The sequence below is a fragment of the Lates calcarifer genome, linkage group LG17 (genome assembly GCF_001640805.2).
Source record: "Lates calcarifer isolate ASB-BC8 linkage group LG17, TLL_Latcal_v3, whole genome shotgun sequence".
Lineage (NCBI taxonomy): Eukaryota > Metazoa > Chordata > Actinopteri > Centropomidae > Lates > Lates calcarifer.
Genome location: NC_066849.1, coordinates 11722842 through 11843178, shown reverse-complemented (window position 1 = coordinate 11843178; position 120337 = coordinate 11722842). Strand labels below are relative to the sequence as shown.

The 120337-nt window shown below is 40.7% G+C and overlaps 3 protein-coding genes across 8 annotated transcripts; 2 read left to right on the top strand and 1 right to left on the bottom strand.

Moving 5' to 3' along the window:
• Positions 1–22716: 22716 nt before the first annotated feature.
• LOC108881409 (guanine nucleotide-binding protein subunit alpha-11) lies at positions 22717–37843 on the bottom strand. Of its 3 annotated transcripts, none has more exons than XM_018673409.2 (8): positions 37514–37843; positions 36976–37137; positions 33943–34127; positions 33477–33631; positions 31357–31485; positions 30213–30342; positions 28851–29004; positions 22717–25775 (listed from the first exon to the last, which is right to left on the bottom strand). In XM_018673409.2, exons 2-8 carry the CDS (start codon positions 37124–37126, stop codon positions 25570–25572), a joined length of 1110 nt encoding a protein of 369 aa, XP_018528925.1. In that variant the 5' UTR covers positions 37127–37137; positions 37514–37843; the 3' UTR covers positions 22717–25569. The 3 variants fall into 3 exon arrangements, with proteins under 3 accessions (XP_018528925.1, XP_018528924.1, XP_018528923.1); XM_018673408.2 differs by having other exon boundaries at positions 36976–37148; positions 37519–37843; XM_018673407.2 differs by having other exon boundaries at positions 37519–37841.
• Positions 37844–44162: 6319 nt separating this feature from the next.
• On the top strand, positions 44163–75867 carry LOC108881412 (guanine nucleotide-binding protein G(q) subunit alpha). 3 transcript variants are annotated; one of them, XM_018673410.2, is made up of 8 exons: positions 44163–45427; positions 61332–61516; positions 62968–63122; positions 63597–63725; positions 64312–64440; positions 67484–67613; positions 69982–70135; positions 70875–75867. In XM_018673410.2, exons 1-8 carry the CDS (start codon positions 45292–45294, stop codon positions 71063–71065), a joined length of 1209 nt encoding a protein of 402 aa, XP_018528926.1. In that variant the 5' UTR covers positions 44163–45291; the 3' UTR covers positions 71066–75867. The 3 variants fall into 3 exon arrangements, with proteins under 3 accessions (XP_018528926.1, XP_018528928.1, XP_018528927.1); XM_018673412.2 differs by lacking the exon at positions 64312–64440; XM_018673411.2 differs by lacking the exon at positions 63597–63725 and having other exon boundaries at positions 44164–45427.
• Positions 75868–77457: 1590 nt separating this feature from the next.
• On the top strand, positions 77458–119551 carry tle5 (TLE family member 5, transcriptional modulator). Of its 2 annotated transcripts, none has more exons than XM_018673415.2 (7): positions 77458–78635; positions 95385–95473; positions 99011–99074; positions 105198–105242; positions 111813–111875; positions 112682–112756; positions 115028–119551. In XM_018673415.2, exons 1-7 carry the CDS (start codon positions 78609–78611, stop codon positions 115247–115249), a joined length of 585 nt encoding a protein of 194 aa, XP_018528931.1. In that variant the 5' UTR covers positions 77458–78608; the 3' UTR covers positions 115250–119551. The 2 variants fall into 2 exon arrangements, with proteins under 2 accessions (XP_018528931.1, XP_018528930.1); XM_018673414.2 differs by having other exon boundaries at positions 77463–78635; positions 115025–119551.
• The last annotated feature ends 786 nt before the right edge of the window (positions 119552–120337 follow it).

The window sequence follows — 120337 nt, the reverse complement described above, 5'->3', positions numbered from 1 at the left end:
ACTCTCTAATTTCTACATAACAGCCTTACTGTGTGACTAGTTTTCTTCACAACAATGCAATAATGTCAGCAATACATACTCACCTTTTTAGGCTTTGGTCTTTGTCTGTTTTTTTAAGTAGAGCTTCATATACAACATTGTCATTTTACAAAAAACATTATACCATAACTTTTTCACTGAAAACTTCTTCCTTAAGACTAAGCTATACATCAGTCACTCTTCATCTTTCCTCCCAGTATTTCACCTCCACCACTCAGATCTGGACTCAGGGGGGTGGTGAACAGTTGTGATATACCAGACAGCTACTTTGTTTTATGGTTTTTCAGCTTTTGTGGGTGTGAATTGAGTGAATCAGTTTTGTTATCCCATGTGAGCACAGGGTGAAATCCAGCTCCTGCCTTCTCGTCATTGTGCTTGATGACAGTTCCATGTAGACATTAACTGGGACTGATCCAAGGCGTGATCTCAACAATGAAGCTAGGAATTGAGGAGCCGATGGGAATTGGTGCTACCACTGCTTTGTAACAATAGATCCCAACTCTGTGGTCAGCCAAACTGACCCCAACAAAACCATTTTGGGGATAAGAGAGAAGTAATATGGTTCAATTATCACAATAATGTCGGCCAAGTGCCCTTTTCAACCTTCTTCTCACAAACACAGACAATGAATGACAAACCCTGTCTCTGCTCACAGCTGGTGAATGGCTGAACTCTGAAACAGCTCCATTAGCAGGTCACTGAGATTTTTTTGTCTACTTTTTGCCTCAAACGAATGTTTCTTTTCCAAGAGAGAAAAGTTTATCTGGTGATAATCAGACAGCTCTGATTACAGATATTACTGAAAACTCTGTATATCATGACTGTCAGAAGTCAATACAAACCATAACTCAAGTCACATCATTGTGGAGTGGAGTGGTGAATTAGTTCACATTTAAACTTTGACCTTAGCTATATTTAGTGTGAGTAGGTGGTGACTGATGACGATGGTTTGTGCGATTCAAGGTGGAGGATTTCTGAACATTGCTACATTAACAAGTCATCATCACAACAGTATTTATTTTGTCAACAAAAAGTATTTTCTTTATGACCTAATTTTCATGACGAAAACAAGACTAAAACTAAATAAAAAGTATCCTCTGAAAAAACTATTTACTGTTTGAACTGACACTTTATGTGCAGGGAGTGAATTATGTATTTCTCCTATTTGTAGACAAGCTGTAATGAAGAAAAGACACCAGTAATAATGTTGATTGTTTTTACAAACAAAAACTAAAGATAAGAAAAAACATAACTCAATGAACCACAAGCATCTGAAGGAAATATAAAGTTAGCTCCTCCACCCCTCCCAAGAATCTTACACAATACAAATTGGCATGCACAGTGCAAGGGCCTCCTTTTTCTGCTATAATGTAAATACTGAATCAGTTTTCAGGACTACCAGGGGGGCACTGCTTGATTCAGTTCAGACTGTATTCCCCCACTTTGGGTCCTCAAAGTGCTTTAAAGCAGCAACAGGTGGCTTATGTGTTAAAAACAAATGAACATCAATGCTCCTCTGTCGCCTGTGAAATGATATGCCTGCAGATATGATGAATACCTTCAGGCAGATTTTTTCATTAGGATCTAATACTCATCTCTCTCCAGGTCGTCTCTCAGATTCTCTCAGTTGTCCTCGCCCCGCCTCCTCCACCCACAGGGAGCATTATCTCTCTGCTTCCTCAACCTTATCCTTCCTTTTTTTGCTCTATATCCCTCCATCTCTTCTCCCAATCCCCTCTTTAATTTCACCTCTCGTCTGCTCACACACACGCACGCAGACATCTCCTATCTACTCACTGGGTCATGGCTGGAGGGTATCTGTATTGTGTTCAAATGGCGTCACCCTCCCTTTGGCTCACTGTTGACGGTTGCCGTGGTAACGCTGTATTAAAGCTTATAGCTAAACATAAAAACAACACAATTTGCCCGAGCTGAACCTGTTTAATAAAATATGAGGATCAAACCGATAATAATTTGTTGATGGAAAGAAAGAACACACAGGTGGACAAAAGTGCTCGGTGGCCCGCCGCTGCTTGTGTTAAAAAAGCTCTCATAATGAGTTGCTATTGCTATTAGTGTCTTGCTTGATAATTATTCTAAATAACATTATCAGACTGCTACTTACATCCATTTAAGACAACATAGACCATCCTTTCTCTGCTTTTGTAATTTATGGGTAGTGTTGAAAAGTAGGGGTGAACTTGTTCTTTAAATGGTATCCCCAGTGTTTCAGAAACACTGATAATTTTCAGTCCTGTAGTTTTATGTTGGGGAATAAATTCAGCTTTGTTTGTTGAGAAATCATCTGTCTTTCATTAGTTCACTATGGCCAGTGTCTCTAAGTGCTATAATATCCATAAAAGCTCAGCTGGTCTTTCTGAGGAGAAAACAACAGAGGTGTAAATCAGAGCTGTCACAAATGCAGAGCACTTTGTTGTTCCAGCTGAGAACAAAACACTGCATCATAGTTGCTCAACTCAGAATCCGAGTTGAGTTGAGTTGAACCGATTTAAGTTGCTGAACATACTGTTAGTTTTCTTCAAAGCATAGCCTTAGCTTTATGTCACCATTAGAGACACGTGAAACAGAATCAAGCTTTGTGATAGGATGTTTCTTTATAAATTAGGAGCGGCGGTTGAAGCCTTTATGTGTACACATGATTATATCTTTGAATCAGATATTTTCTAATGCAGTTACTCATCTTTTGTACTTCAAACGGGTGAGTTTCACGCCCTCTCAAGTGTGAGAAGTACTTTAGCTGCCGGTCACTTAACATCGCCTCTTCAGAAAATAAACAGGACTTTTACTTTAATAAGCTGGGACACTGAAAATAACTCCCTTCACTTCACAACTGCAGGTGCATTTGGAAATGAGGAATGTGGTTTACACTTTGAATTGCTCTAATGTTAATGAAAGATGTTATACAAATAGAGTTTGCTTGATTGATGGGCATATTTGCAGAGTTTAAAATCAGATGAGTTCTGAGCTTCTGCAGCTTCAGTGACTTGATATTTAAAGATGACTGTGAGTCTATGTTGTAAACGAGGGAGTAAAAACTAATTTGATAGAATTTTCTCTCTGTATTTCGGACCACTATTGGATATTTTGAATAAAACAAGACTCGTGTCTCATGCTATTATTGTTAACACTGATGTGGTTCTCTTGTTATAATCATTCAAGAAACCAGAATGATCTATATTAATGATTAACAAGGTTTACCATAGATTTATTAACCATAAACCATAGACTTAAAATACATCTGGTAAAATTATGCAAACGCACACTTCCTGTGGAAGAGTTTTGTATAGTACGATCACAGTTTGAAAATGAAATGAAAAAAGTTACTGGTTACAATAAAATAAGACCAAAAGCAAGTAAAGGAAAGAACAACCAGAAATATTGAAGCAAGTTTGCCATGACCACTTCTAAAAGCTCTGACAAATTAAAGTCAAAGAGCGCCTGAAACATAAGAGTATGTATTTTTCAGAACCATTTCTCAAATGTTGATTGATTTGTGGGGTAGAGCCCTGGGGATCATTATTGAACCTTTTCTGAGATTCATTTCAAGTGTAGTGGTGTCTCCTGGCATGTAGTGTCTCATCCAAATGGATAGCCCCAAACTGCCACACTTTATGAACTGTGTTGATTGTTCATTTGCACTTATTGTAAAGGTTTAATTAATTGTAAACAAATGTGTTCTTGTGCATGAACACCTTGTTGTTTAATTATGCAATTGCTCCAACTCATGACCATTTTCACCAGCAGTGCTGATCATGTTCCTTTACAGGGTAAATTAAGGCCACTTTTAATACAACATTACCATCTAATGACATGAATTACCTCCAAATGAGCATGACTTTACAGTATCTTGTTTTTCTTTTATAACTAGCTTTTGAAACAGAGTTTTAACCTCTTTATGGAAACAGGGAGCGCTCAGCTCCTATAGCGCTGTCAGCTCGTGCTGAGCTTGTAATGTACAGCCTTAGACCTTTAAGTCTAAATGTTCCCTTTTACAGTCTAAGGCTCTTAATTCAGTCACTCAGCCTCAGCTCTGTAGTCTCTCAAGTCTCAGTTCCCTGCATTTCACGGCCCTGCACTCCCCTGCTGTTGTCTTCACTGCAGACAGCTTCCCCATGCTTCACTGCCTGTCTGATAAGAGGGAGAAAGAGTGAGACTGACAGAGACAGGTAGGGGTGGGAAGGAGGAGCAGAGAGGTAGATGGGGGTAGAGGGAGAGAGGGGGAGGAGGTGAAAAGAAAATGAAAGAGGAAGACAGAGAGAAGTTGAAACAGTGGACTAGACGGAGAAAGGCAGACCGTCAGTGCCATTTTGTGAGAGGGAGGGAAGGAGTGGGCGGACTGGCTTTGAAAGAGGTGGGCAGCCGTGGGTGGCAAGGGGAGGGGAGGGTGGCCAAAAGCTTCATCACTCCCTCATTCCCAATTTTATTACCTGTTTTATTCATCCATGGTGACTCATAACTTTCCTCCTCCTGCGAATTAAGAAGTGCGATCATCATCTGCATTCACAGGCTCTGCTGGGCTCTGGTGCCTCTCTCCCACTCCAGAAGTTAAAATGATATCAGTCTTTTAGGCATCTGAGTCAACAAAGGGTCAGTATTTGCATTGTTATGACTCTTTTGATTAAGAAGGATGGGCCCGGAGCTGCTCTTCTCTCCATTACCTGTCTAATTACACCTCAGATGATGAAGGAGAGCAGGCAAAACCTTGTTATCTCTAAAAGCCCTAATGTCATTCTGGTTTGGAACCACAGCAGAATGAAATATTAGCCATTAAAAACGGAACTATAACTATTACAGCTAAGGGCAGTGTAATTCAAGTGGCTAAATACAAAATATTATATAGCATATTGTATATGCTCTCTCTCTCTCTCTCTCTCTCTATATATATATATATATATATATATTATATATATATATATATATACATACATACAAACACACACACACATATATTAATATATATACATATAACATATATATATATATATATATATATATATATATATATTATATATATATATATATATATATTATCTAAAGCATAGGCACCAAAAATACTACAGTATGTATTGCTTTGAGTACAGATTCTATAGAAATATATATATATCACATTATATCACATCCTCGACATGTGAAGACTGTTGTTAGTGCATCCACTTTATCCTTTTCTGCTGCAGTTTTGTGCTCATTCATAGCACACAGGTTGTTGGTTCAGTTATTTTAATGCATCCATGGAGAAAACACAATCCACTTTTGTTATATACCACCAAATAACTCCTTTGTGTTTCAGCAGAGAAGTGTAAAAACAATGTTTGGCAAATCATTTGGTGGCAATGAAAATGCTTTGAGAAGTGTCTTATTAAAGATGCATTCACCTCATTCTCTCTCACAAACATGACTGTGGTTTAGCTAGTTTTGATAATAAAATTTACCAGTATTAGCACTGGTATTTGATCTGAGCCAATTTTTGGCAAGAAGACTGACACATTAATTTGTCCTGTTAACCAGCTGCAAACTGCTATGACAGTTTTGTTGAACAGAACGAACAAGAGACAAGCAGTGCTGACAGTGGCCTGACAGAGTGAACTGCAAATGTCTTTCACTTCATTAATTAATTCTGACACTGTGCTCACGTTAGGCAACTTCTATTTAGCAGCTTGGGTTCTTTAGTTTTGTTTTGCCCTAAACAATCAGTAGCACATGAAACATCCTTTCCATCCACATCATTTTCATTTGTCAGATATATGCAGTTTTAAGAATGATCTCATACACTGTTACTGCCAGTTCAATTCTTCCTTTGCTCTAGCACAAGATGATCATGCCCTTGTTCTTAATCACGCAGAAATATAAGTGGTTCGGTTCTTAGCCAGGAATGCAGCTGAAATAGGCTACATCAATAGAACCTCATCATTGTATCTATTTTGCCACAAATGAAACCAGCCAGTATGAACAGTAGCCACTGAATGACCTGCAAGCACGTTTTCCAGTACCACCTGTGTCACGGAGACATGCGAGTAAATGTACAGTAGCTGTGCAGGCCTTTAAAACAAACACCGAAATGCATCTAAATTTCAAAATAAAAGTCACATAAAATACATTTTCGCAATAAAACAGGCCATGTTTTGAAAAGTTGAAACAACATTCATGTGTGAGAATGATGAGTCATTTATCGGAATGTAACGCTTTTGGCAATTTCACAATATCGCAATAACAAAAGTGTCTCGATACCATCGTGGACCTGGACCGTAATGAATGATAGGTTTTCTGTGCAAAACTGTAGTTTTGTTACAGCTGCGGTGGAGTAGAGCAAAGGGAAATGAGAACTACAGAGATCATTGTCTCATGCGTGCCCATCATCCTTTGCACTCGGCTCACGCCCTCTTCAAGTCTAGTGGAGCTGATGTTGGAGGTGAGGGAGAGCACAGTGGGGGAGAGAGAGAGAGACATGTCATGAAATGAGAGAGGGGAAAAGGCGACAGATAAACAAAAAACAATATACAGACTGCAGTTACCTACATGATGGGGACTGTTTTTTGCGTTTTATTATTCATTTTTTTATTCAAGTGTTTTTGAAATTAAAATTAATGGCTTGTTCATACAAGTCTTCATTTACCTTTTTTTTTTAAAAATATCGCAATAAATATTGTACTGTGGACTTGTTATTGAGGTATTATTGTATTATGGAATTTTGATATCATTAGCATCCTTAGTCATTTATAGTATATAAAAAATTTATAGTATATAAAAAAGAGAGCTCCTCTGTGTCTGGCAGTTTCTCTCTGCTGATTTCATTGATCCACAACTCAGACCCCGACAGATGCAGTGATTGCAGTGTTTTGGCGACTGGAAAGCTCATCAAGTGATGGAATCAGCTGTTCAGCTTAAATTCAACACATCAACAACATCATCAACAGAGAGAGGAGAAAAACACTGCGGAACAAAACACGAACATTTGAGGATCCAGACTATTGCAGTTTTAACTAAACAAAACAGAGTCTATAACAACAATCATAACACTCATGATATTAATTTGGCACAGTATTAAAGTCATACAATATCAAAAAATATGTTTTACCCAGGCATGTATCTTGACATGTGCTTTTTCTTGTCACATGAAAGCTCAGTGATCCAATCACAGCCATCATAGCTGCTTTAATTGGTCCACAGAGGTTTGTTATAGTGCTGATATGGAACAGGACAGGAAACAGAGGAGCCTATCTGATGCTCTGCTGCCAGGTGAACTCCGTAAGTCCTCCAGCAAACCTAAGAGCGAGAATGGTATCTGCACCGTATGAGGCAGAGAGGTGTCTCTGTGGTCGCTCATGGATTTTTTTGGGGGGGATTACATTTCACCCTGAACTGTCTCTGCACTTGAGCTTTCGGTCTCCTTTTTGTTTTCTATGTCTGCCTCCATACAGCTTTGTTCATTTGCACAGCGCTTTAGGCCAGTATTTCTCTCTTTGCTGCAGAGGGACTGAGTGCTGCAGGCAAAATGACAGCTGCGCCCGCAAAACGCTGGATATTCAGTGGCAGCGAAAACATGACCTAAAGAAGATCCACTGTGTCATAATTATCAACCAAGGACTCTGGTTACCCTCTGTCCTTAATTAAAATGTGCCATTGTTAGTTTGGGCTGGCAGCACAGAGGAGACATGAGAGTAAAGAGGCAGTTATGAGTTATGTTATGAGCATAATAATGAGATGAACAATGAAATATGTGTGCATTAATGAGCAGATGCAGTTGCACCTTCTGCTCAAGTTCACTCACACAAAAATATGCAATGAGGCAATGGACATATCCCTGGAGGTAACCCAGAGCCACCTGGAAAATGTTATTACAGCGCTGTTTGGTGTGGGTAAGTGCTCCATAATGTCTTGTTTTGAAAGGTCGAGAGTGCATTTAAATACCCTCCCACTAACAACCCTAACCACCCACCCACCCAATTCCCCACTCATCTGAAATCTCACAGTAATACTCCCTGCATCAGTCTCTCTTTTCTCCATCTGTCTGTCTTTATCAGTGTGTCTCTTAATGCCGCCCTCTGGCTAGTTTTAGCTGGAATTAGCGTGTCCATCAAGCAGAGTACTTGGTGCTGTTACTTTTCTCTTCCAGCTGGGTCTGTTTTAACTGAGTTATACTTCTTCAAGGTATAGGTTTCACATTTTGGAAAATTTCACTGTCTTGCTGTGAGTTAGATGAGAAAAGTATTAAACTAGAGCCGGGGGGCTGTTAGCTTAGTTTAGCTTGAAGATTGGAAGGAGGGAGAAACAGATTCTGTCCAAAGTTAACAAAGTTTACCCACCTACACCTCTGAGATGATATTCAGACAGAATGCAAAGCATATTTTTGCCTCACCTTACAACAACCAGTGTCCCAACTTCATTAGCTGTAGTTAGCTAAGAATATATGGATTGACTGAGGGTGAACTTTGTTGATGCCGACATTAGCTTCACATTCTGTCAGTTGTTTCTTGTTTGTTAACAGAAACACATAAATTGCAAACAAACAAGCTACAACATGCTAGTTAGTTATGTTCCACGTTAACTACAGATACAAACTGAGTTTTCTGCTCGTACTTTGTGTTCACTTCATCCATATTTGTGCATGTTTCTTAAAAGCTTATGGATATTGGCGAAACAGCGCAGTAGCACCGGAAATTGTATGGGCAGTGTAGCAAATTGTACAAGCAAGGCGAGCCAGGCCATTTGTTTCCCTGTGTCAAGTCGTAGCTGAGAATGTAATACGTCTGGGAGGCTGACCGAAAACTTTTCAGTTAACTGAAATTTGCCAATATGTGTTTCTCTCTGATGCAGATGTGTATGTCTGAATGTATTTGTGTGTCACAGCCTCTCCACAGTATGGCAGTGGCCTCATCACGGCTCTCCTATAAAAAAGAAAGGTCAGACTCATCCACCTTGTCTAATCAAACATTCATTAGTGTACGATATGTAAATAGGCCACCCAGCTCCGTACCTGCACTGATGCACACAGGTTGCAGCCCCTCTGTCACAACCTCTTAATTCATCCACATATACACACACTTCTGTGGGGCTCAGTTGCAGTGAACTTTCTCTACCGGTAATTACACCCTTATATTCATCTATCTCTGTAATTATACCCTCAGCAGACACCCTGCACCGTACTGCTTAGCAGAGAGGCACTGAATCAGTGAATTAGATGTTTTTGTTCCAACCGATGAAGCAGGATTCACAAATTTCTGTTTTCCTAATTTTTTTTTATGGGAAACAATAAGACTTCACTGGCTCTTCCTGAATTACGTAAGAGGATAAGACGTTCACAGTTTCACAAATGTCTTGTATATCCAGCTTGGAGGAAATTATGATTGCATTCTTTAAAAGGCACAAAGGCCACAAAGCTAATAGCTGCAGTCATGTTGTATGTGCCAATGACTTTTTCATGGCATCAATATTTTGTTGGAGAAAGTGTCCAATCTTTTTTCTTTTGTATGTAGATTAAGTTGAAAGACAGTGGACATATGCCTTTATCATGCACAATTGACATTTTTGCCCAAATTTTGCACAAAAAAAAACAACAACAACAAAAAAAACTTTAGCATCATGTTTGTTCTTTTCATGACTAAATTGCTACACTGAAGCCTGGTTGCTGCTGCTTGCAGCTGTAATTGTTCTTACACGTGTCAAACCAAAGTGACATCCCTGTCACATCATGCCTCAGCATGTGTCCTCACAGTAAGTCTGAAATGAAGCCATTAATGACAGCAAGGATGTCATTCACATTTCAGTTAACGTCTTTTAACTTATTGTTTTATCTTCATCAGTGAACTTGATTGAAACTGATAAAAGGTTATAATAGGCAGGCCCCTGTTAAAGCAGTGGCCTGTGAAGTTCTCAGATAAGCCTCTTAAATGTCTGTTCAGTCACTACATCAAGTAGTTAAAACTTTACAGAAGAAAATCTGGGTAATTAACAGAAACAGTGATAGCCACCATCGCTGAGCAGACAGAGAAAAAGACGGTGTGTACTTACTGAAAACTAAACCAATTTAATTGCTCTGGGCTCTGAGGGAGGCGTCCACATTTAGGAGCAAAGCCACCGTGTCTGTTGAAATTACACTGAACATCTGTTGGATTTTCAAGATACTCTCCAAGATAATGAAGGACTGAAGACTGGCCTCTGTCTGTTAAAAGTGATACTTTAGTAGTCAGTTTATTTTCAAGGCCAGACGACTTCATACTACCAACTTACCAACACAGTACATACCTAAATCATCATTAATACATTTTTTAATAGATATTTTTGACACCACATAACATTAAGAAACATGGACCCACATTTGCATTAAAACTCACATATGTAGTGATCATGCTAGCATTTCAAAAAGTGGAATTAAAGTATTAATATTACTAAGCAAGTGAGCCATCACCGTGTTTAATATAACATACTTAGTGTTTAGATATTTAGAAGAGCGCATCAGGACCTGTTTAAATTCAAACAGTAACTTAATGTATCTGATTTATTGATTGAAACATATTTATTTGTCAGATAGTTTTCCTCATGTATGGCTTCTTCATTTCTGTTTGCACAGAGGGGCAGTGGTTTGCATGGTCACTTCACTGGCAGGTAGATCTTGGGTCTTCTGACAGGGGTCTTTTTGTTAAGAAGTTTTCATGTTCTCCTTGTCTTTGCGAGGGTTTCTACCACAGCCTCTGGTTTCCTTATCCAGTACAAACACACACAGTTTCGGTTACTTGGTGACTTTAGGGGAACACCTCACTAATTTTAACCCTGATTTGTAGCCTGCTACTCAACCCTGTGGAAAACAGTAGTATATTGTTTTCTGACAGTGTCATCAGCTGGACTACATATGTATGTAGTAACAGAAAGCCTCAGTTACAAAGTGAAGGCGTGGAGTTGGAAAGACAAGAATGTTTACCAGGTAGGGGTGGTCTGATGAAAGACGCTTATGAGCTGCATTATGGGAAGTGTAGTATTGATGTTTTTTGAACTTGATCCACATTAGACACTAAATATTAGCATATGTTGACCTCTGTTGCTTCGATTATGACCCCTCTCTATTTAAACCTGTATTCATATGGTTTAAAATCTCCATTTCATTATGTTTTTACGCGTTTGGTTGAAAGATTGATCTTAATATCAGGGATGCTCTACTTTTGACTCCGTGCTCAGAGGTGTTTGTGTAACCCAGCACTGCTTTCTAGCCTTTGACTCACCTCTGACTGTGTGTGTGTGTGCATCACACTGTGTAGGTGGCTAGTATGAATTGAAGCTTTGTAATTGTATAATTCCAGCCTCCTGTCAACCCTCTCCCTACATTGCCAGGGGACTGCTAGTGCAGACACTGTCATTACAAGCACAATGGCTCATCTGAGAAACACGTACGTTGTTGTTCGTTGTATCTCTCACATCCATCAGTTCTTCATTCATGAAAACTGAGGGGTTGAGAAAAGTGGAGGAGGCCGAGGAGATGAAAGACAGAGAGAGAGAGAGAGAGTGAAGCAAAAACAGAGATGACGACAGACGAGAAGATGGAAGAATGAAAACTCAGAGGGAGAAAAACAGGTGCTGAAATAGTGAAAGGAAAACCAGGGGAGGGAGGGCAAGAAGCACAGCCAGAAGAAGAGAGTGCCAGGAGGAGAAATGATTGACATGAAATGCTGCTGCTGCTGTGCCGCCTGGGCCCAATTAGAACGCCATTATGGAATCGCTATAATGACGCATCATTTAGCGTGCTGCACTCCTGCTCTGACTGGTGGAGTTGCTCCAGTCCAGAGCTCCATTATTCCAATACTGCCTTTCCCACTTCCTCCTGCGGCTGTGGACCCTGACAAAGGACAAGAACAAAGGCTGTGTGTGGGTGAAGCTTAGTATTCTGGAGGCCGACATTTACCTAAGATTAAGAGTGGAAAGACCAGGTGACACCGTGCTGATAATTTCACTTTTCCTTTGCTGAAGTAGGAAGATGATAGCTAAAACGACAAAGACGGTTAAAACGATATTCCTATTTGATCCAGTAATTCACTTTGTAAGGTATGAGGACAAACTGGTCTTTATCCTGCATGTGCCAACACTACACCAAACACAACCTTTATCTCTTCACTTAAATTACTATTTTGGTGTTAGGGGTAACTGACTCTAGACTTGCACCATTTTACAGCCCACTGCAGATATTTCCCTCAGCAGGGGTTTAAACAATCCTTCAAATTAAACAATGTGGATAAATAAATACATAGATTTAGAAAGAAATCAGTTTTTGGTTCAACTATTTCACCTGTGATGAGGTCTCACAAATTTCTAGCACGGTTAGAAATCACTATGGTGCTGTGTTCACCTGACGTATATGTCTGAAATATTGCAAGAAAGAGAAGTCAGTCAATCATAAACTGAGAGATTCAGGCCAGAAATCCAGTCTGATCCTTTACACTTTGAACTACGCAGGGTCTGTCTGAAAGTTATAAGGAAGAGAAGTCAGAGTATCTATTTTTTGTTTTTGCTAAATGGAGGGTAATCTGACTTTTATAGGGAGAGCATTGGAGGATTTTTACTCACCGCTATACTTAAAGCGTTGTAGTCCTTGTCTGTGAGATTGATTTTTTTCTTAAAGAGGATGAAATAGTCACAAATGATGGCTTTAGTTTGTACAATATGCTTTGCCATTCACAGAGGACAACAGTCCTGTTGCTGTTTCAAAACGTAATTTTTCTCATCGCAATAAAGTAGCTGATAGGACCAGTATCTCAGTATGTCATGACAAAAACATATAGGTATGGAATCTCATTGATAACAGTGATGAAATATTATCTCTGAACAATGATTACCCCCCTCACTTAAGTTGGCATCACCACAAAAACATTTAAAAGGTAAAAGTTTCATATAAAGTTTAGCCTTTTATTTGGTATGCCACATCTTTATTCTAAAATTGCCATGAATATGTTAGATTTGATAAATGAATGTATGTATATATATCTCAGCTGTATTTTAAATGGCAAAATAGAATTGAAGAGACAAGTAAAGCAGAAAGAGCCAAAATCAGAAGTAAATCAACAGATGTTTAACACTGGCCAGCTCATAATCATTAAATATTAAAATCCCCACAAGTTTTAGTTCTGCATATATTATCCTTGCGGCGTACATTTAGGGGACTATAATCATCGTCTCTCATTTCTGCTGCACAAACAGACCAGCACTGAGCCGCGGCACAGTGCAATAATGTGATGCTCGGGAAGATTGTTACCCGGGGATCCAAAGTTTCGGGCTCTTTCTGGCTCCCAGGTGGTAGAGTACACTGTTAGAGATATCCACTAACTCATACACACCATCTGTCTCTGTAATTCTCATTACACCCCTCTGGTAGGAAACGCACAACTCCTGCAAAGTCCCAGCAGTTCGAGGACTAAATAAGCAGTCATACACTGGGGCTGGTTTGCAGCATAGTGGATGAGTAAGTGACTTTCTGACTAATACACTGAGTTTGTACTTTACTGTTCTTGCCTTGCTTCAAATCTTTGTACTCTTAAAAGGGCCTGTGTCGACACCTTGGCAGTTTGGCCTTTTGGTCATGTTGCTAGATACCTGAGGATTTGTATCAAAGTCGTTGCTTATAAGTTTACCAGATAAATGGCAGAAGCTCCTGTTAATGATTTAGCACATATTAAGTGTCCTGAGGTGACAGATCAAGTGAAGCTCAAAGGTCTGGCTACTTCCAGTGATACATGTATAAAGAAATAGTCATATGCTAAGTCACTGTCTCGATATGAGTTGAATGAAATGATTATGCTGCTCTGATATCTGTACACTACATATGTAGCTACAGCCAGGCAACAGTTAGCTTAGCACACCTCCAGAGTTCACCAACTAGCATGTTGTATCTTATTTGTTTAATCTGTACAAAAAGTGGAAAACCAGTAAGTTGTGGTTATGTACCAGACCAACTGTCTCCTGGCTGTAACTTCATATAAAGACACCAGACAGGGTATCGATCAATTAACTTTCAGCAAGAGAATTAGGTGAGAAAATATGAAACGCTAAAAACAAAACCAACACTGCCACATTCAGTGCTAGAGAGGAAGTGAGCAGAGAGTTCATTGAGTTTTGTACATTTGTGATATGCTAATTAAGTTCAGAGAAGTTACAAATGTACAGGTGATAGCAAAAGTCATTAAATCTGGATTTCTAAATGGTAACGTACTTATTTATTATACTGCAAGCAAAATACAGTTTAATAAGCAGTGCACACTGTAAGCTTCAGACAAAGCTATCTGCTGCAGACACAAAGACCAGCCTTACTCTTCTAATCGGGAATTTATGCAACCACTAGACCAAACTCATAAAGCATAAAAAACATAAAATAAAAGTACTTGATGCTTTTTAGGATGGTAATGAAAGAATTTAACATTAATCAGCTGTTGGAAAAGAACATCAGCTAAAAGCCCAAGGGCAGTGGCTTAATTGCTCTAATTGCTACAAATGAGTATGACGCCATGTATCTACAAAGAGGATGCAAACTGAGTAAGAATAGACTTACAGAGGTTTGAGAAGTAATTACGTTATGATATTACGTAGGGTAAAACATGGCAGTGAAAGTAAAAATGTCTAGTTACAATACCGCACACGTTTCCCCTTAAAATGATTATCTGCTCTTTTTATGTAAATGACGTATGAGCACTAAGGTACAATATGTGTCTGTGAGGAGCCAGAAGTAGTTATTTACATTAAAGTGGTTCACTTAAGATGTGTCACATTCCCCTCAGCCTGTAATTGTCCAGGACAGGCAGGCAAAGCCGGTGTTGAGGAGTTCTCTAAGAGAGCTGGCATTATCTGCATTTTCTACATGCACTGTTGAATGCCATAATTACTTCTATCACATTTCAGGAGCCTGTGCAGCACTCACACATGAAGAGGCTCACTTTGCCTTGACAGCTTTGCTGTTCAGTCACACACACACACACACACACACACACTTCAAACAGGCAATTACATGAATTCTTTCACATAAGTACATATATACTGCACAAGAAGACACGCACACACATTATTCTGCAAGTGTAAAGTCACTACCATGTAGTCTTTCTCTGTTTATCCCAACCTGTGTTGTTGCATCTTTTTGTCAGCTACCTCACACTAGGGTAGACTCAACATCACCGCTGCATGCTGGGCAACAATGCTGGTTTCTCATCATGGCAGTATGGTGTGATAATTAATTAGCAGAAACTGCTTGAAACTGGTTATCCAAGTGTCCCTCCACCAGCAGCTGAAATCTGAGCTTGTTTCACAGAAACACAAACAAAAAATGACATTAAAAACTTCTTACATTTGACTGTTGGCTAAAACTTTCCCCTCAAACAGCAGTTGTCCAGTTTTGCTCCACTTTGAAGTGATGAACAAAGAATGGATTAAGGAGTTGGCTGCACTTGAACGTTATTAAAATCGTTTGGTCTATGAAACATCAAAAAACTTTGTAAAATGTTCATTACAAGTTTCCTGGCTTCAAGGTGACATCCTCAGAATTTTATTGTGCTAGCAGTCCAAACTCAAAGGTATTCAATCTACTATAATGTCATCACTAAAAGCAACAAAGTCTCATGTTTAAGAACCTGGAACCATCAAGGCGATTTATGCAGTCATAATGACCTTAACATTTGACATGACAACATGTTACTGAGATATTGCATATGCCAGAACTGGACAGACAGAGGGACAACCTGAAAGCAAAACGCCTCTGGCCATGGCCTTAATAGCTGAAAAGATTTATTTATTATAGTTGACTAATGAATTAATCAACTAATCATTGCAGCAGTAGTTCCCTCTAAGGCTAAGGTGATGAATGCTGTCTCCACCATCGCTACAGACACCCCAGATTACTCCCCCTCAGAGTACTACAACAAGGAGCTTTTAAAGCATTTTACAGACTGAACTGCTTCTCTAAGACCAGACCAGACACAGACTATGTATTCCCTCGGGGAGAGGAGCAGGCCACCGAGACAAAACCTCTCCAGTTAGAAAAGCGCCGAAGCTGCTGACCTGATGTGGATCTCATATCTCGCCAGCGTCTCCTGGGGCTACAAAAATATATGTGTGTGTACCTTTCCATTTGATTTGGTGTCAGCGGTCAGGGACGATAATGGGGTAAACACCGTATAGCTTACTGAGTGTCTGACCAACTGGAAACAAAGGACTTTTTGGAAACTTTGCTGTTGTGTGTTTGTGTGGGAGGAGGAAGGAGAGGAGGAGGAGGAGGAGGAGGCGAGACTTCAGATATTATTTATGTGTATACAGAATGAATACCAATGTGTGTCTTTATGTGTGTGTGTGTGTGATGCAGTAACATTAAGCCCCAAGGGAGATAAGAGCAGGATTATCAGCCGTCTCTTTCTCATCCTTTTGATTTGTGTTCCATTAGATGAAGTGATCAGAGTGGCACCACGCAGAGTGACAGAGAAAAGAGAAAGAAAAAGACACAAAAGGCTCTTGTGATGGCACAAAGACATCACAGCAGCAGAAAGGAAATTTATTGTCCATTATATGAAAATACTTGGGACATATTTGAGCTGTCAGGAGCAACTCAGTGACGACAAATAAATCACCTCAGCATCTGCAAAATTATCCTTTGATTCCTGAGAATTCTTCAGCCCTTTAAAAAAAAAGTTTTCAGATAAAACGTGAAAAATTAAAAACACTCTTTTGGTCATAACCAGTAGACATATGCAACTGGTTATAATGAGAGACAAGTAATCAGTGCTTCGTTTTAATGGATCAGAAACCAAAAAGCAATTAGACAAACTGAGAAAAATTTTAAGATAAATTAGACTCTGAAGCACTTGAGGTTTAAGCCTCTGCATTTAGAACAGATTTCAAGGGTTTTACTCGTAGAGCACTCCATGGTCTGCCTTCTGCATACATTTGAGAGTTTTTTCCCCGTCCACTTAAACTCAAATGATGCAAAAAATATCTACTTCTAGTCCCCAAGATCTGGACTTAAAAGTAAAGAAGGTTGTCCATTGAGTGCCAGGGCCCAAAACTCTACCAGCCTGTTTAAATTAACCTCGCAGCCTCAGTGACTTTCTTTACTTAAACTCTTTTTTTTTTTCAGTATAAACCATTTGCCTTTCCTGCATTAGGTGGTGTTTTGGTGCCATGTGTTATTTGATTAATTTGTGTTACCTTCATGAATCGAGGTGCTTTTTCTTTCAATTCTCCAAATAAATTGTTATTTATATTGCATCTTTTTGGCTCTGTGAAGCACATGATTTTGAAGTGCTATGCAAATAAAACTTATTATTATTATTATTATTATTACTTGTTGAATTATATATTTTTAGATGAATAAAGTCTGTTTTATTTTGTGCCTCTATTTTCTCTTCTTTGTTTCATCTTTTTATTGTGCATCAGTTGGTGATGTCTGATGTAGAAAGGTGCTATATAAATAAAACTTAACTTGCTTCCCAACGTCTTTTTAAGATCAGCAGCCTCTGTATATCATAAAACAACACAGCTGTTATCATGTCATGTGGAAACCTCACAACAACGCATATGTTGAATTGTATGCATGCATATAGACACATTTTACATTTTTGCATGCTCAAATGACCTGCTAGGTGATGATAGAAAGATTCTCTAGTTACAGGTTATTTTATTTTGTAATTCTGACCAAAGACAGGCCTTTCCAGGAAACTTCTTGGAGATTATTAGGAAATTATGCAGCATTACCAACTGCAGAAAACTGATCTTTGGGGATTTGATGTTCTCCAACTTCAGTCTAATTTGATAGTAAGTTAAGAAAAATCCTTCTTCTGAAAATCAAATTGTAAAGAAGGCAGTTCCTGGAAACTTGTGGGGATACAAGATTTCACAGTGCAGTGTATCTTTAAGACACCATAACTTGAATTATGCATGTTAAGTAATTCCAGATCAAATCCTCCTGATGAGTTCAGTCTATCTGAGCCTCCTCCTATTCCTCCTCCTCCTCCTCCTCCTCCTCCTTCTTGCACAGCTTTGTGGCTCTGATGTACAGTACACAGAGCTCCCAGAGAGGATGCGATGTGTTCAGGCTGCGACGCTGCGGGACCAAAACAGCCTTTAGTGTTTAATGAAACTGTCTGTATGGCAGAGATTTAGAGATGCACACAAAAGTGGAGCCACAATGGGGGACCTGCTGCTGCAATTCATCTTCATTTTAATTGGGAACATTTTGTGTTGCTCGCTCCTCCACATTAATAAACCAAAGCCCTACAGCAGTTTCTCAAAAACTCATTAATGCACAAGACACAGTCCGAGCCAGGTGTTGCTGAGCAGAGGACACACCAGAAAAGATATTTTTCCTCCTCTTTATCTTCCTATTTATCGCCCATTTGTTCTCATCTTTTCACCATTGTTATCATCATTGTTGTTATCAGCTATGATTTTTCTCCTCATATCATTTTCTGCAGCAGCATTATTAGATGTGATATCTCCAACAACAGCAAAGTGATATCAAACAATAATGACAGAAACATAATTATAGAACATGCAGCACTACTTTATATTTTATTTTGAGTTAAAAAAAAATCCTGTTAATGGTGCTTTTTTCAGTTTTGACCAACACTGGCAGACTCCTTGTTAGACCAGGTCAAGATATTGTGGGATTTATCGATGCACAGTATTCAGACAGACTCTTGCCCCCTCTGGGTTGAGCCATGTGTGAGAAACAGCACACAGCGAGGGAGAGGCGGGCTACAAAGGGCCAGCTGCCGCTACAAATGCTGGAGCTGTTTCGGGAAACTGAGTGGTGATTCATGCTTGCAAATTGATTCATTTCTTCTGCTGATAAGCACCTTTTTTTTTTCTTTGTGCCCATATGCTGCAATGGCTTTGAAAAGACCTGGTGAAAAATATGTTTCCCTCACCACTGTGGAAAGGCACAGGGTGGGTACACAATAACAGCAACATCTTACACTATACAGTGACGCAATCCAATTCAATATCACAAACTACGGCTTCAGCAAACACCACACAGTTAAATCTGGACCTTTCTGAATATTATAAGCTTGGCTTTGCTGCAGGGCTTTGTGTTGGGCTTCTTTATGTTCTATTTTTACGCACTAATCTTCGCAGGTTGTTGTTGTGATTGCGCCACAATCTGTGCGTGTATCTGTACACACAGAGCACATGTTTGATAAGTGCACAGCAGGTGTGTATCTGCTTTGGGGAACATTGGTAGAAATGGAGAGGCTTTGACCGGCTCTTATCAGCAACAGGCAGTCCATAGCAACAAACCAGGCAGCAAGATGAGTTTAAAAAAAAACAAAAAAAAAACACTGGCTAACCTGTGCTACACATCTCAGCTCTGACTCCGCTCAGATCACAAGCCACTGGTCACCTGTCCCTCAGTACCCGGGCGGGCATGTGTGATCTGAGCAGAGTGAGAGCTGGGTTGCTCTGCTGGTCAGCACAGCAGCTGGGGTATCTGGGGGAGCAGTCAAACGGGGATGGGGTATGCCGTTTCAGATTTACATAAACAAATCCCTCATTATCAGGAAAGGAACCCGAGGCCCAGCTTCCCACCTGTTGTCATATCCCCTCGTCTTCCCTCAGCGCAGCCAATTTTTGGGAGACCCGCGCTCACACAGTCTCAGAGGAATCAATCATTTTAAATGTCAGCCATGCAAAATTGGGTCTGTCCCAAACTGGAGCTCATTCAGGGAGCTTATGCAGAGGATTCAAGTCAGTCATGGTGGCTTCCTTTAGGCTGAGACAAAAGTAATATCTTTTCTTTTTGCAGACTAGGTAAGGTGAACAAAGAACTGCACACAACAGAAGAAAACAAAACACATCTTGATTTAGACAGACCCTGTCTTTCACTTCACAGCCCTTCTCAGTCTTGGATATGCATGCAGAGTGTAGGTCCCTGGTTTAGCTCAGTGTGCATAATTAGCTGTTAGCATCTACTGATCTGGTCTGGTCTGATTTTGATAAGGTGATGGGCAGTTTTGCACAGATTAATGTTTGTTTATGGTTTTTGTGTAAATGTTTATGAGGCTTGGTGATCAATACTTTTGTGATCAGTTTGACCTGCATTTAGAGTTGAAGTGTGTGAGTTGGTGCCAGCTGATTGGTGGTCGACTGGTGGCTTTGGGTGTAAAATATGCATTAAAATATGCCTTATAATTTCTAAGTAAACAAATGATGAACAGGTGTTATCTTTTCATAATCCTCTGCAGCTAATAAGCACTTATCAAATGCTGTGTTGACTATTTTTTTATGAGATACATTTTTGTCCTGACCTGCCCCCGTAGTGATTTGTGTTTTAGTTCGAGAGTATCATCTTGTTTCTCTTGCTGCTTCTGGTATCTTGGTTTTATTTTGTTGTTCCTTTCCCCTGTCCTGTCCTTGTCCTGTCTTGTCTTTGGTTTGGTTTTTGCCTCCTGTCTTTGTCCCATTTTCCCTCCTTTTTTTTTAGCCCCACCTGTGTTTGATTGCCAATTATCCCCTGTGTGTGTGTGTGTGTGTGTGTGTGTGTGTGTGTGTGTATAGTCCTGTCTCTCCCCTGTTCTTTGTCATTGTCTCGCATGCGAGTTTGGTCTCCATGCTGGTAGTTTCAGTTTCATCCTGTCAGTGTGTTCTCGTGCTCTTGTGTGTTCTGTGTTTTTGGACTTCTTTGGTTTTTGGACCTTTTCCTGTGCCTGAGCTTCCAGTGAGGTTTTTTTAATTGTATTTTTGTTTAATAAATTCCCTGAATTGTCTGCATTTGAGTCCTCATCCCTGTGTCCTAGCCCCCAAACGGTGACACATTTTGCCTGTACACCTGTACCACAGCCACGCTTTTGACTTTTTGCTCACATGTTACATACTGTGTATCTAGTGTGGTTTATTTTGATATAAAACGGCACAAAGAAAAGTCAAATTTTTTAAATATCCAAAACGAGGGTGGTGAACTTGTACAGCAGCCTGAGTTTTATATGCTAATATACATTTTTTATAGTACCTGTTTTTTTCTTTTTCTTTAGTTGCTTCATTTTTAAGTACATAAAACATCCATATATAAGCTAGATGGCATTGTAGCAATGTGTTTTCTGTTTTCTACTTACCTCATTTTTTTTGTAGAGAGAAAACCAGCCTATTGTTCGTAAGCCGTGTTCAGGTCATATCACTGACACCGTAATTACAAGCAGTCGATGGGGAAAAATCGTTGACATCAAGCTCAGAGTTGTAATTTTATCTCCCGCTTGGCAAATTGCCTGCAAGATCTCCATCACTGGCAGCTACATGTAAATAAACTGCACTTCCTGTTTGTATCTGGTTTCACTCACTGGTTGATGAACTGCTATAAATAAGCACCACAACAAAGGAGCCCAGTTTAACATGTGTATCTAGTTTGCCTGTAAAGGTAGCGGTGGAGGTAACCATGTTGGAAAAATGCATGAATGAGTACAGATTGTTTTATATTTTGGTGGTCTTTTGCTTTAATCAGTGTTTATGAGATGATCTATCATGGTAAATTGAATGTTCTGATTAAGGTGGAATGGGCTTTGGGAGCTGGAGTGATGAGACCGCATTAACAAAGAACCTTCACTGCTGACAGAGGTGTGAGACTGAGAGAAGGATCGCCATGGCCCTGTCACTGTCTGTCATATAGACAGGCACAGATGTACACACAACTGCAGACATACTGATTCATACACTCTTGCATGCACAGATGCACAAGCACATGTACACACACACACACACACTTGAGAATGTCAGATGGTCTGGATGAGTCTGACAGACACCAGGACCACAGGATCACACTCACGTGGTTCCGTGCTCTTACAGTCACTACCAGCCACAGTGTGTATGTGCGTGCACGTTCATTCGTGTATATTACAGCGAGATTACTCAGTGACGTGCCTCATTATCTATTTATCTGGGTAATATTTATGTAAATATGCGTGATAAATGGTGTGTACAGAGTGTAATGTTGTTGTCAGCTGTTCGTCACAGTTAAGTTTGATTCCCGCTCGGAGGAAAGTGTGACTGTGAATTTTGTTTGGAGAAGGAACTTGTTTGCCGCTCACGAGGAACTACTTTGCCTCTGCCAGTATGTTTCAGGAATAAAACAGTTTATACAACTGTCCTCTGACTGTATAAAGCAGAAACTCCCCTCACATGTGAACGTTTTCTCCGTCATGGATGTGACACCTTTGTTTACAGAGGAGTTCCTACTATCTGCACCACGCACTGCTTTATGAAAACGAGCGTGGTGTGAAACATTCCTGCGCGTCAATCCAACGCAAAACCCACAGTGTTTTATTTGCAAACTGTGGGTCACAGTAAGAGCGTGATTGCAGCCTGTGAGACCATATTTGTCTTGGTGACAGAGCCTCACAGTGCAGCAAAGAGAAAAACAAAACACGACACACAGACAGACGGGAGGAGGGAAGACACTCGCTGGCTGTATCTGCCAGGCAAGACAAAGAAAGGCAAGCAGAGGCGTGTTTGTTCAAAAGTTTGTTTTTAATATTAACTAGAAAAAAAAAAACGTTTGCCCACTTCCTTCACCCGAGTCTACACAAAAATAATTCTCTGTCACCATATGAGAGGAGGTCTCCCAACGCAGGAAAGTAGCTCACTAGCAAAAACACTCTCTAGTCACAGTTTATGTGCCATTGATAAACAATATTAAAAAATACAGCCATTAAAAATCAATCAAAAGTATAGTAGTCATAAGCAAACGAGTAAACAGTAAAATTATACATTTGTATTTGAAGGCATCATCAAGATTTAACAATGTAGCTACCACATCTGAATACATTAAGTGTAGAGATCAAAACACGTTACATACAATTAACAAAACAGCAGCTGAAACCACACAACAGACACAATATGAGCTAATGTTAGCTTCCCATCAAGGTCAGTTAATTAACTGAATTCCACTCAACACACACTCAACACACATGAGGGTAGAACTCACGGTCCTGATCAATATTATAAAATTCCCCTCTCCACACACTGATATAAATAGGACACATAAGAAGATCACACTGCCACCTCATATTAATATTCTTCACCCTTTACCCAGCAGAGCAGATCGCCTGTTGGATCTTTTTTCCCCCCACCACTGTTGATTGAACTGGCAGTGTGAATCGAGCTGTTCTCTCGCAGCCTCAGTTTCTTCATTCGTGACCTTTTAAAACTTGTCAGCCGCCAAGTGTGATTTGTGCTTGAATTTAAGGAATTGATTTTAATGAAGAGCACTAATTGTCCATTGAGCTGGCAAGAGTATTGAACAGAGGCGAGTAGGAAATTAGTGCAGGATCATCTGAACTATGTCTGTGACTCAGCTCAGAGGTTCAGACTAAGACTTTTAAAATCAGCTGTTCCAAAACTGAGAGTTGTACTGTCAAGAGGTTGCTGTTGACTTTACTGCTGCACGGAGACTGGGTGTTGAAAACTACTTAACAGCCACATCTCTGAGGCTATGACCAGTTGTGTTTCTGACACACTGAAAAACAGATATTTAAGCACTTAAACCCACTTCAACAGATCTTCTTGGCCACTTAAAGACAATGGAAACAAGCTCTAGACAACGTATTGACATATCATCACCTTTTAAGTTGATATGTATACACAACCAGCAGATGCTGAGCAAAGTTGTCATTCATCTGGAGTTGTGTTTCTGACCACCTGATGAATGTAAGCCTAATATTCACTCTCTTATTAGCTCTGTTTTTGGTTTCTACCAATTCATGAGGGAAATATCCGGTTCTTTAGCTGCTGAATGCTCCACAGTGTTCACCAGCTAGTCTCGAACTGTGTCTGTCTCACGTTTGGCACTGGATTGGTTGTGTCCAGTGCTTGTAACATGTGGAAATGACTCTGATGAGAACGGAGAGAGTTAACCGAAATATTGCAATTTGCAAGCCAGAAAACCAACACAGTGACCTGAAAGACTCAACTTTTTTTGCAGCATTTTAGTCCTTTTTCCTTGTTCTGATCAGTAAGACAACAATGATGAACAACTAACGGATTTTTTACTGTGCATCCAATAAAGTTTTTCTTAAAACTTTGTGGAGACAAATGGAAGCACCAGTGCAACAGATTGGGACTCAGTGTCTCGCATATGAGCACTTCAGCAAAACAGATGAATGCCGACAACAGTTGGATCATCCTAATCACCAAACTACCAAAAAACATCATATCTGCCTCTTTTCCTGGTGCTCAGCTGCTTCACTGTACACTTTAATTGGTGTTTGGCTAAGAAATGCTAATTCATTAGTTAGAGGGAGGAAATTAATTCAAAAAAGGAAGAAACTGTGCAGTGGAAACCTCTTGAAAAGAAGCTAGAGATATCCATTTGCTGAAGCATTTTGTCTCTATATTTTTAAACTATATGAACTTCCCTCTCATCCACGATTCAGTTTTTTATTTTTTGTGACTTATTGCTTGTGGTGGTTGTGAAGCCATTTACAGCTCCAATAAACATCCACTCTCCTGTTGTGTTCCTCTGTTTTTGAACTCACAGCCTGTAGTTTATCCACATGTAATAAACCATTTGACACAGAAAGAGTGTGAGGTGTGTGTGAACAGTCTGGAGGTGAATGAAAGGATGTAATAACACTACTGTTATGACAGTGGACTGGTTGTGTGATCGTTCAGCTCATGATAATTGATAGAGACGGTGCAGAACAGATGTGTTGAACACAGATAATATGTAAGAATTATTGCCAGTGTGAGATAACTGGAATCAATAGGTATTTTGATACGCTGACAGGAGCTTAGTGTTCGTGAAAGAAAGACTCTGTGGTGACGTTAATCACAGAGAAAAAAATCCCCCTGGTTCAGGATGTCTAAAAATAAAGACTGCAGTAGCTTGGAACTCATGTATTGCCCTTTTCAGGGCTTAATGGAAACATTTTGTCCTTTTAAAGTTTGTGTTGGAGTGTGTGCAAGCATGTGCAACACATGTATGTAACTGGTAGACCCAAATAAAGCATTTACAATGTGTGTGACATTGGTGGTGTGCCCCCATGTGTGACCCCATCTCCACTTGCAAAAGTCATTACTCTGTTAATGGCAGCACAACACTTCATAGCATCTCTGCTCCTGCTTCAATTATGGATGAGTTCAGTCACTGCATGACCCAAACACTTCTTCATCTTAAAAAACAGCAAAAACAAACAGAATCAAAATGGGGGGAAAGGCTGCTGGCTGAGGGAAATGAGGGTGATTACAGTTTCCTCTCTCCCTGATCAAAAGTCACGCAGTCTTGTTTCGTCTCCCCGTAGAGTCCTCCCTAAACGTTTTCATGTTTTCTACTTGAGAGGAAGCAGAGGGAGTGTGCTAGTGATAGCGGTGGAGACGAGAGAGGAGTACAGCCTCGTCCCTTCTCTCTCCACCTGCTTTCTCATTAAGACCTGATGGTGAGATGATGAGGAGGCGTAGGAGGGAGAGGGAGATGTGATCGTCCGGGGCTTTAGAAAGAATCCTAAGAAGTGACATTGTGGCCTTCGTCAGAGCCTTCGCCCGTTTTCCTCCTGCTTCGCACCTCAGAGTAAAAGTTCAGATGACTCCGTAGTCCCTGAGAGACTTGAGCAGCACCGTGTCCTTGACGTCGCTAAAGACCCGGCGGATGTTGCTGGTGTCAGTGGCGCAGGTGAAGTGTGGGTAGAGAGTCTTCCACTCGTCCCTCTTGTCGCGGTTGATGGCCTGCTGCTCGTACAACTTGCGGATGTAGTTCTTGGCGTCCTCGGGGTCTTGCCTCTTACCTGTTACAGAGATGGGAGGGAGATGAGGGGTGGACAACAAAAAGACAAAATATGAATTATTATTATTTTGACTGTTTAACTCTTTAAAATATGAGATGATCCCTCCCTCCAGGTTTTATATGAAAGTAAATCAAGATGTCAACTTGTACTTCAGAAAACTGTAACTTTTCCCAATTTTCTGACACTTTAGAGACAATAATCAATAGATGAATTGATAACTGTTAGTTGAAGCCAGTTAGTTCAGACTGAATAAAACGACTGATTGACTATTGATGAAGATATGGGAGCAACATATTTTTATGCTTTCTGAAGGAATTAATTACAGTAAAATACAGTCAACATTTAGAGGAGTTGTGCATCTCTTACTATAGTAATCTCATTTGAAACAAAGACAGAAACAAAATATACATCCTGGGCAAAGTTTTGTTGTAATGTAACAGTATCAATCAAAATGACAAGTGAGGCTGGAGTAGGAAAAAGTATTCCCACTTCAGTTTCTTTAAAATCATGGCTTCACTGTGATTCACAGTATGCACTGTAAAAGCAATGGACTTAGTATTTTCAACACATTAGAAAAACACTAAGATGCTAAACAATCTTGTCACTTAAGCAAAAGTTCAGCTCAGTGTAATTTTGTCAGATAAACAGCGGTTACTGCACAGCTCACAAGTGCAGATTGCATGAAAACATGCTTACAACCAGCTCTCATGAAGTTGTGGCTGATGGTCATTTTAGTGAGTTTTGCTGTTTATATTGAATTCATACTGCCCACTTCATTTGATGTCATCAGGATGTTTTGATGTAGTGGAAGTCAAAGCTGCAAAGCACTAAAATGAGTCTCTGCTTGATGTGGATGATTAAAACTTTGGAGCATCACAACACAATTACTCAAAGGCAGCCGGAGCCACAATAGGGGGTTCAATGTATTAGTGTTGCAACTGCTAATTATTTACACTGCCCTCTTATTTTAATTTGTCCATCACTCTTTCACTATACTGTTTAATCTCTGTAATGATCAACCACCAGTCCAAAACCTAAAGATTATTTATTGTAAAAATGAAATTGAGCTGAATCTGCAATTTGGATGATCAATTAATTGTTTTTCAAGCCAAAAACACCAAATGTTTGGCAGTTCTAACGTCTTAAATGTCAGGATTTGATGCTTTTTTGTGACGAATGATCGTAAACTGAACATTTTTTGGTATTGGCCTGGTGAAACAGGTTATCAAAATAGATTATCTTTGGTTGTGAGAAATTTTAACAGCAAAATAATTTGCAGATGAATTAAATAATCATTACCTGCAGCCCAAACTTAAACTGAAAAAAAGCTGGAAATCCTGTATTTGAAAAGCTAGAAGTGGTGGCTGTTTGGAAATGTTGTTCACATTACTCAGTTAGGTTTATGTCAACAGACTGATCCATTAATTGACAAAACATTTCAACACTAGTCAATTCACCAAGTTTCTCACTGTGTCACTGGGGGCCACTTAACATCAGTAGCCTTCAAGTATAGTTACAGCAGTGGTAAGAAGGGCCACAAAGTCTCCACACATGAACACAAACTCAGCAACATTAGCAGCAAATAACAGTCAGTGGTAGGAGCTGCTCAGAGTTGGCGCTAAGGTTAAATTGACATCAAGGAGCTTGACCCTGTATGAGTCATTATTTTATACCGCTAATGCTGATGGTGAAACACTGTGGGCACATTGCTGATACACACACACACACACACACACACACACATATACACACACACACATACACACACACACACATATACACACACATGCACAAATAATCACTTGCTGCCACTAATTCTCACCCTGCGCACACACATACACACACACATGTATAGGGGTGTAGGGCTTGCAGGAAGCACAGTATCTGTCTTTAGTTGCCATTGGTAACAGAGGGAGAAAGGGTGGAGGTGGAGGTGGTGGAGGGTGGTGTGGGGTCTGGAGGGGGGTGGGGACTGTTAGGCCAACGCTTTACAGCCTTTCACACCAGAGAAGCTACAGGCAGCAGCCACATCATTAGGCACACCAAGTACCTGGAAGTGACTCATTTGCAACTGTGTGTGCGTGTGTGCGTGTGTGTGTGTTGGGTGGGGATGGGGGTGGGGATAGGTTGGCAGCAAACTAGAAACAACACTAAAAAACTCTAATGATTGCTGGCTTTGATTGGGAGGGGGGGACCCTTTCAGTTTAGAGTTTAGAGATGGTCCAGGGCAAAAATCACCTTGCAAATAATTGTTTTGAAATGATACATTTTCCAGCGGGTGTGATAGGATGTGATGAGATAGCTGCCTGCTCAAAGCAAATTGGCCGGAGGAAAACAACATCACAGCCCTTTTTTTGGTCTCTGACATGATTCTGTCCTCACTGTGATGAGAAAACACACCTGCAGACAACTAGCTGAAATTGTGGCAAAATCTGCTGCAGACCTAGATTTGCCACCGGTTTCTCCCTCCGATACAGTTGCAGTTTCTAGTTTGAATGTTTGAAACTCCACTTTGAGCTTCACCGAAGCTTTGAATTGGTTTGGAAATGCAAAACCCATTTTATTATAGTCAGTGATCCAAACAGTTTTTACGCCAAAATCCAACTCACAAAACTAGATCTTTGATCCCAAACTAAAGAATAATTGAAAATGAAAATTCTGACCTGACAGTGGTGCTTGAGGAAAAACAGGGACATGAACATGTGTACTGAAATTAATGGGAACCCATTCAATATTTTTGAAGATATTTCATTAAAAAAAATAAAAGGAAAACTAATGGGAGAACTAGACAAAAGGTCAAGGGATCACTAAAGTCATTAGGATTCATCCTCTGTGGACCACGAATGTCTATAGAAAAATGCACATTTGAGAACCAGAGAGTTAATTGACATTTTGATGATGAAGTCAAGTTTAAACTCAATTCTGTTGATCATCTAATCCTTTTCAAAAGTTTAAAGGATAATAGTTCAAGTTCTAACAGTTCAAGTACTTTTACTTCAGAATAACCTCACCATGGACAGGGGGGAAAAAAAAAAAAAAAAAAAAAAAGCTCTTGCACATGTTTTCTCAGCTTACCTGTGAAGCCGGGGAAGTATTTCTGCAGGTCAGAGGTTTGGATTTTGTCAGCCAGGATGTCAGTCTTGTTGAGGAAGAGGATGATGGAGGTGTTGAGGAACCAAGGGGAATGGATGGTTGTATAGAAGAGAGCCAGACTCTCATGCATTCGGTTCTGGGGCAGAGAGAGAAAGACAGACAGATATCACACTGGTGGCAGCAGCAGCCTGTCCTTACATTTTTTAAGGAGATTTTGTTGTAGGTAAAAAAAAAATCACACCAGTGACTTTTTCAGAGGTCAACTTCAACTTGAAGAGAGAAAAACACAAATTGTCTGGGATGGCAATAGGTGGATTCAGATGGTTGAGGATGACGCAGAGGAAGGAGGCACTCCTCTCAAAGAAGAGGAGGGGGGAAGTTTATGGTGGTGGTGGTGGTGGTGGGGGGGGGGTCTGAAGCATGCGGGCCACAGTGGAGGTTAATGAATGTGTTGGCAGGACTAAAAAGTGGCTGGGAGAGATAAACGGCTTAGTGACAGGGATGGGAGGGAGGAACTGGACAGATGGCGACAGAGAGCTGGAGAGGCTGAGGGGAGAGAGAGGCGAGAGGTTCTTTTGTGCAAGAGTGAGACCTGCTGGTGGACAGAAGAAACGACCGCAGATAGGATGAGCAACACAAGAGACAGATAGATAGATAGATAGATAGATATTATCTAGTTTGAAAGTCGGCTCTCTGATCAATGTTTGATGCTTAGTCTATAAAATATCAGAAAATTGTGAAAAATGTTTCCCCCAGAAATCACTTGATTTGTTCATCCAGTGAACCAAAGATATTCAGTTTACAGTGACACAAAACAGACAAAAACAGAAAGTCTTCCCACTGAGGAAAGTGCAATCAGACAATATTTGGCAGTTTAACTGATTTTCAGACTGACTGTTTTTAATTTGTGAAATAATGTGACCAAAAAAGAGAGAACAGAGAAATAAACAGACAGTAAGAGAAAACATTTGTAATGATGCATGATACAAAGTAGTTGCTAATTGATTTTCCGTCATTCGACTAATTGAATGATTAAATAAACTAGCTCTACAATGAGGAGCTATTTTACATAATGAGTGTTTTGATTTACATATTTTAAGTCCATTTGGTGGACTTTAAAAAATGTACTCAAATACAGTCATTGAGTGAAATTTTGAATGAAGTACTAGCATTACTGTTTGTACACTGTGGTATTGGTAGATAAATAAAGGATCTTAGTTCAGATAGATACTGAACCTTTTTCATGAGGTTGTTTTTTTTAATCTGTCCATGTTCTGTAGTTGTGGACTGACTGAGGAGCACACAGACATAAAGCACACACACACACACACACAAGGCTCTTACTATGGTCTCTCTCTCCTCCAGGACCTGGTCGTACTCGCTGAGGGAGGCCAGGAAAATGAGGGAGGTCACGTTTTCAAAGCAGTGAATCCACTTCCGACGTTCCGACTTCTGACCGCCCACGTCCACAATCCTGTTGGGGACCCCAGCAGAAGAAGAAGGTAAATTTTTTAAAAAAAGGGCAAGAACAAAAAGTTTGGGGGACAATTTTCAAGTTTAATTTATTCATTAAAGTAAGTAGTTTTACTCTTTATTCAGCACTGACCTTAACTGCCTCACCAGGATTCAAACTGGCAACCAATCAGTGCCCAGTAATACTGTTCATATTAACATAAGTAAGCATAAATACATTATATACATAAATATTCAGACTGACACATTTTCCACAGTTTTTTACATGACCCAGTGATAAAAACGTCCTGAGTCCATTTGTTCGTTCATCACATCCAGTGTGCTGGAGTGCAGAGCCAAGATGTCACCGTCAGGCGAGTACACACCCTCACGCAGCTGCTAATAGGCCTGTTTGTGAAGCAGAGGTGTACCCGACACTAACAGCATGTTCCTTTTCTAATTGGACAAGCTTTCACACAAGAAGAAAACTCCCTTTCCACTGCAACACCTCCCCACCCCCACCCAAAAAAAAGAAAGGCAAGCGTGCTCATGACAGGACCGATAAATAAAACTAAATATACATACACAGACATCTGAAGGGAGGTATTCTTTACCAATAAATTCTTATTCAGTATTGTGTTTTGTTATCAAAACATCAAGCTAAATCCTTTCCTTGGTTCAGGTTGTTTTATTCCTAAGCTCTGCCTCATGATTTAAGAGCAGGTGTCATTTCATTCAGGAACATAATGTCCCTTCTATGTGAACTTTGGTCTTTGTCAGCTTCACTCTGTCAGAGCCCCCCCTCTGGTCTCAGAGAGAAACAATACACATGTGAACACATGCTCAAAATAAAACGCACAGAGCGACACCTCACTTCCCGGCAGGAGCTTTGTACAGAAGGTAATCAGAAAGGGATCCTATAGCGTGAGCGGACAAAGCCTCCGCAAGAGTCAATAGTATTTTTTTTCACAGTGCAGTGAATAGTGTGGTATTAGATTGGTCCCTGTGAGAGGCTGATAATCTGAGGATTGGCCACCTTAGCGTGATGGTCTTGATGGTGAAGGAATAGTCGTGGATGCCCGTGGTTGGGAATCGGACTCGCAGCACGTCCTGCTCTGTGGGGATGTACTCTTGGCTGGAGATGCGGTCCAGATTACTCATGTAGCTGAGAGAGAGGGAGGGAGGGAAGAAAAAGAAAGTTTGACAGCAGCTGCTAAAAAGTGTTTCTGTTGTTAGTTGACACTTCTGCTAAAACACATGGCCTCTGTTTACATTGCATCCAGCCTCGACCGTGTAAAACAAACTCAACTGACACAAGAAGTAAGATGAATTAATGACGATTAAAAAACTGTGATTAAAAGTCCAGGAAGGGAGTGGAGTGACTCCATATCACCCTGTGGACAGATGATGGCTTTACAGATTGTGTTGATACAAGCTGTCATTAGCTAATGTTGACTGCCCGTCTCTTATCATGCACACACCTGTGATGATTGAGCCGCTGGGTAAACACAGAGCAGCAATAGAAAAGAGAGAAAACAGAGGGAGGCTGAGCCCAGGCTTTGTTCTCTGACACATCAGATACTTTTGAGCGTGCGTGAGGCTCACGCCTACTCTGTGTTAAATCTCTTCTTGCTGATTAAAAAGACCCGGTCTCGGAGTAACACTGGTTCTTACTGGGGTTTTCGTTATCAGTTTAAAAGATGATTAATGAGACTCTCACAAGACAGTTTCTCTGTTTTCCTTAAAGACTCTTACATCAACTGGTGGTTTCATCAAGGCGGAGAAATGAAGTAATTAGTGTGAAGTCTGTGAGGAACTAGCCCCCTCCAGTGGTCTGAGTACAAAATACAGACTGCAAGTCTGACTCCACTGAAAATCTGAAAGGTCTGAAAAAAAAAAAATTGACCATTTGTCCTTTTATTTAAGATGATGTCATAAAAACCTTGTTTTTTTAAGCACATAATTACTGCGTAACTCAACACCCTGTGTCTTCAAAACCTGTGTTTAATCCAATCTACAGTCCTAAAATCCAAAGATATTATGGATTACTGATTGATCAAAATAATTGGCAATTGATTTTCTGTCAATTGACTAATCAGTTAATCACTAATCCTTTAAGTTCTGAGGTGATTTAATACTTAGTAAGGCAGTTTTCACATAATGAGAAACAGTAATTCCAGTAAGAAGAGCGCAGAATTAAAACAGCTCATCTAAACAGACTTTCTTTGCAGTGTTTCCACTTGTGAGTTTTAGTACAAATGTCAGATGGTATAGACAAACAATACAACAATACGCCAGCACATGTTCTCTTGTGATACATTAATATCACATTACTTTTTCTTATGTTCAGATGTCTGTTAGCTGTATGTCTGTTTGATGACAAATCTGTGTCATTGAGCCATGGAGATAGTTTTTAAGTAAATTGTCCAGATATCTATTTTAAAGATAAAGACATAACTGCAGCCATCCCAATACAATAATGATTAATAGGACTTTATATGTTGCTCACAAAGAAAATTAAACATCAGCACATTGTTCCAGAAACTCTTTCCTCAGATAAATCTCAAAACCTCCATGTCAGCAGTGGAACTGCTTTTTACCAATAAGAGAGGAGAAATAGAAACGGTTCACAGTGCAGTCTGTGGATTGTTCACAGTAACACTGACACTGTTGTTATTGAATTTTATGTAATTTGTCACGACTGTGAGTGCCACTAATAAAACTCCATTCATCCTATCTTGTGTTGATTGTCAGCAGAAATCACTGAGATGGACACCCCTAAATCTCAATAAATAAACCCTGAACTATCTGAATTTGAGCTGAAACGATTAGTTGATTAATTGCTTTGACTGACGAAATAAAAACCACTGATTTGACAACATCGCCTTGGGATATGAGCCTTTTTTTTAACTTTTAAATGCTTTTAGATAAAGATCGTTAAGTCACCTCTGGTGTGTTTCTTTTTCACAGACATTGTGATGTGCTGTCTTGCTAAACACTGTCTGCTGCTTGTCATAGATTCCTGTTCAGTGATATCATCTCTGGCATCTCACTCTGACAGTGTTTCATCATGTGATACTCTCAGATTCACAGCCCTAGCTCAGGGTGTGGTACAGTGCAAATAGCTTGGACTCCCACTACAATAAAGCTACTCACTACTCTGTGGAGTCCAGGAGTTGGTACTCGCAGCGGCGGCTGTAACAGACCCGGATGCCCGGGTCAGCCCAGAGGCGCCGGATGGCTTCGACGTAGCCCCGTTCCAGCTGAGTGATTTGCACTGTGTTTACATCCTGCAGCCATTTGGCAAACATCTGAAAGGCAGCGAGAGACCCAGCATTAGTAGATGATTTTATGATACGCTGAACCTTCGACACATTGCTCAAGGATTCAGTTTGTGTTAATGGTGACACTCTCAGCTTCTATTTATAGATTACACCATGCTGAGTGTGTGTTTCTGTGCCACCATGTTAGATGCCTCTTGTTTACATTAAACTACGTTAACTTGCCCTGATACCCACACACCTGTACCGACGTCTGTATTCGTGAGTGAGTGTGTGTGTGTTCATGTGTAATCAGGTATGTCCGTGTTTGTCTATGCTGGTGGAGGCCTGTGCGAGTCTACCTCGTTCTCTGGGTTGGCGTAAGGGATCCTGAGCGTGGTCATGGCTCCGGTCATAGCCTTGATGGCTGTGAAAATGTTCTGAAAGATACATTTGGCGAAGACTTTCCTCTCCTCCTCTGAGAAGCCCCGCCCGTGGATGATCCTCATCTGTCGGATGAAGGTGGTTTTTCCGCTCTCCCCGGTCCCTGCACCAACAAAGGAGAGAAATATTTTTAAAAAATACTTAGTAGCATTGCGATCCTATCAACAGAGCAGCTCAGAGGTTAGCACTTTTTGCTCACAGCATTAAAGTCATCAGTTCTACCTGTGTCTGCAAGAGTTTTCTCCAGCTTTTCCAGCTTCTTCCCTCAGGCTACAGACATGCTGAGTAGGTGAACTGAAAACTCTAAAATGCTTGGAGGTGCAGATGTGTTTGTTTTGCCTCCTAGGACCCAGAACTGCACAGGTGGTTTATTAAATGCACAGATAGATAGGCTAGAAAAGCTCTGGACATTTTGCAGCATTTTAACTTTAACATTTAAGTTTTTCCAGGGCTATATCATCTGAAATACTGGATATAAACCAGATGTAACAGTGCTCTAATAACTGTTCTCTAACTGTATTCTACAAAGCATTTTAGCATCTTTCAGCTTGTTTTGGTTTTATTTTACGGGGCCTTTACTGTTTGGTCTCAGTGCTCTTATCGAACCTGTTTTCAGCTGCATCTTTTTTTCAGCATAAAACCTCTGATAAACAGACTGTATGCGAACTGTCCGGCCCTACGTGGCAGACGAGCAAAGTTAGCGACTACCTTGTGAACACAGTGGACGATTTACCAGCCAAAGAGCCAGATATTTTTCTCAGGAGTTGGTGGAGACTATAACAGAGCTAAAAGGAAGGTGAATACTGGATTTATGACTCCAACTGAATGCTGGATGTGTTAATAAGCAACTGTTTTTGACACGTTCAGCATAACAAGTTTCACTAAGGTGATTATATACTCATGTTTACAGCCTGTCCTGCTGCCAAAATGCTGTGGCATTAAAGTAGCACATAAAAGGATAAAAGCACAGTTTGAGATGTAAAGCAGGAAAAACACGTGTAATTGATAACACTGTTAACACTTATTGGTGTGTTTACTGTCAGATATAAACAGATGGACATGCTCTGAGAATAGAATTAGCTTTGACTGTAGTTCAGTCCAAAGAGGTCTCACATCAAAACAAAATATTGTAGGACTCAGGTTTCAGAAATGTCTAAAACACTGCAGCTGCTATTGAATGATAAAGTTACTCAAAGGAGTTAACTACAACAGAGGAAGGAACAAGGTGACTGACGGATGCTGTTGAACCAGATGTTAATCTAATACAGGCACAGTTTCTCTTGGTGATTTATTTTAAGATTCAGAGATTAATGTTAAATTCAGAAGAAGTGCCTGGATTAGAGATAAATAAGAAAGAGTTAAGTGTGATTTATTTAATTTGACAGACTCATTTTGAAATATACTGCCCTTAACATTTAACAGCTTTTTTTATTTTCACAACAACTTTTCTTGTTGTATTTAGCTCCTCACACACACACACACACACACACACACACACGGAAATAACAGGCTGCAGAGTCTAGACCGCCTCAAGTCGTGATTTGGTTGTTTAAGAGGACTGTCTGCTGCTCTGCGGCTATAAATCATTCATTCATTCTCCAAGTTATTCTGTTCCTGTAATTTCTCGACACTGCTTTTGAGGAACAGTATATAATCCTTGCACCGAACTGTGCTGAGAGAAAATGCTGTAGGTGTTTTATTGACAGTCCTGTTCCCAAACACAAACATTTGTTTTCAGTAATTCTACACGGTGATAGAAGGAAATAAGGCCGGGCAATAATTCAATATTATTGTTTACTGTTTCTCCGTATCATCGAAGGGTTTCCCCCCAGGAAATTCTTTATCAGAGGTAGTACATCTCCCAGGATCCGGTTTCAATTTTATCATATTATTCATGTTTGTTAATAACACTTTAAACAAAAGACACACTCACTGAATGTGTGCCATTGTGAAATGGTGCCACTGCTCTTTTTCAATTAATGTTTAATCTCAAGAAAGTGTATCACTTTTCTGAAGTGGTCCTTAATTCAGGTGAGGTACCTGTACACTTGTCATATGAAGATACTGTGATTCACAATGATGTTGAAAAAACTCGTCAATTAACCAGTTAGCCAATTGAAAGAAAATAAATCAACCACACCTTTGATAATTGATTGATCATCAAAGTTATTTATGCCAAATGTTCACTGGTTTCAGCTTTTAAAATTTGCTACTTCTCTGTGTTTTATTTCATTGTAAACTGAAGGTCATTTTGGACTTTTGGTTGAACAAAAACAACTTAATAATCAGCAACCATGCTTCACAGCTCTAGTCTAAGAGAAATATGTGATTTTTGTCTAAAAAAAATACTTACTAACTTACATATCAGTGCTGAGAAGCTGCTAAAATAAAGCAACATGGAAATATTTATTTTACAATATTAGCCACTGCAATTCAGTGAAAATCTCATCTTTCTCTATCCTATCCTTTTTTTTTTTAGTGCCAGAACATGTTTGACAGAATACGTTTGGCTGCAACTATATAACATATTATTTTCTCCATTCATTTATTAATTATAAGGGATTTAAGTGTCATAAAATGGTAAAATAAACAAACAGGTCTAAGATAGGCTTGTAGGTTTTCAGTCTGTGTTTTTCAGGTATTACCAATCCCAATCTGGACCATTCTTCACATACTGACATGGTGACACATAGTTACATAGTTTTCTCACTGGGCTGCGGGCTACCAAACAGGCCAGACAGTTTGTATGAAGATTGTTCTTTATAGTGTCTTCCTGGATTTCACTGTCAGTCACTGTCAATATTGTTTATTTAATTTCCTTAATTAACACATTTGTTATTGTTGATTGACCGTTGGCCTCCTACTGTACCTTATGTCGAGATGAACAAACAGCTGTGTGGGGTGCTGTGTGTGTGTGTGTGTGTGTGTGTGTGTGTGTATGTGTCACTGACCCAGCAGGAGGATTTTAATTTCCCTTCTCTCCTTCTTCTTCTGCTGCTTGAGGATCCTCTGGATCTCTTTGTCCACAGCGATGGTCCTCTTCTCCTCCTCGGACAGACAGCACACGCAGGTGCGGTGGCACCACTGCCAGCAGCCGGCCATGGCCAAAACCACTGAAATGAAACTGTTAATGAATAATCAGCTGTAATGAACCGATAAGGACTGACAATAAACTCGTTGTCAAGCTGTCATGCAGTCTCCATTTGATGCCCATTAGCCTTTTTAGTCGGGATTTATTTTAAGACACATCTGACCCACCGGAAAGTTTTCATTGGGGCTAAAAATTAAATCACTGCCTGTGTCCTCGGGTTAGTGTTTAGCTTTAAATGATGTTTCATACTTCTACGGTGTAGCACGAGCTCTGCCGGTTATCAGAATAAAGCCTGTGGCCAAACTATTCACCTGGTTGAATAATTGTTAATCAGCTAAGGCTGCTATGTCAATATAAGTTTGCTTGATAGGACTTACAAAGAGAAAACAAAAGCGCACCTTACCTCCAGTCAGTCTGTCACACTCCCTGAAAACGAGCAGGTAGAGACTGTGATTGCTTTTCGCGGTCCATTCCTCACCGTGTCTTCTGTCCTCAGCTACCGTGGCTGAAGCGCACAGACGGCGTCATTATCTCACGCTGACACGGAGTTAAAACACTTTTAAAACTTTTTTTTTTTATTTCTCCAGCTCACAACGAAACAACCGGCAGCTCGGGAAAGTCCACCGCGCCTACAGAGGAATGTGCAGCCTCTGTGGTCCGCTGACAACACACTGTAACTGGAATGCGCTCTGGGGCGACGCTGCGACAAGAGAGCGGCAAAGTACCGCGGCAGCGCCGGAAGTCAGGAGGTCATGCTTATAAAATAAAAGCACGCTGTTGCTGTTTACATGGTTCTTGGACAATTACACATAAAAGAAGCCTTTAGATGAAGAAGTGGAGTTAATTGCTGGGTTTGACTAAAAAATAACAATGTAGTTGAAAAAACTTTACAAGCAGTGGTATAACTTATCCTTAGTAATCATATTTACTCATGTAGTGCACTTCACAATTTTACAATACTTTGTACCTGAGTGATATTGTGTACTTCTACTTCACACTTTATTTCAATGAAAAATAATTTGCTGTTTACATCAGTACATTTATATATTAATCATTGCTACAAGATTTTAATTTGGAATGTTTTAATTTCTTAAAATAAGTTGCTGAAAAAAAACATACAAGATTTATAATAACAATAACAATGACTACTTTCCATCAATCCAGCACTAGCTAAAACATAATTTGCCTTTGTACTGCAACAACACCTGTTGTTGTTGACATTATCAACTGTATTGTGATGAGAGGTGCAACATACTTCAGTTGAATCCATATAGTGCAGCGGCTCAGTATTATTTGCTCTGCAGTATATGATTTATTGCTGATACTGACCACTCCTCAGGTATATTGTTCCAAAGTCAATAAGCTGGCTGTGAGTCATACAGCTGGGTTTGTGCATGATATGAATACACAATGCTGTAAGTGCAGTCAAAACTAATGCATATGTTGACAGTACATGCAATATGATTGCTTATGTCTGTTGTTGAAAATTGTGGGATGTTTCACCATCTGATACCTGGTTAATGCTGATTTTAATATTTGATATGTTGTATATAAAAAGTACAGTCTTTTGAGTTCCTGAGTTTAGATCCCTATGAAAACAAAATGATACATCTTATGGAGTTTATGCTGATATAAGTATAGTAAATGCCACTTTACTGGGACTGTATCATTGGAAAATTCCCAATAATACATTTGTTTTTACTTTTCTCTAAAAGGGGAAAAACATCAAGCAACATCAAAACATCAAATAAAGGTGTCAAACACACTTTTATGAGTTGAATGGAATTTAACGCACATTTAAAAAGTACTTATGAAAACATATTTAGACATTTCGTGTTTAGAAATAGAGATCATCTTTATAAAACAGTCTGAATTTCATTTACTTACTTTGTTGTTTTCTATGTGGCTACAGGAAAACATTGCATTATTTTGAAAGGCTGATACCGGAAGGGTGACTTTCTGTGACGCAGGTTGCATTGAGCGGTATGAATGAGTGCGCTGCGCTGCGGATAAAGTTTCGGCTGCTGCAGAGACTCCCCCTGCTTCATGTTTCAGCTGAGCTCGAGTGAAATCACGGACACGCAGAAGTTTCACTGAATTACTATTCATCATAAACCATGACAAGTCAGCAAATATCTCAGCTCAGAACCTTTTTTATGAGATTATTTTTTTGTCCTCAGTCTATTTTTGGGATCTTTATTAATTCAAAATATTCAACTTTCATCGGTTCATGAAAAATATAATGACACTCGAAAAAAATGCGATCAGCGATGAGTATCAGTTATACTTGTGTGATGTGGTGGGAGAAATATCAGTGATTAGCATGCTATCCGGTTTTCCGAGTGCAGCCTACACTCCTATTTTGTCACTCCTTCTCCTGCTATTTGGATGTCAATCTTTTGTCTCAGCCAGCAGAACCGGTTTGTCCAGGCTTTAATGGCCTCAGAAATTGAGATCACCTGAGCTCTGCATTGCCATGGGAACAAGGTGGGGTGAAAGAGCAAGAGAGGTGTGTATAGAGGGGTCTTAGTTTACTGCACAGTAAGTGTATAAAGGTTCAATACAAACATACTGTACAGTGTGAACTTTGAATGAACTTTTTTTTTTTTTTACAGGTATTATTCCTGTAAACAAACCATCTATGCATACTGCCTGTGTAGAATTTGTGTGTGTGTTTTTGACATTTGAGGTCTGTAGTTTAAAAACAGTACAACATCATCAACTGTACTGAGGATATATAAATATAATAAATTGTGTTTTATTGAGGATATCAAATGTGACATATACTGTGTATACAACACAGGTGAAATACATCTTTATATATGAATTAATGTATTTCCCATTTAATGTGTGTGCTGTTTTGCTTTGTTCAGAGTCATTCATAGGCAAATATTCACATATACTTTCATTCACACGTATGCTCTTTAATGAATAAAAAGTTATCAATGTAATAGTATTATAGTTAGAGTAGTTTTTCAGTAGCTTGATCACAGTGCATCTCTTTTCCCATCATCTTTTACATCTCTATGAAATCAGAATATGTCAAGATGAAAGTGCAGAATAGAAAAAAAAAAAAAAATTCAGAGTGGAATGAGGACAGAGAAGGACACAAGAAAAAAAGGTAGAGGCAGAAAGTGCGGTTGGGGAATCCAGTGTAGTAAGTGGGTGTGTACTAACTGAAACAGAAAATCATCTGCCACATCCTTCCAGTTACAGGCAGTGAGATGTCTGACCTGCTGCCAGAAGTGAAGCCAAATCCCATGTGATACACATTGTACAACTAGGTATAGGCCCTGTAGGTGGTGTATCAGTTCTTGATGAATCCTCACAGACAGCCACGGAAGAGGAGCGTGAGGAGACTTTGTCCCCTGTCGCAGGAAACAGAGGATGATCAATAATTAATCTGATGAGAGCCATCAGAGAACTGGGACGTACTGGAGCACCGCAGGCTGTTTCCTTTCATGTTAAAATCACTTCAAACAGCAAATTAACACACATGGATAATTGAAAAATGTTGCATTTACACTTGAGAAATTTGTTGAGTATTATTGTTATCACTTTAAAATGTCAAGTAGAGCATATAAATAGAAAACTGTTTAAAAAGTGGTGTGGAAAACCTCAATGCTAAACTCCTACACTCTTTTTAGTTCATCTTGAGCAAATGTTGTTTGTGCATTACACATTTTTATGACTTTCCTTTTGAAGTCAGTCAGATTTAAGTCATCTATATATAAGACTGTATATATATATATATATATATATATATATATATATATATATGTGTGTGTGTGTGTGTGTGTGTGTGTTTTTGTTTGTTGGATGACATGGCAGATAGTTCAAGGTAACTTTAGAAAAGTTACTCGTCACTTCTGTGGGTGGAGGCTTTGTGGCATGAGTTGCAGCCCGGTGAGATGTGGGCAGGCAGGTCAGGCTGTAATGTCATGACTCACGTCTGAAGATTTCTCTGATGATTCCAAACATACCAAAGATGACTCTGTTGACATCTGAGGCCCTTCTTATATTTATGTGTCATGTCTCATGTAGTGCACTTCACAATTTTACAATACTTGTATTTGTACCTGAGTGCTATTGTATACTTTATACAATAGAGGCATTTGAGTTTCAGAGGGTCAAATTTTTAAACTTTCATTTTTTTTTTTACCTCCCATTAAATCTGATTACTGAAGTGTTCGAGGGAACTTGATCACTTTTTTTTACCTGCAGCCACACCCCCCAGACTAATGTACCTCACTCATTTCAATAAATGTAAGTGAATGAGGATTTGAATGCGATTTTAGCCTCAAGGCATTAAAATGAATTAAGATTCCTGATATTCAGGTTAGCAGTCTCCTCCTTTAGGAGACTGCTAACCTGAGACAATAGGGAGAGGTTCTCTTACAGGTCAAACACAGAGAGCTTTCAGTATAAGACATAAATATTATTACCAGTCTCTAAAATGGTGTTTTACTGAACCTCACTCTTTTACGCAACTACATCGCATGTCCACTAGATGTCACTTTGCTCAACAACATTTCCTGCCCGCTCAGTCGTATAAAAGACTTAACAGAGGGACAGAGTTGTCTTTTTGTTGGGATGATGATGACGGCAGTGAAATATTTAACACCTAAGGAATACTTTTGCCTTTTTCTTATGGCATCATCACCATCCTCCTACTCCTCCTCCACCCATTCTCAGTGCAATCACAACGTGGTCAGAGATGATTGAAATGTTCATTCTACTGGAGAGATGGAAAGTAAATAAGCACATTTACTCAAGTATCGTGCTCAAGCACAATTTTAATGTATTTGTGCTTGATTATTTCCATCCTTTGCTTCCTCTACTTCTACTTACATTTCTGAGGGAAATACTGTACTTTTTATCCCACTGCAGTTATTTGTCAGCTGTTGGTAGTTCAAGATTAAGATTTTATGCACAATGCAGTCTTAAAGATTTTACCTCCCCAGCAGTGCATAACGTAGTAAAGATTAGCTTCACTTTCACCAGCTACAACATTAAACTGCTGCTTTATGTTAAAACATCAATGATGATGATCCAGGATTTTTGAAATAGGGTGGCCAAGATGGGGCTGAGGACATGAGACTGGAAACCTGAAACCTGGAAGTATAATTTTTTCTTTTACTGCATCTTGATTTATTTTTCTCTCAGCTTTGATACAAAAACATTATAACAACAACTAAGTATGAAACCCAAAGTTGCTGCCATGCAGGGAAGTTAGAAATTTTAGGGTTGCACTGCTCCCTCTGACCACTCTATTGAGTGGGAATATACATAATACAGTATGTGATATAATATACCGTGTATGATGATGCTTTTACTTTTGCTGCTTAATGCACATTTTACTGATAATACTTAAGACTTTTCCAATATTTTGAATCCAGTAGTACTTGCTTTTGACACCTGAGCACCATTTTGCTGATTGAGTAAAAGATGAATGCCGGACTCATTTTACTCACCTTTATTATTAATATTATTTGGTGTTTCCCTTTTTATCAATCAGTCAAAACCAGAAATGATGTTCTGCCGAGGTTGCACAGTTACCCAGGAGCTACATGACTCAGGGTCATGACCTTGGGTAAAAAAGGAAAGCAACTGTTGAATTTCTAATGGGTATAGTGTTTCTTTGACTTGATCCTGTATATGTCACGTTACAAAGTAAATAAGAGACTTCCTGTTAAACTGCACCAGGTTGGTGGGGAATCACGAGACACTTTATTTATCATCCATCGCAAGTACACACACCAAATGTTTTTAGCTAATTTTTGGCATGAAATATTGTGCCAAGCTTTACGTTTCAGACAGAAATACTCAGAACTTTTACTTGAGTAAAAGTACAAATATAATATATTCAGTATAAAAATACTCAATTAAATGTGAATGATCTGCATTCGAAGTCCTACTTAACTATCAAAAGTGCTTGCTCCATAGAAAAATGTTGCTTCTAGGTGACACATATTATTCCTGATGCAAAACTGTGTATTTTATTTTGCAGGTCACAGAGGAAGCTGGTTTTAACTACTTTATACAAAATTTGGTATTCAAGTCTATGTGTCTCCTCCATAGGGTCACAAGATAAACTCAGAGGGGTAGTGAGATGATCACTGGGTCAGGAATGAATAAAGAACAAGGGGAAATAGGGGAAATGTTTCTCTAATGGAGATGACAACAACATGACAGGGAGACACAACTACGCACCACCTTTTTTGTGAGAAGCCACAGGACGAAAACACTGGTAACAACTGATTTAATCTTTTACACTGTGTGGAATTTTTTTTAAGTGTATCATACTTTTCTTTACATTAAATCTTAACCTGAAACTTGTCAGATAAATGCAGCTGAGTAGAGAATAATATTTTCTCCCTCTCTCTTCTGATATGCAATGGAGTAGAAGTAAAAAGTATCATAAATACTCAAGTACTCAAGTACAAGTAACTCAAAATTGTCACAAGCCAAAATGGTTAGAAACCACTTCTTTCAGCTTTAACAATGCCTTGAAATATATAAATGAACATATAATAAATTAAGTTATTTTAATGTAATTTGAAAAGTAACTACTACTTCTACTACTATAACTGTAAGATATATGTAGCAGAGTAACAAGTAGTGGAGTAGAAATATTAAGTATCATAAAATGGAAATAACCAAGTAAATTCCCTTAAAATTTCCAGGCTACTTAAACACAGTACCTGAGTAAATGTGCTTAGTTTCTTGCTGCCACTGCGTGCAGACAGATGTTTAACCAGTTTCAGAGGTGAGCTTGTCTCTTGCAGGCGGCAACAGCAGAGATAAAAAGAAAAGAGCAGGATGAGCGTACAGCGTGTGTCTGTGTGCAGAAGGTCTTTGACAGGAGATGGGCGTTGCCCGTCCAGTCAAATGTCAGCCGCTGTCGCCGACACGCCTCCAAAAGGAAGACTTCCTCTCAAGCAAACTTGGGAAGTTAACCGTCTAGGAAAGGCCCGCCTCAAACGCCCACGAGCTCTGCTTTCATTCGCTCATGCCTCCGTCAATCAATTATATCCCAAGCGACGTCAGCACCAGCGCCACACCGGGGCTGAGGAGTGGGTGAAGAGGAGCGATCACCACCACCACCACCACCACCAGGAAAAAATATCAGGAGCCATAAAATGCACGGACTACAAGGGTCCAATTTGACTCGTCAGTAAGACGCTTTCGCGTTTCGAGGGTTTGGTCCTGGCGAGGTCTTTTGGAGAACTCGAGTTTAAGACGATGGAGGTCCTCTGTCAGGCCGAGCTTTCTGGTTTTTAGCCAGTCGGCTGCAAATCCAGGGATGGCTAGCTGAGCTAACCTAGCCAGCTAACAATTAGCCTGTCCATTTAGCTACCCTGCTCACTGGAGACTCGGTCTGTGAGAGGATACCTGCTCTGAGCGTAATTGTGAAGGTGTAGTTTAATTCGGGTTGTTTCGAGGCTTACTGTACGTCGAGTGTGGCAGACGGGTGGGAAAGCCTTTCTGCTCGTACAGTGGATGGACAGTTTGACGGGCGCTCGTTGTCATTGCGCGGGCGTACGGTGTTGGTTTCGGGGCGGCTAGGCTTGAGCTCGGCCGGGCAACCAGCGGAGGGGGATTGTACAGATGTGGCAGTGGCAGCCAGTTGTGTCCCGCTGTCTCTGGGACCGAAGTTGGTAGTTTGAAATTATAAAAGCGTTTTTTAAATGATCCTTACGGGCTAACCAGCTACGCGGGGAAGGGATTAAAAAAGTGTTGGCACGCTGAAAAATTCATCAACTTGACACATTAGCTTGGTGGTTAACATTAGCAGCGTTTAGCTCAGAAACTAACATCATCTCTTTTGGAAAGTGCATGAAATAAAATGGTTATGTGCACGTTTGCTAGTCATCCTAAGAAGTTTGCAGATATGTTGCGTTGCACATTTTCTGTGATCGGCTGTCAGTCCCTGTAGCCTGAGGATTTACACAAGACTTTGACTAAGCTGTCAAATATTTGACACTTGACAGCAGTTATACCATCAACAAGGAAGGCCACATTCTGCAGCAAGCTCGGTTATCAGTGTTTGGAAAATAATTTGCAGAAAACGGACTGTTGCTCAGAGTGGTTTTGTTTTTATTTATTTGCTACTTTGTGTGTGAGGTGTAGCCCGGCAACCCCTTGTCAGACGGGCTTTTCAGCTCATGCGGTGATGACTTTAGACTCCATGATGGCTTGTTGCCTGAGTGAGGAGGCGAAGGAGTCCAAACGAATCAACGCTGAGATCGAGAAACAACTCCGGCGAGACAAGAGAGATGCAAGAAGGGAGCTGAAGCTTCTTCTGCTGGGTAAGCCCTGCACGGTCTCTCAAAGGTTTCACTCAACATACTTCACTCACACAGGCAATGGCTGGACACTTTCAGTTCATCTCTACCTCTGACACACAAAACCACATAATGCAAAATCTATTGGTTTTGATTGTACTGTGCAGGCTTCACATGCAAAACACTGCACCCACAATTACACAGGATCCATTACCATTGTCACCACAGGATTTGTCTGCATTGCAAATCAAGATGTGGTTAAGAAGGTGTTTCCAGACTAATGGGAGCTCGCAGTGGCAGAGCTAAGAGCAGCTTTTAAATATATATATATACTATACACGTACTAGGTTTCTTCACAGTGGTTTATCTTTGATCACAGAACCTCACAGGGAAAAATGGGAAAAACTCCTCCATCAATAATTGGATCATGGCTTCTATCACCGTATTGGGTGACCTCTTGCTTTTCCTCTGATGCCCTTTGACATTGACTGTGAGGTTGATTACAAGCTTATAAAGCTGTCAGGCAGTCAATCACAAGATAACAGAGACAGGAGACTGACTTCATTAAGTGATGACTCTCATTTACCAACATTTATTAGTGTTGTTAACTTGATTTTATGTCAGCCTCTCTGCCTCATTTTATATATTATGCCTGCGATATAACTCAAAATACACTAATAAGAAGTGTTTTTATATAGATTGGAGACAGGTTTACTCTTTTGCTCTAGTGAAGACTTTTATTAAAAGTCATAGAAATCTACATTGTTCTCCCCGGAATTTAAAAGTGAGGATATTTGTTTGTTAGTAGTGAGTTAAACCCATCTGACTGTTCTGTTCTGAGGTACTCAGATTATCAAGTGTGACTTTGGTTTAGAAAAGCTTCTCACAACCAGCTGTCAGCAAGTTTTCTCTTTATCTGCCTGTAAAACATGGTTTAAATGATGAACAAAAGGTGGTTTTAATTAAGTCTGCTAGAAGGGAGACAGCGCTCTCTCGGTGTCTGGTCTAGAAAAGGCCTCCACTGAGGTGGCCTGCTCTGGGAAATTACTCTTCTCCAGAGAATAGGCCACAGACTAATATTCAAGTTTAAGGAAGAGTAGCAGAGTCATTGAGGATTTTTAACATAATATTATAATGACAGAAAAGGCTGTTCAAACTCTATGTACTATATACTATGTTTTAGGTTTAGCTACAGACCAGCATCACTAGAACTGGCAGGGATTCAGTATCGTGTTAAAGGACACTTCAGCAGCTCTGTGGTTTGTTGTCACAGTTGACTAAACACACACTTCCTGGTTTTAAGGATGCTCCTCACCTTTAGCTGCATCAGCTTCCAAATTTGAAAGAAATAGCAGCTCATAAGAAAGAACTGTTCTCTTGTGTTATTCTCAAACAGTCCCTATAATTAATATTGCTGCCAGAACCTCAGTGGAGCTGTACTTGTTGAATGCTGAAAGAACAATCATTGTCATAATTTTGGTGTCATTAATATAAAATGTTCAAATTTTATTAGCAGGTAGAGCGGTGGATGCATATTTAGCTTAGAACAAAGAACAAAGTTTCCAGAAAGCTCCATTGAGAAACCCTCTATCTATAAAAAGATAAATAAATGGATATCAGTGGAATAACTAGTCTGGAGGTGGGAATAGATCTCCATAACTGGCCTGTAACCACATTTACACCTCATGCATTTTGAGTCGATATGTCGAGAAGTACTTTGAGCAAAAAGTGTAAATCCATTCATCTCCCGAAGATGCAACCTTACAACTTTAACCACGTCATTAAGTGCTTCGTGGAAGCTGAAATGAAACAGAAATTAGTCGTCGTTCTCCCACTCTCTCATTAAAGCAACAGGAAGAAAGCAGTTCCACAGATTTCAAGATGTATCGTCATACAGAAAATGTAATAAAACTGATACGAGCTCGTGAGAATCAACACAACATTTGCCTCAGTTGTAATCCATAAATGTATTCCATCAGTGTGTTTGTGTTATTAATGGATAGTATTGCTGTCTAGCCTGAGTGTTGCTGCTGTAATTATACTGAAGAAATGTTATTGTTATTGTAAAGTTCTTCTGGAGTTTTCGACCGTTACCAAACAGGTTCAGGTGCTTTACCAATACCCTCTGGACTGGAGTGGGACCAATCATGATTTACATGTAGCCTGGGGAAATGAAGACAGATGACTGATTGGATTTATAATCTGGCTTAGATACGTATGTGTGGCTAAGGGTAAACAAAAGCATATCAAACCTAGGGATGCAACTAATGATCTTTTTTCCATTATCTGTCAGTCAGTTTCTTGATCAGTTGTTTGATTCACAAAATGTCAGAAAAAGGTGAAAAATGCCACAGTTTCTTGAAGCTAATGGTGACATCTTCACAGGTCTGTTTTGGTTTTGTTTAACTAACCCAAAGATATTCAGCTTACTATCATAAAAGACCAGAAAACCATTAACTGTATTCATATGAGACACTGGAACCAGAGAAGTTTGGTATTTTTCTTCAGAAATAGCTCAAATCAAATAATCGATTATCAAAGTAGTTGGAGATTAATTTTATGTCAATCAACTAGTCATTGCAGATCTACTTAAATCGCATTCTAGATATAAGATATTTGAAATGGCAAGTGTAAATGGGGCCTTGATTAGAGCATTGTTAGTTACAGCTACAGTTGGACCGGATACTGGATTTTTGAGGCTGATACCAATATTGCTATTAGAGACGAATCATATTTGGCAGGTGAATCAGTCAAAGTGGCTTTTGAGCGTTGCTAACCACCAGTCTCTGTGCCACTAAGGCCTCAATTAGTCATTGTCAGCTTGAGCACAGTTGACCAGATACATCTGTGCTAAGCTGTGTAACGAATATAACAGACATCAAACTGTCTGGAATCTGGTGATATTTTTTTCTGTAAAATGACGTCTCTGTGTCGATGCACTGCTTCTCCACTCTTAGAATAAAAGGCTCTGAATCTTTTGGCCTTGCTCATGTGTTCATGGTTGGCAACACACAAAAGGCATCTGTTTGGTTCAGTTGGTCAACATATTGCCAAACATTGATTAGAAATATAAAAAGTGGTCATTGGCGGAGAAACATATTGTTATTGTTCTCTCTCTCTCTTTTTTTTTTTTTTTTTTACTGCTCACAGATGAGATGCTGGGGCTCTGACTCATTGAAAGAGCTCGATATGGAAGATGTCTCTTTTGCAGCCTCACAACCCAGATTTCTAGATGTTAAAGTACTAATTGCAGAAATCTTTGTTTTGCTGGTGGGAGTCTGCTGTCACACTATTTAGGCTCATGTGAAAAGGATCTAAAAACTATCCAGTTATAGAGTGAGTTATAGTGCACTCTGGTTGTCTCATTTGGGACCTATTATGGATTTCTTTGATCCTGTTACAGACCTTCATGCATAGTGTAGCTTTTTATTATGTTTTTGGCCACATATGTATCACTTCTTCAGTGTTTTATATGCGGTGGCTTTTGACTTATTAAAGTCACTGTTGAATTTTCTATTTAGTTATAAGTTTTGGTTATTTGTGTACCAGTGTTGCTGGTAGAGCAGAATCAACCAAAAATATTTTCAGCTCTAAATACTCAGGCTTGGTATTGCTCTGACTCACATTTGGTTTTTAACCTGTTATATATTTCATACAAAGCTTGAAATTGTTTATTAAAGCAGTAAAAAGTAGTCATTATACTCTAGTTGGCTGAAGTTTGGGTTTGATGCCGCCACCTATAAGGAGCGTTGGTGGTTTCGTCTGATGTTTTAAGCTGAGGCAATTATTCCAGCTGTTTATCAGCAACAGGCTGGCTTTCCTCAGTGGTGTGGTTAGCAAATGCATGGTAGACATGCAGACCGAGGAAGAGCCAGGGTCAGAGGAGTGCTCTGCCTCCTGCTCCGTAGCTAATGAAAGTCACAAGTAATTAAATGTGTACAGCCGGAGCCCAGGGAGCTGCAGTAACAACACCAGTTTGTGAGGTTTTGTCAGTAAATAAGAGCAATTTTTAAAAATGTGCAACTGTCTTACATTATTATTTTCACCAAATGACATTATCAGAGGAACACTAAAGCACATAGGAGATCTGATGTTGAGTTAGCTTCCTGTGTAATAGCAGTTAGCAGGGTCTGACAGTTATCAGTAATAAGTCTTTTCGTTTCCACTTAATCTTGAGTTCGATCAGTTCCTACAAAAAACATTTTTCTCTTTTTGACAAAATGTCGTGGGGTTCTTGTGATACATCTGTCTCAGGACTATGGCATACCAACTTATTCCATTATAACAGGAAACTTGACTTGTATCAGTGAGAAAGGTTTTTGTTATGTCAAGATGAATTGAGCTGGTATGTTGTAATAACTTTAAACAAATGATGTGATGTTAAAGTACCTTGTTATAATGAGGAAAAAGAGTGGTGTCAGAGAAGGAAACGTTTATGTTACGCATTGTAGCAGTGAGCAAACAGTGACTCAAGACAGTGAGAGTTTTTTCTGTGTGGATCTACTGTTGACAGAAGGTTAAGTCAATCATATAGATGGAAAACCTGTAAAACGTGTACTAATGCAGTGCTGCACAGATACTACATATATATATATATTTTTTTCTTCTTCTGTGGAAGTGTGTTCATATTGTAAAACCTGTTTCAAAGCAGAGAACATTTGACATTTGTAGCTTGAAGTAATGAAGTTACTTATTATTGTTCTAAAATGGTCTTGATCAGTGCATTTTACAAACTTGATAAGAAGAGGTGCTGCCTCTCTCTGCTCCTTACCAAGTCCAAAACTGCCTAGTCAGCATTGTGTGTGAAGACCTGTCTCTGACAAATTAATTATAGTGTCTCATAATGTTATAACCTTAGAGGTCAAATCTTGTTTCTTAATCACGATCATCCCGAGCTTTTAAGAAACACTGTCAGTTGTGTTATAGTAGAGGTATGTGCTCTACCTTGAATGAACACTGCATTTTGCTAATGTCAGAAGAAATACAACAAAAAGTGCGATCTTGTCATAATCACACAGCAAAAACCACACATTTAATCAGAGACATTTGAGATAAATGCCTAAATGTCTAACTTATATTTGGGGTAAAGGCATGCACAAGTTTTGGAAATACAGTTCCCATGATGCTTTGGGGACTGAGACAGGAAGTAGGATTCGGTGAGTTATTCTGCAGGCTACAACAGGAGCCCAGTGTTTTTGTTTTTGTTTTTTTTGTACTATTTGTGTGTTTTATTTTGGCTAATTGTCAGAGTATGTGATTATCATTCATTTGAAATCAGCGTGGTGAATGTAACTCTTCAAAATTTTTAGCTGCTAAATGCACCACTGTGTTCACCAGCAAGTCAGTAACTTTGGCCGTCAGCTGTTTGGTCTTGAGCAGGCAGTGTACAGTGGAGTTTGACACTTAGAGAAGTGAGAGTGAACACAAACAGTGAGGTTGCAGACAGATAGCTGAACAATGGACAGAAAGATGCTGCAAACCTCTGTAGAGCTGAGGAGAACTGCAGAGTTGGGTGATAATGAACTTTAGGTTCATCACTAATGAGCCACCCCCTTTCACAAGAATTCATGTGGTTTATTTTAATCTAAAAATATTCAGTACATCAGCTGCAATACAACAAGAACAAAAATGGTTTAGAATGTCATAATTAAGCTTTTGCTGTTTTACTGCATACCTTTCAGAATATTACTCGAGCATTTGTGGTTCATCAAGTGCATAGAAAAATGGTTTTCATGCGATTTAACATTTTTAAGGAGGAAGTGTTAACAACTCTGCAGCAACACTTTGTCTCATGCAGAGAACCACTCCAGAAAAATTTAAAGCTTAGAGCTAAAATAGGTTGAACTTTGATCTAGTTTTGTCCTTCACCTTTTCAAACATGTTTACCTGGATACAGTTCTTCTCATGTGTACTTGCTGCCTGTCGGGACATTAAACACAGCACTTATCAAGTGAACGACAGAGGAAGAGAGCACCTAGCAGAGGTTATGAGTCAGATTCAAATCCATGACATCAGGAGCACATTCTGTTCACCTGATCGAGCTAAGGCCCCAGGCAGCACAGGATATTTACCTGAACTCATAATTAAAATGGGAGTCAGGATACAGTATATATACACACACATACACACACAATGAGCACACACTTCATCTGTGAATGTGCACACCGCTCAAACAGGTCGGTAGTATCTGGGTTAATGAGTGTTTGTTTTTTGGCAACACCCAAGGATGTCTCATGCATGGAGCCTACCTACGCCTATTATGGTTTCTGTTAGTAAGTCTTGCTGTAAGCCAAGCAGATAAGCCCTGTGTTAGCCATATTTATTTGGATCCCTGTTAGCTGCTGCCAAGGTAACGGCAAGCATGACTGGGTTTTGTAGAAATAACAAAATTTCAGACAGTACAGATGAACAACCCCCCCCCCACACACACACACGCACACACATAAAATGACCCAAAGGAAATTTCTGCAAGTGTGTGTGTGTGTGTACATACAGTAGCATTGTGGGCCATCATAGGGCTGCCCTGTGGTATCTTAGCTATCCTCACAGGCACAATAGCATAGCTGTTGGCAGAGTTGGCAGATGCCTTCCTGTATCCTTACTCCCACAGCTGTATGTCTACCAGTACAGACTGACTCTCAGCCAAGGTTGATAATGCTAATCATCACCCACGTGAGCTTATTTCCCAGAAATCTCAAATTGCCAGACTCATGCAGCCTGACCTGGCTCTCTGGTCTGACTGTGCCAACTAACTGCCAGTTATTTTAGCCAAACTCATGTTGGTTTGTATCGAAATTGTTTCTGTTCTGTTCCACTTTGCAGGAAATTGTGTCTAAACACACCAAACCCTTTCTACCAGTTATCCTGGCTGTACTGCACACATTTTCATTACGCTGCTTGATGAATTACAGCCATGACATCTATTTATTTCTTGACCCAGTGTGACTCGTGCAGCACCTTTTTCCTGTCAACAGGAGGCATTTTCAGCCATTGCTGGTCCAGCATTACATTAATTGCCGTGGGCTTCAGGTGATTTTAGTTGTCACTGCTAACATTAGATAGCTAAATTATTTAAAAGGGAATTAATCAGGGGCAATTATTAGTCATTTATTAGGTAAAAATACCAGGTATATGCTGGAATTTCACTGTGTCATATCAATCTAAAATGAATGGTTTAGGTTTCTTGACTGTTGATAAAACAGAACAAACTTTAAACCTAACTTAACTTATTTAGAAAAAAAATGTTAGTTTCAGCCCTGATTTGGTCTCAGGTTAGTCTTTTACCAGTGACTAGGAATAAAATCTTTTAGCAAGCTTGCCCTGAAAATGGTTGTGCGTCTGTATATCCCCAACTTGACATTTGCCTCTTTATGTAGTTTACATGATTTTTGACCATTTGTAGACACAGTGTAAATAGATGTGTAAGAAAATAGGTACATCCTTGCACCTTACAAAAGTGACCTTGATTTATTTTTTTTGAGAGACGGTTGGGGGATTCTCTGCAACATCTACACAACTGCCACTAAGATCATAAGACAGTTGCTTAATAATGTAGCCCTCTTTCACACTGGGAACCCAGGATGTTGCTGGGTATAAGCTCCCTTAGACAGTGCAACCACAACAAATTGAAATGTTGTGAAATGTTTTGTCGCCCAGTGTATTCTGCGTCATTTCATGTCATATTCTAATTAGCTGCTTTGTAGGCGCAGGTCGTAGCAGCAGTCACATTGTTTTCATCCCAATGAATCCCAATAAATGCTCAGGTTTTTTAAAGGTGCCTTTGAGCTATATAGTGTTTTTGGAGGCTGTAATGTTTGTTGCTGTTGAATATTATTGCATTTCACTGAGGAGTGGGTGCGAAAGGTATAAAACATATAAAAACTTCTCTCAGACCTAAAGAAGATAAACACAGAAAGGTTTTGTTATATGTTTTTAATTTTTGCTTACTGCTCAGAATTTAAAATGATCTTGAACTGATTTCTGTGCCCCACTGGTATTGATGGTGACTAAACCGTAATGTCAGAGACAGCTGGTGATCCATCTAACATAACTTTTTAGTTCACATTGCATATGTGTTGTAACTATTCCTGTTCTGTGTCAGCCAACCCAGCCATTTCTTTTTTTCAGACGTATACATATACAATCCTAAGCTCCTGTGCTTGGTAAATGAAAAATTAAGTTTCACAGTGTGGTACGAAGACAAGGCAGGTAGGTGTTTGTAGTTCTGCACTGTTTGTCTGGCGGCTCTGTTGGTTGAGCAAACTGATGTTGACACACCCAGAGTTTCGGCAGTTATGTGGCAGACCTGTGAAAGACTGCCCAGTCCTTCTCATGTCACTGCCTGTCTAGCTTGTTTTTACTAACATGTATGGCCCCATTAAAACCTTCTCTATTTAATAAATGTCTTGATTTAGGTCCGAGGTGTATAGCACAGAAAATATTATTTTAAATAAAAAGCTGATGACTTGTACAGTTATGAAAAGGGCTAAACTGCTGAATTTACCAGTCAGTTTCAGTTTGTCAACTGACTCTGAGCCATATTAATGACCTAAACTTGATGGTGTATGAATGATAATATCTCTGAGTTGTAGCACTTGTGTTTGTACACATATGCATAAGAAAACCAACTAGGTCTGGATGGATAAAAGGAAAAAAAGCTTCAGTGTCCATTTGTATATTTATATAGCAACACATCAGCGATGGGCAAGTTCCCAACTAAGTCTTGGATTAGGAAGAAGGAAGTGAGGTTGAAGAGGGATCAGAATTAGTTGAGGGATTGTGAACCGCACATTGTATTTCCAGTGGGAAATACTGCTGTTCTAGTACAACAAGCATTTTGATTAAATGGGAACCAAAATAGGCGAAATGATTAAATTGACATCTAAGTCCTTTAGAAGGAAAAGTATGCCAGGAATTTTGTCTCAAAACTGGAATAGAGATCCTGTACTCGCTGCCCCCAGCCCTCCCTCCTCTCTGTCCAAATGCAGCGCAGGAGAGATTCTGGTCCTCATCCGTCCCACCCGTTCCCTGCAGTCGCCCTCTTATTAAGAAGGCATGTGAAAAATTACCGTCATTCAGACCATCTTTGAAGTGAGCAGATGAAGATGTAGCATGGGCGGTTAGTCAGAGGAATGGGCTGGCCTGGCAGCTGTTAATATCGGTGCCTGGTGCCCGCTGGTCCATCTATTTCTTTTCTATTGATGGGTCAAAAATAGTTTCCGGATTCAGGATATGTTAGTTGAAAAATGAATTTATAGTTTTTAACAGACTCATGCCAGGATTTGCCCAGGTGTGTGATTTTTGCTCCTGCAGCTCTCCTGATGCTAAAAATTATTGTAAAGAAGCATCTGTTTTCTCAGCTGGAGTAACAGACAACCTACAACACAACACAAAAGCTGTGCTATAAAAGCCTGCTCGTGAAGGCATGAATTTTTAGTGTTACAGTAGATTTCACTTGTATATACAAAATAACAGAACCTTCCAATGTGATTCATCCCAGGAACTCTTCTGACAGTAAAATGACGCAATTTTATTTCAAGGCTGTTGTGGTATAAGTAGTATATTGAAGATGCTGCTTTTATTCTGTCCACCCATTGTGACGCTATTCTTTGGTTTTTAATGTTGGTGCTTTTTACTGTTATGCAGAGGTTATGTTATAAAATACAGTGTAGCTTTACTCTCCACTGTCTTCTTTCCCATCCATTTCTGATGAAGGTTCCTGCTATCCACCTATTACTAATTTCCTTTTATACGTCCCTTGTGGTGTTGTCTCTGCTGTCTTGTAGCTATACATATAACCAGTGGGAGGAGGATGGGTGGATGTTACAGGGAACAGTGACATGGGAAATGAAAATGAAACAAATTCTCTCTCTCTCTCACACACACACACACACACACACACACACACACACACACACACACACACACACACACACACACACACACACACCTCGTCTTCTCAAGCAAGCAGGAGCTCTTGTATCCATAGCAGCTGTAGACTGTAGCATCTGCCACTATGGCACTCCAAGTACAGTGATACCATCAGTCAGCCAGCCAGTCCTCTCAGACAGTGAAGTTAGCAAAAAGAGTTTTTAGTCTGCAAATGCAAATGTCATTGAGTCTTTTGATGAATAGCTTCAGGAAATGGTAGCCTTGGGATCTAAATGTTTATGTACATTTGTGATTCTACCACATCTCAAGAAACACAAAGATTAGGCAAATTAGACAAACAATGACTTAGCAATAGCTTCATTTCAGGGCATTTATTTTCAGTTTTGTGACTCACTGATGTGAAAGAGTGATGTTTGATTTGTGGAAACCAGCAGCAGTTGACAGACAGGTGAAACTACGTTAAAGGAAAGATCTGAATAAATGAGTAGAGAACATGACAAATGCAGATGCTTACATACAGGTTATGAGGGGGAATTTAATGTCTGATGTGCATTAAAATAGTATGAATTATACTCTGGCCTTTGCACTCACCAGATCGTTTTGGGATGCAGAAACTATGCCCTAGGAACTAATCCCAGAACTACAGTAGAGCTACGGTTCTTAAAACTGTTCTTGGAAAAGTTCCTGTGGGCCTCTCGACAGTCGTTCAGTCATTTAGTTCCGTACAGTCAGACAGGCCTTCAGCAGACTTTTCCCAACACTGAGCTCAAGTGGACATAGCTTCCTGTTTGATGTGCTCGGGGAAATTTTAAGGAATCATTTACTCCGAACTCCCCTCTCCTCCACTCTGTCACACTTTGCACCTCCTTCCTTTCCCTCTCGTCTCCTCGACTCTCTTTTGTTCTCTGCCTTTCAGCGCGGATGCCAAACTCTGCTTCAGGTTATTACTCTTCGTGTAAACCGTAGCTGAAATGTCTGCTGTGGCCTCCAGCTGGCCCAACCCGGTGAAACAGATCTGTTTCAACTATTTTCTCCTGTTCTTTGTGAGTTAATGGTTATTTAGCAGAATGACTAATTCCCCTGGTTGGTGCATGATTTGGGCAGAGTGACACGGTTCTGCCTCGGTGAACGGTCACGGCTGTGTGATTATTGGGCTTCTCCTTGACCTGCCCCCTCCAGGCTTTGCTGTGTTGGGGGATTTCAGAATGGCTCAAGGTCTCTGATAAGCCAGTGTTGGTTCTTAGAGCCCTAATGTTGTGAAGCTTTTAATTTATCAGCTTTGTAAATGAATGTACAAACTTGTGGATTGAGTCTTACATAACTTTTAGCTACTTTTCATATGCTTTGTATATGTATGCGTTTCTTCTTGATAAAGAGGAAACATATACAGGAAAAGCAGAGGTGGATAAAGTATGTTTTAAATTGAGACATGGTGTAAAATGTTGTCCGATGTTGACTCATTTCAGGATGACATAACCCTCTCTTACTAGGGAGAAATCTGGTTTTCTTCAGGGATTATCTCAAGTTATAGACAACATATTTGTAACGGAAAGCTTTTTTTTTTTTTCAAACTCAAAGATGTGGGAATTTACTGGGCAGCGAGGGTCCTGTGAAAAGATATCATTGGGTTGCATTATGGGAAATGTATGCATCATTTTCAGAAATTGACCCCACACTGCTAAGTCTGTCTTGGCCTCTGCTTCCACTTGATTTAGTTACTCTTGTGACATTTCTTGTTAAGATAACACCTACATATACATGCCATATTAAAACATAGAAAAGTGTATTTATTTTAGTCTTGAGGACTTTATGGAAGTAAATAATAGCAATAATGGTTTGAATCTTACAACAACATGTTGTGTGATACTGAATCACCTCTGAACACATAATATTAAATAATAAGAAATTAAGTCCAGCAGAACTTATGGCACTGTAATATTTTACTTGACAAAACAATGTATCTGAATTCATGTGGACTGAATTCCCTTTTATGAAATTTTCAGTTTCAGAAACTTTGTCAGTATATCTTTTTAAGGGTTCTCAAACACAGAAAGTTCAAGTACTTAATATTCAGAGGAGAATAAGATGCTCATCAGATTCAGATCTTTGTTTTTTGTTTTTTCTTCCATAACTTTGTAATCCCCATGGCTTTAGAGGAGAGTAGTGGCTAAGAACATTGTGGGATTAAAAAATGCATGCTAAAGTTGCATGTTTGGCTGGGCTCTGCGGAGACGTACTGAAGCCTATCAGCTGGGCCTATCAGCTGGTGTTTTCTGCCATGTATTTATGAGTCCAGAGCAGGAGTTGCCATGGGAACTAGCATTACCCCTCAGGAGTAGCTCCAGTGAATGTACAGTAGCTTGTCCGTGAGAAATGCTTCTGCTGGGTTTTCCAGTTAGGCAGGAGAACAATGGGATCTGTTGAATTAAGCTGATCATGCCTGTAAGACATGCCCCTCTCCTCTGGTTGTGTGTGCGCGCGCGTGTGTTTGGAGTATTCAGATACGTGAATACACACACGCACACACACACACAGACAATTAACCAACAAAGCTGATGTATCTATCACTGTGTCGTCTCCCTTAATTTCTCTGCTTGTTAGCTTAAAACTTGTCTCTTTCTACTCCGTAACACTGAGTGAGGGAAAGGAAAGCCGAGAAAATATACTCTTTTATTTTTCTTTTTCCTTCTTTCTCTGTCCCTCACATCCCAGTGACACCCCTCCCCTCTGTTCAGCTCTTTAGTCAATGAGAAAGTGAACTCTCCAGCGCTGTGTCTTGACAACTGCTATTTATGTCCCTCTCTCAAAGACATACTTTGTCTGAAGGGGAAACTCCAATGTTGCCTGACCTGCTCTCCGCAGTGAAAGATCCTGTCTGGTTAGAGGGCAGGCAGCGCTCGGGGCACTCCTTCACTGTACACTCAACTGTGCTCTTCACTCAACGACAGTCAAACTTGACTCCAGTCATCCTTGGAAGACATTTCAGCTAATTTGCCTTGGGAATACCAGCTGTATTTTATAACACAAAGCACATTCCAGCATCTGATCAGCCACTACAGTTCATCTTCGGCAGTGTAGTTGTAAACATTATCAGTGTCACTACTGTTTCCTGGTTGTTGGTTTTTTCATATTTCCTTTATTCCCAATTTTGTATTCTCAATTCCTGATGTGCAGTTTTACTCAGTCAGAGGAGGGCGCTGTGGATGACAGTGTCAGGAGATTTAGTAGAGTTTTTGTTCCACTACTTGTGTCCAAACATCTTTATGATCATAATTTTTTTTTTTTTGCAAAGTGTGACAGAGTGGTGGAGAGGGGAGCTCGGAGTAAATGATTCCTTAAAATTTCCCCAAGCACATCAAACAGGAAGCTATGTCCACATGGATTGCCATGAAAATTTGTACAGATATTCATCATCCCCAGAGGATGTAGGAGAATTCATTAATTTAAGTTTATTTGTCCAACACAAATACAAAATACAAAACCTGCAGAAAAATGCATTCAGCTTCAGCTATACTTTAGTTTGGTGCTCATCAGCAAATATCAGCATGCTCACTCACTAAACTAAGTTGGTGAACACTGTAGTCAACATTATGATTGCTAAGCATTATCATGTTAGCATTACCACCGTGAACATGTTGGCATGCTGATGTTAGAATGCTAGAATGGCTGTTAATTCTGTCTTGTTTCACCTGCTAATGAGGAGCTTCAGTAGTGGGGTGAATCACTCACAAAGATTCATGTTATTGATCCTGTGCTTTAGTATCACCTGCTGTTTGGAAGACACATGTATATCAAGCCCCTCAAGGACACTTTAGGGATTTGTTATACTTCAAAATGTTGATTGCACACTGACAGTCTGTGCAGACCCTCATGGACATGGGGGGAGACAAAATTTACTCTATGAGAACACTTACAGCTTTGCAGACGCAGAAGGAATAAGTTGCACCTCAGTGTGCACTTGTGTGTTAATTAACCCATCATTTGCATGAAATTGTTCTCCAGACTGCTGTCTCTTGGTCTGTGGGAGTAGTATATTGATGCTCTTGTCATTCTGTCTGTGGAGACAAAAGCAGGACATGCAAAATCTTAAAATTTGTCCATCACCTCTGTGCATATTTACTCCATAAAAGGTTTACAGAATCCACAGACATAACTATGGATTCTGTAAACCTATGATGGTCACGTCTTTATTTTATAAACTAGAGAATGATTAGATTACTAGGAAAAGTATAATAAATAATTGTGAGTTGCAGCCCTAGTTGAGATCAGTAGAACAAAGACAGTAGTGAAAGGTAGAGACCAGAGAGTATACATGTGGCTAAAACTGCAGTGACTCAGACGTGAATGTTGGGAGGAGTGAGATGGAGAGATGAGCGGTGGAGAGCTTGCGCTGGGTTGTAGAGGAAGAAAATAGGTGGTGGAATGGGGGTGGAAAAGAGGAGGATTGCTCTGGAGAGCGAGCTGCACAGTGAAACTAGAGGTTGAGTTTAGGTTACCTGCCTCGTCTTGTGAATGTTCCTCTGTGGTTGATAATCACGGTATACAAATCTCTGATGCCTTCATACTGACTCTGGCATCTCCTAAACCTAGAGTGGTAGTTTGCTCACAGAATATGCCCATATAAAGATATAGGACCTGCTGTGCAAGCTCTTGTGGAGACGTCCGTGTGTGTGAAAGAGAGGGGGATCTGTGGTTCTCTGCATATGCAAGCAAGTTTCCTTCTCTATGACTTGGTCACTCTGTGTGTTCATGTGTGTGTGCATATGCATGGTCACTGTGATACAAAATTGGAGAAGTGAACTCGGTTTACCCGGCTCTCTGTTGAGCTGAGGTGAGCCGTGCAGCCCTCATCTGGTTACTCTGGGCTGCTCCACTTACTCAGACTGTCAGTCAGGCCTCTGTGGTAACCTCTGCCAAAACAATGCAGTTGATGACAAGAGACTTTTTGACTTACAGGACAATGGCTAGACCACAGTTAGGCCGAGAAACACTTTGTCATATATATATATTTTAGGCTAAATTCTTATCTTGAGTCACTTTCACATCAAGTTATGTAACAAGAACTTGCTTGATCATCAGAATTACACACAACCATTAGCGAGTGGTGTTGGTGTTAAGACCATTCTTCCTCAAAGTGCCCCAGTGTGTGGAAAAAAAACCACTTGAATATACACAGGTTTCCTTTTTTCACATGTGTTTGAACAAACAACAGATGGGAACATTTTTATGTTTTAATGTAATAAAAAGGTCATTTAACAGTAAGTGAACCAGGAGCTGACACAGTGTGGAAGAATGACCAGTTCAGCTAAGCAGCCTGTATTGGTAAAGCACAGAGACTGAGGTTGGTATTGAGGTCTGGACCACTGCCTGGGGGCATGATGGTGCGGATTCCTTCACAGTCTTGTGTATCAGCACCAGGGTGTAGGTGGACAGACAAGGTCAGCCTGTTGCAAAGACAGGCCAGTTTATTACCACAGAAATATGAGTTGTATAAAAGGCTACAATTTGACCAAATTAGAGTTATGCTTGGCTGACCCTGTTGAGAACAGTTTAGCACCCACAGGTCCTTTTTACTTTACTGCTTAGTTTGCTCTCAGAGCAGCAGGAGTACTACATGACTACATGATACTTTATAATTGTTTCGTTGGGGTGCATGGGTTACATCTTCTTTATATCATTATGCTATTGTGTTATTATTGTGGCATTGACCCATTTTTCAAACAAATGTTCTAATTCATTACTCATACTGGTTCATTTCTAGCACTGTTTGCCTCATTTAGCAGGTTTCACATTATACTCTACATTTTCCCCAATTTATCTGCACACAAAATATTACCACCATGTCTCATTTTAGTCATTACTGTTTTTTTTTTTATAACACTGTAGGCGACTATAACTTTGTATTTTGTTCCTGGGTCATGGCAAAAGTGGAAAGAAAACTGTTGTAACTTTTAGCACTGTCAGCAGTGTCGCACATCCATTTCTGACCCCTTTACACCGCCGGCTAACCTCCTGTGTCATCATTTCTTCCTCTCAGGTACTGGAGAGAGTGGCAAGAGCACTTTCATCAAGCAGATGAGAATAATCCATGGCTCGGGCTACACAGACGAAGACAAGAAGGGCTTCACCAAACTGGTGTACCAGAACATCTTCACCTCCATGCAGGCCATGATCCGTGCAACTGAGACCCTTAAGATCCCATACAAGTACGAACAGAACAAGGTGCGTACTGACTATCAAGTGTAGGGGTGTAAGTATTGTCATGTGATATGTTTATTGAAATAGATACATACATCCAAATCCTGTACTTCCTGTTTTGCGAGGCACATGTGTACATTGGTTAAAGACCCTGAGAACCTATTTTCTCAATCAACATCTTTGTACGAGTAATGGGATCCTACAAGAACATGCTATATTCTGCCGGTGGTGGAACAGTTCTGGTTATTTCATTTTAGAAATTTTCTGTATTTCTATTTTTGCCATGGATGTGAAGTGGGCGGGGCTCATTTAGAACAAGACCATGTCACATACCTTTGGACCAATCAGGATTTAGGAACATTTGATTTAGAATCTGGTGTCAGTTGGTGCGTTGTTTTTGGTCACAGTCACATTTTTGACTCTTAACTCTTAAAGTAATACCTACTGAGCATTTACTTTTAACGTTGCCTAATGTGTGATGTTAAAGACAAGTATTTAAAATTTGAAAACAAGTTCTCACTGACATGATTAAACAGGAACTACAATCAATTTTACACATTAATGTAGGTGCCAAGTTTTGTCAAGTAAAAAGAAAGAAAAAAAGGTGATATATATGATTTGATCCTTGTTTTCTTTTTGTCCATTGTGAGTCTGACAGTGTCGTGGGAGTGAAATGCTAATTCAGTGGACTACTCTTTTACTTGATTTACGCAACATTAAATGATCTCACCTCAACCAAACAAGAGTCCTCAAAGTAATTCAAGAGTTGTCATGATGCACAATGATGAATGGTGGCAGTTAAACTGTGTTTCATGTGCGTGGGTTGGGGGAGTCAGTTGTAACTTGCATGTTTGATATACATTTCACCCATGTAGCTGACTCTGATGCTTGAATTATAATTGGTGAGCAGGTAGAAGTTTGGTGTCTCGCTCATGGACACAAATGACCTCATCCAAGCAACAGAGGCCACTCTGTGTCTTAGTGTGAATTCTCAGTCAGTCTCTTATGAAATGCTTGGCCACTGTGAGCATGGCCAACAATCACAATCACTGTGGTTGACTGCTTAGTCAAATGCTCGTGTGTCCAGTTTATATCATGCAAACCACATTTAAATAGATCATAAATCTGGCAGTAAAATAAGATTCAAAGTAAAACTGAACTCCTCTCTTCCAGTTAACTGTGGTCTCTGATAATTTCCCACTATAGTTGAATGAAAGGGACATTTTAAAAGTGGGAATGTACATTTTACTGAATGTAGCACTACAGAGATTGTGAATGTGGTCACTACATGAATAAATTATATTCCTCTGGATTATGAAAATGTCATCATTTACTGAGATATCACCCACCTGACACACTGGGGGTTTTGGAGATATTTTGTATTTACACACTTATCACTTATGAATTTAATTTTGCATAAAATCTTGAAGTATTGAATCCAAATGCTGTTACTAAAAGTGCTGCTTTTCTCTCAGAATAATGCACAGCTGGTGCGCGAGGTGGACGTGGAGAAGGTGTCATCATTCGATCAGCCATACATCGGCGCGATAAAGATGCTGTGGGCCGACCCTGGCATCCAGGAGGCCTATGATCGCAGGAGAGAGTACCAGCTCTCTGACTCAACCAAATAGTACGTCTATGATGAATGAATGATTATTTACTTTATGCGCACAAGTGGGAAAGCAGTCTCAAACCTTTTTTTTTTGTTGTTGTTTTCTGACTGTTACACTCAAGTGGGGGAAGGGTAGGGGGTTCAGGTAGATAGGGAGAGTCGGGGAAAAGGAGGAAGTGTTGACAGGTTTATAAATGACTGATAATAATATCAGGGCTAATTCCAACTTCCATGAATCCATTCAGACTAATATGGCTTCTTAAAAAGTTAAGGACTGGAAAAGAATTTAAGCTTATGCATGGATGTATTTGTATGTTTTTTATGAAAACTACTGCCTATATGCATATTTGTTTAGTAATTGCACGTTTTGACAGAGAGCAATTGTTTCTGTGTCTGAATTTGGCATATAAATGTACATATGGTCTTGCACTGTTGAGACTGGTAGTTTGCCTACATGTGCATCTCTTTCATATGCTCCCTCCCCCTCCACAGTTACCTTAGTGATTTAGAACGAATAGCAGCATCGGGGTACGTGCCCACTCAGCAGGACGTGCTGCGGGTTCGAGTGCCTACCACCGGCATCATTGAGTACCCATTTGACCTGGAGAATATTATCTTCAGGTACTGGCGTCGAGTGCTGCCGATGATGTCACTGGTTGGCTAGCTGCTTGACAGTTGGCCAGTCAGTTGGAATCCGTCGTCGCCGCTATCTCCCATCTACCCTGTGCTGCACAGCAGGGCTCAGCACTTTAACACATCCCTGATGGCTTGCTCTTAAAGACTGGCCTCGAGAACAGGCCCCAGCCCTCCTTTCAAGACTCACTAGAAAGGCAGTAATTTTTATTTTCAACCAGGCAGTCAAAGTCGGCCTCTTGAGCGCTTAATCATCTTTTTGGAGTCAAGTTAAAAGTTCCTGCTTCCCTTAAACTTTCAAACCTTCACACTGAGCACTTTGAGGGGAAGCAGAGGATTGTTTTGTCTTTGGGAGCTGCCATCAAGGTTGAAGCTAAATTTCTAAGAGAGAATTTGTGGGGTGGTGGTATGAAATGTCACCTAATACCCTGATAACTCTTGGGAATGTTTTTTTTCTTTGGTTACATCTGGACTGTTCCACTTGCTCTTGGAGGGGGGTGTGCTGTATCTGCTGTTAAGCTTCACTTTCTCTTTCCTCCCTCCCTATGTCTTTTGTTGTCCTTCCTGTCTCTAGCTATCTAAGTGATCTGGATCGTATTGCTGAACCATCCTATCTACCAACCCAACAAGATGTGCTTAGGGTTCGCATCCCAACCACTGGGATCATAGAATACCCTTTCGACTTGCAAAGCATCATTTTCAGGTAGAAGAACTACAATATTTTTACTAACCTCAGTTTTGTACCCTACTAGTGTAAATCATTTTAAAATCCAAAAGGCTGTGAAGTCTGAATCATGTTCATATTTCCTACAACATGTTTCATGTCTCCATTTCTGCATTTAAAGTTCACTGTCTGAATATGTCCCCAGTTTCTAATGTCACATTAGATTCTATCAAAGTCAAAATGATTAGTTGATTAGTCATCATTTTATCAACAGAAAATGAAAGTATTTTGATAATTGATTCGCTGCAGCTTTTAAATGATTAAATACTCCCTGAGCAGCTACTTTGTCAGAATTACAACAGAGGAGCTGGTGGTGTAGCAGCTTACAGCACAGCCAAACAAATATGCTTTCTTAATAAAGAATTAAACCCATGATCTGATTTCATGCTGCTCACAGCGCCGTGACTTTTCAACACTTTTGTTACATTTCTGAGAAGATGGAGGTGTGCAGGCCTGTTGCCTGTTTCCATTTTTTCATTCAGCATCTCTCATTGGCTGCTCCTTCTTGTTACATGACAACCTTGTAGAAATTAATTATCGTTCCCCTGAAAAATGAATGCTAAAATTGAGCACTGCATTGTTTTGTAGACACCTGTGAAATTTCTGCACAATAAAAACCACCCTATTTTTCACCAGTTGCATGCTTTTAATGCGAAGTTGAAGCAGTATAATGTTCCATTTGCATTAGCAATAATTTAATACAGCTCTGTTATGATGTAAAGAAAGTGAACAGCCAGGTCGTTAGCAAAGAGATTGCATATCTCGCATGTGGGGGCAGACAATCTGAATCCCTCCAAAATCTTAAGGATATAACTTTAAGCAGCAATTTTTCAAGCAGAGACTTCAATTTTGGACCTGCCACCAGTACACAGTGCAGCCTCACTTCTTCCTTTTCTTGCAAAAAAAAAGAGAGAAGATGAGGAGATAGAGATGTCCCAGGGAACAAGAGCGATTACAGAAGAGTGCAAATCAATAGGAAGCCATCATGTCAGCCCCCTCCTACGCTTGGCAAGGCTAGAAATAACTCTGCTTGCAATGACGTTACGCTGAAGAGGTTCCCAGCAGCCCTGCTGCAGCTAGCCGATAGGCTCTACTCTGCTTGGCTCTGCTGCTGATGGTGAATCACTACATGCTCTCAATGACATCAATTTTGTGTTAAGAGACCAAAAATACAAATATGAAGTGAGAATGAATCTGAGGTGTCAGGCTTTATTGCAAGAAGAGCATGATCATTGAGGTTTTTAGTGATTTATGAGTACGTATTGTCACATTGTTGTAATTAAACATGGAGCACACTTGATGCAGGATGAGAAGTGCCCCAGCCCAATATGTGGATCGTAACAAGCACATGTGGGATTAAACAGTCTCTGCTTGCAGCTGACAGGGCTGCAGCCGCAACAAGGAAGCCTTTCATAGACAAACATCTCCATTAGGCTTGCTTCCTCCCCTTTTAATTGGCTTTTGAAGTCACAGAAAATGTCATTTCACTTGGCTTATCCAGCATAGGAGAGCTTATCGTACTAAGTAGGTCACTCATCCTTGCTAGAGGAAAAAAAGGAGGTCGTCTGATGTGAAGGAGTTTTATTTTAGGCTGGCTCTTCTGGAGGACTCCATTTATCAATGCCCTCCCTCCTTCTGGTGGACTCACTTACTGAGTTCACCTTTTGTGATGTGATCAAACTTTCACTGTCTCATTGTAGAGTGATATTGAGTACTTAGTGAAAATATCTATAAAACTGAGACTTAAACTCACATAACTGATAAATACAGTCAAGAGGTTTGTTAACTGTTGTACTTTTTATTTTTTGTAGAAATTTAATTTGTTTCAGATAAAACAATCTGACTTCTTACCCTTCTCTTCCTTTCTATTCTTATCTAGCAGCACTAGGTCTTAAGTTTAATTTAGTTTCATTGATTTCCATTTTTAGCTTTAGTAATTTAAGGATGAAAACCCATACAAATAAAAAGGTCAATATTAGAACAGGGGGGGACAGAAAAGTAGATTATCCAACGAGTCGATCCAGGTCTCCTGCCCTAGAATCAATCCCTGTATATCATGGCTTACAAGCCCTTGTTTCCAATTTTCTTGCATTCTTCACCGTTTCTCCCCCGATTCTGTTATATTGCAATTTTCCTCATCTTTTTTTCCCTCCAACTATTCCTTTTGTCCTCCTCCAACCTTTTATCTATTGCTCCTCTCGTATCCCTCACTTCTGGCACCTTTTGTAGGCACTTCTAAACACAAAGTAAATCTGCTAAATATTATCCTATCTCCTGCATGGGCTCTCCAGCATCTACTTTGCGGAGCAGGGAGAGAAAGATGGCATTGTTTGTCCGCACACATACACTTCCTTGTAGTTATTTTGGTTCACCTAAGGGAAGGTTTGCTCTGTCCTGTCTGTGATTCACGCTGCAGATTCTGGGTTCACGTTTCTTCTTATTTATATTCTCAGTGCAAAAAGGGTGTTTGGCTTGAACTACACTAGACTCATTAGATATCACATTGAAGCGGTTTTCTGTCTGTCACATCATTGTGGCCTTGAAATATATTGATCGGCCACCTCTGGATCCAAAACTTAGTCTAACTGAAAGCAAAAAAATTGGTTGAAATTTTAGAAGATGAATGCCTCTTTGCACTGATAAATTTTCTACTGGAAAAATCATGCTTCTGTCCTCAAGTGACCCAGATCCTTGGCTTGTCCTTGGCTGCATCACTTCAGGGCTTCCTCTCTCGTGTCTCTGTTGTAAAATCATTTTAATAAAGTGTAATAAATGTAATGCTTTATTATTTTGATTTGGGACATGATATTCTGTGGTTCAACTTTGATTAGATTGTCGTTCCAAAGATTTAGCAGAAGTTAAATCTTTGAGATACTGATTAAGATGCATGCTTATCTTTAAACAACCAAGCAATGAAGATCAAAAGACTCTGAGTGATTAATTGTAATTTCTTGTCTTTTATGCAATTCTCTCGACCATCTGTTTGGTGGCCCTCCATCACATCCCATCATGTTCTAATCAGGATGGTGGATGTGGGGGGTCAGAGGTCAGAGAGGAGGAAGTGGATCCACTGCTTTGAGAACGTCACCTCCATCATGTTCCTGGTGGCGCTCAGTGAGTACGACCAGGTCTTGGTGGAATCAGACAACGAGGTGAGTGTGTGCATAACATTTTGTCACTGCACATCCATACCGAGGCTTCAAGTCTAGCAGTTGAATATCCTGCTGCTGGAACTAGATATTTAAACCTAACTTTCAGTAAGATTCACGCTGATTGGACATGATGACATTTCGCTCACCTGGTCACATTCATAGTTAAAGCTGCACCACTCAGTATTTTTGACACTTGGTCAAATGACTATATGCAGTGTGAAAGGTGTCATTCCTAATGATGAACACACAGTGTTTTAGCACCTTTCAGCTCATTGTTTTATTTTTATGGTCCACAAAGTCATTCTTACTGCTCTCATCAACCTCATTTCCGGCAGCTGTTTTCAGCAAGAAAGCTGCTGTAAACCCACTTAAAGCTGCCTGCCAAACATCCATCCATCTATCCATCCATTATCTATATAAGGGTCGCAGGGGGCTGGAGCCTATAGCATCAAACAACATAGGGACAATAGTTAGCAACTAGTTGCTGAACATAGTTGAGCAAAAGATATTTCCTTTAAGAGTTGTTTGAAAGCAAAACAGGGCTAAAAGGAGAGCGTATATTGTACTCGTCAGGTGGCCAATAAACACATCTCCAATTGTGGTCTAAGTGGTCAGAAAATAAATGAGTGCAGGTTTAAAGCAGCCTCACCTGGCGTGTCAGTTTGTGGTTGACAGCAACTGTTATGCAAGGAGAATGTAGTGTTCTCTTAAATCATTAAATATCACATTCTCTGAAAAATTAGAGCAAACCTACGGGTCAGAGGGTTTATATCACTGCTGCTACCCCCTGCATATACACAAACACACAGTGTTGATAATTGAAGAGTCTTTCACAACAATCAGAATAGAGGCCCTCTTGTATATTTACTCCACAGATATTTTGTTTGCCCATGTCATCGGCTCTGTCTCCTCTGACTGTTCAGATAGAATTATCACTAATAAAGCTAATGTGATCAGCCCCTGCATGCCCTCTGCTCTTCTCCTGACAAACCCTTTCTCTGACCTGGTCATAAGTGGGTTTAATCAGCCAGACCCAGCTGCCAGCTTCACTCACTATATCTGCTGTATATCACTACAGTTTCGTTGTCAACAGTTTACCAGGATTGATATTTGTTTAGACGCAACAGTTTGTCAACTACACAGATATACTGAAGTTAATGTGCCATGAGCCTGCCCTGGTGTGATGCCTTATTGAACGCATAGTTTTGATTTTTAATTTTTAGTTTTTCATGCCTCTGATGTGTATAACATCACAGGTGGAAGGCTTAACTCACTGTTTCTTAATGGTGGATGGCTAAGATGAGGCTAGGCACCATTTAGGCACCACAGTCTGCTGAAATTATCCTGTCGCGTTGACAGGCTCATGACCGAGACTTTGACCAGTCAGAGCCTGATGTGATTGTTTTTAAACATCTCTGATTTCATCAGATCAAGTCTGGCCAGGATCATATTACAGCTTGCCAAGACTGCACTGCAGGAGTGCTGCTGGCAAAGAGTTTAAATCAGAAAGAGGAAGAAGAGTCACATTTAACAGCAGCTATCAGCTTTAAGTAGTTGATATGAGCAGGTTCCTAACCCCACTTGTTTCACTTAAAATATTTGCTAGACAGTTTTGTTTGTTGTTTTGTTTTTTTAATTCTTGTAGTTGTACAATCTTAAGGGGTCCCTACTGTTTCTCCACTGTTACTACAACACCCTGTATTGACAGTAATGCTGCCTTCCAGTTGCCGCATCATGATGCCATCCAGCTACATCCATCATTAAGCACTTTGTCTGACAAATGTAAACAGCTAACTGGATATTGATCACAGCTAAGCTAACGATATAAAAAGAGAAAGTATCATGGCAGGTTTAGGTAAATAAAGACTGAGCAACGGTTTTGTTTTGGTTGGCATATTTGTCTTTGAGGAGAAACTGAATGTTGGTTTCATTTGGCTGTGTTTTTATTATCCCTAATAATGTTTTTACTCGTCCAGAGTTAAGTTTTACTGGAATTCACTCTGGTTTCACTTGTTATTGCAATTAGCTCTATTCAGATCAATCCTCAAAGTATAATCAAATACAGACACAGGTAAATAGCAAACAAAGTCAATGTTATACCTGCAGCATTTTCACATTCATAGGTTCAGCATCAGTAATGTAGCTAGCAGACACACACTCCTCAGTGTTGAATCTACTAGTTGAGATTTTTTTAGTAGTAATCCTTAAAATCAAATGTGTCCCTTGTAATAACTTACATATTACTGTAGTGTCTGTACATTAGGCCAGAAATAATAAAGCCCAAGTTGAGTGAATCAAGCAGGATTTCTTCTGAATGTGTCCTAATCTTGTGTTTGTTTTTTTCCTCATCCTCCTCGGCCCGTGTCAGAATCGTATGGAGGAGAGTAAAGCTCTGTTCAGGACCATCATCACATATCCCTGGTTCCAAAACTCCTCCGTCATCCTCTTTCTCAACAAGAAGGACCTGCTGGAGGAGAAGATCATGTATTCTCACCTGGTTGACTACTTCCCAGAGTTTGATGGTAATCTGATTATCCTTACTTTCCCTTACTCAGTAGACCTCTGAATAACGTGGTAAAGTTTGCCCATCCTTCAATAGTTGTGTATTGTAGGACCATTGCAATGGCTGAGCCTCTAGTGAATTTGTATCCAGGATTTATTTTATTAATTAATCCATACAGATGAGAAGCTGAGCCATCGGTCAACCTCTGCCTTTTATGTTCTGGCAGTGTAGTTTGTTCGTTCTTTCTTTCTTTATGTCTTTATTTCCTTCACTCTGTCTTCCCCCCCAGTCTTTTTCCAGACAGACCATTTACTTTATAAAAGGCTCTCTACATTAGGAAGATCAAACTGGCTGGTTTCTATCATAACAGTGAAAGTGGCTGTGGCCCAACTGTGTCAGTATCAACATCAGTACACAAGGGTTGAGGTTTTTTTTTTTCCACTTTCAACCCATAACTTTATCTGTGCAGGGTCCTTTCACATTTTTGGTTGTAGAGTGACACCTTATGGTTGTAACTCTGTACTACAATGCAACCTGACATTCAGCCTGAAGTCACTTATTACTTAACAGCAGTTCTCTGTCTTTTTGGCTGATGACTCTGTAAAATAAAGCAATGCCTACTCACCCCTTCATCACAGTCATATCTAGAATGGGCACATGCCATGTTCTCTTGTTAAAGAATGCTCATATTTCAATAATAATGATTAATATGATGCTCCATAAAAGCTAATAATATTAATGGTCTGTTCTTCTTCCAGGTCCCCAACGGGACGCTCAGGCGGGTCGAGAGTTCATCTTGAAGATGTTCGTGGACTTGAACCCAGACAGTGACAAGATCATCTACTCCCATTTCACATGCGCCACCGACACGGAGAACATCCGCTTCGTCTTTGCAGCTGTCAAAGACACCATCCTGCAGCTCAACCTCAAAGAATACAACCTGGTGTGAAGGAGAAACGGAAAGAGGGAGAGGGTTTGAGAGAGAGGGTGTGAGAGAGAGCAAGCCCCACACACACACACAGATGCACATACACATACAATGCAGAGTCCACTTCTAGAAACACACGCATCTGCATGAAAATACACTGCTGCTCAAAGAGATAAGCATTGCTTCTTATTTTACCAGACCAACACTACCCACGCTCTGTCCTCTCAGTCCACTTAGCTCCTCAGTTTGTTGGTTAGCCCATTTTTTGTTTGTTTTTTTTAAAGAATCTGTTTTGTGGGTCAATGAATTGCTCCTCTTGCACAAACGCACATGAACACACACTCAAATATAACACTCCCTCCATTTGTTCCCCCCTCTTTGAGGTTTCGGTCTGCTCCGGGGCTCCTCTTGGTCCTCTTTAGGCCCTTGGCGTGGCTCACATTTTTTCTTTCTTTACACTACATTATCACCAGTGCTTGTGTGTATGAGGTGGGTAGAGGGCCTTCTCTGGCTAGAGTAAGCTTTTTATGGACAAAGGGCTCTCTCCCCTTCTTATTTAACCCATGCATGCTATACACTACAGAATGAGGGCGTGAGGACAGGCGGCGGACCCTGGACTCTGCCCCATCTGCAAAGGGTAACTAATTATGATGATAGGAATATATTTTCAGGCAGTGCTGGGGTGCAGTGAAGTACTTGGTTCCCCCGCGGGTCTCGACTTGTGTATTTGAATTTTTATTTGTTAACCCTGCCCCCAAACCAGAGCACAGGAGCTCTGATGAATGTAAATAAAGTTTTCATGCTGCTCACACAGAGTGAGGGCTACACAGAGACGACTACACATTCTTTGTAGACTTTAAATATTTTCAGCTATATTAATTTCTTGGTTATATTATTGCTACTATTCGTCTCAACTTATAATTGAATTGAATTGATTACACAGAGGAATGCAACCCTGCAGAAAGAATCACAGTATATTCTTTATACACTGCCCCTCATTTTAACATAGATCATGAAACAAAAAATTAGGAGACAACACTTCAAGTATTTCCATACTGTATATCAACACCCCTGTTATTTTGTGTTGTATTGCCAAAATTCAAACCACATAACAGTTGTTCTGTAAATATGATTACGTTGCCAGTATCCTGTTCATCCTTCAAGTGGTTCAGATACCAACAAACATATTTGGGAACTGGTATTGCCAAAATTAAGTGCAAATTTTCTCTCATGTTGGATCATTCAGATGTTGATGGCATAACGACTCACTTTGTGTGGCATTTCTTTCATGTCGACAGTTGTCTGAATCACACATGTATTAGTACTGTGATTTATTTTCTTTGTTTCCTTTTGATGGTGAGAATAATCTTCCTGTGCACAATGTGTGAATGATGATACCAGATTAGTAACAGTGCAATAGTCAGTTGTAGATGAAATAAAGCTTTTTGCGCTGCCAGCTAGCTTCAGTCACAAGTTGGTCTCGATCATCCAAATGGCTTCTCTCAGTAATCAACCTTATTTTGCCATTGTATTCGGCCAACGTTTCATAAACTATAGTGAGAGAGTAAATAGTAAACAATAGCGAGAGAGTAAATAGTTCTTTTTTTGTATGTCTAATTTATCAATCAGATCTACGTATTGTTGACACAGTAAATGAGACTTCCTCCCTAGTTTCAGCGCAAAGTTTTTCCAACCTTAGGAGATGGGAGGAGATTTTATACTGCTGTAAAATATCAAAAACTATTTTATGGACAAGTGTTCTATCTTTCTAATGATACTTCATATATTTAGTTGTTGCAGTTCTGTTTTGAGATGCTTGACAATGGAAAAAAAAACACTGTTTCCATGTCAGGTTTGTGCTTTATGCAAATAGGAAAATGAAAACAGACAAAAAACTTAGTGGTTGAATATTTACTGTTCAAGGATGCTTGCATTTTTTTGTAATTTTTAAGGATATGTGTTGGCTATTGGTACCAATCCCATATCGTGTCTCTTGCCTGATAGTTGTTTAAATATTCCATTAAGCTGAAAAGTTGATAGATGGCTATTTTTGTCTTCACAATGTAATTCAGGTAAGTTTTCATAACTTTTTCATCACAAGGGCTACTACTAGCAGCTTTGGTAGAAATGAAAGGACTCTATGGACGACATAGAGCACAAAGTTGAAATTAATTAATGAGGGCGGGGACTGGGGGTGCGGGGTGGGGTGGGTGTGTTGACATCCCGTGGAAGGGTGATGGCCGCAGGTTCAGTGAGGGAGGAATGCAGCAGTCCACAGATGCCTACGCGACATTCCCGAGGGGGAAGTCTGGCGGCTGTTTGGCTCTTTGTTCTTTTTTTTTTTCCTTTTTCTTTTTTTTTCAGAGGAGGAGAAAGGCTAACGTCAAAAGAAGTGGGGTTTCCCAAGGTGCAAAAAGCACCTGTTTTTTTTTTTAGCTGTCGCACCTAAACATCCTTTTTCTCTTCTTAATAATTGTGTGCTGATTATCTTGGCTTTACGACAATTCCTACTATGTAGTCATGCATATTTGGCTTATCTTCTCATTGGTAGTGTTTCCATGGTGGACTTTGGCATTGCCTGTGTTGGAGTCAGGAAATAAAGGGAGTGCTGGGACATTTTGACCTTTTTGTGCACATTAAAAAAAGGAGTCAGGTTAATGAAATGATTACCTATCTTAAATTGTTTGCCTAAGGGTTTTACACGTCAGATTTTCTTGTGAGTTTTCTCTAGAAAAGCAGTGTGTTCTACCTTCTCAGCCTTGATTTTAGTTGGATGCACCCTGTGAGAGTAATCTTCACAACTCTCATGCAAATGTGTACACTGTTGATAGTACATTTAGACCTTGCACATTCTGAAACGCTTTATGAAGGAAGGACGTGTATATTTTTGCCAAGTGCCACCATTTTTTTTTAATGTGTTGAAACAGCATTTGAGATGTTGAAAGGCTCTGAGTCTGTCAGAGCAAGTTAAGTCTAGCTTTGATCTTGTTTATTCAGCTTGTACTGGTAAATGGTTTATCTTTGGTGCTTCAGTCAACATTTAAAGGCCTTTTCTTGAGCAGTTTGTCCCATGTTTAGGGTGATGCTTCACACACTCGCTCTTTGAACAGAGGTTAATTTTGTGGGTGCCACATATTCAGCACACGTTTTAGTTTGAAAGAGCTTATGTATCTTGATATGAGAATGAATAAACCAACTGACAGATTTTGGCTGAGTTTAGTGTTCTGCTTCACAACATGGTGACGTTTATTTGTGTTTTTAAAATTCTCAGCCTGAGCTGTGGCTTACCACTTTTAAAGGCAGGTGTGTGGTCCCTTCCACTTCGTACTCATGTAGATGATTTGTTGTCTAGCGAATTGATTTTAATAGACTGCTGTGAGGAACAAACATGAAGGTGACCACTCAAGGGACCAGTGTCGGCACGATGATGCAGTCTTTTAAAAAACATTTGTTGCATCAGTTTTCACTTTATGCCTTGTCTGGTTATGACGGCACCAGAACCAACACAGGAAAATGTCAGATGTCTCCACTACCAGTGATTAGAGTCGGAGCAGAGCTGCGTCAGTTATTTAAAATCCTTTCCATTGGTTTGTACCATATTTGCTTTATCTGCATAGAATGCAAGTTTGTGCAACAGTTCAGTACAAAACATTGTACCAAGCAAAATAAATCAGCAACAGAGAGGATATCAGAAATGTTAAATTTTATATTGACTGGACCCAAACCTGTGGTAAAATCATTACAGCTTTTGTTAATCCACTGCTACATTATGGTTTTGTTTTTTCCAGATGAAGCTTGTGTGTTAAGCCTCAGTATTAATGTATTTATTGAAACACTTGCCAAGTGAAGGTACTGAAATGGCCATTATAATATTTTTGGTGGTTATAATAACGAGTGAGTGATTATGCTGTGTGTTTACATGTCCGCCATTCTCCGCTCTCTGTTTTATTCTTTCTTCCCTTACTTGATTGGACTGTGTATTCTTTCCCTGGGTCGAAGGCACTGAAACTGCACCACTTCAATGGGCCTGCATTCATGCAACTTAGATGTCCATTCAAGCGTGCTCGTTGGTACTCTAAGGTGTGTGTGTGTATGTGTGCGTGTACACTTTTGATGGCTATTGCTTATGCTTGAGATCCATTCTGGTTAGAGGGATGGACGTACAGTGATATTAAAAGCTATCTTTGCATCTTTTTATTTTATTTTTTTCTTTTGTAAGGTTGACACACCTTAACATGTGTACTTAGGACCACTTAAGATGACAGACTTTTTTAAAAGAGTTCAAATAAACTTTGTGTAGTGGTGTACAAATTGAAAGTAATGTATTTTTGTTTGATTTTTTTCTTCTTTTTTTAAGTATACCAAATGTAAATTATGTACAATGAGTGTGCCAATCCCCTTTCTTTGTAAAGCCAGACTCTTAACAAGTGCCAATGTTGTGAAAAATCAGAGGGCCTGTGAATTTCATGGTCCAGTTTTTAAAACAAATAAACACTAAGTATGTGATTAATTAACAAAAAAAGGACAATTTTATTCTATATTTAAGATTAATGATGAACTGCTGTTTTTAAGATAAATGTCATTTTAATTGCATGTGTTTGTCAGGTTGGGGAGGGAGTGGGTGGGTTAGATACTGTATTCATGCAACGCCCTCATGAAAAGGGTCCTAATGGTTATTGATTTACAGTATTTTAGCCATATTTCTCTTTTGTATGTTTCATTTCAACCACTGTTGCCTGAACCTCATTCAAACATGAAAATGATTTTCATAGCCTTCTCCTTTAAATGTTTTAAATTGGAATAAAATATGTTCCTATACTCTCTTATTGCATCCTTGTACATTTCCTTTGAGGGGAGGGAACGTTATCTTCTTGTGAGACGTGATTAAAGGACCATACCACCTTTTATGTCCCACACTACAAATCATGTATACTTTATATTACCACCACAATTTTTCCACCAAAAGGTAATGTTTCAGTGTAAATGCAGTTTTCTACCTTTCACTCAGCTGCCAGTTTGCCTTGTTTTCACGGCAGTATTAAAACTAGCAAATGTGTTTTATGTGGATAATCTATCACAATATCTGCAAACAGATGATAACGTCAGATGAGATGTTTGTTCTGCCAGATTACCTTTTCAAAACACTTTCCATGAGTCAGTTTGTTGTTACTGAGTGCCAAGGGCCATTTGGAAGAAGGAAAAAAGCTCTAAAGCATTGTTTGAAACAGTCAGTTGGCAGCTATAATATATACAGTCTGCTTTGTAGTTAATGGGGTTGAACATGTACTACCAGAGGACACAGGACCCTGCTAATGTTAAGAGGCCTGGAAATTCTGCTTTACACATTTTCATTTGTACATTTTTCTATTCACTTACTGTATATTTATTACCATTACTATTTAAAGTAGTTTTTACTTTTTTACTTAATGCTTCATTTTTTCCCCCAACTATGTGTTGTGCATTTGCAATTTCTGTTTTGATGATCACTGAAGTTTTTATGATTCTGATTCTGAAATACTAGTCAGACAGATAAAGGATGGTGGTCACTGGTACAGTTCCCCTCAGTATCTGATGTGTCGATCTACAGCCTTTGAAAAAGACACTGAACTCTACCTCCTTGTAAGTGAACGTGGACATTGATTATGAGTCATCACTGACACGAAACACTTCTGAGCAGAGGGGATCAGGTTAACACTTAATGGGAAAGTCTGGGAACTCTGGAGCAACCCGATTCTCGAAAAAATTCCTAATTATTATTATTGTTATTGTAAAGGCGGCTCATGTTACGTAGAATCAGCTTTTTTGATAGGAGATGTGCGTGAAGAGAGTTTTCAATGCAAGATGAGACAACCAGCAGAGCTCCGTACAAGCAGGAGAATTTTTGTACAAATTGCAGTTGTGTCATACAAAAATGTATATTTTGCCAAGAGGAGCCATTTTTAACATCGTGGCAACACATGGAAAACAGACAAACTCCATCAACAAAGAGGAGCCAGGACTATAAATTCAACTAAATAACAGGGCTATGGCTGACTGAAGACACTGAGATTATGTCCCTCGTGATATTTCTGGGAATTGGGGGGATTTAATGACTTGAAGAGGAATTTAATCCTACAATTATACACATATTACACATGTTTGTTTTTGTAAGCCTGATTCTGATGCATTTAAATTCCAAATATCTTAAAATGTGACTGAAATAAATCTAAATCAGATGGATTTAGTATGTAAGCAGTCTAATTAAATTTACACCAAATATAATTAAACAGTGAAATGAAGAATTATCACTACCAGGATCATTTGATACATGATATGTTATTATAAAAATACTGATTAAAGTCGTTTTTAATAGTCAAAAATAGGGTACATAAAATAAAACACAGTTTGGTAGGTGGCCTGTCAAAATTATTTCTTTATTTATCTGTCTATTTATTTATTTAATTATTTATTATTCCAGTTGAGTAAGAGGAGGTTGGGGGTGAAGTTACCGACACAGCCATCCACGCATTACCCCTCCTGTGACTGTGGGCCTGTGTGCTGACCTGTCCACAGGAGGCGCTAGCTGCTCAGACATCAGTCGGGCTGATGAGGTAGATCCGCGGTGTGTAGAGCTGCGCGGCACCGCGGCGCTCACGTCGCTCATCTTCTACTCGCCGTGTTTCTGTGTGGGGCGTTCAGCTCAGCAGCGTCGCGCCTACCTACCAGGAATGGACTGACTTTGTGGCTTCACCAACACTGACAAATCCACTCTGTTCCTCTAGGACTCTTCGGTTCAAAGGATAAACGTTCAGAGGCTGGGAACATTTCAATTTGAAGTTTTTTCCCCTCCTTGTGCCGCCTGAGCGACAACACAGAATATCCGTTGTTGCCGTTGGGCGAACCAGGATTCAACTTAGACGAACCCGCAGACATTTTGTTATTTCTCAGAATTAGACCATTTTTTTCTCCCCTCCTCTTACTTTCTCATCAGTGTAGTCGCAGCTGGCTGAGGAGAGCAAACTGGAAGCTTTGAAGGGGGCCAGCACAAGACGAAGGAAGAAACCATTATACCCGCCGCCAGCTTGCTTCATCCCCGAAACACCGCTGTGTGCATAACGTTATTAATTTACCCGCGTTTAGCTCGCATCGCCGCCGTTACCGCTGGTGCGTCGAGGCGGAAAGCTCGCAACAGCGATGAATCGTTTTGACGGACAGCTTTTGAAGAATTAGCTAGCTTAGCCAGCGAGGAACCAGCGCTGATGGTGGTTTCCTGTTCACAGTCACAGTAAATACGGGGTCGGGACAGGTACGGCTGAATGGTCTTGCATCACCCAGACAAGGCACCGACTCTGTTACACAGCTAACGGCGGCAAAGTGCATCACTTATATCCAGCTTAATATTTTTCTTTTTTTGGGGAGGGGGGGTCTGCTAGCTACTGTTAGCTAGTCATCCTGCTAACGCTGGACAGCTCCTGTTAAAGGCTGGGCTAGCTTTGGACAAAGGACCAACGCAAGGAAAAAATATAAACAAGAGGGCACACAATTAATCGTGTTTGGGAAGGAGAGCAACAAACAAGGAACTGACATGATGTTTCCACAATCAAGACACTCAGTAAGTGTTTTTTAACGTGACATTTGGTAAGAAATTAGGTACTTACTCCAGCTGATTTATCAAGGCTGGTTAGTCAGGCAGGGCAAATTATGCATGCAACTTATTTTTGACAGCATGTTGTAATTCAGGCAGAACCATAATGAAAGGTTGGGGATGTATTTTGGACAGTAATGTTGATTTGTAACTGCAGTGTTTAGTTCTGGTAAGTTCTGCAGAAGATATGTGGTTGGGGATTATTGAGACATGACATTATTGAGGGGTAATATTTTTTCTTGTGGCTTGACTGTGTCCCAACTTTTCCCAGATAATGGCACTGAATCAAACAGCTCTAACAAATACAGTCCTATTTCACAACCATCTGAATTTTACATCCCTGTGTCAGCTTAGTTTCAAATGGCTGCATTCTCCAAAAATGACCAAACTGAGATATGTATTAGTTGTAAGTCCTGTTATAACATTTCTCAAAAAGGGAAACAGAATAGAAGTGGTGTTGTTACTGTCAGCGTATGGCAGCTGAACCACTCAAAATGCAGTGTACACTACTCAGTGCAGGTGGGTGTTTTTATGACTGGAAAAAGCGCACATCTCCTCTGTTCCCTAAATCTCAAGTTTCCATGGTAACAGAAACTCAGTCCAGGGCATGCATTCATCAGTGATGGGGTCTCTCAGCCTATTGGTCAAACATTTATGTATAGTGACTGGCAGCCAAAGACTCAAACTAAATAATTTTAGTTTTTGGCTGGTGCTCAGGTTTAAAGTGAAAAATGAAGCCTACTCCGTCATGCACGATGCCTTATGAAACCTAAAACCCAAATTTGGCCGCCTACTCATATTTACACCTCCCAGTTTTGGTTTGGTTTTACTTTTCTCCTGCAAGGGCGAATATAACAAAGAGGTATTTGTGTAAGTGTGGCACAGGTAAACACAACAGCAACAAGGCTGCTCTGCTGCCAGGGACTGTGCCCTCTGATTTTCTCCAGCAACGTCTTGTCGCCACCACTAGTTCTTATACTGCTGAAAGGGGCAGAGTTGTTTGCTGAAGCTAGAACCTGAATGTCTTTTGTGACATGAATGGTTTGCCCTTTGGCAGTCAGTCTGTGTGGCAGCCCGATTGTGCTGTGCTGTGGAGCTGCTGCTGATGTGAGCCAGCTGATGTGTGGGAGCAGGATGTGAGGATTTGAGAACCTCTGGTCTCAGCCCTGCTTGTGAGAAGAGTGAAATCCTGTATTAACGGTGCGTCCCACAAGTTGAACTTGAGTGTTACGAAACTGAGCACGTAAAAGTATTTTTCTTATTATTTATTTGAACAACTCCAACTGCAGATCAAAAAGTCTGCTACTGTTCTGTCATGTCGTGTTCTCCTCAGGAATATCCTCATTCAAATATCTGTCTCTAAATAAAATCTGATGTTGAGGATGCACTGCATGCAGTGAAATGTGAAGCTCGGCCTTATTCATTTTCTCTGGGATGTGATTTAATTCCCTCGAGAAGCATTTTCACTTGCGCTGGTGGAAAGTGAAGCCTAGTCCAGGTGTAGATAAATGTATGTAGGTTGTTGGATCCATCTTTTGCCCCTTGCCCTCCAAATTACAGATGCAGACAAAAAGCGCTGATTGGCACGTCACATAAATAACTGGTAGAATTTAATATCCTAAACTGAACCACAAACTGTTGGTCAGTAGCATTTTTAATTATGTTCCTGCAATGCTGACAATAATGGGGAATTACTGGGACAACATATCAGCACTCCTCTGGGTGAAGTGGTGAAGCATTCGCCTCCTGATGGAGGTGAGAACTCAGTCACCTTCTCCAAGGTGAGAGCAGCTGGGCCACTCCACTCCTGACCGCCCCTCTGCCTGCCCTTCTGATAGGAGGTTATTTTTCTAATCCAATTGAGTGCCCTTATGCTGCTTGATTGGAGTATTAAGAGCCGGCACACAGGATTAAAAATGGGTTTTGGGAATTTAGCATGTCTCTTCACCGGTGCTGCTGCTGGTTCAGTCTTAACCCACCACAACCAGCCATTCCCAGCCCTGTGTACCCCCCCCGACCCTTTGCCATGGCTTTAAAAATAACTACTGCGTATATGTACATCCTCCCTCTTCAAATCCTGCGTCTCTTCAGCTGCTGCTGCTGCTGCTGTCACAGGGCCCCGAGGATGGGGAGAATGTGTGACACCCATATAGATATGTGTGTCAAAGATAAGGAGCTGGAGCATGAGAGAGTAACAGCACTGACTCATAATGACAGATGATGGATCTCTCTAACTCACTCAGTCACCACTGAATCTGCTTTCGTTTTATTTTCCTTTGTTCACGCTGCACTAACATTAGCGTTAAAGTTCCAGACTGGCATATGAAGTGAAGAAAAGCGTTACATTTCCCCCTATGGATATGCACAATCGAGGATCCTCTCATGCATGATGCATCTAATTTCCAGCGGCAGAGGACTTGCCCAGGAAGCTGTATTGGTGGTGGTGATGTGTGGTCACATTGCATTAAAATACTGTTAAATCATTTCCTGTGTGAATCGTAAAAGCTTTACTGGGACACTTTAGGTAATTTATTTTGTTTATGTAAAATGTATGTGAAAGGTCCTAATGGCACAGGATAGTCGGCTTTTAGCTGTTTCGTATTCAGACACGAGAGAAAGATTTTCCTGTCTAACACTGGGCCAGTCCATTTTTTCTCTCTTTTGGATGGTTGCAGTTATCTTTCCAGTCATGTACTGTATGGGTACGGATTTGCTGGAATTTATGTATTTTTAATTATTTAGTTATTATATCTAGGAAGCAAAAATGACAAAGAACAATTGTGTTTATTTCAGATAGATGTCCCATTTAGACACAAAGAATACCATGGTTTAACAGAGATTCATGTCTTTTTTTTAATGGGTGCATTTTAATCCACCGTCGCAGGTTATGGGCACAGTTCATTGGTTTAAGAGGAAAAGGCCTCATTTGATAGTGGCACAGAGCCTGACCCAGTTGATAGCATTTGCCATATTGTTTGGGTGTTGATTAATCCTAATGCAGCTTCAACAAAGCTGGCTGTGGCGTGAAAGTGGAGCAACAGAAAGGCTTGGTGCCAAAGCCGGAGAGTAGCACAAGTAATATGGAGGCGAAATCTCTCAAGTCCCCTGAGCCCATGCTCGACTGTTAAGAGATGGCCACAGGTTGTACGCACACACACTTTGACACACACAGACACACTCCCCCCTCCTCCTCCTTGTCTCCCTTTATCATGCGTTTCCTCCCAGATCTGATGTAGTGGTGGGAGGGTCAGGGGCAGAGGGTGCACAGGCATTATTAAGCCCACTTGAATTAACAGAACAGCCCCCAGCCTTTCCTCTAAAGCTTCCAGCTGGGGGGAGCTTAATCCCCATGGTCCCCTGTCTCGCCCATTAAACAAACTCCCCCCCACCCCCTCGCTCCATGGCTCTGCAGCAAGCACACACACATACACGTGTTTGTGTGTGTGTGTGTGAGCAATGAGCCTGCCTGTGTGTTTGTTAGTGAGGGGGAACTGGACATTAGTGTGTGTGCACACACAAGAAAGCATGAGTACGGCATAGAATGAACAGACATACACCTTGGCTCTGCTCTCTGCTGGTAATTATTTTTCTAGTACATGCATAGAAATAAAAGGATTTTTCCCTTTTACCCATACAACAACAAGGACACACACACACACAGAGAGAGAGAGACAGACATTCTTACCAGCCTCAAGGGTCTTATCTGCTTTTTGTATGTGGGGAACAAATTGAATGTGGGGCTTGACACACGCAGGCCAGCAGATGTCTGGGTCATTAAGGTTAGGCCAGCTGATTAGCATGACAAACAGAGTCCCCCCCCCACCAAACACTCCCCCCCCTGCAGGAGGCCCTGCTTTTGAGTGGCAGGGTTGAGGCCATGGGTCACAGGTGATGTTGATTTTTGTGAAGGGCCACAGTGGATGATTGTCAAAATGCTTTGGGGTGGGTTGAAAAGGAGGGGTGTAGACTGGTGCAGCCCCTCTCTTGTTGAACACACTCACTGATTTGGACCCAAGAAGATACATATGAATACACATTCAAATACTCTATTATAGAAGACCTGTGCACCCCAGGATATGCACTTTGTCCTCTAATTTTTTGGGGGGTATTTTATGCCCTTATACGATAGTGCCAGAGACAGATGTCAGGAAATGGGTGAGAGAGAAACTCAACAAAGGTCCCCAGCTGAACTTGGACTGGGGATGTTGCCGCTCTTCGTCAGTGTCTTAACCCCTGAGCCGCAGGGCAGCCTAGTATATCTGCTATCAACCTGTGTTTGACTTATTACCTGAGACTGTTGTTGCAGGACATCCACAAATCCAGAAAATTAATTCTATCCAGAAAATAATTAATGTGTGTTTCCGTCCACTACTGTTAATTTAATATTAAGTGTCGCTTCATTGAGATAAACAGACACACAGTGGTGCTAATTCTCCAGTAAAGTGCCATTAATCCATTGCAGAAGACGATGGAACCAGTCAAACCTCTAACAAACAAAAATTATATGGAAATGTGACTGAAATATGTCATTTATGTGTGTCTCAAGTATTATTTTAGGAAAGGCCTTATGTTTTTGTCTACTGCAGTATTTTATCTCTTCAGTGGAGCAGAAGTGTTCAGTTCACATGCTTCATGTATGTCGAGATTTATTTGCCAAGTCTGTTTCCATTAGACTTTTTTTGGATTTTGTATCGATATACCAAGCCAGAAAGTTTCTTGCAATACTTCAGATTGATATTATATCACACCATATACTGATGTATTGCCAAACCTAATTTCTGAACATTTGTCATCTCTGTTTGATCGCTCTCTTTCTCTCTTAGTCAGGTCAGTTACATAAATTAAATGTTGTTTAAACTTAAATTAAATTTCTATCCCCATGTTTTGACCCTGGTTGGGAGGAAAACAGTGTCACTTTGGTCTGTGGTATTATGGTGCGTTTCATTTACATTGGAGGTCAGAAATCGGAACTGGGAGGGACATTCATAAAGCGCCTCTCAAATTTTAACTGTTTGAGAAAAAAGAAACGTTAAGCTGTGAACGCCATTGTTATTGTTAACTACTGTTAGCAGCAACTGTAGATAATAACACTCTACGTGGTATTTTGCTCATACAAACAGTGTAGCAACGTGTCCACAGATAAATATATATAACAGTATTATCTGTATGACTGACTTAATGTGGAAAAAATAGGACATAACTGCTATAAACAGTAAAACAGAGTGTTCTGAACTATTGATGCGTGTAGCAGCCATCTTGATTTCCGAGATCAGGGTTGGTGGGGTGGTTGGAATTCTGACTTCGGGGTGCATTGCAGTTGAAATTTCTGACTTGGAACTCAGACATTCCGACTTCCGAGTACAACTGGAACGCACCATAAGTCAGTTGGTCATGCATAGACCATGTGATCTAGCCACTTTACAGCATTTCTGTTGTTGTTTCTGGTTAGTTGTTTGTACAGCAAACATCAAGAGTGTAGTGTGTCAGCAAGTCAAGATTCTCTGGTTTGGATGATACTGACTCTCAGATACAATATATGACAGTTGTACGTCAGCATTTTCAAATTTTTTCAAATGACTTCTTTTTGGAGGATGTATCTGAGAAGGTCGGTGTTTGGTGCACCACATTATATAGCTATGGATGCATTAGTGTGAGTATAGCTAAAGCGAAACAGACACACACATGCTCTCTGCACCATCCCTTTGGAGTTCACTGCGTACACCAGAGCAGCCTCTGGCTTGATGGAAATACTGAATCAAGTCGACAGAAAATATGTCACCATTCTATGAATGATAGAGTCACCTGCTGGGTCAATCAGTTAGAGGACTTTCACTGTGTGGTTATTTATTGGGTTGCACAGAAATAACTGAAGAGAAACCTACTTCGACTGTTTAGAAATGTGCAAAGTAAATGTCATTAATCGATTACAAGAAAACATAAACAAGGAGTGTCAAAATCATATGTTACAGGCAAGGCCAAGAGAATACAGGACGGCTTATTGTGTTGTTTAAAACAGTTACTAGAAAAAAAATACTATGAAACAAAATATGTAAATTAATTAAGCTGAAAGGTTTTCACAGAAATTAAAATGACCCAAAAAATTATTAATTTAATCAGTCAATTATAACATAGAAAGTATGGCCTCCGTTTAAATCTTGATGGAAATAAGATTCACCAGCTGCATTATATGTCTACCTCCTTGTCTTTCTGGGCCACTTAGCTTTTCATAAAGTACTGCTGCAGATTCACCAGAAAGAACATGGATGTAAATAAAAACAGATGTCAGCTGAGTTTTACCAGGTTTTTGGTCTGCAGGAGCTACAGATGTGGATATGTTGTATGTGTGTGTTTCTGCTGCATTTATGGACGAGGCGTGCATATTGATGTGGGGGTGGAATGTAGTATAGGCTGTCATCTGATGAATTCATAAGCAATTGACAGCTTTGTTTGTGTGGGATGGCCTTTTGTTGTCTGTATACATTATTCTCTTTCAGCATATGTGCAGATTTGTGTGTGTGTGTGTGTGTGTGTGCACGCGTGCGTTCATGTGCGTGTGCATGACTGAAGGTGCATGACTGTTGTGCGTGGAGAGAAAAAAGTTGAATGGTAATGAGTTTGTGCCTGTGTGTGTTTACATGCACGTTAACAAACACAGGCAAGAGCTCATTGGGTGGTGTGTGTGTGATTGTGTGTGTGTGTTTGTATTTGTGTGGGAGAGAACACAGGGGGGGTGTGTGGAGTGGAGTGTCTGCATCAGTATTCAGGAGTGTGTGGGAGGTGGGAAGGAGGGAGGGTGGTGCAGCCCTTCCTCAGAGCAGAACGGTGCGATGGGCTGGAACAAAGCAGCTCGACGGGGGGGCTGCTTGATTGGCCTTGCCCAGCCAGGGCCCCTAGACCTGCCAAAATGCAAGGCACTGCACCAGTCCAGACAAGAGAATTAGCTGCTCGGTTTGCGTGCCTAAGAGCAGTAATGCCTCAACTGAAAAAATGCGTCACCTCATCCTCACTAAGATCCCATTCAGAGACCACAGGGATTCACAACAAGACCATGAAAACCTCCCAGGAGGGAGGAGTTTGTCTACTGTGAGATGGACCTGCTTTCTATTGCGTTGTAGTCAGAATACATGTTGGCAGGTATTGTCATCACCCTGCTGTGAGGTCGGTGCCCTGCTAGTCCAGAGTGCAACCAGTTCTGTCCTTATTAAAAATTCTTGATATCTAACCAGGACACCCTGTCTACTGTGTTACTCAGGCTGATGAAATCTCCTCAACCTTGGGGGATATTAAGACCATAATTAGAACAGTGTTTAAAAAAAATGCTAGGAGCTGCATTGACATGAGGATGCTACTACTTGTGCTTGTTATAGGTGCAATCTCTGATTGCACCTATAACAAGCAGTACCTTAGTTAAATTTGGCTGCCTTGTGCAGCAAAACACCTCTACCAGCACTCCTGCCACTTGTTCCGTTTTGTGAGTGTGTCAAACACCATCTGTGACACGTGCTGGATCTTCTCCACTGTGTCAAAACGGAGACCCCTCAACTTGGATTTCTTTTTGTGGAAGAGGAAGAAGTAGGAAGGAGCCAAATCCAAGACATAGAGCAGGTGGGGAGTGATTATTGTGTTGTTGTGGCGAAAAGTTTGCATGTAAAAATGCATGTTGTCATGATGGAGCACCTTATTACCATCGTGCCACAGTTCAGGTTGTTGGTACCAAATGTCCTCCCTAAGACGATGCACTAGAACTCTGTGTTGTCTGGCTCTGGGTGACATATTCATGGTGCACAACGAGAAAAAGACAAGCATGATGTGCCTTTTTCAGTCTCCAGGACTCCGGGTTCTTCCACTGCAAAGACTGCAGTTTGGTCTGTTGGTCATAGCCATCAACACACTTCTCCTTATCAGTGACGACCCTCAACATGAAGGTTAGGTTAGCCGAGGCCTGTTGTCAGAGATCCTTGCAGACTTCAACAAGGTGTTGCTTCTGCTCCAAGATGAAATCTCATATGTGCACCTTCCACTGTATTTTGGAATACAGACTCACAACAGTTATGGCTTGCACCAGCTGCATGTGCATTACTTTGCTGTGCTCTGCTCATTCACAACAGAAACCGTTTCTGGCTTTTTGATCACACCTTGTCGAGATCTCAAAGCAGATCATGAGAGAATCAGCAGAATGTGTATGTCATAAACTATTCATCAAACAAATGATTTTGTCCTAAGTGTTGTCCGCCCATGTCTGAAACCAAAACAACAATGGTAACAGCAACAGTACTATTAGCAGTCTGGACGCAGCCTAAAACGTGCGGAAATTTCATTATACTGTAGCATAATGTAAAGATTACACTGGGACTCGTTACCAGATAATCAAAATTAAATGAGTTGGATTGGAATCAGGGGAAAAAATAGCACCAACTTTTAAAACTTTTAGTACATGTGCACACAAGAACTTTAGTGCCGTCACCTCAGTTGAGCAAATTAAACAGAAGTTCCCTGGTGTCAGCCACATGCTGGTACTCCGGCTTTCAGCTTTCATTGTCCACTTATTTGTTGCGAACTTTGGGACTAATCTTCCTTTCCTCCCTCCCTGTCTTCCCTTCTTTGCCGGGCGTTGTAAGTAATAACCTTGGTTTTTACAAGCAGCCATCAATCATCTGCACAACCGTACTGGGTGTAATCTTAAAGCCCCCCTTCTGCGAGGCTGGCTTTAATCTCAGCTATGGTCTCCAAACCCACAGCCATGTCGGCCTCACCACTTTCCCCACTCTTGACAAATTGCCCATTTCCCTTAGCTTTGCAATCGCTGCACTCTTTTCCTGTGTGTGTGTGTGTGTGTTTGTGTGTGTTGGTGTTATGGGATGCCTGTCCCCACCTTGTGTCTGCTGTGCACATGCCTGTGTGTGTTTGTTTGTAGGTAGAGTCCACAACATTTTTGTGCATCAGTGTTTGCAGGGCAGTATGCCTTAAGTGTCATGTTTGTGTGTGTTTGTACTGTGCGCTTGGCTGGCCTTGCACAGGGGGGTCAAGATACTTCTGCAGTTTGGGGAGGGAGGGTGAGCCATGCCAAGCCTATGTTTGCAAGGGCACTTCACTCGAAGTGATAAAAGTAGAATAATCCCCTTTAAAGCGTCTTAACGAGGTCAAATCTGTTGGGTTGCAAGGGGGAGGTGTGTGTGTATGTTTGTGTGTGTCTGTGTGTGTGTTGTGGGGATAACACTGCAGAAATGGGGGTAAGCCTTGGCTTGGTTCGTGAGAGATAATAATCAAAATCAAATTCCTGGCCCAAACAGGATTAGGCTCTCCGCACGCTCTAAAGCCCCTGTCCAGAGCGGCTGAAGACACAATCCTATTCCTCAGCCTCTCCTCACACATACACATACACTAAACACACACACACTCACTGAGCAGCTAACATAGTAAGGCTTGCTTGGCCCAGACAGAGTTGGCTGGGGTGAGCTTGGATGTGAGCCAGTTAGCCCTGTCCCTCTCTCAGATCACTGGGCACATACGCTTTAGTCCAAACACTAATCCGGGATATTTAGATGGAATTGTTTGGTTGGAGCTATTCTTAGATGGAGGATGTGATCTTGTTTGGTGCTGGTGTATTAGCAAAAGGCTTAAGCTCTCTGCGTCTGGCTCGGTGAATCATGTCATGATGGATTTTTTTTCTCTAAGAGGTTTGCCTACATGTTAAACACATACTCCACGTGTTGTATTCATCAACACTCATAATTATCCCCATCAGTAGTGTGAATTCTGTGTGTAGAAACTTAGATTTTAGAGAAAATGGGCTGACAAAATGGAAGCATCTGGAGAGTTGACACGTTCCGTTGTGAAGTTGTGTTGAATCACTCCAAATGTACCGCTGTACAGCTTTATATCACCACTTACTGTAACTGCTCTCAGCACTTTTCACAAAGGCATTTATTCAAAACCACACATATATTGCACTCACACCTGTTAATGTAGCCCTACAATTTCTAATCGCGTCACCAAACTCAACTGAAAAAGGCTAATGATTATCTTGCTTTCAACAGAAATGCTTTTCCTGTCTTTTCAGTCATTTAGAAAATGTGTTATCCTTGAGTAATAATGGGTCTGCATCTATCCTCCACACACAAACTTGGCAATGGGAGTCTGTGATGGACAGAGGAGGCGGATGGCTCAAATGGCATCCTTGGGACTGTTGCTATGGAGCAAACAGACAGACTGGCGTTGAAAAATAGGCCAACTGTTCATCAGTGTGGATCTTCTGCATTCATTTAAAAGTGGGAGTGAGATAACATCCAGTCATTAGTGAGTGATTACACTGCCAAAGCTCCATCCCTGCCCCCAACACACACACATATACCACACGCAAACACACTCCGACTGAGATGTAAACAGTCAGGCAGTGCTCCAGGAAATACAATCCCCACACTGCCACTTCCCTCAGGCAGGATTTATACTGAGGAGGATGTTTTCCAATGTATCCTGCTGTTATTGTGTTTGTGTGTGTCTCTGTGTTTGTAATGCATTGTGTATGTACTCTCCTTGTGTGTCTAAATACTCCACTGGATATATGTAGTGTATTCATGTATTGTTGGTGTGTCGAATTACCGTAGTGTGGTGTGTTTGTGTGTAAAGCCAAGACCACCCCCCCTCTGTAATCTCCATACCTTCCCATCGCCTTTGTCGACTGATCTATGAAGCAGAAACAGCCTTAGCCTGATTCTTATTTAAAATAGACATTATGGTTCACAGTAGATTTCACATGGATTGGACCAGATGATGAGGCCAGGAAGGGGAAGAGTGTGTGTGTGTGTGTGTGTGTGTGTGTGTGTGTGTGTGTGTGTGTGTGTGTGTGTGTGTGTGTGTGTGTGTGTGGTGGGGGGTGACTATGAGTGGGCTTTAGGTTTGTGGGTGGGGGATGGGGGTGGGGCAGCAATTTCCTGAAACGATGAATCCCATTTATTCGCAGAAGACTGTCTCAATTGCCTCACCAGCGCACAAAGCTTTTTAATGCTTTAATTACGTCTCAAAGGAGCAGGGCAGAATCAAATTAGAGATTGTCCTACATTTAGGTGCTGTGTGTGTATGTGTATATATATATGTGTGTGTGTGTGTGTGTGTGTGTGTGTGTGTGTGTGTGTGTGCACGCACACTATGCAAATTTAGCATGTGCGGGAGAGTGTGTGTGTGGGCCGTTGTATCCTTGTGTATGATTCATGGCAGTGAATATTTGTTCCTCTGGCAGCCGAGCATCATGCATAGAGTCTTATCACACCCTACACACAGATGCACACACACCTATTCACTGTCTCCCTTTTGCTCTAACACACACACATACATATCCTTCTCAGGCACATTCACACTGTCTAGGCTATTCCTCTGTAACACAAACAAAAGCATGCACACACACACACACACACACACATCAGCCAAGCCTCTCTCTTGCACAAACACATTTTCACTCACACAGCGTGTAGGCACCTTTTTTTGTCACAGCAGATGGCATGTGTCACAATATTACGGCAGTATTTCATTAACATTATGGGCATCCATCTGTTGTGGGTTCTCAGGCCCCCATAGAGCACCTTGTTTTGGTCACTGACAGAGAGAGAGAGAGAGAGATAATAAACATTGTTAGCCGTGTATATTGCATGGAGCTGGGAGAGGCTCACATAGTCTGGTTGTGTAGCGGTAAAAGTATCAGAGTAGCACTGTGAGCATTTACTTCAGACTTCTGCACATAGCTTGATGTTGCATCCAAGATTTAGGCTATTTTGTGGTGAACTTGACTGCTGGTAGACTTTACTCAGTAACATTTTTTAACATCAACATTAGCAACATTAGCACAGCAAAATAATTCATACGACTTGCGTGTAGGGATTCTGTATTAGATGTGTTTTCAGGAACAAAACTATGACTTAAATTATCCCTGTTCCCTCCCCATCCAGGGTTTCAAGGTAGCGTGTGCCACAACGTCACCTCCAGCTGAGCTCGCAAATTAATGCAATCAGCCAAATATGGCCACATTTGAGCTGGGGGTTGGTAAATTCATCCTTGTCACTGTAAAGTTCTGATCTATGTTAGAAATCTGTTTTCCTAGTCAGACTTTTCAAGCGTTTTCATGTTAAAAACCTTACTGTGTCCCTCGCTCTTAGTGCAGAGTCTACTGCCTGATTGACAGTGTTGCTGTCGTAATGACTTAGCCCATCAGAAGTACCAAACTGAAAGTGCAGAGTACAAAATACAGTTTGGGAGTGTAAAGAAAGCCCAAATGACAAGTGATGAGCATCGATAAGACTGAACTATACTAGAAAAGCTCAGTCACTACAAACCTCATCAAAGGTTTGTCCTAGAGGGTCTGATGAGCAGCATGTACACAATAGACAACACGTCTCTGAAAATAAAACAATTCAGCCTGCTGAGAAAACACGGTGTAGTGTCTTCTCAAAAACAAAACTACTACTACTTGTCAGTTTTTCTTTTTTCACCTCATCACCAGAACAAAAATGTAACACAGCTCCGATTTGACACCACTGACAGGTTATGCTAACAGAAGTTAATTATTCAACCTAACGTAATTTACCCTATAAACACATTTACTATGCCTGTGTCATCAATCACAGTTCACTTTGCCTAATTAGCTAAACTGAACCACTTGTTTTTATGCAGTCTTTTACATATATGTTTGTGTCTGTGTGACTATCAAAGTTAGTTTTGCAACATTAACTTGACTATACACGGGTCTGTCATCACTCCAGTGATACATCCAGTAGTTAAAATATTTTAACTGTTCTGTCACCTTAGGCAGTTAGAAGCTGATGGTTCGTTCCAGCCTGCTACCCAGCTGCAAAACTTGCTGTCAGCTCCCACTTAATGTTATGTTTTCTACAACTTCTCTTCAGCACATAAAGGCTGGATCCCAACAACGATAATGACTGTGAAGATCACATCAGAATATAAATTAATATGAATTGTTGTTTAGGAGTACAGATGGGCATGATATCAGTGATAATGTCCTCAGAAGACTAAGCCATCATGTAGTTTCCTGATGCTTTTGTCACATTATGTTATTTCAATTTTTAATTTGATCAGTTTTAAATATTTTACCTTTTGCTGCCACTTCCAGAATTGCCAACAGATTTAACTAGACTCAGATAGTGTTACTCAGAAGTTACTCAGAAAAGTTATTGTACTGAGTCATAAAAGTCCAATACACCCCTCCTGGCCTTTGTTTAGTTTTTATGGTGCTCTGGCTTTAAAATGCTCTCGCTCTCCCTTTCTTGCCCTCCTTTCCGTCATCTTTGTCTTCTTCTGTCTTGTCTTCTCTGCCTTTCTTTCTGTTCCCTGTGGAACAGGATGCCCGACCTGGGGCTGTTGACTGAGAGAGACTTTGGTATTTTAAACGTTTGCATACTGCGCTACACAGGGAGGAAATCGGATCTAGGGCAACAACTCTACCCTCCGGCACAGGGGGCAACCTGTATGCAGACACACACAAAAAATCACACACACGCAGTATTCAGAAACCATGCCAGAGCAGGGAGCAGTTACTGCAATGTGAGTTGCACTGCTGCCTGAAGCTAAGTGCCTTGTGTTGACACAGGCTCTGTGTGGCACAAGCCCATATAGCTGAGCTGTTGTTTGCTGAGTTTGGTCCATGCCATGCTGGCTGGAGAGATAATGGAAAAGGTTACTCTGCTCTACAGTCAGAGCCTCTGTCTCCCGGCAGCAGCTAGGTTTGTGTGGATTGGGGGTTTCTGTGTGTGGCAGCCACGTGATAATGTCATCACTTCTCATGAGATTTTAAACTGTAATGGCTGAGGTCACTGTGATCATCACTGTTTTGCAGGATTGTGTTTATTTTTTCCATTTTTTTTGAATGACTTCTGAACTGTCAGCCTCTCTCTTCCAACTTAAATGTTTTTGTATATAATTAAAAATATTTAACATCCAGACTGATACAGAACGCAGTGAGTATGTCTTTACCCTGGGGGGGCTTTAGTGACAATTCATCCCCAACCCCTAACCATGTAAGTGCCAAGCACTGCTTACTGAGCCACAAAGCAAAAAAATAATTTAGCCTTTGAAGCAAGAGGTCTGTTCCTACAACCTGAAGCAATCCTGTTGCTTAGCATATTCTCTGGCCATGGTTCTGTGAATGCGAAGCAGCCTTTTTGTAGTTAAAAAATGAAGCTCAGCGACAAGCTCTGGGGAGCAGGGTACAAAGCGACAGGTCATTCCTAACAGCGGCGGACTGGCTTCCCGTAAGCGCTGCAATCAGATTTCTGATGGTTTTTTATGCCTGCTCAATCGTAGTGGGAAAATGTCGATTTTTTTTCTTCCCCCCACCTGACCCATTATGCAGCCTGCTGAGAAATAATGAGATTTTGTCCCTATTTGGGTTTGATGCTTGCTGTGCTCTAACACACAACCAGGCCATCCACCGCTGCCTGGGGAATGTACTGTGGACAGAATTACAATAGGGGCTAATAGCAACATTCAGGCTAGGCAGAAGAATGATGATGTAGTTGGCTGTGACATGACATGGGTGGCATTTTGGTGCAGAGTTTTACCTGACGTGCCTTCTATTGAACATGGCCACTATGAAACCACTAACCCTGGCTAGTCTACTGCTAGGCTACACAGGACAACAGTGGACGTCATGGCAGATAAGTAACTCTGAAACCCTTTTCCATTGCAGGACATTAACAATGTGACTGACTGCGGCTTACTATTACTTGAACTTTTAAGAACTTTGAGTCTTTGGTACTCAGTTCTTCCTCATGTTTCCTCTGCATTTTTACAAAAGGGGATATAGAAGTAATTAAAAAAAAACAAACAACCTTTTAATTTTTAGGTGCTGTTTGGTAAGCAAGTGATTTAAGCTGCTGCAGACAGTCAACAGACTAAGTAGTGTTGCAGATATTGTTGATTTTCTTTCACACTTAGGCTTAATCCATTGCACCGCTGGGGTCGGCACAAACTGATGTTGCCCTTAAATAGTGTCCATCACTGCAGGCTTTGTGATCCTTTATTATGTTGCTGTTTCATCCTCTCTTTTTTTAAAAATATGCTTTTTGGCTCTTTGTTGTATCCCCAGTTCTGCCAGGCACCAGACAGTGTTTTTTGTAGACATTCTTGTTGTGATGTGACAAAACATCTGCTTGACCAGCCTCATTCACCAGCACTGCGGGCAGCCCTTCAGAGTACCTGGAACTTGCATTTAGTACTACCTCCTGAGCAGAGCCAAAATTTAGCTCTAGGAACCCGTTCCCAATGACTTGGAGAAAATAGCTGAAGAAAAGCAGAACCTGTGACAAAGGCCTATGCGTTATGTTGTGTTTTGCTGCATTTAAGTAGCTAGACTTAAAAAGTGCTATTATTTAGAAAAAGAAACATAATCTTTGTATATATTTTGTTTGTTTGTCTCCTTGTGCTCACCAAGTGCCACATGCATTAATGTTACATGAGTGATCCTGCAATATATGCTATGAGACAAACGGACTTGGCCACCAGAGAGAGATCTCCTTCCCTCCCTCCCTCATCTAATGTTTGTATCAGGCTGTTGCAGGAATGTGCAATCATGACAGCATTAGATTTAGAGGATTTTTGTACATTTGAATTACATAAATTTGTGTGGTATGTTATAAATCCCTGGATTAGCCACATTTTCATTTGGTTGTTTCATCTAAAAAAGTTTCAAGAAAAGTCACCATATTGCAACATGTATCGCTAATAAGATATTAGATGCTGTTGATATATTGGTAATAATCTTTTACCACATTAGAAGATTTTACCATATCAGCTAACCTTGCTCCACACATGCTTTACAACAAGCAGTCAGGCACTGCTTGTGTGATGTTGCAATGTGGTGAAGAGAGGGATGACGTCATACAGAGAATTTAAGAGGCATTTTATTTGGAGCTAAATCTTCAACACATCAAAGGGCTGAACATGGTCTCAACCAAGTTCCCTATGATAATATTTATAATGTGTGTTACCATCCTTATTTATACAAGCAATAATTTATTCTAGCTCGGCTAAGTAGGTTTACATATTGCCACCCAAACTGAATGTTGGAATAACAATAAGGAATGCTGAAACAATAACACACACTGCATTATAAGTTTGACTCACTTGTGTGTCATCAATCAATTGGCTGTTGTGGCTCACAACATATGCTATTGTTCATAACGGCCATGAGTAATAAGTCTTCAAAGGTTGCTTCTGCACTGTAAAGACACTGCAATGCCTGACCAAGGACAGAGAGAGTCTTGGTTCTATCTATATAAGGTTAAATGTGGGACTGTCAGTATCCATTTATGGCTAATTGTGGCTGTGTGAGGTTTAGGTTTGTGTGCAATTTCACAGTGATTGAGATGTATAACAGAGCAGTGTATACTCAGGGATTTAAAAATCTGGCAGAAACAATGGGTATGCATGTTTCTGCTTTGTGCACGCATGGTTTTAGTCTTGAATCTTCACAGGGTTTTATGTGTTTGGCCCTTTGTGTGTGGAAACATACTTGGCAACCAGTTTCTTGGTAATTCTGTTGCTCATTGGACTGCGTCACATTGAAAACTGCTTGATTTTTACGTTCATGTTTTTAATTAGGTCTCTCACTCTGCTCCCTTTCTCTGTTGTTCACCCCTCCTCATCTTTCTTACCCTTTCTCTTTCCACTTGGTTCTTATGTTTTCTTCTCTTGTGTTTTTCTCTTTGGCAGGCTTCATCGCAGCAGCTGAAATTCACAACCTCTGACTCCTGTGACAGGATCAAGGATGAGTTCCAGTTCCTCCAAGCACAATACCACAGGTGCAAACAGAAACTCTTTCATGCACAGACACACATAAACACAGGCAAACACCAAGCAGAAGCAGTTACATATGGCAGCCTGATAAGCATAGCTCTTTGTAATAAGGACTTTATCTCCAGGCTATACATGTGTCACCTAGTGTTTTTCTTTATTGAGCACCTTTTTGTAACAATAACTTTAGTTGCAGAAATGAGCTGCAGTATGGCTGCAAGAACCTGCCATATCTTAGACAGGAATTGGTTTTGTTTTGGCCTTTTTCAAGACTTCATTTCTCTTGAAAACAAGCCTGCTTTTATTTTACAGTTACAGTGTTTAAATCCCCCAATAATTTCCAGTGACGTTTAGGTGGTAGACATTCACTTCATTAATTCTTATTACATGCTAAGTTACTGTAACTTAAATAACATAAGTTCTTTCCAAAAATAAAATCTTTAAAGAAATGATTTGGACATTATTAGGAAATATCAGACTTAAAACAAAGCTGTGCAAAAACTGTAGCTTGAACTTGAGGGACATCTCAGTACTTGACTTTGATAAAATAAAGATGTCTGCCTTTGTCTCTCTACTCCTGAACTCTACCACCACACTGCACACTGAAACATCCGTTATTGACTCATACCTAAATCAATCTTGTTTACCCTTGGCTATTGATCTTGCTTTACTGCTTAAATACTGCTACAGTGCCAGAAGTCTGAGGCACTTCCAAAGTGCCTGGTCCAACCTTAACTGATCTGTTTGATAGCAGTTATAAAGAGGGGGGACGCCACGGGGTCTTCATCTCAGCGAGAGATCCTCTCTTTGTGAGAGAGGAGTCTTTGAAGCCCGTCTTCCTTCCTGAGGAGGTTGGTTTGTTCCTCTGTACCTGTTCTCCGAGAACCTTCTAGAGGCTTGCCTCTGCCGAGACAGGCGAAGGCAGATGAAAGCCTGGCATATTGTGTGCAAAATCCCTGCTCTGGTCTGATCGCTCTTGTTTGTGGAGGATTCTGAAGCTGCAATAACACCCTGTGTGTCTTTCTCCTCGCCTTTGGTTTTTGTAATTCCCACAACGGTGAGCAGCACCGTTTAACCCTCTTCAGAGAGGCAGGGCGCAGTTGAAAGAATACCTTTTTTGTCTGAGCATACAGAACATGCATACAGTGCCTATTGACTCAGGAGGGGGGCTGGGATGGGGGGTTGGTGGGCTTGGGAACCACAGACGAGGCTTTGTAGCAGCGCTCTGCTGCTGCGCTGTGCTTGTCTGGTGCTGAAGCCTTTAAAAGGCAAATGTACCGCAGGCGTTCCCTCGGGTATAGTAGCGAGCATTGTAGCTGTCGCTGTCTTCCTCCTCCCACCCCTTCCTCCCCCACCTCTTCTCCCCTCCCCTCTTTCACATGCATAAATAGATCAGGGAATACATAAATCAAAATAAAGATGACAGCAGGAGCGATTTAGAGACGGAAGAATCGGCAATAAAACTCCATCAAAGTGTCGTTTGAGAGCAGCGGTGCAGGCCTGGGGGGCTGCTGAGCACCAATCAGAGGAGGCACAAAGCCAATCCCAGGTAGGCTGGCAGCGGGGAGGCCTGTCGTCATGACAACCCACCACACAGCCTACGCACATGAACACAGGGATAGCAGGAAGGGTTTTATTTCGGAGGGAAGGGGAACGTTTTGGATAAGTGAAGACTGCTCATTCACACACAGGAAGAAGGCGGCAGAAATAAAATCGCTCCATAACCCCACCAAAAAGAACACGCCCCATTGCCCAGACACTTGATCAGGTTGGATATCTGTTGCAAGCCCTGGTGTGAGCTGCCTTGATCATCTAACCTGTAAAGGGGACTGACAGACAAATCCTCACCTTGGACATCTGTTCTACATACCTTTGCTGCAGACAAGGCCATCACTTGGTGTCCTTCAGTTTCAACTCTGGGGACTTCTGTGAAGGCAGCTGATCACTAATAGCTGACAGTCTCATTTTGCAAAATTGAAAACACATCAACACACAGGATGCTTCTGTTAGATTATTAACTTTTACATTACAGAAGAGGATGCTCTATATTGAGTAGTGAGTGTTGAGTGTATTTGGGGTATTTGAGAGCTGAGATGAGACAGGAGGGGACGTTTCTGCCTAACAACAAATGCACAAGTTCTGGGTCATTACATGACTGATTTCTGTGTGCTCCAGAAGTTTGAATCTTTGCCCTCATCTTCTTTTTATGGAGTATACATGTTCCTTTGATGTTCATAAGGATTCCTTCAGGTCCACTTGTAAATTCCCCTCTGCTGTGTTGTGTTGCCCTATGATGGACCAACAACCTCAAGGGTGTTTCCCTGCCTTTTTCTCAGTGCATGTTGTTTTAGTTTCCGGTCTAGAAAATAGGTGGATTAAGTCTCGACTGATATTTAAAACATAAACGTGCACAAACTCAAGCAGGAGTTTTCTTTTAAAGTGTCATAATGAGCACCAGTAACAAAACTGTAGCTGAAGACAATGATGAACACTGACCTAAAACTGAAGTTGACTTTAGCCAATGCTGCAGCTGCTGTGATAAGTATTAGAAGAAGCAAAATACTGTGTGTAAGAATAAGCTCACATTATTGGCCGTCTGTAACGCTGTGTTCAGACTGCCAGTTAAGACGAACAGCGATGAAGATTCAGCCAGCACTCGCTGTAATCAGACTGTCATTCCTGCAGACAGCTGAGAAGAACATCCCAGCATAAATATAACACACACCATCAAACAGGTTTCAGATTTACCCTAAATCTGAACCTATCCACTGTGTGTCTGCGCATATCTTTATTTGATCTGAGTCTTATCCAGTCCTCACATCAGATGATGCCTTCTGAGACCGGCAAGTTGTAACTGGCTGTTTCAATCAAAGGCATCAAGGGGCGTTTTTTTTTTTTTTTTTTTTTTTTCCTTTTCTTCCCTTTTTTTTTTTTTTTTTTTTTTTTTTACTTCTGTCGTTTTCACTTGATGATCAGGCTGACTTGTTGACGCGTCCTCCTTTGTCCTGTCGCCTCGCATAACATCATCTCTGACATGATTACAGCTAATGGCTGTCGCAGGGACTGGGTCACAGGAAACGCTCCCAACACTATATTTAGACTTTTTACTTCACTGCCTCTTCTCTGATTTAAAAAGCAGACATTTTGGCTAGACACATCTCCAAAGTTCAGAATGAGTTTGACCTCCTCCTGTCAATTGACACCTTGCCAAGTGCGTGAAAACGCCACTGCTGACTAGTAAAGGTGAGGATAATGACGTTGGTAATGATGATGATGATGATGGAGGTGGCGGTGATGATGATAAAGATGGTAATGGTGGCTGAGATGATGACAACGGAGGCCATGCTGATGATGATGAATGTGGAGGCAGTGATGAGGGTTGAAGTGATGATGAAAGTGATGACAGTGCTGTTGGTGGAAAGTGGAGGTAATGATGATGAAAGGTGGGGGGCTAAGTCACCTGGTGTCAGCACTTTAGGAGGAAGACTGTCAAGCTGACTAACAAGGTCTGACTCTCTGCTCCTCTCCTCTTCCTCTCTCCCCAGTTTGAAGCTTGAGTGTGACAAGTTGGCCAGTGAGAAGTCAGAGATGCAGCGCCATTATATCATGGTGAGTGAAGCCGTGTGTGTGTGTACTAGAGGTGATAGTTTGTGTGTCCTTAAATGTCATGTTGTCAGCATATGTTTTACCAATGTAATACTTGATTCTTGTGTAAATTTCCTTTTGGATTTTGCAAACACAGCACTACAGATGTTTATCAGCGAAGAAATGTTTTTCTTTTGTTCTATGTTTTCACCCTCTGTGTTCATTACTACCATTTCTCTGCTTGTTCCCCTTCCTCCTTTGCAGTGCCATCATTTTCTTGTGTCTCTTTTCTTCTTGCTCATTTTAAAATTTCTCTTTTAAAAGGTCATTCTAGTTTATTTCAGCTCAGATTTTATTTTCATGGTTTTGGCCATCTGTTCCATGTATTCACAAAAACTGTACTCACCAAGATAATTGCTGTGATTTTGCAATGCGGCGACACTGCCAAACACAAGGGAGTCTGGGCAAGAAACACCAGCAGTCAGACTGTCATACATGCTTCAAACAAGTCCAAACCAGTAGAGGTGGGAATTTCACAAATCAATTTTGGTTCTTGTTGTCACAGTTAGAGTCACAATTGATTCTCAATTCAAGATAAAGTAGTGATTCAGTAAATAGAGAAGCAGCACTGTTTTCATGCTCTTGCTTCAGTTTACCATGTGCCAAGCCATTTACTCCTGTTTTTAGTTCACTGAATTGCAATATGAAACATAACTGGCAGTTCAACTAACTGGCCTTGTCTCTGTCTGACCAAACAGCTTCAAAAGCAGAGAATAGTATGTAGGAGTATCCAGCTTTTTTATTTGCAAAATTTTGTAAGAATTTTAAAGTATGTTGTCTGCCTGTATGAGAAAAATGAAAGCAAAGCATTGTGCAGTAAGTAGCAGGGAAACCTATCAAGGATGCAATGCAGGTCTTTTGAAATTAGTTCTTTTCATCCCCTGATCAGAGTTGACTGGAAGTTTTGTTAAGTGGTGCATTGTGTGGTATTTGGTTAGCACATCTTTGTCTCGCAAAGGTAGTTCCTAAGTTAATGAATCCAGAACATTTTTTATTAAGTTACAATGAACCTAGTGCGTGTCCAAAGCTGCACCGTGCTCCCCTGACACAGTTATGCCAAGACCATCCTCCTGGGGAAAAGCAACATCATCATTTCACAAATTCCCAAAAACAGCAACTGACAAAGACCTCTAGTGGTGATAGGAATAATGACTGTTGTCCAACAGGAGCAAAGGAGGACAGGGGGTGACATTATTATAGAGCCACAAATCCTGCAGAGGGAAGAGGTCGGGGTGGCAGGGTGGGCGAATGAAACCACAGGAGACCACTGTTCATTTCCTGTTTCCTACTAATGGTCAGTGTCCCCAAAACCTAACCAGACCTCATCCATATCCTTATCCATGCCTACCTGTTGTTCTGGATGACAGGTACAAATGATATATATTTTGTATATATTTTGTCTTTTAATTTGGAGGACATGTTTTTTCATCCCTCTTCCATTCTATCAGCAAAGAGAAACCATAATGTTACAAACACTGAATTTTGGAATATGTGAATTAATTCAGAACAGTTGAAGATGAGGCTCACAATTCTTATGTGTTAATCTATTTCCCCCCCTGCCCATAGTAGCCAAACTTATTTGGTAGAGAAAACTAAGGCACAAAGTAAAAAGTAGAACCCACACTATTTGTAATAAACATCCATCAGAGTTTTAAGACCTCCCGGCCTCCTGTTGTACTTATCGTACTTGTACACGCTCACACAGTCCTGTGGGATGAGGGATTTTTGCTGATTTCTTGGTGTACTTTTATCTTTAAATAAAAATAGATAATATGGCTAAACTGTTGGTTTGTATACACCCAGTTTGACTGCCTGTGTGCTGCACTGTTGGATTTGTTTTTAGTAATGTCGCAGCGGTATCATTACCAATATCATAACACACCCACCACAAAAAATAGACCATAGTTTAAATAAATTGGCATCATCCTCTATTATTTGCTTCCTTTTTGTTTCTGGAGTTACCGTGTGTGTGATTCCTCTCTCCCCAACCCCCCTTCATTTCCTCTCTTCCCCCCTATCTCTCCCACCCTGTCTCTCTCCGCACATACACGTCCACACACGAACACGCACACACAGATGTGCTTGCCCACTCTCTGCTCCACCTCAGGGCTAATCTCATTGTTGCTGGCCGTGGCTGTGTAGCTGTCTGATGTTTTGCCTCTAATTGATCCTCTGACTGGCTTTAATCTCATCTAATCTGTGCCGCCGCACTACTCTCTCCACCATCAGCCAGCCAGCAGACACACACACACACATACACACATATGTATGCACATGTGCACACACACACACACACACACACACACTCCCACTCCCTCTGTGTGTGTGTCTCAGGCAGGCGTGAGTGCATACACTCCCACACACTCACTCAGCCTGATAGCAGCCGTTCGCACACATAAACACACACAATCACTCAAAAAGGTCCAATGAAGAAATGATGGCTCAAATCTGAAAATGTAAAAATGTCTGGTTTAAGATTCACAATTATATATATTTTTTCTTTCTTTGTGTTTAGTGTGTTTCATTACTGTGATTTATCTAGATTGAGGTCAAAGTTGAATAAAGTGTTCACATGGTTTGCAGAAACACAGCCGCCTCAATTATCCTAGTTTACATGATTTCTTTGATGGTCGGATAAATGTCCTGCAGGATGTTTGTTGGCCTCCAGGCTGATATTATCATCACAAAGTAAAGAAAGGAAAATGGAGGGTTTTCATTAGTGTTTGGTATTTGTATTGATCAGTTTGTAGAGCACTGTACAGTGCGCCTTGCAGCTGTTTGTTTTTCGCCCACAAAAGTTGTTTTTGTCCTACAACTGCTAGTCTTAGTGTGTAATCTTGCTTTTTAACAACACAACGCTGCTTGGCTCCCAGTTCACCCTGTATCCTAATCAGTGTATGTGCTGAAACAAAACGCTGAAGGAAACCACACAAAGCCGTTTACATGCAAAGAGTATTTTACAGTTTGAAGAGAAGTTCTGCTCTGTCGATCTGTCTTCTCCGCTCTGTGTTGGATTTAATCCCTGAAATGTTGTAGCACCACCTTCTCATGCGTGCATTATAAGCCTAAACATTCAATTCCCAGCAATGACTAACTACAAATGTGTCTTGCATTACTGAAAAGGAGAATATTACATTGCTTTTTCATCAGCCTGTTATTTGCTATTTGATGTCTTACTGGCACAGGAAACATTTAAGAGAAAATGCAAAGCAATCCAAGCAGAGTTAATGTAGCCTACTGAGTAACTGTGATCACAGGCTTACATCAAACACACCTATTGTACAGCTGATTAGGGTTGTCACTTTTTATTTGGAATTCAAACTACTTTTCAGATATGGGAATAAATACAATATGTGATCAGTAATGACCGACTTGAAAGGAAAATTCACCTTGTATAAGTGTCTGAACACACATCCCCTGTTGCCTCATCCTGGACCTCGTTTTCTTCATTAACACAAAATGGATGAAACTAGACATTGTAAACAAATTATTGTGACACCAAACCATCTTAGAAGTAACGTGTAGAGGCATTTTGGATTCAGATTAGAGCTGGAACATCTGTCGATTTATTGATTAGTTGATTGGCAGAAAAGTCAGTATCAACCATTTTGATAATTGATTCATCATTAAAGTCATTTTCCTAAATTTGCTATGTTCAGCCTCTCAGATATGAGGGTTTGCTGCTTCTCATAATCATATCGGATAGTAAACTGAATACCTTTAGGTTTTGGGATTTTTGTTGAATAAAATAAACAGTTTGAATACATCACCTTGGACCGTAGGAAATTACAGCCAATATTTTTCACTATTGTTAAATGAGTAATCAGTCAAGAAAATAGTCTACCATCAATTAAAAAATGTGGATAAAGGTGTTTGTTGACTGCAGCATGGTTACCACAACAACAAATCTGAAGTCACCTGTTGTTGGTCAGTGACACATTTCTACAACATATTTTATGATTAGACTATGTGCACTGTTGTTTAATTCAATAGAACAAATGACGTGTTTGTTCCCATTTGTTTAAACTTGATTTTGTATTTATTTATTCAGTTATTTAAATTGACAGCTCTAATTGGGGCTCTGATACTTTGACACAGCATTGTAAACCAGGCTTCACTCTAATTATAATTAGATTGTTTTGCTTGCTTTAGCTTAGATCATCAAATCTTTGATTGGCAACTTATATTTTTCACAAAAGGACAAAAGGATTTTCTTCAGTTGAAAGCGGCTTCAGATTTGGCTCAGAATGTTGCTATAAAATTGAACTCTGAATGCAATATTGGTCCTCCTTCACTCACTCTCTCTTATACACACACACACACACACCATACACGTACGTGCACATACTTTTAATCGCACCTCCACTCCATCAGTGGCAGGCCTGGCCTTGTATCCCCACAACAACCCCCCTCACCACTCCTCTAATAGCATATCGGGTTGCCCCACTCCCCCAGCCAGCGGCAGCACCTCCATTTCCCCAGCGCTGTAATTACTTTAGGGAGCTTCCGCGTGGGCCCAAGCAGCTACAGAGGAGAGAGAGTGTGTGTGTGTGTGTGTGCGTGTGTGTGTGTGCGTGTGCGCGCACGCATTCACTTACAATATAGTGCCAGGGTGAGCTCAAACAGCAAACAACAATTGTATGTGCACGAGAGAGAGAGAGAGGAGAGGAGAGAGAGAGAGAGGAGAGGAGAGGAGAGGAGAGGAGAGAGACAGAGAGCGAGCGAGAGCGTGCGTGCGTGTGACAGAGTGGTGCATGTTTGTGTGCGTGCGTGTGCACATTTATGTGTGAGAGATCTGTGTGCTGTTTGTTTTCCAGTGACAGAGCCAGTCCCCCCGCAGACAGAGTGGGTGATTAACAGGGTTGACGCCTAGAGGGTGGCCCTCTCATTAACACTGAACACACACACTCACTCTCACACACATACACACACACACACAACAGAGGCTCTTTCTCTACTGTCGCTCCTCTTCTCTCTCAGTTCCTTTTCCTATTTGTAGACGTGTGTCTTCTCTTTGTTTGTATTTGTTCATGCAGGCAGGTTTGTGGATGGGAATATAGGTGTAGAGTCAAAATCTGGATCTCGATCAATAAGATGTCGAATCTGTCAGTGATAATTTTGTTTATTTTCAGCCTGGGCTTTTATTACCTAGAGTTTAGCTTCATGATTGAAAATCTTCAGAATTGTCTCATTTATTTATAGTTGCAGTTTGCAGCGTGCTCCACTGACCACCACACATCTAGGGCAGGCCTGGGATATATTATCACTAATTTCTGTCATCTATGGTTGTCATTTATGTTTTTTATATATGTATATACAATATATTTTATATTGAGAATTACAACACACATTCATTGCCTCAATTAGAATAGAATAGACTTTATTGTCATTGTACAGTAGGGTACAATGAAATTGTGGGTGCTCCCCACGACAACAGTGCACTGTAAATATATATACAATGAAAATACCAAATTTACACAATACGGTAGAAAAACAAGTTAGAATACAAACATTTTAAATTTTAATAGAAAACTCAAATTAAATAGGAACACACATTTAAATAGAAAAGAAAAACACACAAGGCTTGTGCAATAAAATAAAGCCAGGACTGTTTAAAGGTGCACAGGTGGATTGAATAGAGTCCTTGGCTCTGTGTATGTTTGTGAGTTGGGGTGGTGGTGGTAGAGTATGTTCAGTGGTTATTTGCAGCCTGTATGACCCAGGGGAAGAAGCTGCTGGTGAGTCTGGTGGTGTGAGACTTGACTGACCTGAGGCGTCGTCTAGAGGGCAGCAGGTCAAACAGGTGATGGGCGGGATGTGAGGGGTCTCCTGTGACAATTAACAACGCTGAGCAATTACTGAATCCGCTGAAAAAGAGAGTTTTAGTCCAATTTCCCATTACAATATAATCCATATGCTCATCAACCATGCAACATATGATTTGTCGCACACAGTAAATGGAGTCTAATGAAGTGTTTGCATGGGGCTCCTGTGCAGACCATGTTCTGGGTATAGTTACAGGAATTTGATGTCTGTGTTGTTATAACATTTTTGTCTTTTCTTGTCTTGTTTGTTCTTCCTTTCCAGTACTATGAGATGTCCTACGGGCTCAATATTGAGATGCACAAACAGGTGAGTCTATGTTTAATCCTCAAGAAAAACTCTTCTGTTTCCATCCTCTTATGTCAGTCTGTTGCTGAACCAATGTAAATTGTAAAACTTTCCATAAAATAACAAGATAAAGTCTGTATTTATGTATTTATTTCCATCCTTCTCTGTGCCAGCATGCCTGAGAAAACAATCCATATACATTTTGTATACAACTTAGGTGTTCAAAGCCAAACTCCCTTGTAAGTAAATGACAGTCTCACAAGATGAAGCTGTAAACATTTTCCACCGGTTAGAATAGCAAAGTAATCACATTTACAGGTGATGGTAAATTATTTGAATGTTCTCTACAAACACAGGCGTCTCCTGGATCATTTGCTACGCTACACATTAGGGTTATGTTATGGCCATCAGAAATATTTCAATTTTGTTTCTGAAAAACTGTATTTTTATGTGGGGGCAAATGGCTGTAAATGCTACAGTGCTCATGACGTGTTGCTGTGGAGAAGCCAAAGACGAGTCTCTGATTGAAATGTTGCTTCTTCACTAAACCTATTCACCTACTCGCTGTGAGCAGGAATTCACTGCTATCTTTTCCATAACTTCAGTCTCTTATGCACCTGTCTGCCAGGTGTGCACATCAAGAGCCATAAATAAGAGGTGCAGTAATTTCAAAACAATTCACTGAACAAAAACCCACACCAGATTTGTTGAATTCATCGAACATTAATCTAGAATACAAAAGTATCTTTTGTTTGTTTTTGTTTTGTTTTAACTTCTGCCTGTCATTAGTGGTGTGGACAGCATCATTTTAAACTTTGAGACTGGATGAAGTCTCAAGGACTACCAGTCCTTCATTGCGGTCTGTTATCACTGACGATTCAACTTGGAGAATTTCACGGTCGTGAAAGCATTGGGGCTGGTCCAGCTGCCAGTCATCTAACGTCATTTATAAATAAAAAAAATAAAAAAAGGAATACTTTTTTGTCCAGAACCTTGAACATCCAAAATAAGTCCTCACACTTTGTTAGTCTGTTGATGCAGGCACAGCTGTGCATTCCCAACCCTATTCCCCCACCGCACACCTGCAGCTCACTGATTGGCAGGTGTGAATTGCAGAGATAATCTCAGACTGTTCAGAGACATTTGAATGATGTCACCTGAGGCTGTATGTAAAATGAAGGCACCAAGGGGTTCAGCTTTTTTGCTGTTGCCAAATCAGTTTTAGTTCACATTATACAACTCTGGTGAGAATCAAAATGTGTATAAGTCAATTTTATAATATCCATGTCATAAAAAGTTTAGGAATTGCACAGAAATGTCCATCGCATGTTAAGTCCCGCACAGTCATTTGCTGCAACGTACTTAGTGATGTTGAAAGTAAATCTTCCGTTAAGGACTGATTATTGTCATTTATATGCAAAAAAATACAGTTACCAGTTACCCAAGTTGCAGTGAAGGTAATGCAGTTGGATCCAGTAAAGCATTTTGAACCAGAAAAGACAAGGAAGCCTTCATCCAGGCAGGGGAGGGCTGAGAAGCTGATGTCCATACATCAGTTTGTGTGGCTGAAGCTGGGGGAGTAATTTATGCTCAGCCTGTAGGAGGGAGAGAGCGATGGGCCTCCGAAGGGCCAGCCCTTATCGGTGACCTCGTCTGGTGCTGCCCATCCACACACACACACTGTCTTATGATTGACAGGCGCACGCTGACAGCCATATTGGAAGAACCGAGTGTGCTTTGACAAATGGACACACACACAAAAATACAGAAGCAACAGCTTCCATGATTTAAAGACCTCCACATATATGCACCCACACAAACTCCAAGGCAGGAGGCACAACACAGGGCAAACACAAGCACACGCATACGTACCGACTGTTACAGGCATAGCAAGCAAGCACACACACAAACACATTTAGCCTTATGTGTGCGATTCATCACACTCCTTTTTCTTTATCTGACAGGGATGTGTGTTTGTGTGTGTGTATTTGCTGGTATTTTCCTATTGGCTGTCTTCAGTTCTTTTATGTGTGTTTTTATCTGTGTGAGTGGGTTGGGCCTGCCTGCACAAGCATTAGTGAGAGTGTGTGTGAGTGTGTGCGCGTGCCCATCTCTATCAGTGCATATGCTTATGTATATGTTCATAAGCAGTTGCGTGTTATTGTTCGTGTCCTCCTGTTATCCTGCATGCCTGCCTGTTTGTGTGTGTGTGTGTGTGTGTGTGTGTGTGTGTGTGTGTGTGTTTGAGCGTGTGTGTGCACACATGCTTTCTTTGTGCACAATATGAGTGGGTGCGGAGAGTCGCTAGTTCCATTAGAGAGTTGAAATTGAAGGGGATGTGTGGAAACGAGTGTCGAGGAGCATTCATGTCTAGGCCTATTGTGCAGAGCCAGCCCCCCTTTCCTCCTCCTCCTCCTCTGCTCCTCCTCCTCCCCCTCTTTCCACCTCTGTCTCTATTTCCCTCTCTTTCTCTCTCTCTCGCACTCTCACACATTCAATTGCTCCCTCTTGATCACTCTGTCCTACTCAATTCAAAAAATGCCTCTCCACTCTGTCTGTTCACTCCCTCTCTTTCTGTTCTCTTGTCTCTTCTCTCTCTCTGTTTCTCTCTGTTTTGTCTTGGTGAGGAGAAGCAAGGTTGAGTTCTGGATTGAACTGGGAATATGTTGAATGGAGCCTGTATTATTGCTGGGTCCTCTTTGTCTTTTTATTGTTCTCCATGTTTTTCTTCTTGTACATGTGTGCCCTACCTGACAACATACTCTTGCATCTATATTTTAATTGCACAGTTTACATAGAGGCACTTTCATTGTGTGTCTAAGATAATATTCTCTTGTCAAGCAGTCATCATCATACATACAGCACAGTGTAACCAGGTTTTGGTGTATTTGTCTATGCTGAGGAGACTTGATCTTGGGACTAGTTATTCTTGTCAGCAGTGGTAGAAAACATATATAGATCCTTTACTTAGTAGTAAAGGTAGTGGATATACAGAAATGAATTATTTTAACTATTTTGGTAACTAATTATTAGTTCAAGTTACCTTTTAAGCAAAGTCTTACCCCAGATTCAGTTGGGAGGTTTTGCAGCTTTTCCTTGATTTACATGCTTGTAAACATGTAAATGAGCATTGATAAGCATTTGTCACTATTTTCTGAGATTTTATTGACCAGACAACAGTCAATGAAGCAATCAGCAGATTTATATACTTCACTGCAAAAGTAAAAGCACAATGCATGATGCAGAGTGGCCATTTTATAAGTGTGTTAAGCAGCAGTTTGATGCCATAGCTTTGTTGAGTAGGAGCTGATCTGAATTACTTTAAATACAGTCGGATAGTTAAATACAATGTGTCATATTTTTTAGGCTCATCATATGTTTGGTCTGTTCATTTTCAAAGTAACTCATGATTATTGCTGTCACAGTATTGTAGTAGAGGTGAAGTAGAACAGGACTTAGTAAATATTCGATTAGTATTCAATTCACTTCCACCACTTTGTGTCAGGTTGTGTGACTGTGCATGATATGGATGTGATGGCTCAAATTCAAATGTAGCTTTTAAATGTGGGCAAGTATGGTGCATTTTTAGGTTTTGAATCTTTTAGTGCTATTTAAAGCACCATGAACAAGAATCACTCCTGGTGTGTTCCTGGCAGGAAGCAGTAGCACAAGACACTCAAATAATGACGCTCACACAGGGACAAAACCAGGACACCCCAAGGAAGTCTGTGAAATGTTAGGTTTGTTTAGGCTGCCTTCCATGCTTCCTTGAAACACATTTTAAATCAACTCAAACACATTTTTGTCTCTGTGTTTGCTCTCCCTTTTGAGCCTACATTTTCAAATGACAAAAGATAAAGCTTATTTAAATTGGCAAAAAAAAAAGGCAGACGTCTCCAAGAGCAATGAATTCAGTCTGGTGCTCATGCTTGATGTATTTGTCCGGACTCCCAGCCCAGTTTTATATTGTGTATGTTTTATTTGCACACATATAATGCTCTTGTCAGTGAATGTGTGCTTAAATAGCACTTGAAGAGGGCTCGAAAGAAACTGCGGAAAATGTAAAGAGAGGACAGAAAAGAGAAAGAAGCATTCAGGAAAAAAGCTGAGGCAGAGACACAGAGAGTAAGATGATAAAGAGTGCGGATGAAAGAGGAGACAGACGCAGAGTTGAAAAAAAGAGATAGACAGCATAAAGGGCACTGAAAAAGAGGAAGAGGCATAGTTAGCGTGGAGCGAGTCCCGCAGAGACATTTTAGAGAGACATTTTAGAGATGTCAGGGAGTGTGTATGTGTAATGATGAGCGGATAGGAGTGAAGCGCTTGATGGGGAGCTGTGCTCTGCATGCTTAATGACTGTTAGGAGGGCCCCTCTCTCCTCATCGCACCACGAATTAGGCTCTAACACAATTACTGCTGCTTTGCATATCTCAGACGGATTGGATGATTACCAACCAAATGTGATAATAGACCTGCATGTGAGAAAGATAGGGAGTGTGCATGACGAGAAAGGGGAAAGGCTGTGTGCGCGTGCTTGCTTGGATGATTGTTACTTTGTGTGTGTGTGTGTGTGTGTGTGTGAGTGTGAGTGTGAGTGTGTGCACGTGTGTGTGTGTGTGCATGTTCATGTGCATCCAAGAGTTTTGAGAAAGAGTATTAAGCACAAGCAACTTCATTAATGAGGTGAAAAAAGGGATTCTGATATGGCTGATTTGTGTGTGTGTGTAAGTGTGTGTGTGTAAGTGTGATTGCATGTATATGTATGTGTGATATGTGTGCCCCAGTTTGGGAAGGTCAAAGCAGATGTTTCCCATACTGATGAGAGTGTGGTTTGAATTGCTGAATGAGAATTTATATTTAATGAGGGTTTAAAGGATATGTCTGATGATACTCTGTATTTTTTCTTAAGGTCAACAAATCCTAAGAAAACACCAAAGCCAACATTGATTTTATCCAACTAACACATGTTGTATTCAAAGCTTGTTGGGTGGAGCAATGCTGGAAATTACCTGATGCCACCAAAGCATCAATGATCAATAGACTTTTTTTCACAGCAGACATTTTGATTTGTCTTAGTAGGAAAAACACAGGTTAAAAAGTATTCAAGTGGCCCAGTAAGTCACATGACAGCGAGGCAGCATGCACGATACCAGGACCCTTAAACCGAACCAGCTAAATTGAATTCAGCCCTCAGTGATTTTATTATTTATACCTGTGCTCTTTCTGCTGTGACATGTCGAATGTTTTTAGTGAAAAAGGCCTCAGGTGCTAATCAAAACCCGATCGGCACAGACTTGGTTAGAGCGCCAGTGGGTGTGGGTTCCACTTAATTTCTATTTGGCACACAAAGCGCTTCACGCCACTTAAGCTGAGTATCAATGACTCTGTGCGACACCTAAGCAAAGTATCATGTGTACCAAAACGGTCGTAAGAGTAATTAACACATTCCACATCCCTTGTTGTTGTTGAATGCAAATGGAAAACGAACTGTAATGCCTCTGCCTAACACTTAAAAGAGGCATGCTGGCACAGCCAAATGAAGCACAGTCATCCTTTGGTCTAACGTGCAACATATCTAATGGGAGAGTAACAAAGCTGTCAATCAAACAAACTGTGACATTTTGTACACACCCATATAGTCTTGACAAGATCTAATCAGGCAGCTTAAGTGAAAACTCCTGTTTAGGTGGAGGGGACCTGAAAGTTTGCTTCCCATTCATTTCTATATGAAGCGGGGCACAACGCATTCACTTTCAGTTGCGAATTGACCCGCCTCCTTTGTTTTGTGCAGAATTTAATCTGATTGAACCTCGACCCACAAAATCATAAGGGTCTTCAGTGTCCAGACAGTTTGAGAGAGTGGGTGGGACTGACCTCTCATTGAGGAAATATTGTTTGTTTATATTCTTGTTTTATAACTGTGTGATGAAACAATACAAGAGATAAAGGGTTGCCGCTTGGATGCGGCCAGTGACATTCATTATTAATACATTTGTGGATTGCTGTTGTTAGCAGGCTAGCCATGCAATCTGGTGCAGTTTTAGTTTACAACTCTACCCGCACTATCCCGTGTCCCCCCCCCTGCTTTTGGCCACACCACGTACATTTCATGAGGCAGATTTCAGTCCAACTACACTGTGAGTTTGTAGGGGCTTTAAAAACACATTGATGAGCTACAACACAGCACTGAATGACATGTTCTTTTATTCTTAGGAACATGAGCACTGTCAGTAGTTTACACACTGTCCTGCTGCTGTAAATACTCACAAGAGCACCAAATGGTGTATGGTGTATTCATCCGCATCTGAAAATAGTTCCCAACAAATACACTATTTATTCCTGCTTGAGTAAGATTTGCTAAAAACTACAACTGCTTGGCTGTTTCAGGAAATTACTTAGTCCTCTTAAAAGATGAAACCATACATTTGTGACCAATTTTTAAACGTTAATATCTCAAGAGGGAATAAATGGGTGTAGCACTAAGTGCCACAGACAGAGTAGGGAAATCTTGAGAGATGAACTAACTTGTTGATATTTGTCTTTTCATTGGGGTATTTGAATAATGAAAACTAAATACATCTCCCTCCACAGGCTGAGATTGTGAAGAGATTGAACGGGATCTGTGCACAAGTCCTGCCCTACCTGTCTCAGGAGGTAAGCACACACACACACACTCTCTCTGGCACACACATGCACTGACACAAAGACGTCACTAACCCCCTGACCCTCAGCCCTATTCCTTACATCCTGGAATGAGATCACCCTCATTCCCGCCTCATTACCTCTCCACCTCTGTGACCCCCCCCCCTCCCTTGCTCAGCTTCCCTCCCTCCCCCTCTCCTCTCCACTTCTCTCCTCCCGCCATTCATCATCACTCGCTTCCTGTGTTCCTTTCCACCTCACTTTCACTTCATTCCTCCCTACCCCCACCTTGACTTTCTGTCATATTCAATCTGCGCCCTCCTCCCAGTCTTCTAACCCCCCCACCTCTTCCACTCCCCTTAAATCCCTCTCTCCCCTCCATCACACTCCTCTTTTCCTTTAAACGTGTGTGTTTGTGTGTGTCAGTGTAATAAATGGTTGTGTGATTCAGATAAGCCATGCTCTTATCTGCCCAACAGGGGGTTGACCTCCACCCATTACAGCACACCAGTCGACCATCCGTTCACCAGTGTCACACAAAGCTTTTTTGAGTGTGTGTGTGTGTGTGTGTGTGTGTGTGCGTGCGACTGGATGAATAGCTGAATGGCCTGGAGGGAGTGGGTGGGGTTGTTTGGGGGATGGGGGGGGGGTGAGCGTTGTTGGTTCTCTGTTGGGACTATTGATATTGATCTAACCTTTCCACCTCTCTCCCTGCAAACTCTCCTCCCCTTGTTTCTGCCTCACTTTTATTGTCTCCCGCACTGTTCTCCTCTTGTCTTCACCCCCTACCCTCACCCTTTCCCCCCCACTTTATCCAGCACCAGCAGCAGGTCCTGGCGGCCATAGAGAGGGCCAAGCAGGTCACCCCCCCAGAGATGAACTCCATCATAAGGGTACGATGTTCTAGCCCCCAGCCTCGTCTGAGGGTCTTGTGATGGCTAGAAAAGCGCAATTATTGATCACTAACAGCGATTCTATTGTTTTCTATAACAGCCTTTATTTATTGGCTAATTGTTTGTGAAACGTTTAACATCTGTGCTGTGAAATAAGTTGGACAAATTAAGTTTACCCTGCTTCTTTAGCTATAATCATTGATGTAGTCAATAATGAAAGTGTGGGCAAATATGACACTTGGATACTCATGTGGTGTCTTCACTTTTTCAAAAGTATTTTAAAAATAGTCTATTCTTGAGAATGCAAAACGCAACCTAAAACAATTCTTAAATAAATTCTAGCTTGTACAATATAATATTCTTTTGTTGTTTTCATTGAGGTTTTGTTAAGTCAAATCAGCTCAAAAGAATTTTTTAGAGGACTAATGATTTTGAATTTAGTATTCTAAAAACGATGATGATAATAATAATAATATTAATATTTATTAATATAGCGCCTTTCCATTACATGCTACCATTAAGTTGAAGTACTTGCAAGAGGCAGAAAAAGGAGAGGTCAAAATTGATGCACCTCATGCTGAAATATCCTGATGTTTCAGTTCCTACTGTAGGTGGAATTAAGGGCTGCAACTAACAATTAGAAAATAGCCTGAAACCCAAGGTGATGTCATCACATGGCCTGATTTCTCCGAAAAACAGTCCCACATGTAAAACATATTTAATTTACTATCACATGAGACTAAGCAAAGCACAAATCGTCACAAATAACAAACAGGGACTGGGGAACATTTGATGTTTTTTATTTAAAAATGACTCAAACTAATTAATCACTTAGAAAAATAGTTGCTTTTTCTGTCACTCGGCTAATTGATTAATTGACTAATAGTCGCAGCTTTAGTGGAGATCCAAAAATGATGCATACTGTCAGAAGCATCCTTATTGCCTATGCCTCTCAAAATGAGGCATTGACCCTGCCGACATCATCAGGGTTATTTTATCAGACGTGACAAAGCTCCTTCAGACACATAGAGGACATTACACAGCTGTTTTTTACGGGCTAAGTAATTTTTAGCCCCATGATGGGATGATCCAGCATCCAATACATAGATACTGTTATTGATCAGTAAAAAAAAGTATGATTAGCCCGCTAGTTAAAATGCTGAATCATTATGGAAAATGCATTGGCTAGCTAGAGAGAATCCCTCATGTGTGTGGCTGTAGTGTTAGCCAGCTACACACACTTAATCATTAGCCTAGTGCTAGCTAGCCTAGCTACTCCATCACTTTACCAGAGGTTTTGTATTAGCTAGGCCATCCACTCCATCATTTTACTATGGGCCTAGTGTTAGCTAGCCTAGCAGTTCCATCACTGTGATTCACGATTCAGAGAGGTGCCTTGCCTTTGTCTTTGTATCTGCTGCTTTATATACAGTGGGTGCAAGTCTGCATAGGCCTGTGTTTGGGACCTGTTTTCCTCAGCACTGGGAACCACACAGTTTAATTCGTTTACAGATTACAATCAATATCTTCTTTCGATAGCTGCTAATATCACCATACATACCTCATATATACGGACAGGATATAGAGCATTTGAGCTCCACTTGTGAATGTAAAGCAGAGCTGTTGACTTTGTAGGTGCAGCCTGAGCAAGCTTGTGCGGTTAGATGCTGTTTATGAGAAGTCAGTCAGGATTGTCATAAACATCGACCCACTGATGTGTCATCATGTTGAGTGTGAGCACAGTGGGGAGTGATTAAAGTGCAGAGCCTTGGCAGTAACAATTTGTCTTTATATTAAAATGAAATGCATGTGTTTCCCTTGGTAGGGTTTTTATGTGTTCTTGCATATGCTTAATTTTATGTTTTGGTTATGTTGCTGGATTATGGACAAATTTTCATTTTTTATACTGTATCCCTCCCTCTTTCTGCATATGCTTTGCCTTTTTCTTGCCGTTTGAATTATTTTCTTGGGGTTATATGTTGAAAATTGCATCTTTTATAAATAAGTTATGTGTGCTGCAGATTTTCCATCTTCTACCAAGCATGTATTTATGTATTTCAGCTATGATATGTGCATTCCAGCTGTCCCATTGTGCTTGAGCTATTAGCGCTGTGCCTCAGGCATTATACATCAAACACAAGTTGTGATGTATATTAGGTTTGTGCCTTGCAGATTTTGCATATCCTACAGTGTCAGTGTTTTGCAGTGATTTTGTGTGCTGCGTCCGTCCTGCTGTGTCTAAGTTGTGTCTGGTTGTCTTCCATGCAGCAGCAGCTTCAGGCTCACCAGCTGTCTCAGCTCCAGGGCCTGGCCCTGCCCATGACCCCCCTGCCGCTGGGCCTGAGCCAGCCGACCCTCCCCGCTGTCACCACCTCCTCCGGTCTCTTCTCCCTCTCCTCCCTGCTGGCCTCCCAAGCCCAGCTGGCCAAGGAGGAGAAGTCACGTGACGGAGTGGACAGCCACCGCGAGGAGGACGGAGACAAGTCTGATTAGATGGTGTTCCCATTCAGCTCTGTTTTTATCCAGAGACCTGAATCCCCAGATCCCAGTCCCCTTGGCCTACAGCCTCTCCCCTGGTCTCCCTCTATCTGACCTTAGCTAACATGGGCTTTAATCCCATCACCACCATCACCGCAGCTCCGGCTACAGACCCCTAACCAACTCCCATAATTGGGGGAGAGTTATGGCACCTGCCCCTCATGTCAGACTAGTCCTGATTCCTTCATATTTACCATACCTGGATTATTTCCTTATCCTCCCTTCTCCCTATCACCATCAGAGTGTCTCTTTCTCATATATCCTTTGTCTTTTCTTCAAACACTCTTTTTTTGATATACGATTAAGCTTTGTTTTCCTGTGTCTTTTTTTTTTTTTTTAAATCAGGACTACTTTCTATTTCTGTTGCTTCCTGCCATCCTGTCGCTCTGTCTCTCACCTCTTTTTCCTGTTTAGTTTCTACATGCCTCTCTTCCTCTCACTCTCCCCCCACCTCTTGCCTCTGTTCTAAGCAGGTCGTTGTTGAGCAGGACTGATATGTGAGACTGAACGCACCGTACTGTAGGTGTCAAAACAGGCTAAATGTTAAACAAAGGAATTCTTTGGCAATCTGTAAAAGTTGCTGTTTGTAGGATTCCTACAAACTCACTTTCTTTCCTAAGACAAGGTCTCACAGAGATCAGTAGTGTTGATATTTTCTTTTTTTTCTTTCTTTCTTTTTGTTGGGCAGTTCAGATTGCATGCATTCATTCCAAGCTAAAAGTTTGTTGTGAGTTTAAATGGTTATTGTTATGGATCAGAGAAGTGTTCAAATATTGCCCTAAAGCCCAAGCTAACGAGACAGATATTCCTCAAATTTCTTTCTACAGTTACTGTCACGCCCGAACCAAAACTGCTGCTTTTAGGGCAGAATTGTTGTAATGAGAGGACACCTCCAGACAAACTAGAGATTTTGTGTATAATCCTAAATTTATATGGAGAAAGAAAAAGCACCTTGTCGTAGCGAACTTCATGCTGAGAGCTGTCAGACTAGATAACAAACCCACCTTAGTAATTAATCCCCCTGACTTACGACCCTCGCCTGACTCTGCGAGGAATGTCAGATAAATCCGCCCAGCACCTTAACTGAAAGGCAACATTTTCTTCATAAGTTAAACAGAGCTGAGGCAGCAACAAAAAGAACAGAGATGCCACTTGACTCGTGCACCCTCCCACCACCTTTTTCATCTTTAATGCGCACTAATATTAGAGCATACACTCAGGGGGAGAGAGCGTGCATGTTGTGTGTTTGACAGCAGAGGGCAGCGTGTGTCTTTGAAGAACCGTCCTCGCTGGACTCAGGCCTGAGCAAAACAAGGACGGGACAATGACAGAGCGCAGGCTGTGTCGCAGGGGGAATGGTTTATTTATCCACGCTGAGTGTACAAACTTAATATACAGAGACTAGACTGGTGACATTAATCTCTGCATGCGGTCAGTCCCGGTCTCTGTCATGATCCAGTTCTTGAGAAAGAGTCTTTGGTCTATTTTAAGGAGCATCTCTGTCCCTGCATTAAGATGAAAACATGGTTTCTCTGTAAATTCAGATTTATACTGCACATGTTTATTCACTGTGCACACACAGGTCTGTCACATATTCGACCAACACTACATTGTACATGTGAATTAAGATTTACACACAGCACTGAGTGGGAAATCTCGATGATCTCCAGCTCCGATGAGCCGTCAGCATCCTTACAGGCCCTGCAAACCCACACAGGTGTTTTCAGTTGCTCAGTTACTCTGTCTGATTAGACCTGTAGTCACATGGAAACTGGGTGAAACAATGCTGACAATAATGTGATCACTAAACTCTGGTTGTATCCAGAATCTCTCTTCATGTGCTGTCGGATGGCTTTATATGTACCCTCTGCCATTTTATTTGAGTATCAGTGCCCTCTGCGGCCCGGTGTTCAAAACACGTACCATGTAATGACAGTGACCCCAGCATGATTTCGGCAGAGGACTTTTGCTGTATATTATTTCCTCCTTTCTTCCCTCATTTCCTGTCATTTCTTTAATGTCTACTGTTTAACACAAACGAAAAGTGTCCCAAAAGTGCAAAAATGTTCTTGTATGCTCACTATAGAGTAAAGTAATGGTTGATTATTATATATGGAACAGTGAATGAGGAAGTGATTATATATTAATGATAGATAACATAAGTTGAATTCCACATTCATATGGTAGTGGGATGAATGGGACAGATTCCCATATTTACAGCTCGAGCTGTCATTAGATAACTTAAGACAGTCATAGGACGTAAGAGTTGTGTGGGTTGTGTGAAGGTTAAAAACACAAAAACAGTGAATTGACAATATACAACTCTTTTCATTACATTTTGGTTTACTTGCTTTGCACCCTGACTGACATGAGGCATTTTTCATTTGGCCCTCAGACTCGTCTGTATTACTAAGGGCAAAGTCAGACATGTCCAAACTCTCAGAAAAAAGTAACTGTCCCAGTTTCTGTAACTCTGTAACTGTAACTCAGCATAGCAGGTGCCACAAAACTGTGAGAAGTGTCAATCAAGCATAGTTCGTACTCACCCACAGAGTCCTGGGAAGAGGTCTAATTGGGCAACATAAGTGAAAACACGTGTGTGGGTGGACACCTGCATGTGGGTTTTAACAGGGCCAGTAGCAGCCAGATTGGCTTGAGTGTCTGCTTTCTTCAGGTTTCCAGCAGAGGAAGCCTCGGAGGTGATCAAACCTCTGGCCTTGACATTGTCGGTCCACAAACATTATCTGACTGGCCATGAATCTAGTGGCGACCTATCTTTGTATGATTTTTGATTTGAAGACAGCCTGTGCATGAAGTTATGATTTATACAATCCCACTCCACCCACCCCACCCACACACACATGCACACACACACACGTGCGTGCAAACAGACACAGAAACACACACATGCACACGCCTCCTCTCAGCCTCCTCTCCTCTGTTATAGTGGCTACATTGTGTGAGTGAATAGATACCAAGAGTTTCATTCTTAAATAAACAAGCCTTCTTACACTTATTAAAATGATCTCCAGCATAATGATGAAGCACATTTCACTGGCAAAGTCACCTCGAGACGTTTGCTCACAAAATTGCTGATTCATGTGCAAATTTGAAACATTGGCAGTGGAAATTCAGGAAGCAAAAAATACAATATGATGGAATTTCAGAATAAAACCCTTTATGTGTCTAAAACTTTAGACAATAAACTGTCGATGACATTGGTGGGAACACTCCTTCAGTGATGCCCATTATTGTGTATGTATGTGAACCAGGTGTGTATAAACAGTTGTACAGGTTTGGTCGTCAGTGATAAACCACAGAGATGAAATGCATTGCTGTTCTTACTAGAAACGCTAACATGCTATTCTGCTTGTGAATTAAGCTCGCAGCACATCGTCCTCCCATCTAGCCGCATACTGTATGTATCTAGTTACATACTGTGCTTGTTGTAGTGATATGCAGAGCGTGTAGACGAAGCGACACACACACACACACACACATCAGTGCATGTCCGCGGGGGGAACTGAGATTGATTTCTTTCTGGTGGAGACATTTTTTTAAAAGAATGTTTGGTCCAAAATTTTTCTGTGATCAATGCACTTGTTTGTTTTTTTTTCTCTCTCTCTCTCTTCTTTGTTTTTGAATATTAATCGATATGAACTAGAATCAGAATTACAAAGCTGACGTTATAAACATACAAATGAAATTCTATGTATTTGTTAAAGTAGTTGGAGGTGCTCGCCTCTGTATACAGTTATACATAGAAAGCTTTATGTGTATATGGCTGCATCTTCTCTTGTCTGTCCTGGATGATTCTTGTGCTATTGTGTTACAAAACTGATGTGACACCAGGGGGGAAACTGCAGTACGTTGACCTTTTGCCCTTTGACCCCTTTTGACCCCCCACCCCCCTCCTCCATCCCGTCCCCCACCACATCCCTTTTTCTCCCATGCCTTATCCCACCTTCCCTACTTTTTGCCCCCATAGCGTGAAGCATTGTAAGCGTTTTGAGCTTTGTAAAGGTCTTTTTTTAAATACTTATTTTGTGTATAATGTAAAACCTGAAAGTGTGTACTTTGGCAAAAAAAAAAAATGTTTTGTGTCTGAAATCATAGCTTCATTTAAACAAATAAACAACAACAACAAAAAAGAAACTATAAAAAAGTACAACAAACATTTACTATAAATAATAAGAAATGTTCTGCAGTAAGGAAGGACTTCTGGTGCCTTACAAATAAAGTCAATCAAATCATAAAGATCTCTCCTTGTTTCTGACTCATTTTGAATGTGCCTCAGGGTAAATCCTTAATTTGAGAAACTACTTCTGATAGGAGCGGGGGTACACGCACTCCTTAAGCAGGCAGGCTTGAGCATCCATAAAGTTCAGACCCTGTCAGTCTCTTTACCAGCCCCCACTGGTTTGTTAGCTGATGAAGTATTTAACAAACAGCAAGCTTATCAATTTACCAGCCAGATCAGCCCCAGGAGTTTGGATAAATTAGCAGACATCCACTCAACATAGTGGTTTGCTACTGATTTGTCCACATTAGCAGGCAAGCTAATGTCAGAAAGCATTACCCAGCTAAAACCACACTATCACAGTAAATTTCACAGGCTTTGCAGTAATGTTAGCTCACCTGTTTGATAGGAAGAGAGCCAGCTCTGGGTCGGTTTTGATCCCCAACAAATGTTTCCCCTAGTTTTCTGTTTTTTGAGTATGTCTTGTGCTGGGGGTCATTTTGAAGCAGCGGTGGACTCCATTTCGAAGCCAGCGATAGTACACTGCTCAGTGCTGTAACGACACAAGATAGACATCCTGATACCTTCACATAGAAATCAGTCTACAGGGTGTTAAAAGTTGAGGCTAATTTTTTATCTCATGTTCCTTTTGACATGTTTTTTATATATAAATTGCTTCATATTCTTCCATACAGTATCTTTTTAAAGCTTTTAAAAAGCATTCCTCTCCGATATCTGGAGAGAAAACTCAGTGAGTGGGACTACGCAGTCGGATTGATAGGCTTGCTCTCTGTACATGAAAA

Coding starts and splice junctions, on each gene's coding strand:
- LOC108881409 (XM_018673409.2), bottom strand. CDS start 37,126: ATGGCCGGCTGCTGGCAGTGGTGCCACCGCACCTGCGTGTGCTGTCTG. Junction 29,005..30,212: donor TGGAGGAGAGAGAGACCATA/GTAAGAGCCTTG, acceptor TCTCTGCCCCAG/AACCGAATGCATGAGAGTCT. Junction 25,776..28,850: donor ATACTTCCCCGGCTTCACAG/GTAAGCTGAGAA, acceptor TCTCTGTAACAG/GTAAGAGGCAAGACCCCGAG.
- LOC108881412 (XM_018673410.2), top strand. CDS start 45,292: ATGACTTTAGACTCCATGATGGCTTGTTGCCTGAGTGAGGAGGCGAAG. Junction 45,428..61,331: donor GCTGAAGCTTCTTCTGCTGG/GTAAGCCCTGCA, acceptor TCTTCCTCTCAG/GTACTGGAGAGAGTGGCAAG. Junction 61,517..62,967: donor ACAAGTACGAACAGAACAAG/GTGCGTACTGAC, acceptor CTTTTCTCTCAG/AATAATGCACAGCTGGTGCG.
- tle5 (XM_018673414.2), top strand. CDS start 78,609: ATGATGTTTCCACAATCAAGACACTCA. Junction 95,474..99,010: donor CTCCAAGCACAATACCACAG/GTGCAAACAGAA, acceptor CTCTCTCCCCAG/TTTGAAGCTTGAGTGTGACA. Junction 99,075..105,197: donor TGCAGCGCCATTATATCATG/GTGAGTGAAGCC, acceptor CTTCCTTTCCAG/TACTATGAGATGTCCTACGG.